The 122,201-nt window shown below is 37.7% G+C and overlaps 5 protein-coding genes and 2 pseudogenes across 7 annotated transcripts; 3 read left to right on the top strand and 4 right to left on the bottom strand.

Annotated features, from left to right (window-relative positions):
* Window positions 1-610: 610 nt before the first annotated feature.
* On the bottom strand, window positions 611-23,485 carry LOC109048940 (nuclear pore complex protein Nup93). Its single transcript, XM_042774705.1, is given in 32 exon segments — window positions 611-618; window positions 759-801; window positions 803-844; window positions 930-1,047; window positions 1,537-1,556; window positions 1,559-1,657; window positions 1,741-1,776; window positions 1,778-1,858; window positions 2,123-2,168; window positions 2,250-2,333; window positions 2,840-2,915; window positions 2,918-2,965; window positions 3,046-3,088; window positions 3,090-3,134; window positions 3,137-3,187; window positions 3,189-3,244; window positions 4,284-4,346; window positions 4,349-4,376; window positions 4,480-4,645; window positions 4,864-4,922; window positions 4,924-4,968; window positions 4,970-5,002; window positions 5,004-5,024; window positions 5,257-5,407; window positions 5,886-6,025; window positions 6,110-6,202; window positions 6,974-7,048; window positions 8,799-8,927; window positions 10,808-10,870; window positions 22,336-22,453; window positions 22,575-22,771; window positions 23,323-23,485. Coding segments are annotated over 31 exon segments (2,259 nt in total). The 5' UTR covers window positions 22,754-22,771; window positions 23,323-23,485.
* Window positions 23,486-26,250: 2,765 nt separating this feature from the next.
* Window positions 26,251-27,075, bottom strand: LOC109048941 (metallothionein-2-like). Its single transcript, XM_019066594.2, has 3 exons — window positions 26,915-27,075; window positions 26,723-26,788; window positions 26,251-26,638 (listed from the first exon to the last, which is right to left on the bottom strand). The coding sequence occupies exons 1-3, from the start codon at window positions 26,937-26,939 to the stop codon at window positions 26,547-26,549; spliced, it is 183 nt and encodes a 60-aa protein (XP_018922139.1). The 5' UTR covers window positions 26,940-27,075; the 3' UTR covers window positions 26,251-26,546.
* Window positions 27,076-28,243: 1,168 nt separating this feature from the next.
* Window positions 28,244-34,766, top strand: LOC109048942 (Bardet-Biedl syndrome 2 protein homolog). 2 transcript variants are annotated; one of them, XM_042774737.1, is made up of 18 exons: window positions 28,244-28,570; window positions 29,809-29,949; window positions 30,510-30,737; window positions 30,917-31,042; window positions 31,128-31,190; window positions 31,273-31,350; window positions 31,501-31,605; window positions 31,727-31,813; window positions 31,896-32,031; window positions 32,109-32,248; window positions 32,338-32,476; window positions 32,846-33,017; window positions 33,199-33,328; window positions 33,425-33,544; window positions 33,632-33,769; window positions 33,845-33,957; window positions 34,039-34,187; window positions 34,332-34,766. In XM_042774737.1, the coding sequence occupies exons 2-18, from the start codon at window positions 29,833-29,835 to the stop codon at window positions 34,436-34,438; spliced, it is 2,148 nt and encodes a 715-aa protein (XP_042630671.1). In that variant the 5' UTR covers window positions 28,244-28,570; window positions 29,809-29,832; the 3' UTR covers window positions 34,439-34,766. The 2 variants fall into 2 exon arrangements, with proteins under 2 accessions (XP_042630671.1, XP_042630673.1); XM_042774739.1 differs by lacking the exon at window positions 28,244-28,570 and adding an exon at window positions 28,653-28,972.
* Window positions 34,767-36,090: 1,324 nt separating this feature from the next.
* LOC122148540 lies at window positions 36,091-38,416 on the top strand (annotated as a pseudogene).
* A 277-nt stretch (window positions 38,417-38,693) lies between these two features.
* LOC109048943 (phagosome assembly factor 1) lies at window positions 38,694-50,391 on the bottom strand. Of its 2 annotated transcripts, none has more exons than XM_019066596.2 (16): window positions 49,345-50,391; window positions 48,452-48,534; window positions 48,245-48,328; window positions 48,110-48,153; window positions 47,880-47,959; window positions 47,695-47,789; window positions 46,684-46,781; window positions 46,264-46,376; window positions 44,654-44,787; window positions 44,432-44,515; window positions 44,261-44,343; window positions 43,979-44,022; window positions 43,829-43,878; window positions 43,017-43,075; window positions 42,714-42,786; window positions 38,694-41,642 (listed from the first exon to the last, which is right to left on the bottom strand). In XM_019066596.2, exons 1-16 carry the CDS (start codon window positions 49,406-49,408, stop codon window positions 41,553-41,555), a joined length of 1,278 nt encoding a protein of 425 aa, XP_018922141.2. In that variant the 5' UTR covers window positions 49,409-50,391; the 3' UTR covers window positions 38,694-41,552. The 2 variants fall into 2 exon arrangements, with proteins under 2 accessions (XP_018922141.2, XP_042630674.1); XM_042774740.1 differs by having other exon boundaries at window positions 46,684-46,748; window positions 49,345-50,390.
* Window positions 50,392-54,345: 3,954 nt separating this feature from the next.
* LOC109048944 (forkhead box protein L1-like) lies at window positions 54,346-56,945 on the top strand. Its single transcript, XM_019066597.2, has one exon. It carries the CDS (start codon window positions 54,565-54,567, stop codon window positions 55,729-55,731), a length of 1,167 nt encoding a protein of 388 aa, XP_018922142.1. The 5' UTR covers window positions 54,346-54,564; the 3' UTR covers window positions 55,732-56,945.
* Window positions 56,946-64,103: 7,158 nt separating this feature from the next.
* On the bottom strand, window positions 64,104-73,748 carry LOC109063685 (annotated as a pseudogene).
* Between the last annotated feature and the right edge of the window lie 48,453 nt (window positions 73,749-122,201).

The following is a 122,201-nucleotide window of genomic DNA, read 5'->3' on the forward strand; positions in this document are numbered from 1 at the left end:
ACACCACAAATTTAAGATGACAAAAGTAATGATGGAATGAGGACAATGAAAGACAGCTGCTGGAGAAGGGTGAAGTGGGGAGTTTCAGTTCATTAGGACCTCCATCTGAAACCAGTCTGGCATTGGTATCTCCAGCCATCCCTCGATACGGACTCATTCCCGCAAATGTGATCAGAAGCCCGGGCTTGACCTGCGCAGCAGCTGCTCAGAGGGAAAGTAAGTACCAAATGCAACCGCAGGTGGTCACAACACACTTGAGAAGAGCTAATCAGCGATTAACATGCATCATCATAGTGTGTGTCCAGTGTCCAGTGAATAATGGACTCAGGATTAGCTTTATAGTTGATTAAAGCAATCATTTTATCTTATTAAAAATGTGTCTTACCATGTCTCTGTCCTCTAGGGTACGCTGAGGTCTTCCTGGCGTACCTGCTCTGCAGCCCCTTTAAGACCGCTTGTACTGTGTGTGAACAGGATATTCATTGTGGCCAGAAGAACCTCTGACAAAATTATGTCTTATCTGTGGAAAGATTAGGACCCAATTGGAGAGACATGTCATGAGAATAAAGGTCTCTATTCTGGTCATTAAAAAAATTATACAGACTAGATTTTAGTCAACTCAACACAAAAAAGCAAAGATTTGAAAAAGACGTAAGAACATCTTGTTAATTTGGGGTCACCTGAAACAACACAACAGCTTAGAATTTGAAAATTACAGCAAGTAGGTAATTTATGATAATACTTTTCAGATCTCTTACCTCGTCGCTGAAGTTTTCTGAAGGCCGCAACCCGTTCCTCAACAACTCTCCTGACTTAAGGGAACCAGCTTTAGCCTCTCAATCACCTGACCACAGGAATGGAACAAAAAATAAAGTTTAGTGCCTGGCAGCATGTGCCCAAGGTCAGCAGGGGTCTTATAGGTGACTTACATCGTAGGCTCGGTCTATGTGGCCGGCGTGGTATTCATCAAAGAACGTCATGAGATCCAGAAGCAGGTAGAAGGTGCTGTCCACAGTCTTCTCCCCAGCTATACCATTAGTACGGTAACTGTGCTCAAGGAATACAAGAAACCATTTTGTGTTCAATGAAACCACAATCTACAAGACCAAAAATACCCATGATGGAGGTTCATAATGGAAGCCTGTTTCTGTCTCAAAATTAAAGTACCTGTCAGATAACATTTAAAAAAAGAAATAAAGTTGCATTTAGATATAATGTCACAATTGCAAGAAACAGTCACTTTGAAAGAATTAAAGTAAATTTGGAAGATATAAATCACTACTACACGAAACAATGTTGCAACTGCAAAAATATAAAGTCACAATTGAGAGATCTACAGTAACAATTTTGAGATACTGTATACAGTTGCAATTAGGAGACAACATAGTATTTGGAGAGGCATAGTAGTAAGATATTGGGATTATGATCAATTATGAGAAGTAAAGTTACAATTGTTAGATACATTTTTTTTTTCATACTTTAGGGCAGAAAAGGGCTTTCATAGTTTTTTAAGAGGTCTTTGTACGAAATGCTCACCGTTCAGCAATAGCCACTGCCCCATGTTTTTGAGTCGCTCTTTGTTGGACTGGGGCTCGATGACTGAGCGATAACTGGACTCAACCAATTTGTTCATCAGCTCCAGAACCTTATCAGCGTTCTGATGCAGAAAAAGAAGAGATGCTTTAGGCACAATCATCACGAGACTAATGGAACCCAACAGCACGTCACAACTTATCTTACCTTGGCTAACTCGTACAATTTGACGGCCTCCTCAAAACAGCCCTTTGTTCTCAGCCTCCGATGCCACCTTGGTAATGATGGCCCGCGTGTCTCCGGCAAACTTGTCAGATACGCCGGGCTGAAGGGATTCAAACAAACACTGCTTAGAGCTGAGGAAGACTCTGAATGCACAATGGTGTTGTCAAATTGCACTGAGCATGAAAGGCCAGATTGTGATTTAAAGGCCTTTGAGACAATAGCACATTCTACACAACCCTGTAAGGCTGAACGAACCAAATAACGAACGAGCGTGTGCACAATGACTTATCGAGAAAGAACTGTGTGGCACGTTTGCTTTCTACAAAATCGTCAAGTGATATTACAACAGAAGCCTCCAACATACCTTTCTGCTTCCATCTTTTTCGAGTCTTCCAAGAAGCATATCGAAACTACAGGAAGAGAGTTAAGTATTTAACAGAAATTATGTAATGATAATAGCAATTAGTCTGTAGAAAACTCCTCCAATGAGCTTGTTTCTTACCTCCCGACTCTCGATGACTAGCTCGCTGACACAGCGCATGAACATGTTTTCTCCTTGACTGTCCTTTTCATTCCTGTGGCCAATCAGGAACAGTGATTGTGAGTTTTAACTCAGTAAAGTACAGTGATTATGCCATTTGTAGCACGAAAAGCACTTGGACCTGCACAAAGGAACGTGTTTGGTTTGTGATACGCATGCAAACCCTGAGATAAAAAACCTTTAGAAGATCAACCGTTTCCTTTTTGTAACGGTGCCTGTGAGGTCTCTTAAAACAATGGGTCGAGTTAGCACCATCGAATTCAGGGGCATGGAACAGGTTTAATTATTCATCATTCGTGGAAGGTTCTGAGTTATTCATGACACTTTAATCTATCCCCACACAGAGATTTATCTCACTAATTATATATAAAAAAAAAAGACATGACTTACAGTACAGCCACTGATCAAACAGGAAACAAGTTGATTTTAGAACAGGTCTGGTGTGTTATATTTGCTCAAGAGCTGTTTAACATGACTGATTTGAGATCAGCTCTTTCAGCATGTTACCCTAAATGACCCAATAACATCAGCTGGGGTTACCGGAGGAAGTAGAAGTACTGCAGGGCCTCTCGTGGGTCTGTGGACTCAAACTTGCGAGTGTAGAGCATAAGCAGCTGATGAAGTTGAGCCTTCGCACCATTGGAGGATCTCCAGCCTCCTGACTCACTGAGAAGAGACCAGAAAACCTCTTTAGAACAGAAACCGGATACAATTTTTTAATTATAACTCATTGATCAGAACTTTACAGAGTTGTGCACTCTGGCCTGATGATTTGAGCAGCAGTTTGAGTTTCATACAGCACAAGAGCTACATGAACGGCATGGCTGCGCAGACGCACAGCTCCACTCGGAAAAGGAATGCTATGGCCGCCTCAAACTGTGCAGTCAGGGAAAAGCACCTGGAAGTACAGGAATGGCTGGTGGCTGGCCGAGAAATGGGACTCACCTGCAGAAAAACACAATTCAAATAATGCCAAACACCTTTAGAGCGTTTGGGATAATCCAAAACCACTTACAGAACAATATAAACGACATTGGGAATGTGCACATGCAAATGCAGCCAGTAAGAATGTGTAAACTTAAGGAATTTGAATGCTTCTTTAAGCGAGTAATAGGTTCCACATAAATCTTCCTCAGCTGTGAAGTGCTTAAATAGGCTGTTTCATTTCCATTTGCAAAAGTTGAAATAATCCCCCTCATTTAAATTGCCTTTAAAAAAACTGACGTCTTAAAACAGCATTGAAAAGGACCTGCTGTGACTTTTGCATGGAGCTTAATGGCAGAGCAGCTGGGAGTGAAGCAGTCTTATCAGCAATAGAGGGAGTCTTAAATGTGGTGTACTGCAGGAGCGGCAGCGAGATAAGACTGACTCATCAGGCCTACAGGTGGAAGAAAAACTAAGCGGATGCCTTTTTTAAACTGGGCGAGGAGAAGTTTAAGCCATGAGGGGAAAGCAGCACAATGACATACACTTTTATCTGGGGCTAGGCACACTGGCAGAGGACTGAATAGGGGGGGTTTTGCATGCTGACTAACTTCCTAGTCTTTCAAATGCCCATTTAAATATCTTCCTTTAGGACTCGAGTGAATCTAAAGATAAGTGGGAGGATTATTGGCTAAGCTGTATGGAATAATTTGACCCGAGTTGCACTCATTGAGAAAGACCACTGTTTTTTATAGAGTTGAGATCTCTCCTAATGCATTAAGATATATTGCCTGGATTTTTGTAACTATAATATTATTTACAAGTATAGTCAACTTAATCCAGTTTAATAGAAGTTGTTAGGATCCCCTTGTGACAACAATTTTCCCCCCCAGTTTTCACAAATGGGTGTGTTTTCTCGGAATCTGTTCAAATCCAGCTGAAACCTGTCCGTCACAGAACAGTGTACAATCTTTTTTTGTTAAAATCAGCTTTGGACTGAATATGTGATCCACTTAAAAATGTTGGAAGTTTGAGTAAACGTGAATACTGTGAGTCTCACCATAGTCCTCCAGCAGCTGTTTCTGAAGTTGGGCTAGAGTCATTCTGTCCTGAGGGGAACTGCTCCGTCCTCATCAAAACACACTTGATTCAGCTGGTAGTGGACACAGAACATGGCTCAAAACATTAGTAAAAAATATTAACTATAACGTGACCTCTTATATACAATAAAGTCTGTATCTATCACTATATCTGACCTTGAGCCACAGGTAGTCTTCTGTCTTATCGGCCACCTCTCCATGATTGTCGCCGATGTCGCATTTTCCAATAAGGCAGTAGACTGCACGCTTGTAGGGGTCGGCACTGTTCCTCAGCACACGTCGGTAATGAAGTCGCAGCTTATTCTCTGTAGCTGGAGACAAACTGAGAAGAACGGTGCAGTTGAATAAATATATATTGAATCCTTAAAGAAATTTACTGGATTGTTCAGTTTTAAGATAAACTTGTGCATGAGAGATGAAAAGGGAGCAAGCTGGGTCAAACGCACAAGAGACAGAAGTAGTTACCAAAAAACAGAAGAGAAATAGTCCTCTTAGGATGTGATCTAGTTTTTGGGAAGGGTGTGGTATGTGCGCTCTCACCGTCGGTCAGGGCTGTTCATGTACTCCTGAAACCAGATCTTAAAGTCACCCAGCTGATGCTTGTGCCCTGTTCACCACCTGCATGGTGGCAGACAGGTCTCCACAAACGCAGGCAGAAATAGATCAGAGCCCACACTGGGATGTCCCTCCACCTCGCCGTCCTGTTACACACATACACAAGCAGCAGGGTTTATCCTTGGGTCACACTGCGTCCATTTACCCCCTTTTTACTTTCAAGTCTAGAATAAGCAGCTTATTGGCCCATGCAGGGAGAATCCACTGCTGTTATCTAAACTATGGCAAGCCACACTCTGCGCAGTTCACTCGAGAGTATCTGCAGTGAAGACATCTAGTCTGTATGATGTAGTGCTGCCTGTGCTGTGTGGTGTGGACACGTTCTGCTGCAGTACCTGCATGCCCTGGCAGCGGGGTCGGCAGCTTGATGTTCAGTAAGCTGCATACGAGCTGATAAGTGCCGGGTACTCCACCCAACTGAGCCTGGTGCAGATTCCCAAAAACAGTGACCATAGTGTAATTTTTATAGCTGCAGAAGGAGACACACATTTTTCTAGTGAATAAAAGTACATCCTGGGTTACTAACTTTCTGGCCAGTGAATTTAAATGTTTTATCCCATAACCCTGTTATAGTTAACTAAATAAGCAAAAAATATATATATATAATAATAGTTTTGATTCAGACTGACTCACTAATAAGACATTCAGACTGATTTGTGAAGCTGTTTAACAGAAGTTACCAAGTTTTAACCAACATAAGAACAAAATCTAACCCTAGATATTTTAGAGCAGTGCACAGAATCAATATGCACAAATGTTCCTGAAATTAATTGTATTAATTCCCAAGATATATTCCTATTAAACAGACAATCATAAAACTGACAGTAGCATAAAAACAATTTTCGTCTATACTGGTATTTTCAACATTGCTACATCACTACTTAAAATTAGTTTGTGCCAATATTATCCCTCTAATCAAAGAGCAAGCTGGATTTTCTTTTTCTCACCTGTTCTCCAGGAATTGCAGGGCTTGTCTGACGAAGGCCATCTGCATGTCTACAGACACTCGACTCTTCAGTGTGTCCTTTGCCGGCACCAACAGAACGTCTGTCATCTGCTTCACCATGAGCCACGTGTCTGACACATTCTGCAAGCACATGCACAAAAATACTTTACAGAATCGCTATTAAAGCAATAACCCCACATTGAAGCCAGGCCGAATGCGACATACCTTATCATCCAGGCTTTCAGCTACTGAGGCACAGAGATTTCCCAGGTTGGGCTGAAGATGCCCATTTACTATCTTCTCATTGAAGATATAGATCTAAACGAAAGAGGAAAAATGCAAATGGAGAATGAAGGTCAAAGACTGATTGCTGTCTAAGGCTGAGCTCTCCATAGGTGTATCCGCTACGATCTGGAAGTGAAGTGTAGGATGACGAAAAACAAAACAAACAGGATGAAAATGTTTAGAAGGTCTTCGAAAAAGAGCACAAAGATCAGGAAGATGACTCCGCAGGCGATGTGGTGACACATGACTAAAAAAAAAAAAAAAGGCAATAAAAGAGAGATCTGACAAAAAAAAAAAAAAAAGAGAACAAAGGAGGAGAGAGTGAGAGACAGTCCTCCCTTTTATGGCCCGATTGGAAGCTTACCCATCATGCTTATTTCCAGCCAATCAATTTTTCCGATCAATCTAGCTAGGCTTGCAAAACACAACACATTTATTCTTGTGTCTAGTTAACTGACTGAAAGAAAAGCTAAGCTTAACTAAATGAAAAGGTATTCTGAGTAACTATGAGCCAGTCTTTTTTTTTTAACATGTCTTATAACTAAGATTGCTGATTTATTAGTGACCATATTGATGTCATCCAATTCCTCCTCTGTGTGATGTTTCAGTACTTTCTACTGATTATTATAGTGTTATGTTGATTAAGTTCATGCAAGTATTGTTATTATACACATACACAAATAAATAAAATATACAAAATGTTTTATAAAGATTTTTTTTATTTATAGATATTTTGAATTAGTTTTTATTTTTATTTTTCATTATATGTGTGCTTATGTTGTATACGCATGGCTTTCTACAAACCTGTCGGCTGTAGGCAGCTTCCATACTGTCCAGTGCACTGCGTCCTGGAACTCCGACCTCGCTCACAAAACTGGGCTGTGGGGCACATAGCAACCGTCGTTAAGGCACAAACAAGGATGTCTACACAACAAGACCGAATTAATATTCTATACGTGTGTAGGTGTGCATATGTGCGCCTGTTAAGGCGTGGGTTTGACAAGTGCACAAGCTGCGTTTATCTCAGAGAGTTGTTTTAATCTAAATGCAGCGACCGATGTAGCGTGAAGCTATTGTGAAGAACATAACTCACGCTTGAGAGCACACAGCTCAGTACTGTGAATACACAGAGAGAGAGAGAGAGAGAGAGAGAGAGAGAGAGAGAGAGAGAGAGAGAGAGAGAAACCTTAAATTGTATATGTGGACATGAATTTATCTCTTCCAAAGAAAAATGTCACATGTAAATAAAAGATTTGACATAGATAAAGCATATGGTGTTTTTAATTGAAATGATTTTCAACACTCTCTCTCTGTCTCTCTCACACACACACACACACACACAATACTCAGTAGCAAATTACATGAACAGCCCGGCAAGAAAGCCACTGAGGCGTTGTAGTTTGTGTGACTATGTAGCGGGGAGGGGGCGACCCAGGCTGGTGGTACAGGAAGTGAACAGCAGGTCACACATGGAAAATTTAACTGCTGTTTAATAATTAAAGCAGCAGGACAGCAGTCAAAAATCTCCTAGAGCACAAACATGTGCGCGTTTGTGTCCAAATTCACACAAAAACAAAACATTTTCCTAAATCTTTTATAGAAAAATAAAAGGAAAGACAAAAGCATATTCTAAGGTTTCGCCATCTCAAAAAGACTGTCTTTGTTTGCCCTAGACAGACTATTGTTCCGCTTAAGGACATGAAAGTGATTTTTTTTTTGTATATATTATTTAGAAGAGGATTGCTTGTCATCTTCAATGTTTGATGTTTTCTACATCCTTCCCTCTTACTCACCTCTCCATTTTGTTACAGCAGAAATGTGAGCAATGCTGCCAAAAGAGCATCTATTTTATGAATAATACCCTCTAAAAGCAGCCATTGTCATCCCATCTTACTGTCATATGACTGATTTTTTTTTTACTTTAGTATGCTGTGAGCATATGAATATAACATACTAGATTAAAAGCTAAAAATATATAATATAAATTTAAAAAAGCTTAATGTCTCTCTCTCTCTCTCTCTCTCTCTCTCTCTCTATATATATATATAATATAATATATATACATAATATATATATACAAAAAACTATAAGAATATAAAATGAAATCTAACATTTTATGCACACACATCTATATATAGCTAAGTCTAAATCTCTATATACACAAACATAAAACTAAAACTAAATATATATGTATGCATTTAATGTAGATTTCGTTTATATCAATATGCTTACATCATACACGAGAGAAAAATATACTTTTAATAATCCATTCGGTGATGCTAGTACTGCATTATTGACTTTAAGGCCAAATGGATGATATCTTTACATAACGATTTGAAATGACAATCAGGTTTAAATGTCATTTTCTGAAAAGTACTACAAGAAAAGCTTTTGCCAGATAAGATTTCACTGACACTCAGATTCAGGCCAAATATACCCACAGGCTGGGTGTATCATGCCAACAGATCTGAACAAGCTCCTTAGATGCTAAATGAGAACATGTGTACTTCACGGATACGCCAATTGTGTGAAGTGAGGTTGAATGTGTGCCATTACATATACAAGGGAGCTCATATCATATCTATCGTGCATGTGTATTGTGTTTCATGTGGCATGTTGTTCCTCAGACCTCCACTTCCTGGCTGAAGTCCAGTGCATCCTCTCCAGCTCCCAGCAGGGTATGCAACACTCTCTGCTTCACCTGCTCCCACTGCACCAACATAGAGTCTCTGTGGTACTCCTCCGCCAGCAGAAATGTCTGCAAGAAAGACAGAATGAGTGAAATAGAGGGGATAAGGAACAACTCTCACATAAAAAAAGCATGTGGTCAATGAGAGTAAAACGAGTTGAAACTACAAAGCCTTCTGCAAATATATAGGTTACGCAACACATGACGCATTAAAAATAGCTAGCGGAGTAGAAAGGAACAGCCTGGATCTGGGAAACATGCTGTGCACAATAAGTGCTAACGGCCACCACTATCTTCACCCCTCCCCCAATCCCACCTCCAAGGGACAAGGAACGAGAGCTGGGCCTGGGGAGACTCAAACTGGGTCTGGCCCGCTAAAGCCTGGATGTGTGGAGGCCTCGCTAATGGAACTGTGCCGCTATCTGGGTCTGTCTTCACGCCTACTACAGATTTAGCCCGTACCCTGATTGAATCCGAAGACCTTTCGTCTATTTTACTCGGTCCCGGCGGATCGACGTGTGATAATTGCGAGCGTTCTAATTAAAAAGGCTTCTGAACTCTGGAGGAAGAGATTTTGGAATCAAGCATAATGATGGATAGAGTGAGATATTATCAGTCTGACGTGCTGAAGTTAATGGGAATCAGGTAAAACTTCAAGAGTAAAAAACACTCAGGGGCTTTTTGTTTTAGGGGGAAAACAATAGTATATGGCTTTATAAGCACTTCAGGAACTAACTGTACTCCAGATGATTTTGCTAGGTCAAAAAAGCTATTAATCATCCAGCAATTTACTACACTCTCACTTGGGGTTGAAAATTAAAAAAACAAAAAAAACAAAAAAAAAAACAAATGCAAGTACAAAAACAAAATTTGACATCAGAGAGCAGAAAGAAAAAACTTCTACAGCAACTTTATTAGGAACTGCAGTTTAAATGGTTTATACCAAATTTTAAGAATGATTGTTTGACACATGCTGATGTAAGTGACATGCAAGATTCAAAACCAAAACCGTATAAATGGTCTGCTACAGAAAAACTTCAGGTTGCTAAGCCTAGTTTTGCCCAGCTCTCTATGCGTGACTGATATATCCTAAAGAATAAAATTTGTTACATATATGGAATATTCCTCATATTAAAATACAAAAACAAGAAATAATCTGTTTTTCTGACAGGTACCATTATAGATGGTGACTGGCTGTATCACAAATATGACATGAAACTAAATAATTTCACTGTCAAATGGAATTTATTAAATTCTAAATATATAAATCATGCAAAAACATAGTTTTAGTGGCCTGTAAGAAAATATTCCCACATATTTTAGATAGATAGATAGATAGATAGATAGATAGATCATTTTAAATACAAAGTGTATGGCAAAAAGTTGTTTTTGATCCTGCTAGTGAGGGATCTAAATTATCCTGTAGTTCTTGAGGACCCAAAACTTTCACCAGAGACATGTTGCCACATAGGCCATCTGTGTCGTGAGTGTAACACCTCTTCTTTGGTGAGCAAACTATCCTCTGTCCATCTCTTTGCTGACATTCCTCCTCCTAAGAGGTTTGATGACTAGACTGAGAGGATAGCTAGATGGGAGATTACCTGGCAGAGAGCAGCTCGCTGCTAAGAAATGGATAATAACAGGTGAAAGAGCCTGTTTTTACCTCACTGACAGAGGCTGAAGAGGCAACAAGGGGAAAAGGGGATTTGACCTAAAACTGAAAGAGCTACAACCTCAGGCAACTCTCAGTAGGAGACTGTTTTAAAGGAGCTTTCAGATGAATTGTGCAAATTTGAAATATTTGGCCAATACGGGATGTAGTTGCACTGAAGTTTATGTTGTTAAAAATCCTGTTCATTTTCTCTACACTGGACAAAAAGACATGGTTTGATCGACTGAGCAAATAAATGGATGCAAAAGGATATAGAAACGTAAAGGAAGATGCTCACCCTGCGGCGTGATTCCTCGATGGCTGACAGCAATGCATTGTCTCTCTCGTTCTTCAGAAAGCCCTGGAACAAGAGACACAGCATGGAGGTTAAACGTACTGCAACCTACTTTCCACTTTTCTGCATGCAGAGCACACGCCCTCTCTCCCATTCTCTCTCCTTGTCTCCATACTTCCTCCAAGATGCAAACGCCACAGGCCAGAGATGGAGAATTGCCATCATTATCGAAATCGCTGCTAAAAATATGCTTAGGATCGACTCTGTGCAAGAAACCACTCGCCCAAAATGGCCGCTCTCGACTGGTCAGAGTAGGATCAGCAAAGCTTTGGTTCACCACGTTCTCGAGTGTACTAAATATACTGCACATTTAAGAAACACCGCATTCATGCAAACACTTTGTGAACCACATTTCTACACATGGACGGGTATGAAAAAATGTGGTTCAGACTGCTTGGTTTCCACCGATCTACCACTCTCGGACTACTGACAGTTAAAACCAGTCTAAACCCTGACTAGAATGTAACCCACTGGAAATCATAAAGCCAACAGCTGGTTATATCTAATTATGGGCCATCATCATCTAAAACGTCATCTTTTTTTCGATCACAGATGGAAAAAGCACACATCAGTAACCTCCACAGATACACAAGCTACATTATCTGACTGGATGCTAAGTGTGCAGCTCGAGCAACCTATACGGATGTACTAGGAGTGATCGTACTTGATGTACAGCTGGGTAACGAACACTCACACACACCTGCATTTGTTTTGATTAAACACAGAACAGAAAGATCCAGAAGCTGATCTTGAGGACAGAGAAGTCACTGGAATGACGTGCAACACACACACATTGAGTGGGGGTTGGGATAGGGAGTGGTACTGATGGAAGGAGGAAGCTGGTTCTGATGGGTTTGGAGGATCATCAGACCGCTGAAAAGCCAATATTCGAAGGATGGAGAGAAACGCGACCTCTGAACTGGAACCTGCAACCACTGGCTTTTATTATTACAACAAGGATGGAGTCAAAAAAGCATCAGGCACATTGTCCAGGTTTGATTTTTACTGAATAAGGTCATGTCGTGAAAAACACACCACGTTATCGTCAAAGAATGAACATAGATTTGAGATGTTTCCTTGAATTCCTCAATAAAAGTTTTCATTTAAAAAATTTAGCCACAGGTCATCATTTACACCCTTTTTTATCCAAGTCTTTAGGATCAAGTTGAAGCCTGCCCTCCCTTCCCCACCAATGACTCCCTGCTCCTTTCCTTCCCCCTCGGAGATTACACGATCCCCATCACCTCATCCAGACTCTGACTGACAGCTGTTAATGAGAATTGATATATTCTGATTTGCGACGTCTAAATGATGCATCTGAATGAAAGAGCCGAGCTGATGGATACGGAGATGTAAAGTGGGTGGGTGTTTCATACTTAGCAGCACTATTTCTTGCTCAGTCACCGTGCCTCCAACCGCTAGCTACAGAACAGTGCCCCCTTCAGGCATCCACGCTCTGCATCAAGTACCCAAGAGCCACTAGCTGACAAAAGGAACACATTTTATATGGATGCATTTGGGTCATGCTTTAACCAAGAACATGCTTACTACATACTGTGAAGCGTGTCATTACATATGGCATTTTTTTTACATTATTAGTCACATCGAATAGAAAAAAAAACTTATCAGAAGAGATCAGATGTGCAATTCATGCCAAACTATGCGTATATCTTTTTTTGATGAATATTTTGAATCATCTGACCACAGCAAAATAAATGTGACTAAAGGCTGCCATTAAAGCAGCTATACAAAGTGCAGATAACATAGGTTGAAATGGGAGGTTACAGCATCCCATACAATTAAGCACCGTGTATTTCTGGAAGATTCAAGGTGCAGCAAATATTGAGCGAGTTTTGGATAAAAACGGATAAAAACGGATAAAAACGGTGCATCACGATGAGCAAAAGACGTCATTACTATAGGATATACACATACATGTTCAGTAAAGACATTGAAATAAATGCAACAATATAGAATTCATACATGTTCATGATGCAAACACCTTGTAGATTTACAAACATTTTGAAATCAGGTATAATGCATTTTTAGCAACATATAGCAGGAAATATGACATTTATTGGCATCGAATCCAAGCTGTACAAAAGACATGCATACATGCGCAAACCGAACCCAAAGCATTTCATTTAAACTCAAACACCCCACTCTAGATCTATACATCCATCTTTTTCCTTTCCTTTACTTTTGAACAATGAGAAGGAGTGAAGGAACCCCACCCTAACCACACCACTTCCTGTGTGACAGACAAGTCTTCATCCTCCTCGCCATCTTCATCATCCCTTTGGAGAAGGTGACAGTCTCATCTTTTGGGCTAAACCAACTGACCTGAGGCAAACATACTATAGCGAACCTGTCCAATGCATGTGCATGTAGGTGATACTCACTTATGCTCTGGTTTAACCTGCAGGGAAAGTGCTGCTGAGAGGAGAAAGTGTCTGGGAGCAGAGTGCCCATCCACTGCCCATGCCATCTCCGTTTTCCTCGTCTTGCAGAAGCGGGCCAGTGCATTTTTAGGGCGTTTCTGACCTCCTTCACCAGAGGCCCACACTGTCTCCGCCACATGCACTCTTCTTTACCTCAAGGCGGCCCAGTGGTCTGAACCTAGATATGAGCCACGAGCAGGGTTACTGTGGGCTGCTTTATTGTCGGAGGCGGAGCATACCAAGTTGGCCCAGAGACACGGGGGGGAATCTGAGGAGAAGTCATTATTCAACCTGATCCATGTGCTTGTTCACCATCAGTCGTCCACCCCTCCTCATCTCTCCTCCAGCATCTCTGCCAGCCTCCTCTTTTACTCTCACTCATTTCTTCCTTTTTTTAAACATCTCTGCATCCTTCCTTTTTCCTCTTGTGCTAGCGCAATGCAATTATGGTAATGGATCCCCCCCACCACACACTCTCCTGATGGCTTTCGACATCCTGTCCAGAAACTGGGCTAATAATCCTCTTAAGAGTCATGTTTAATTAATGAGCAGAGTGCACTGACCAGAGATCAGACTCCACATGTAGAGCTATTTACACTTATCCTGCACCTACTGTAGTGTGCGCTTAGATAATACACTCTGGTGCGAAAGGCATGTTGTGGAGAAGATGGAAGTAAGCGGAAGTGAGAGTTAATGAAAAAGATGAGATGCATCATCCGATTCTGCGTCATTTTGCTCGGGTAGTGCATCTCCTTCCAGTCCATCATTTAATGTGTTCGCTTTTTCATCTACATGATATAAGCACCTAAAGCATTCCTGCCTTTGTTCGCATTACTGTTGTGATGTTAAAATTAAAAATGATTTTACGTAGCCTTTATAAAAGAAACACATGTGTTGTAGAAGACCGCACATTTTCCCACACACGCAAACGCAGGAGACGAGAAAAAGGCAGGAGACTACGCCTCATCAGCAGCGTGCATTTCCTTTGTCTTCAGGCAAGCAGGCAGCTCAGCAGCCTTATGGAGCACACACAATATACAATTTACACACTGCCACTAGCTCGCAGGGTCGATGCACATCTGGATGTCTCGGCACAATTTTAATGGTTCAACTCTGAGCACGGCACCTGCAGCATCTTTGTTTTATTCAGTAGAGGGTTTAATGCGATTCTGAACATCTTTTCAATAGATGATTGCAATGGCGGAGATACATCACGAGAATGAAGATGATAAATGGAAGAGCAGTTACACAAGTTCAACAAAAGGGAGATATTAAATCTCATAGCCCTTAGAGTCAATCAGAGTTGTTCTGAAAATGCTAAAGAGATTTTCAGCCACACACACACATTCAGGCAGGGAGGGAGGGAGGTGAGGAAAGTGCCAGGCAGTAAGTGCACTTCCAGTAAGAGACGAGCCGCACTCTGGCAGGCCCACCACAAAAATATGTCTGACAAAAAAAGACGATGGAGAGGTGGAGGAGGGATAGAGACTGCGAGAAATAAAAGGAGAGAAGAGATAAGCAGAGGAAAAGATGGGTGGGGGTAGAAGACTTCGAACCTTCAAGAAGCGAAAGTGGATCATTACACGACTTGAGTCAACAGCCAATTTTCTATTTTCATTGATAACATTCAAACAAATGAAAATACTTCTATCTTTTATGGTAAAAAGTAATTGAGGACATTGTACGGTTACCAATAAGACACATTCTGTTAAATGTCACCTGTACATTTTGATGGGTGTGGCTGAGTGATTGTCCATAAATCTTTTCTGATCCTGTTCCCCTTTCTCCCACATTGCTTGCTGTCTGTTCTGTACTATATTATTCAAATGAAGCCAAAACAAATCTTTAAAAAAAATTGTGATGTTCTTATTGTTTTTCCCCATACAGGCTGCAGAAATGGCCTTGTCTTTTACAGCATTTGGATAATCACCAGTTTAGATCAATGTTTCCCAATCTTAAGTACCCCACAGCCCTTCAGTAAGACAAGTGGCTCTTCAGTAAGACTTATAGTACCTATTTATCAACATAAAACCACAAAAGTGCTCCTTTTAACTCATATTAAACCAGACATCATTTAGCATCATCATTGATATTGTTAAAGTCTGCGTGAACCAGAAGTTGCTGCCGACTTATATCAGTGTAGTTACGTATTTCCAGCTGAAATGGAATATGGAATAGAGGGCGCTGTTTTATTTTTGCGCCCCTCCTCTCTGTCTCTCTCTCATAGTGGTTAATGATATTCAGCCCAAGCCGTCAAACTGATGTCATCAGAAAAGGAATGCCATTCCAGAGCGGAAATAAATGTTTTGATTTTGATGAAAGATTTCCAAGACAAATTTTTTCAGCGGATTAACTTGCATGGATTAATTGTTCACATCAAGACTAGCTATGTGTGCTAGTAAAGTAAATAGTCAATTTTGATTTCATGCGGACTTTAAAGATTCACTTAAGTTCCTTGAACGGCGCAACATTATTCTATGTGTTGAAGTAATTTCAACTAGGATGGCAGGGAAGGACATATCGAGCAGCCTCGCCCCCTTTTTTAAATAGCCAATAGGATTTCGTTTGTATCACAGCTCGGTAAAGCCACATTTGACATCTTATGACAGCCGCAGTCTAACAGATTACCCCTTTAGATTCAATATGAATTCAATGTTACTAAAGCAAAACAGTTATTATAATGATGCTGAGGATGTGTAGTTTGAAAATTGTGTCATTTATGTTGCTACATGGCACCAGTGTTATCTCTTCTACTCGTCAACTCCCAATCTCAAACAAATCCTCTTCATCTCATCAATATCACTATAAAATATAGCATTCTTTGTAGAATGTATATGGGTCCGATACATTTTGTCGCCCTTTGCCAATCACGCATATGGACCGCTGACTGTGTGCACGCTGCAGCACCTCACATCACACAGAACACAAAACACACTCACTTTACCACAAAGCAGGGCTCCAAACAAAAAAATCGAGTAAGGAGCAATTGGCTCCTATAAGAAAAAAACTTAGGAGCCAAATAATTTTTTTTTAGGTGCCACAGAATAAACGTGTTTTATTTATTTTACGATTATTATTATTTATTTATTTACATTTTAACATTTTAATCATACTGTCATGTGTTTATGTCTGATCTTTTCTTGACTTTATCAGCATTTTAATCCATCTTGTAGATGACCTGGGAACTAAGGTTCACTTAAAGTGGGAACTAAATGTCTTTTCCAGCTTGAAATCTACAGTAAGTTGTTCATTACACAGAATCTGTACCAGTATCATGGAGCATAAGCATCACTTGGCCACTGAGTGTAGCTTGGGCTCCTCCTACATGAGACATTTCAGTAAGATGTACTGTAGGCTCTCTTATAAAATAGCCTATCTTTTGATGTTAATTCATGTTAATTATGTACTATATTAGTAAAGAGAAAGATTAAATGGGTTCACTTGCCCTTGAACTGAGGCACTAAAGCGACCGCGCCTGCCCCATTAAGGAAAGCCAAAACTGTATTGTTTGAATTTCGTTATGAATTCGGAATAATTTTAAAGCTGGTACTTTTTATTAAAAAGTGACAAAGCACACAGCTTTTTGCGATTACTCGACGGCAGTTGCACTTCAAATAATGAAGTTCACACATTAAAAGAACACAGACCAAGATCTTGTTTAGAAGCCATATTAGTAAATTATTATAAACGAGAATTGTTAACTATATTGCCAATATTCACACAGCTGACAGCTTTACCTGTTCTAGTTTGTTCAAGTTGTGCACGAAATAGACGCTGTATTTTCTGCGCTTTCCCTTCTTACGTCTCTCTCGCTGCACAGCGGAGCTGCGTTTATCAGACTGTGTGCGGCAGCTCTGATGTGCGGCAGAGATGAGGACTGTCTGAAACTCTCTTTTTCCACTAAAACTTTAATGCGCATCGTCTCAGTTTAATACGTGAACATAAAAGATTTGATCGCAAAACAATTAGGAAAAAGGCATTACATTCAAATTTTTAAGTTATAACATGTAAATATATACCCAGATAGCAATAACACTTGGGCTGATTCTGGCTGAAATGTGTCTCTGTCGGTTCAGTCTGGCATCGATGAGAAGATAATGGGCCAGAGCCGCGCCGACTCTACAAAACACTTCTGGCTGACAGACGGCTTTTTCTCTACGGGCCGATCTCGGCTGAAAGCTGTTGTACACGCGGCAGGTCAACACTCGGTGTAGTTGTGTGTATTAACCTTTGGCCCGAGTTCGTTTTATCACAGACGGGGTGCTGCTAGAATGAAGCAAATCATCCGCATGAGAAAAGTTTTTTAGCGTTAAATCCTGAGGAGCTTTCGGCGGGTAGTCGCCAGTGGCGACCTCAGCAAAAACGTCACTCGCAAATTAATATTTATGGTCGCAAATGCGACTGTTTTAGTCGCAGTTTGGAGCCCTGCAGAGCAAAACCACACTTCTTTTGCCTCAATGGAAAGCATATTTATACGTTCTGAATCATTTCGCTACTACCACACACAAAAACAGCCAACCTCACAAAAATTCAGCATGATCATCTTAGTGTGTTTGCTGCTACGACCCACGTTTCCAGACCAGCCAATAAAAATGTGACATGAAATCAACGCGACACGGCGTTAAAACATAAAACTGCTTACCTCAAGCTCTTATCTTTTCCTCTTTCACAGCTTCCACTTTTTTTCAGCACACATAAAAACTACAACTGCCAAAGTGTGATTCATCATGCTCTTTTTGTTTACCAGTAGCGCATGCTGATGACGTTTTATTCTTCTATAGTAACATGCATCGTAGCCTACGAATCACCAGGGCTGCACCTGAAAACTTATGGCAGCTGACTTGCTGCCTCGCTGCCGTTTGAGGCAATGACTTTGCAGACAGCGTTTTTACACGAAGGCACCTCATGAAACTGATTTCGGACAGGCTTCTGAAGCAGAGTAACAGTTTAAAGATCTACAACAAAATAGACAGAGTTTTGATGATAACTAAACAAATATTTAATTAATATAATACTGAACTAGAACTAACATCAAAAAGAGCAAAAAGTTAGTCAGAAATATACATTTACACACAAACTGACCACAAAATGCAACTTTCGGACGCCATTTTTATTTTATTTTTTTTAGCTCAACCATCACGGAATGGAACGCACAGGATTGTGGGATAACAAAAAGGCAGCGAAGGATACATCTATGCTGCCTTCAAAATTTGATCAGAAGAAGGTACCTCCGGAGACAGGAAGTAAAGCAGAATTTGGATTTGAACGTGCCTTGATGCCTTCCTGCCTTGGAATGCTGCCTCCGAAGGCAGCATTTTAGAGTTTTCGGATGCAGCCTGTATGTCGTACACAAGTTTGTCAGATCCATGTCGCACAATTTGATTTGCAATGATTTTATAGGATTGCTAAAATTGTTCAGTGTGTAGAAGGCTTAAGAGACGTTTTGAATTATAATATCTAAAAAATAATAATTTCATCATTTTTTAGCACAACACCATATAAAAGAATAACCGAAGGCTAATAAACAATCAAAAAAAAAAAACAAAACAACTTCCATTTTGATTTAATGGGGACTTTAAAATTGCATTTATTACAATCACTCACTTTAAAACTTCAGACAATCGATACTGTGGCTAAAAACACACTCATCAAGTAGCTTCTTTTCAAACTGAAGCACTCTGAGAAATAAGGAATATGATATTTTATAACTAAGACAAGTTTTACAGAGCACAGCTGCAAAAATCTGCCTCTGTCCAGAGTCATTATTTATTTTTTAAGACAATTTAACTGATTAATATTTTGACAGTTGTTTTTTTTTTTTGGCCAAAATTTGTCATTCGTATTTTGTCTATTTAATAAAGCAAAATTGATATCTTCCTCAATACTGATTAAACTTTGTACCAAAACTCTACCGCACATAAATGGCTCAAATGCAAATCTAAAAATTATTTGCAGCACAATAAATGGAGTGAGAAGAGCAGTTAAGCCAGTAGGCTTTCGTTTATGTCAAATCCACTTCAACATTCAAGTAAGTGATATATTAATCTGTGATTCTGTGTAAATACATTTAGGTCACTACTTCACAGCATTAAAATGTATAACGTTACACACAGGAAAAGTAAACACATTTGCCACTTAGACAGTAAAATCTCTCTAGAGCTAATTTAAGCATAGTACAATCATCTCACTATGTCGTGAGGTGTAGACATGGACAAAAAGCCTTAAAACGACTGCAGGTTTAATTTCATGTGGTTTACCAGCTCATTGTTGACTTCACTGCTGATTCCTGGCTCCAGTGAGCTCACTATAATTCACTAAGCCTGTGATATCATAATGCAGTCACCATAAACACCACCCTTCTGTCCCTCTCTGAACCCACATATTTGTCTTTTGGTGGTTTGTGTACCAGAACAGTTGCAATATCTGAATCTACAAATCTTCTGGTATCAACAGCATCCACAGGGGGGCGTAGTAACCACTGTTATGTTTCATGAAGTCAGGAAAATATCACAGTTCAAATGTGATTTTTCATTTTAATATTTAGTTCTTTTAATTTACAATATCAGCTGTCAGTGAAAACACTAAACTCTTAAGATGTAATGCTCTTGGCTGTGTAATGTCAATGTTTGATTGTTGAAACAAGTTTAGAAAATGTAATTGCTTTGTCAAGACTCACATTTTGCCACGTCACATCTCTTGGCCATTAGGCCTGCATTACTCTTACAGATGCATGAATTCAGTAACCCACTGCTACAGCAAAGTCACACCTTATCAAACTGACATATTATAATCCAATTCACAGCATGCACTGTATAACTGAATGCCTTCACAAAGCCCAAATCAAAATAAACAACAGGTACTACGTATGGTACACACAAGTGAAGCTGCACTAAGAAGCAATGATAATATACAAAAACATGAACAGCAGAAAAACTTGTTGCCATAAAGATAAACGCATACAAATGGACTGAGAGCCATTAAACCAACCCTGTCTCTCAAGCTCTGAAGGCAACAGCATAGTGCAAATTATAAATGGGCTGAGTGTGGAGATTGTTTAAATGTTTATTTGGCTTCTACTGAGGCAGTCATGCAGGATGCCTCATCAAACTATTTAGACAACATTGCAGAATACATCACTAACAGGGAAAAGCAATAATAAAAGCTAAATGTTTGGGGTTCAGTATTTATTTACTTATTCTCTTTAAAGGAATTAATGCTTTAATTGTGCAAGGATGCATTAATTAAAATTGACAGTAACACATTTATAATGTTACAAGAAAATTATATTTCAAATAAATGCTGTTCTTTTGAATTTTCTACTAATCAAAGTATACTGAAAAAAGTATCACGGTTTCCACAAAAATGTCAAGGAGCACATCAGTCATATAATAATAATAATAATAATAATAATAATAATAATAATAATAATAATAACACTGTTAATAATAAGAAATGCCCTGAGCACCAAATCAGCATATAAGAATGATTTCTGAAGGATTATGTGATGAATACTATTGAGTAAAAATTCACATCTGCCAACACAGGAATAAATTAAATTTTGAAATATATTAAAAGAGAAAAAAAATATTTTAATTACCACAATATTTCCTTTTATTCTTTTTTTTACTGTATTTTTGATCAAATAAATGCAGCCTTGGTGAACATGATACTTCTTTCAAAAACACAAGTAATATTACTAACCCCAACTTTTGAATAGTATTCTACGTTAAGTCATAAGTTGTTGTAATACAATTCTGCAATAAAATTGCTTTGTAAACAATTAGAATCAAATCTGAACTTGTTTATAAAAATGTTCATAGCAAATGAAAATTGAAATAATTAAGATTGAGTATAAGGATTTAATTATCAAAAATAGTATCGTTTGCATGTACTTAGCAAATGATTTCCAAATGAAGCAACTTAAAATAAAGGAGCCATATTACATTAATTTCAGTAATCACCAAAATCTGATTATGTTTATCTTGCAGACAATACAGTAAAGAAATTAAATAAAACTTATTTAAATATACTTAAAATAAAAAATGTATGTATTAGACCAGCACATTTGTATTAAAATTGTGTAATAAAACTCAATTTTACTGTCAGTGTACATGTATAAATGTAAAAAAGGAGGACAATGAGAGACAGCATCTCTCAAAATAAAAAAGATGTAACTTGCTTTTCTATCTAAAAATCTCCATCACAATGCAATTTTCAAGTAAATGTACTAAATGTCTTTTTCATTTTTTACCAGGAGTATATCAGTTCTGAATTATGCTGAACCATTAAAATTAAACCAGAACAAGTCCAAATATAGTACCATTCAAATTTGGGGTCAGTAAGATTTTTTTTTTTTTTTTTAAAGAAATTAATATCTTTATTCAACAAGGATTACATTTACCAAAAGTGACAGTAAATATTTCACATTGTTACAAAATATTTCAAAAAAATGCTGTGTAAGAAAAGTTCATATTCATCAAAGAATCCTGAAAAAACTGAAAATAATAATAAATGTTACTTGAGCAGCAAATTTCATATTAGAATGAGCTCCGAAGGATCATGTGACACTGTAGACTGAAGTATTGCCTGCTGAAAATTCAGCTTTGCCATCACAGGAATAAATTACATTTTAATTAATAAATATAATGGAAAAGTTATTTTATATTATAATATTTCACAATATTGCTCTATAATGTAATATAGTGCTTAATAACAGTGTTATATAACATTTTCCTGTATTTTTGATCAAACAGTTAAGCCTTGGTGAACATAACATAATTATTTTACAAATACTTAAAAATCCTACCAACCTCAAACATTTGAACATTTGCGTAAGTTATTTTTATTGGTAGTGTATATCCATATTATTAAAGCACTTTGATACCAACAGATGCTACAGTTCAAACAATTACTGCAGTGGCTAAATATGTGACATTAAACAGCTGCATCTCACTAGATGCAGTGGGGAGATATAAAGTATCAAAAGCAACTAGGAATACAAACACCAACCCAAGTAAAACACGCACTAACCTGAATATCAGTGTCCTTGACTGGCTCAAGAGGCTCAAATGTAGTGGCTGCACTGAGACTTTCAAGACGCTGGGAGATATGGAAGATGTCAAGACCCCGAGATCCCAAGAGGATGGAGCTGAAGTTTAAAAAAATATATTAATAACAATACAGATATAAAGAGTATGCTGACTCAGATGACTTCAAGTAAATTTAAGTGTCATGCCAGTTTACATACAGAAACCAATCTGAAAACTCACGCTTTTACGTCAGCTGTGTCTTGAGAGGTTCTGGTGAGAGTGCGGGAACGTAGTCGCTCTCCTGCCTGTTGGATCTCCTGTAGGTTTCGCTCAACATGGGGCAACTCAGACACGGCCTCGGTCTCTGCCGCAAGCTGTTCTGCCTGCTGCAGGAGTTCCCCAAAGCCCTCAGTATCCATGTCCAGTACCCGTACCACCTGACAGCATCACAAAAGAGTATGTCTATATCACATGGTGATATGCACATCATTTGTCTTCAGTATGCAAGTTAACACAGTAACTAACTGTTCACTTACTACAGCTCATGCCATTACAATAACACTGAAAGAAACTCTAAAAGCTTATTATATTGACAAACCTACAATTTGAAGGCCATTCGATGTCAGGTTATTATGACTGTACAGAAGTAACTGTGGGAATTTCATAGAAATTACATACCTTCCTTTATCATGTTAACTTTGGGATGTCAGTGACATGATTAACTAAAATTAATAACGTCAAATAAGCTGTATCATTACGTATTCATTTATTTAGCATACTATCTCTTATGAAATGGGACATATGAAAGCACACAATATTAGAATGAATGAACTGAATGTTAGCTTGTGAAACAACAGTCACTTGCTAGCAAGCTAACTTGACATGAGGTGCTGTTGGCAAACGCGTCCCAAACAGACACCTGTCAAATGAGACTTCAGTTAACTAGCTATTAACTCGTTAATTAGTTAACGAACATGTAACAACCCACCTCACTGAATGTGAATCCTTCTAGCGGCTATAACAGGATGATTTCCACTTTAGCCGCTATGCTAAACACATCCCCCCTCGTGAACTCCCGGGTTCCATTGAGAACGCGCGCTGATTGGTTCAAACTGTTTTTTTCCCAGAAGCACGCGCGACTCGATTGAACTTTATTCAGATGTTTCTGTTGACAATAATTTATATCAGTAACACAATTTCTGTGAGATAAGACTTGGAAAACCATTTGACTGAAGCCTGAAGGTGATGATACAGCGATATGATGGTGCATATGATATATGATTGAGTGATGTATGAAGTATAATATAAGTAAGCCTATTATTATTATTATAATTTATTATAAAATATAACTAATAATACTAAATTATGCTCGAAAATAATTTCATATAATTTAATTAGTATAATTTTGGGGGCCCTATTTTGGAGGCCCCTTTGACTATTAAGTAAGGCCTAAAGAAAAGCAATAACCTTATAACTATACTGTACATATTATATCTACTAATTTTTATTTTTTTTTTACTAAAATTATGCTTTTATATTAAATTATCTTTTTTTTACGCTGCTGGTCCTGAGTAAGTATTTCGTTCTTATAACATGTACAGAATGACAATAAAAGACCTTGAGTTCTTGAGTTGTTTTGATGTCTAACAGGGACAATTATTACCACTGAGCAATGGCAGTGCATAAACTCGCTGAATAAAAAGACTGATAAAGTGATTTTCACCCATGAAACATTTTAATTGACCCCAGAGTTCATGCAACAGCCTATATATAATTTAATGAAATAGAGCAAATAGAATACTTTAAATAAAATTAAATAACATTTAAATGTTTGAATTTTTCAAATAAACAAAATAACAATAACATCTAAAACACAGACAAGATTAATAGTAACAATAATAAGAATTAGTAGTAAACATTTCAATAGAACTATTAAAATCCAACTTGTGTATTTGTGTGCGCGCACACCATACATGGTCTTAATTTGCTAAAAAACAAAAAATTGAATTAAAGGTTGTATCAGCGATTTCAGGCCCAACCATTGATCACATTTCTAATCTTTCCTAAGATCCGCAGCTGCCTGCCCCATAAGCAGACCGTCAAAAAAAACGCATCTCTGTAGGCAGCCTATAGGCTCTGAGATCTGCACACAAAAACAACTGACTCTAAACCAAGCTTAAACCCAAAACTAATAGTGTTCCAATCACCGACAGGGGAGGGTGTTTGAGGTTTTGCGCTCGTGCACGGCTGCACGCGAATTATAAAAAAACAAAAAAAAAACAAGTGAATTGTTTGCATCCCAATATTTTTAGACTGCAGATCTTCTTGCTTCTTCTCTTTTTCCAGCCTCTTCTTTTGTCGTTTTTCATGGTCCGAAAGATATTTTCGTTTCTTGTCAGACATCGTCGACGTCGGAGTAAACTGACAGACACTGACCAGTGACGAGGGACATCATAGGGGTCAGTCAGGGTCAAGATTCGCGGGGAACTCGCCATAATAAAGAACTAAATAATAACAACTGTGCTTATCATGAAGCCTGATAAAGAGCGCTGTAGGCCCATTTCTTTTTATTTATTTAATCCACGATGTATAATTTTTTTCACCCACTAGCCAGCAGTGACTCTAGGGGGCCCTCTGCTGGCCACGGGGCCCTTTGCAATTGCAAAGGTGTCTTAGTTCCTTCTGTTCTAAAGCATGTTGGCATTTACTTTATTTAACTAACAAACAAAATGTACCAAAATACAGACATTTAGACCTCCTTCTGTTCTAAAGTATTTAACTGGCTTCAATTTGTTCTTTTTTTTAATCTCAATAATCCCTTTCATTCATCATGCATTTACCACTTCTATCCCTCTGCCAATCAGCAGAACATCAGTTGAATACATCAATTAATACTCATCACTTTTCATATAAAATCAACACTAAAACAACTCATTAATAAAAAACCCCAAAAAAACATAAAATTCACAAAATGATTCAAACAAAACTTTTATCTTTATATCATTTAATATACTTAATCTATCACACTAAGAGTGACTTTTTCTCCAGATATCAGCATAATAACAAATGTAATATTGATTTTATACAAGTTTAATAACGTTAGTATTAATTTACTTAGCCTACATTTTAGATGCCTGTTTTTGCTGAATTTCGCTAATGAAATTGTTGTTCCAAACAACTCAGTTTTGCGCCGCTGAGTGACACACAGGACGGCGTTTCCTTATTGAATTAATCTTTTTATTTTTTGGAACGAATGATTCAGTGGCTCCCTCATTAAAATGTTTCATTCCTGAATGAATCAAATTAATCAATTAAACCACAAAAACTCAATCACTAACACAAAAACACCAACACACACCCACCTACTTAATTTCACAATATCACATTAAGTATATTTTCATGCTCTTTTCAAATAATATTCAACGTTTTGTTTAACACACACAAAAAAACACTTAGAAATTTGTAACTGCTGTTTAAATGCATCCATGTCCATCCAAAACTATCCCCTTTGGGCTGCATTAAACAGTGTAAATGAATCTAAATGCCACTTCAGCTGCAGATTCTATAGGCTATTTGAGGAAAAAAATAAAAATAAAGTTGAAATGGAAGTCTTCATACCAAAAGACGTGGCTCTTAAGCTGATCCAAAGATACAAAAATGGAAGGAAGGGTTAAAACCAAACACAATCTTGCTTGCCAAACTGTGTATAGAACATTTAATATTTGCCCTTTATCCAATTGGAAAATATTTCAATTTAACACGATAAATCACGTACTTTAGAAACTTTAACCAAAGTCATTTTATGGTAAGATATCTATACTTTTAAATTAAGTGATTTCAAGTAGCCTACTTTATCCACCGTTGCTGTTGCAGTTCACAAATAAAATAAAGTGAAATAAAGCCACACACAAAAACCAATATCTGCAGACATTTAGATATATTTGTAGACAAAGTACATTACAGAAAAATTTACAATTGTCCTTTTATAAAGAACAGACATCTTGTCAGTCTTATTTGTAGCAGTACAAATCCGTGAATCATTTCCCTCTTTAGCCTTTGTTAAATGATTTTGCCATATTAAACAGTCAAAAGACTTTGAGAACAACTGGAGGTCATTTATTATCAAAAGAATATATTATTGCGATGGAAAGACGAAGACGCGCAGCACAGACGAACAAGTTCACATTGCTGTAGCAAAGCATCACGTTGACCTCATTGACAGCAGCTGGAGCCGCAGGAATTGCCCTTACACACGCAGCCAGAGGCGCACTTGCTGCAACCAGACGGGCAACAGGAACAGCAACCTGTGAGAACACAGATTTAGCCACTTGATTTTTAAAGAGATTAAATCAGTTATCATCAATACTGTGCTGTTATAGTTCACGTACTCTTCTTGCAGGTTGTACACTGGCAATTAGTGCACTTGCAGGTGGCACCACAGTTGCAAGTTCCAGCTAATAAATAAAAATAAAAAAATTAGAAGTTGTATGTTGTTGACATACTGGTGAAAGGATATAAAGTAACTGCATTTTTAAGCACTCTTAAAAATGTAAACTCACTGAACAATTTGAAACACTTACTCTTGGCGCAATCGCAAGGATCCATTTTTCCTCAAGAGTATCCTTAAAGAGCCCGAAAGTCCCTCAGAAATCTCACTTCACTCAGTTCGTGAATGACTTGATGTGGAAGGTACCAGGACAGTGATCGCGCGCTGGTTATATACAGCTCAGACTGCACACAGACCGAGTGCAAAAGCCCGCCCGCTCCAGCCTGCACACGGTGACTCGTTAATGAAACTGGGTGCAAACTATCAAACAATCAGGAATCACCATTCCCACCCTGTCACATCAATGGGTTATTTATACGATTATATAACTACCATTTCCTCTCGACTGGCTGAATATTAATTGCGCAGTGTTTATGTGATTATATAATTCGATGCTTTTTTATGTTTTTTTTTTGGGAGGGGGAGGTGAAAGATCTTGTTTTTAATAGCATAAAGTATTTTGTTAGAATCAAGGAGAACTATAAAAGACCATACTTTGTCATACTTGCTCAGTTTCTGAGCTTCTTTAATGGCTTTAGTTTGTAAAAAAGCAAAGTGCTAGGCTACTACCCTTTTAAATATTAAAATAAGCATGTATTTGAGCATCAGCAAGTTATCATTTAAGCAGACACAGGCCTGTCGAGGGCATCTTTAGAAGATGTTCGCGGAGAAACAATTTTTGAAAGCTTTATTTTCTGCCATGTAATTGTTTGTCAACAGTTTGTCCATATTTGCACACGGCACTGAAGTGAAACTAACTGTGACGTGTGTGTTTGAAACTGCACGTGCTCCCCCTGTCTGCACTCGGCGAGGATGCTGGCAAGACTAAACAGAAGAATTGATTTGCACTCGTTTACTCGCTCGCTGTAGACAGGGAGTATTTTTCCATTACCCATCACTTCATTGCGACTGAAATGTAACGAGTGCAGAGTGTCTCTGAGTTTTTGGGGTGAAGATAAATCACTCAAACTTTAAAATACCAAACAAACGCGCATTTATAAGAGTTATGCTCACTCAACAAAGTAGACATGTTATGATTCTATGAAATAACTTAATAATAAATATTCTGTCATTTTAATGGATTGTTATATTCAGTTTAGAGCAAGCTATTCGAAAATGTAGCTAGCCAAACCACTACTGTAAAGAAAACATGCTAATATAAGCTGAAAGTATTAAAGGAATGTATATTTCAATATGATTTGAATAAATTGTTGTTAAACCACCACTTCATTCAGTGCTAGCTTCAAAACATCTTTATCTTTTATGTTTGGATTGACACATGAGGATGAATGATAACAGAATTTTCATATCCTAGTATTAGATTCAGTATTGTTTTACATTCGACGACAGAAACCTTTCCACATTTCCACATACCAGTGAATGTCTATGAATGTCCTAAAAAAATCCATGTCATGTGTTTTCTCATTTGCTGAACAACTTCCTCCACAATACGTATGCTTCAGAAAACGTTATAATTACAGTATGATTCGTGTAAGTTAGTTAATTCTTCATGCCAAGCTGCCAGCTTTTATTATGGCCGCTCTGTTAAGTTCTCCAATCAGGATTCCTGCGCGTGCTCACTGCACATCCTGAAAACAATCCTCTCCAGGTTATGGGCATCGGTCTGTCCTGCTAGGAACAGTTGAGTAGCTACACCACCTGGCAGGGAACAATTAAGCTCGCGGCTGCGGTAAGACAATTTTCCATTTAATACAATTTATAAGGTTATTGCCTTGAATGCAATATCAATACTCACATATCTCCCAGAGCAATATAAAAGTGGCTCTGCACGAATTCTGTGTAGCTACGCAGAGTTAGCACCCCTAGCCAGCGCATAGAAACTACCGGCTAACACATAGATAGCATGTAAATTCTTCGTTTTTAATCCAAATGGCGTGGCATAGTTAATATGTTCAAGTAGAAAAACAAAGTAAAAGTTCATTTAAAAAAATACAGAAATAAAAACGGGTGAGCAGACGTGTAAATTAAAAGGATTAGCAAGAATAGCATGCTAGCAAAAGTGGCTTCATAATGCCGTGACAAGCTGCCCACAGTTGCTAGGCAACGGAAGCGCTATGGGGCGAGAAGCACGGTAAGCTGTTTATTCTATTACCGACAGAAGAGTAGATGGGCTACAGAGAGCACTGCTGAAGCCTGAATACAGTCAGCGGGTTCGATGTCTCATCCTTCTTTACCCAAATAGGCATTTCAGTTAATGTATATGCATTCTATTTATGTAAACGATTATTTCGTGAAACAGGGACGATTCAGAGTAACATTACTGCACAGTGTTGAGCAGCAGATGTTCTGATAAATGCCTTTAGCTAATAATTGATATGCAGCACTGGTCACTGATTAGGCTTTTAGTGTGGACAGAATTTCCCAGAAATCCAGAAATGGATCAGAATTTTAACATAATATATAAAATTAACAAATGACCCTAATAAAATAATTAATGATCAAATTAATAATTCTGTTTAAAGCAGTTTTAATAGCTATATTAAATTGTTTTAATTTTGTTTGTCTTTTGAATTCCATGGGTAAATCATTTCATAACTACTGACAAATAAAAAATGTTTTACTTCTTGGTACCCTAATTATTGCTTTTTGCACCCTTTGTAGTAATTTCCCTTTTTTCCCCATTTCATGATACTGTAAATTGACAAATAACCATTAGAGCAAACTATTTACACATAAAAAAAAATGAATATTAGAATTTAAATTTTAGATTTAATTTTCAAAACTCAGTAAATTCTTATATATATATTAATTTATTTTTTTTTTTTTTTTTTTTTTTATTTGTATTTTACAATAATGCCGCATCATTGATGGTTGATTGTTTTTTTGTTTTTTTTAGTTAATACTGTGAATGTGTGTTGTTATGGTGTTTCCACTTTAATTTATTTATTTATTTATTTTTTGTATCAGATCTGATCTTGCTGTTGTGCCACCATGTTAGTGCCCATTTTTACTCTTAAACTTAATCATAAAATTAACCCTCGAATGGTTGCCATTGGAAAATACGACGGGATACACCCATGCCTCACAGCAGCCACACAAGCAGGGAAGGTAAGTTAAAAGTATTGTATTATATAATGTAACAATATATTATATTATATAGCTCATTGTAATAGTTATTCTCCCTTGGCGTCAATAGCAAATTCAACAGATTTACAAAGCATATGTTTTATTCAAGTCAAGAATATCCATCAGAATTCTTCTATGAGAAGTGCCATTTTTTTCTCTGACAGTATTTGCTCATCTTGGCAGCAAAGCCTGATCTCATTAGTGCCTTGGTTGTTGTATTTTATTACAATGGACTTCATAGTGCTCTTAACTATGCCAGTGTTTCTGTAGTCTTCAGCTTTCCCCACAACAACTTTGTTTTTCATTTTGACAAGCAGCTTCTGTGTTTATATTCATTTTGAAAAAAAGTGAGAATTGTGAGATATAAACTCATAATTGCAAATAAAAAAATCTGAACTGAGATAAAAAAAATGGTAATTACCTTTTTTATTTAATTTTTTTATCCTGTGGCTGAAACAAGCTTCCAAAGTATCTTCTACATAATATACCTATTTGTGTTTTTCCATACATTACCATCAAGTCTAACTTCTAAACCCTTGCAGGTTTTCATCCATAACCCTCACACTCGAGGCCAGAGACCAGCAGCCCACCGGCTGAGTCAGAGTACCCAGGACTCCGATATCTCACTCCTCAACATCAACCAGGCAGTCAGCTGTCTGACGGCTGGTACTCTGGGACCCAACACCACAGGACACACACTGCTTGTAGGCTCTCAGACCAACCTGTTGGCTTATGATGTGCATGACAATACTGACATCTTTTACAAGGAGGTAAGGCAAGGTTTATAGGCACGTCTCATATACAATATACAGCTACATTTTTTAAAATTTCTTTAATTTAGAGTGGATTTCTTAGGTCTCTGATATCAGGAGATTAATAGATAGATTAAAATGAGTGGTTCTTATCCAAGTAAGACAGAAATGTTTGTCATATGTTAATTGTATTACAGGTGACTGATGGGGCCAATGCCATTGTTCTGGGAAAACTAGGAGATATCCAGAACCCCCTCGCCATTATTGGAGGAAATTGTGCTCTGCAAGGCTTTGACTTTGAGGGAAATGACCAGTTCTGGACAGTAAGATTATTTTTCTGTTTTCAAAATATACTTGACAAAAGAAAAGGTTTTATTAGATAAACCTTTTTTTTTCTTTTTTTTAAAGGTTACTGGAGATAATGTACGATCACTTGTGCTTTGTGACTTTACTGCAGATGGCAAGAATGAGGTGAGCCATTATACTTTTCATTTTCACTTCATAATGACAAGTTACTGCTATTATAAATTGACCATACATCCCATCTTTCTAGCTTCTTGTTGGCTCAGAGGACTTTGACATCAGGGTGTTCAGAGAGGATGAACTAGTGACTGAGATGGCAGAAAATGAGGTATGAATTATGAAAATAGTCTGAGACATTGCTGCTTGATAATTGGGAAATATTTGGTGATTTTTTTTTTTTTCTTATTTATACTATTGGTGCTTTCTGTGGGAATTTTTTCTAACTATTTATACAGTTGTTGCTTTCTGTTCCTTTCAGACAGTCACGTCGCTTTGTCACATGCACGGCAGCAGGTTCGGTTATGCTCTGGCCAATGGCACAGTCGGAGTATATGACCGCACTGCCCGCTACTGGAGGATCAAGGTAGTACATCGTGCTCCATTCAAAACTAAACCTGAATCAGCCATTTTTCCTAAACGAGCATGATTATTCATCAACATAAATGAGTTGGAAACAAATTGTATTGATATAGTTTTTCTTACAGTCTAAAAATCACGCTATGAGTATTCATGCCTTTGATCTTAATGCCGATGGTGTTGTTGAGCTCATAACTGGGTGGTCCAATGGAAAGGTCAGTCTTTTAGCAATGACACTCACATTTTCCTTAACAAGGGTTTTGCAGTACTGATCAAATGAGATGATTCCCTGTCTAGATTGATGCTCGCAGTGATCGAACTGGTGAGGTGATCTTCAAGGATAACTTCTCGTCCTCTGTGGCTGGGGTTGTGGAAGGAGACTACCGTATGGATGGACAGATCCAGCTTATATGCAGCTCTGTGGAGGGAGAAGGTGAGTTGACAGAACTTTTTTGTAAATGCATGTTGCCTTTGAGAACTGGCTCATCAAATTTATGTGTCGTCCTACAGTACGTGGCTATCTGCCTGCCAGTAAGGAGATGAAGGGAAACCTAATGGATGCAAGTGTAGAACAAGACCTGATCAGGGAGTTGAGCCAACGTAAACAGAACTTGATATTGGAATTACGAAACTACGAGGAGAATGCCAAGGTTATACATGAAGTTTTATAGTTAAAATGTTATTGATGGACATTGATGTTCTGGAGGCAGATTTGGTCAGTGAGATTTGTTTGATTTAGGCTCTTCCTGGTGTTTCGGAGGGGGAATCTAAGAAGGGTGTAATTCCAGCCAACACGCAGCTCCAGACAGCCTTGTCTGTACGAAGAGCCACAGAGAGCCAGAGAGCACACATAGAGCTCAACATCTCTACTCCGAATGGTACAGTTAATCCACCTTAACTCTGTCATAGCCCTTTTTACCTGCACTACTATTATAATTTTTTGTCTTAAGAGCCACATTAAAATGTCATCCCTGCTTGACATGTACAGAGCCCCACATATAACATGCAGTGGAAAAAAACAAGAAATTGTGTCCATGAATAATGAATTAATTCCCTCAACTTATTAATTGCTTTCCTTCTTTTAGGTAAATTGAGAACGCTGCTACAATTTAACTAAAATAAGAGAATGAATTCTTAACTGTCTGTCACGGGATCAATTTTTTATCCTGCATGTCATGTGCGGTGCTCCGGAGACATGATGTTTTAAATAATAAAATTGTCATATTCTTGGTGCTGCCCTCCTTCAGAAACCATCATCAGAGCCGTGCTGATATTTGCTGAAGGGATTTTTGAAGGCGAGAGTCACGTTGTTCATCCTAGCGTTCAAAATCTCTCCGGCTGTGTCCGTGTCCCAATCATTCCTCCAAAAGACATTCCAGTGGACCTTCACATTAAAGCCTTTGTGGGAGGGAAGACAAGGTACACACATGTAGAATATCATGATGACGATTGACAGACTTCACTTTATGCATTACATTTTGAGGATTCATTGCTTGAAACACATGCTTGAAAATCAGTGGTTATTTTAAGTTTAAGATGAAGGTATCATGTAAAAGTGAATCGTTTCTACTTTTTCTCTCTTCTTCCTCATTTACTCCAGTACACAGTTCCATGTATTTGAGATCACACGTCAGCTGCCTCGCTTCTCCATGTATGACCTTAATGTTGACCCCTCAGCCACACAACCCACAGGAAAAGTCACATTCAGCATCAATGACAGACCACAGAGGGTAAAAGCACACACTCTTAATGGAACTGTGTGCATCACAAAACAAATCTCTATATATTGATGAAATATGAAATATGAGGCATGCATCTGTCTGCAGGTGGTCATGTGGCTAAACCAGAACTTTCTGCTGCCTGAGGGCATTGACAGTCCAGACATCACCTTCACCACACTGCGTGCAGGAGGTCTCCTGAAAATTAACATGCAGCCTAGTGGAGAGGTATTTTTATTGTGTGTGTTTGTCACTATTTCTGAGCTACTTTCTCTTCATTATTCCAAAATCTCCAACTTAATTCTGCCTCGTCAGATCACGCTGAGAACAGATGACATTGATCTGGCAGGAGATCTGATCCAGTCTCTTGCATCTTTTCTGGCCATAGAAGACTTACAAGCTGAAGCTGACTTTCCTGTCTACTTCAAGGAGCTACGAGCCACACTCACTGAGGTTAGGAATAGCAGCATCACCATAAAGATTTCTGAAAATATTATTTAGCTGTAAATAACCTTTTACGTATTTTAGGTGGACGAGTTTCACTCGGTGCATCAAAAGCTCACAGCAGCAATGGCAGATCATTCCAACTACATAAGAAATATGCTGGTGCAGGCAGAAGATGCAAGACTCATGGGTGATTGGTGAGCATCCCTAGTTTGATTAATCAGTCCTCTTACTTTCTCAGACAAATGTAGTCACATAAATGATACTCTGTTTTCTAGGAGAAACACGAAGAAACGCTACATTGAGCTGTATGACCTCAACAGAGATCTGATTAATGAATATAAAATCAGATCTAATAATCACAATGCCCTCCTTGCCCGGCTAAAATCAGTTAACCAGGCCATCCAAAGAGCAGGGAGATTGAGAGGTGGGTGGATTTTTCTAAGAAGACACATGTATGATAGTCAATGAGTATTCATAGTTTCACATCACATCACACCATATAGGAATGTGCATCTGGAGTTCAAAACAATGCTTTCCTCTGCTGTTATTTGTGTCATATATTTTTCAGTGGGAAAACCCAAAACCCAGGTTATCACTGCCTGTCGGGATGCCATCAAGAACAACAACATCAATGCTCTTTTCAAGATCATGAGAGCAGGGACTGCCTCGTCATGAGGAAGATCTAGTCCTAAATGACCTTCAAGCACAAAAGTCTGGAATATCAGACCACAGAGACCCCAAAACTGGCTTGGAAAGTGCCCAGTAACCTGGTGGAAAATAAAAAAAACCTGTATGAGGGGATAGATATGGAATCCAGCCCTCACTGGCAACAGTTTTGTGTTAGAGGAATAACTGGGTTGGGCTGTCAGAACTGTAATGTCTTAGACAAATCGATAGCCGAAAAGACTGTATTTTGTGTACCAAGGCAATGCGTGTGTGTGTGTAAAACCACTATTATATCTGTATAGAAGCAAGATCTTAATTAAATTATTATATAAATGTATCTGTTTTCTTCCTCTGTGCTGTTTAACATTGAAGCTGGAGCTGGTTTGGTTTCCATAATGGAGAAGAGAAAGGTTCCGTTATTGGACACGAGTCTAAAGAGTTCATAATTCTGGCTCTCAGGAGTCTCCAGCTGCTGCGCGAGGCCAGACGCATCCAACAATCTCCGAGCTGTCACGTGATCAACAAAAGCTCTGTTCTTTGAAAATGTGTATTTAGAAAGAAATGCTGCGCTTGTAACTGCTGTGCAGTCCTTTAAACATGGTTGGTATGAAGAGAGTTTATGTATTTAGCATCGTAGCGCCTTTCAGCGAGCTGGAAAAGTTTAATAGTGGAAGCAGATGTTTGGATCTGGTTGCAGTGCTATCTTGTCATTGCTGTCCTGGTACGCCTTCATCTGGGTAAGTCATGTAAATGAAAGTTTGAGACACTGTAAGTAACTTCTAAACAAGACTAAACGCGAAAATGTGGTGCAAAATGAGTGCACTTGAAAAAGAAAAGCATGCGTACTTTAATAAGTTAAGGTTTTAAGGACCTAAAGGTTTTTAAGTTTGCATTTTCAACTCCGAGGCAATGTCCAAAGTGTAATTGTATATGTTTCGACAAAATTTAAAATTATATAATTACACAAAATTTCAAAAAATTTAATTACACAAATCTCTCGTCCTAAAAACAATACAATGTGGAGCCTAGTTTGATTTTGAATGAATCTTTTAAGCGAACGAATCGTTCGTGTTCAAAACCATACACTTATACAGTATTAATAGGAGTCGCTGTTGCTCAGAGTTGCAAATAATGACTAGTGGCATTCGAATTGAACCAGATTTTGTTAATTCGAACCTTGATAAAAGTCAGTTAAATGGTTGCTATGCTGTAATTTGCGTGGAAATAATGCTTTAAACCGTTTAGGGGGTGTTTTAGTAGATTTATAGACACGAAACCTACTTGCTGTTTTAGTAGATTTATAGACACTACACCTACTTGCGTAACTATGTTAATTTACAGAATTGAACGAATCAAAATTTCGAAGAGCAGGCTTTATCATCAGACTGTAGGACAAGTGGCAGACAATCTTTCACAGCATCTCTCTGATTGAGTCCCTATCATTTAAGAGAGGATTTAAGGAATGAAGCATTATTTACATCTCTAAAAATAAAGAGGTATTTTGTTGTGCTGACACATTGGATTTTGTTGTGATAAGCATCTTTTTAAAAACTGAGGAGAACTTGGAAAAGCAGCTGTATTTAGGCATTTCCTGTGGATATTGCAAATATTGCAAATGAAAGAAACACCAGTTTAAGCTCTTTCATTAGTATCAACATTTATTTTACTTTGAAGTGCCAGGAAAGATTTTTAAGTTTGCAAGTTTATCACAGATGTCAGATGTGGATCCTGTTATAAATTGTTTGCGTATCCAGTTTCATAGAAGTATGCGGTCCTGGCTGTTTATGGAGCATAGCTTTGGTCAAGTAAAATCCTGTGTCTCCTGTTGTTTCATGACATCCAGGATGACTGTTGTAAGTCATACTCAGACATATCTTACGTCTTTAATTGATTATTTCCATACATTTCTGCCATATGTACATGAGATATGTATATGAGAGTCACGCTTTTAGTGACATACTCCTGTGGGACTTTGAAGACACCTTCTTCAATTTGACACAGTGGGTCAATGTGAGCTGTCCCAAAGTAAAGTTTATTTTTAAGGGTGACGCAGATGTGTATGAGATGCTTGAGGGTCAATAGATCAGTAAGGATCTTTTTGTTGGTGACATCATTGTCCATGCAAAACCAATTCGCAGACGCAACAGTAAGTACTATGTGCCAGAGTTTATTTATGGCCAAGGCTTGTCATGTCGGGACATACCGCATTGAAGCTCCACTTCGCCTGCCAAGAGGTGGAACTCTTCCCCATTGATGATGTCTTTCTAGGCTTGTGTTTGCTGAGGATCGGCCTTCAGCCGACTCGTCACGAGGGCTTCCGCACCTTTGGAATCGTGCGACCGTCTGCTGCACCCCACCTCCAGGTCTTCAACCCCTGCTTCTACAGAGAGCTGATGGTGGTGCACAGCTTGACAGTCCCACAGATCTGGCTCATGTGGAACCTTCTGCATGACCCTAACCTTCAGTGCAACAGCAGTCAGGATCCCACGGTTTTTCCTTTCAGTGGAGCGACAAGATCGGCAAAACGGCTAAGAACAAGGCAAAGGAGAAGCTTGGGAACAATGACTATGGGATGAAAGTGTTTGTGGAACATTAACTCCTAGAAAATGAATGTACTTTGAAATTACTTTAAAACAGACAGGAAAGGCAAGGAAAAACTAAAGCAATAATTCACCATCATGTCAAAGAAAATTGGATATCATGGCTGAGAAAATTCCTTTCCTCATTTGAATTTAGTTAAATTATGGCTGCGATTTAACTAATACCAGGGAAATAATTAGTTCAACATAGCCATGATTTAACTTAAAGGAGAAAATAAATTACTCACATAATTAGTAAGTTAAACCGATTTTTCAATTGTGGCCATGTTTTATTAACTACTTCTCTCATTTTAGTTAAATCACTAGAGCAATTTTGGGGGAATGAATTAGTACAACATGGCCACAATTTAACTAAATTAAAATGAGGGATCAAAACTTTACAACATGGCTATAATTTACCTTAAATGAGGGAACAAATTAATAAGTTGCGGGAACTATTTCTTAATTTGTGGCCACAATATATGGTTGACTTCCTTCCGTGATTGTTTATTTTTTGGATGTTGAACTGCTCTTTTTCATACAAAGAAAACATGTAATGACCATTAGCTGTCATACTCTATAAAATGAAAAAAAAAAAGTGTTTGTGCAACCCATAAGCTATATTATAAGTGATTTGAAGCCATATAATAGTTTTATGTGAGATATTTAAGTCATTATTCACTGAAAATCTCTTTCAAGCCAGGACTTGGCATCAAACCTGGAGTGATCAGCATTGACAAATGCAATATCTAAATGTATCGTAACATTTCAGGTTTGGAAGAACATGAGGATGAGTGAACGATGACAAAACTCTTATTTTGGGGTGAACTATCCATCTAAAAGTCTGTTTAAAAAATTGCAAAAACTAATATGAAACCTAAGCTTGCAAAAGCTTTTGTAGATGGTTCTTTAAAAATTATCTTTGTAAACAAATAGTTCCATGGTTGTATCACAAACTATTCTAGACTTTAGCAAAATTATACATTTGTTGTATAGGAATCCCAAGAAAATCAGACACATTTTGTGTGCACAAAATGAACACTAATGTTATGTTGACAATTATGTTATCGTGTGTCAAAGTTATGTATAGGACAACCTATTACTGTGTATATACTTTATTACTAAAATGGCACTTTTTATCAAACGGAACACTTTTTTTCTTTGATTAGTGTGCTGTATTGTTTTGGATGATCTGCTGTCTTTTGGATTTAGCTTAAACTAAATTAAATGATTGAATTTGAAAAGTAGCCTGCTGTGAACATGAACATACTACTGCACTGTTTAAAAGTAAATAAAAAAATATGTTTTTAACAAAAGACAAAGGATGCATCCATTCTTTTCCCCCATATTTATTACATCCATTATTTAAATATTTTTTGTTGAACACACTGTAACAGTTTTAATGGAAAAAAAAAATAAATGCAAAATTAGCAGTTTAAAAAAATTGATAAAGATTTCAGTAGATTCAATGAGAAAACTAAAATCCAATGGTCACAGCATTTTTGCACCATTCTGAGCTACTGACAAACATATAACAGACCATTCTGATTTATTATCCATCAATGCAACGATTATTGCTTTAAAAACGAACAAAAATGCCTGATAATGCTGATCATCCTCGTACATGTTCCTTAAATCTACAGAAGTAAAAATATCTGAGATACAAAATACCACATTGCAATCAATTTAGATGCACACTTTTTTTAATCGAGGATAAGACCCATTTCCAGAAATGGGTTAAATGTACTGAATCCACAAAAAATAATCACTTTGGATGATGGGGAAGAACATACGATATAGAGGGATACAATACATAGCATTAATATGCGCATTACACTGTATGGAGTTTGTCCATTTCTAATTACAATCCTCAGGACGATCATTCAATCATTCCGATGCAAAAATAGGATAAAGTCTGAAGAGGAAACAACACAGCCAAAACCAATTTGATGAAAATTAAGCATTCACTTGCTCCTGGCATTAAAAAAAACATCCACCTGAGATTGGGCAGGCAATCAGCCCATCAGACCACACTCCTCCTGAAGTAAAACTCCCTAAAACACACTAAAACAGCAGTTGTGTTATTCCTTATTGACAATTGAGGTTCCAATTGTGCATTTTAAATCTGATCCTCAGCCCTAAAGAGTTTTAAGTTTGAAAAATATTTATTTCATTTTAAACTCATTTAAGTGGAACTTCACACCATTTTCAAAAAGTACAGGTTGTATTTAGACAAAAACACTGCAACTACTTTGTGAACCTCAAACCATGAAGGGCCACCTACATGTTCCCTAATATTTGTAACAAATTTTTTATATGTGCTGCATTAAATCAATGTAATACTTTGAAGATAATTTTTGCTGTGAAAAAAAAAAAAAAAAAAAACATTTAAAAGGTAATCAACTTTCTCTCTGGCCATTCTGACCTTTTTTTTCCTGCCCATCCTTTTTTCCCTCCTCTGAATTCCGAGATTACATCTCACAATTATAACTTTTACAGAATTGTAAGAAAAAAGTCAGAAATGTTAGATAAAGTGGCAATTTTATTATTTATTCCATGCCAGAAATAGGCTTCTTCTATAGTAAACTAGCCCTTCATGACAAGAGTTCATTACCCAACAAGTCAGTTTTTGCTTAGTTCCTCTAATATTCAGGTACGTTTTTTTTAAACAATAGGACTATAACTATCAATTTATCTTTACATGCTCAGACATACACAAAGCAGTTTTTCAAACAATTTCATTTACAGAGAAAAAGTCAAGACAGGCTCGGTGGGAAATGAGGCACTATGTTAATAGCATCTTCCTTGTAAATGACCAAAAACTAAGGGTAAAATATATTAAAAACACCACTGATGGCCTTCCAACACAGTTAATGAGAAGTTACTGTAACAGAAAGCTATAAATACCAGAATTAGCCTGAACCACACACTGCAGAAGCTTGAAGGGAGGTGGGAATGACACCAGAGATAACTGGAGCTTGACAGCCACAGGTGGCTACGCTGTAAGGCAGCACAGCAATGAACCGAGGTTAGAGGTGGACAAACCATCTACTATTGTTGAAATGTTCTAGTAATCTCCCTTAAATTCTCCTGAAAGTGGTCAAATGTAGGCAACTTCCTCCAGGAAAACAGTGGAAGGAAGCTGCTATATTGAACCTCAAGGGCTGTCAAAGAAAACCAGAAACTCTGTCTATCAGCAGTGTAGGAGGAGTTCCAGACGTCAGCTGATCTGATATGGTACTGTTAGACTGATTAAACAATGAAAATTGTGTATGTTAATTAAAGATCTGTACAGGCATGGACATGACAGACATGGCTACAGAAATCATCATGTCTACTTACTACAGAAACAAATCTGTAGAGTAAAAAAGCAAGAAAGAAAGCTTTAAAGCATTAAAAACCAATCAGGGACTGTATGGATCAAATCAAAAGGGAATGCTCTTACAATGTGAATTTAAAATGACAGAAAGCTAACTGTTGTTTCTTCTTTGGCTAGCGTTTTGGCAATCAGGTGACAGAAGACAATTCTGCAGTTAAGACTTTAAGATACTGAATAAGGTAAAAGAACTTCACATCTTTCTACTGTGGACAAAAAAAAAAAGAGATGCAAACAGAATTGAACGCATCCAGCGGGAAGGAGAAACAGTGATGGGTGGATGGCTTTTCTCTCGAGTCAGGGTCGCAACTAGCTTTGAAATCCAGATTGCACGTCGTCGTTCTCTCCCCCGCCGTCCTTTCTCTCCAAGACTTGGCTATTAAAACGTTCCTCAGTGGACAGGAGACAATTATCAAGTAAATTAGGTGCATTTTAGTGCAAATGTTCAAAACTAATGCGCTCACGAACAACAAAACAATAACAGAATCAACCATAAAGTGGCTGTACGGTATTGAAATGGGAGGTAATCGGTGCTGTTGACTTGGTATGAAATGAGTTGATGAATCGTTATGTGTGTATGTGAGCCTGCTTATGTGCCACAAGAATATTTTGACAGCACTGGATCCATACTGTGCTAGCTTGTGCTTGGAACCTTACGTAAATGCATACAAAACACACTGCTGCAAAAGTTTGTCCTCATTTGACTTTGCTTTCATCCTCTGAATGCCGGAAAGCAAATGAAGTTGAATTCATGTGTGTTTTTGGGTGCAGAGGAGAAATCTGTTCAATATTTGCCCTTTGGTGCATCTGGTATGGAAATTTTTAGAAGGTTAGGCAAAAAAAGAATGCACAAATATGCTTGTGTGGAAATGAATCACTGTGCATCCACAAGGACTATAACGATTCTGACTTTGATGCAGATTTGGGCTGAAGCTTTGGGGGCAGAGCCAGGTTTGCATGGTTATCTGGGATAATTAGCAGGCTGAGGGCAGCCTCCATGCTATTATTAGAGGAGGAGACCGAATTGGGGCCTCTATTAGGATGTAAAGAATCTCCCAGCATGTCTTGCTTTAGCTTGTGTGATGGCAGCAGTGAGTGAAGGCACACTCTACTGGTCAGTTCAGAGGCTCTGCAGGGCTGGACGGGTACTGTGGGCACGGCGACTTCCTCAGTGGGCACTAGGCTCGGCACGGGCTAGGCTACTTGGACAAGGTGCTCCGTAGAGAGTCACAGAAGCTATGTGGTTATTCTGCATGACCTGTAACAATAGCAACAATATGGAGATGAGATCCAATAGTTCATGAAGTGCTTAGTTGTGTATGAGGTAGGGGTGCATAATATATCATTACCATATTGGTTATCTGCCAGTATTAGAGCCTTTTTAAATTTAAAATTCAGTATCAGGCAGTTTGTCATAAAGTCGACATAAAATGAAATTTGCGATGGTACCCCCCCATTGTGGCATACATCTGAGTGAAACAGCTTCTTAAACAAGAAAGAACAAAAATATTTTGTTGCACGATGGAGGCAAAGTTATTTTGATTAAAGATTACAAAATATGATGTGCAGGGATAGATCATTTATAATAAATACTGCAATAAAAATGGACATTTTGAGTTCATGGTGACTTTAACAGTGCATGCCTGTTTTTCCCCATTTTTACATTTAACATACCTTTGCAGTTATCTTAAGCTCCCTTATAAATAATGTTATCTTTAATAAATCCCTAAATGAATATCCAATTTTTTATACTGTACATTATAATGTTGTGTGATGCCTAAATTCACTAACAGCATTTAAATCGGCTGATTTTTATTGTTTTCTTATTTTTTTAAATGTATTTAAACAACATATTCCTAATAGTGGCCATTTATTAGTTACTGGCCATAACATGAAAATAATTATCTGCTTAACTGCATCAGCCAGAATTTTGGTTGACTTTATTTAACAGTATATGTACTTATGTGTACTTATAGTGCACTTACCTAAGAAAGTACAGGGTGATTACATGGGTTAAGTGTTTAAGTTCAGGGTAAGTACCTAGTTATTAGCCAGTTATTTAAATTAATTTAATAAGTACAGTACATAGCACTGTATGTACATTCGGAATAGGAATGTAAAATAAAGTGCTACCACAATTTTAATAGTACATCCATAGTAAGTAATAATATTTCCAATCAACTATGAACATAGCACAACTGCAACAGCTGTGTGAATAACAAATCTACCATTTAAAGATATTTATTTATTTTTATTTTAAAAAGCAACTTTTTATACAGACTGACTAAGTAAAACAAACAGTACACACACAGCTAACCCAGTCACATACCTCAAATATCATCCGTTGTAGTCCAAAGCAAAATGTGGAACCGAAAGGGTTGGTGTTGTTTGCAGACGATGACCTGCAGAGCACAATTAATCAATTAATCAGAGCATTATAAACAGGTTTTCATTTGCAGAGGTGTCTGTATGCTGTAGCTTTAATAAAGCCATGTGAAAAACCCCAGACCTATATGAAAAATAAAAATACACAAATAAAAGCTCATTTAAAATATTAATACAATACTACTATATAAATAATATTAAAATAACTGCATTCATGTGGCCAAATTTCTACCTATATGGCTCTCACCTGTGTAGCACAACTGGTTTTTCCATGGGGTGTCCTAGCAGCTCCTGAATCTGATCCCACTGAGTGCAAAAGTTCAAAACATAATTATTACACACTCAAAAAAACGTTTATGAATTATTCATCATATACAGTAGTGCATAACATCCAATACATGTGTATATAACATATTAGGGATATGCCGTGGTCATAATATAGTATAACAGGTTTAATAACTTTTTCTTATAACAAAAGTAACTGAACATTTAAATACAATAAAGCAATACAGAAAAATATATAAATTTAAAAGTTTTACACAGATTAAAGTGCAAAAGAACTATAAAGACCAATAGGTATCATTTTACAATACGACCTCATTAGTTTAATAAATAGCCTGTTAAATCTAAATATTTAAGTATTTGGCGCTGTGATGAACACCATAGCAAATCCAAAAATCTGAATTGCTATTTAAATCTATTTAAATACATTTTAGAAAGTAGTGCAGCTGCTTTATTTATGTGGTTTCCAGGGTAATGGCTGTATTTTCTGCAGTTTAGCGCCATCTTCTGTCAGAGAGCGAACTTGCTTTCATTCAGCCAGTCTCTCATGAGTTCCCCCATGTGCTTCTCATGCTGCTTGTTTACATCAGAGCTCACATGCGTCTTTCAAGCATTCAAAATTCTGAATAATTTGTAATATAGAATTATTCATGGTATTTAGAAGTACACACGATAACAATATCGTGCATATTCAATACCATGATATATTGCATTACCGAATACCGGCACATGTCTATAACATATGTATTGACTATATAATGAAGTCCAAGAACTCACTTTGCTGTAAGTGGTCAGAATGCAGTCCTCTATCTGAGCATCTGCCCTATCTGAAACACAATTTAAAGAATGAGATCCAAACACAAAAGGCCACAGAGACAGAACAGAATAAAGATCTAGTCCAGACAGTGTGATGAAGACAACACTGACCTTTTTTAATGATAAGAGGAATCTTGAAATCACACCGATGATATCTGAGATGGGAATAAAGGGCAGTTATTCTGATGTTCTAGTGCTTAAATAAAGTGGAATATGATACTCAGACCACACACTGCTAAACACTGCAAATAAAAATCAATATTCAATCAATATGCCTAGACTGCAAACCCCCCAGACTGACTTTCCCAACAGCAGTGGCCAACTGAGATATTCAACCAAGTATTTACAATGCTATAATACATAATAAAATAAAAGCAGAGAAATGAGACTCACATGTTGAAGTTGTAATGACCAGGGTAATTGGTGTGAAGGACAAATTTTTTGACCAGGTGGGTTGTAGAGTCAAACAGTATATCCTGGAAAGATATAGAAAGAAACAATGCTCAAAGTTCAACTACACTACACTAACAGCATGTTATGGAGTAATTTAAAAAGGATACTCACCACTCCCAGTATATAATAGTTAAAGAAGTAGTCATTACATTTGGACGGGACTTGCTTGTGAGGGGAGGGTGAATGGATCTTCATCTGAGACATACAAAAAAGGAAAAGCTTTTCAAACAGAATAAATTTGGAGAGGGAATGTGCTAGTTTATTTTTGAGAATGTAGCTTGCTCATCTTGAGAATAATGTGCCGTGTTTTGTTTAAATAGCTTTGGTCATTACCTTATCCTCTGACTTGTAGAAGACCTTATGTGGGGAGCCAAGAGCACTCAAAACATCCTGACAAGAATCTCCAAAGTAGATGTTTCTCTCAACAGCTCGCACTTTAGTATCAGCCAACACTCCAGGGCCACATCCTGAGAAAGTATAACAACACATAGAATGAGAAACAGCAGCATTCCAAACAGCATAAGTGTTTACATATTCCATTTCTATTAATACTGGATCATTGGATATTTTTATTGTGGACATCAAGGCAGCAGCAAAATTGGTTATGCCTGAAAAAACAAAACATGCGTTATGTTAAAAAAAACAGCAACATGTAAGTAAACATACTTTGCTGTTCAACTATTTGGGGTCAGTAAGATTTTTATGTTTTTGAAATAAGTCTCTTATTCTCACCAAGGCTCAAAAATACAGTAATATTTGGAAATATTATTACAATATAAAATTACTATTATCTTTTTTAATATATTTTAAAATTAAATGTATTCCTGAGATATCAAAGTTGAATTTCAGCAGTCATTACTCCAGTCTTCAGTTTTATATGAATTATTTTCTTACTGACCCCAAACTTTTGAACAGCAGTGTAAACAGTAGTACTGTAGTCCTTAAAAAAAAACTGTTTATTTTTTTTAAGACATTTTGGTTCCTTTTATGATAAACGATTTTAATAGTGAGATAATTTTCAAATTAATATTATATATTAACAGTAAAATGTTTGTTAAAACGTTGATAACCCTATGTATTTTGCTATCCTAAAATGCATGATTACACAGTTGCAGTTTATGATTTGTTATTGTTTTTCTCTGCTGTCTGTGAACAGACCTGCAATCCATTTTTGGGTCACAGCCCTCCAATTGAGAACCACTGAACTTTATAGTTCAACTCACACAATACTGATTACCAAGAACATTTCCAAAAAATGGATAACAGAAGCTATATAAACATCTGTGTTAAGATCTATACATCTATGATTATGCCAGCTCTGTGGTTTATGCTATAGTGATAAAATAAACCTATGTTGTTTGTATATGTCGGTGATGACTAACAATCAAACAATAATCAGCACAAATGTTTATTTATCCCAGAAGCACACATTACTTATGCTGGTTTGGTAAGCACTGCGCAACTTTGGGAATAACATGTCATGACATGCCTTTAAACACAGAAGCATGCCAGAAAACAAGAAACTGTTGCTTTCATCAAAACAAGACATATTTATTAATGTCATATTAAAAATACAGAAATTAGAATGGAATTAGGTTTGATCAAAATATGTTATTCTACAAGAAGTATTTGTTTGTATCAGTTTCAAATTACAGGAGGAGAGCGAAGACAAGAGCAGAGATGAAAAAGTTCCTTATAAGCATCTAAAAAAATATTTTAAATCTAATTAATTAAAAATGAATTTATTCTAGGAGTTCACAGGAATATGACACTCTTTGTACTGAGATGTACAGTATGTGAGGTGACCATATTCTTTGCAACATATTAATACTTTTTACAGGTAATTTTATTAAAAAGGTGTGTTTAAAATGAATTTAGTCACATGCATGCATGTTTATTAGAACATAATGATTAGTTTTATGGATTTGGGTTGCTTGTAATACCTGCGGTGAGTAGACGAAGTTTGAGACCCAGCGGTCCCGCCCCATCTCTCAACACCTCCACACTCTCTGCATACACATTACCAAGGTAACAGGCCAGAGGCATCACCGGAGCCCTGTGAAGAAATATATAATTTATAATGATCGCTGCTTGAGTCAATGCAACCCATGGTGTTCTTAACAAGTGCTTAAACTGAACTCAGAATTAGAGGTCCAAGGTCTCAGACTTTATGCAGATTAATGCACCCCTGGGCCACATAAAAATTACAAACAGACATGCAGAGACTGATTTTGAACTTCAGGGTCTTTAAGTAAACACATCCATACTCAATAGTATGCAGCTGTAATTATTCATTAGTGGTGTTATGGCATTTTTACATTCATACACAAATACCAATATCCAAACACACACACAGCTCTTACTTGGTTTCTTGAAGGTTGTTTCCAGAGTAAATGTACATCCGTTTCACAGTGGCCCCATGGGGAATCTGCAGGGAGGCCAAGCCATGGGCAAAGTTAGGCTGTCAAGGCAAAACAACTAGGAGTAGAATTTGGTGTCTCTGCTGGTGTCTCTTCTGGTGAAAAGATGCTCACATCATCACAGTTGCGTATGTTAGATAAATTTATACATGGGTCAGGGTTATTGTCATTATCTAAAACTAAAGCTATTAAAACATTTTTGTTAATTGAAATAAAGCTCAAATAAAACACAAATATTAGATTAAAAACTTAAACTAATGAATATTAGACATGTTGCCTTGGCAACTAACTGAAAGCACTAAAACTGAACTAAAACTAAAATTGGAATAATAAAAATAAATAACATTTAAAAAAATGAAACCTAAATAGTCATATAAAAGATAACTAAAAATGTAATAATTAACACTAGAAAATCACTTTAAAAAATTTAAAACCTAAATTTAAATGAAAACTGAAAATACAAAAAATTCAAGCTTATTCAAAATATTAATTAATTATAAAAATACTAAACTATAAGAGTAGGCCTATAAAAAATACTTGAACAACACAAGTATCATTGGTTTACATACAATCATTTGTATTTAACTTAATTTACTTTTTTTATTTTTGCAATCATTATACATAAGTACTTAGCTTTATATGTCTTTTGTCATAAAGCAATCACAGATAAACCACATTATTAAGGCAGTTGGCAATTTCCTACATGTCTATGGCTCGAACAAAAACTATGTGAAAGGAAGAGCACACACTAACAAAAAACAGTGGAAATACCATGTTTTTACATCATGCCAGATGCAATACGTTGGTTGTGCCTTAGTATTCTTTGAAGTTCCATCTAAATACCTTGATCCATGAATATGGTATCATTCAGAACCATGGGATTAACAATCTATCTAATGGTACACAGTGCTTTTTATAAAGTAGCATGAACACAGAGAGCAAAAATAGTTTCACCTCATATTTAGGAGCTTCACTCCAGGAGTCCAGCTGGAAGGAGAATGAAAGCCCTCGGAAGTTCAGGTGGAAGAGCTGCTCGGCAGCATTGTAGACTGGACGGAGAGAACACGAACCCACAATAAATATACACACACAGCAAATAGGGGTCTGGACAAATAACTGACACACACAATAAATCTCACCTCCTGGATGAGTAGCACCAAAAGACTGATCAATCTGCTCAATAGTAGGTGCTATTGACTGAGAGTTAAAATGTACTCCACTGTAATGAACAGAGGAATGCATCATTTTACATTTCAGTGGCTGACAAAGAAGTTATCAGTAGAAGTTAGTATATCAGCATCTAAAACATGTAGAAAAAGCTTAATTCTGGTTGAAATGCAAACTAGTGTGGCTAAACAATGTGTCTTACCAGTATTTCAGTTTTACTTTGCTCAAATCGTACACTTCGATCACCTGCAAAAACCAAACTGACTCAATTTGCAACGTAATATAAGATATAAACACATTTTAGCCCTAAACCACACACACATATGTCATTTCTCACCTTCAGTCTCTGATTGCAGGCGTCAAACAGCAGTTTAATTCCATCCTGAGTCAAGTTGAGAATGAGGTCGTGGCTGAGTGGCATCTGTTTGAGAGAGAGAAACAGGTCAGATAAGGATACAAATAATCCACATACATAACTGCAGTGCCTTAGATAAAAACAACAACAACACAGACATCATTGACAATAACAATAGCAGATCCTTACTTGTTCGCTGTAGAGCACCTGGACATTTTTGATGATTCGGCAGTGTTTCTGTAATATGGAAATGGCCTGGGCCAATGGCATCCCTGGAAACAAATCCAGACAAACAGTTCAGTTTACATTAACATGATGACGAAAGAAGTGGCGTCAACAACTGTACGGTGTGCTTAGTAAAAGCATGATAATAACAGGGCATAAAACACATTATCATAAGGGTAAGAATATAACTTGGCAATGTTTATAATAATTTATTATTACACCGCATAGCGAAGTCCTTCCAAAAGTAACTTGAATTGAAGCTAAAGGGCCAGTCACACCTAATATATTCTTAGCCTTGTTATGGTTCCTGATATAAACGTGCCTAATAGTAATGTTATCTGCTTTTTAATAGATGATTTGATTTTCTTAAGATAATTTACAAGACAGTTAACTATTGTATATAATATAAAAAAAACAAATAAAAAACCAAAAAAATTCATTTAACATATATCCCAATAACAATTGACAATAAAGTTGAATCTAATCTAATCTACTCTAATAATAAACTCATACTATTTATTTCCCATGTATCCCAAATACATTCAGTGTGATGCAAGATACCTTTGCTTTGCAATAATGCCTGATTGCATTTTAAAACTATCATGAAGAATTAAATAAACGTTTGTTTTCTTTTAACATTCCTGCATCAGCCCTAGTCAAAATAATTCACTGTAACAGAGACCTTTTTCAGGTCAAGTGAACCTGTGAACGTGTCAAAGAGCACGCGATGCAGTTATGAAATCCAGATGGCAACTGAGTATAATACCAAATGAATGCGCTCGTTTTCAAATGGGCACAGCGTTAGCTATTTCAACATGCACTGATTACTAAAGCATTTGAACTGATCTCGCACCCACCTAATGCGAATTCCCATTGTTCATTTCCCAAAGATCGCTCAGGAACGACCTCCAGATCCAGCATTGGCGGGGAGAAATTGGGGATATCAACGAGGACCTCTGACTGAGCCAGATCTGAGTCTTCCCTCTCGAAATATCTTGAATGATCCACCGTTGATTCAGCAGATCAGTCCGAATATAACGAAGTAATATGTTTAAAAAGCTCCCACACTCTTTAAACAGTTTGAGTGACACACGACACCCCTGACGTCAGATATGTCAAAACACAAGTGATGCAACGCAGCTATCAATGCATTCCACTGTCACCATGCTTATAAATAACACTATAAACCGAACAACAGATAGACACTTACAAAGACACGGATAAAAAGGTCAGTATGACAACGTTTAAATAAATTAAACAAATAAACTATTTCAGTCACGGCGAGCTGATGTCAAAAAGGAATAATTGGTTACAGGTTGCTGCTCTTTTATCAACTTCCATAAGCACAAATTTATTCAAGACGTTATTTATCTTATAACCAATATGTAGGCGAATTAAGTATTTTTAAAAGCTGCTGTCTGCTGTAAACAAGAAAAAAAACACTTTGATCTGACCTTTGACTTACTCCTGAATCACATAAAACACTTAAGCTACTATTTATTACACCGGACGAAGAACAATTCGTGTTCAACGAGTTACTTCACGTGCATTTAAGCTATTTGTGGCAAATATCGCAGGTCGAGATTAATCAACATGCACACATCAGACTATCAGTGACTAGCACGAGCCTCGCCTGACGTTGTTTTCTTTCTTTCCGATGATTCAACAGCAAGCAGACAGATCAGCACTTATGACCATCATCTGTTCATAATAACGCGGATTTCTCCGGGTTCCGCCGTTTCGCTTGCTGGATGTGGCGCACTGTTACATGCAGCTTTATTTTCCGGTGTCTCTGACGTTTAAGATTTGCTTAAGATGATAAAGAAAGAACGCCTCCGTGCCAAAAGCAACTTCCATCCAAAACACCAGCTGATAGTTCAACTTCCTATGAGAACGAGATAGCACTTCCTGGCGGCAATTTTCAAAATAAAAGTCCAAGAGCGTGCGCAGTCCGAACAAAACATAAACTGCAGACCACAAAAGCCAAGGGGTAAAATCCAAGGGTTCACGCTTAGGCAAATATAGCTCAATGACAACAATAAATTAATAAATAAATTAATAAAAAATAAAATAAATAAGGATTTAAATCCTTGCAAATTATAAATATGTCAAATAAATAAATAAATAAAAAGTATATTAAATTATATAAAAACTCCAAAATGAGAGCAAATAGTTCCATTTTTATTTTTATTTTTTAAAAAATTTTGTCATTAGACTCAATAGTTCGATCATGTTGATATTTCTATGTTGATGAATCACTGACCATATTTTGTGTAGCATATTATTAGTTTGGTTCTTGAAGGAAAATATTTATGTTGGGTATACTATTTTAAATATTATATTACTTATATTACTATGTATTACTCCAACAGTGTTTCAAGAGTGCAGATATTTAGTAAACTTTACTTCTTAGCTCAACTCACATAGCAGGCTAAGAAATAAACAAAAGACCACCTGTCCATTTGCTTTAAATGAATAAAATAATAAATGCAATAGACCTTAGTCAGAGTAATTATAGTCACAGTGCCATATTTAAATTTTGACAAGCACCAAAACGAGGCTTTTAGGGATAGAAATGTGGTGTGTTTTATCAAACATAGCATTTGTTCAGTTGACAAAACATATTTACTTTCAGTAGACTTTCAGTAGACAAAAACTCCATAAAACAGTGCATGGCTTTGTGTGTCTTGTAAAGTCTATCCCACACAGCCTCATTTTTATCAGCATAAAATTCAGTATGGCATCTACCCTGATTAAGGTCTATTAGGCCTACTGTGTTTGTAACAGAGAAAGATAAGCAGTAACTGTTATGAGCAGGGACAGATCTTTAACTATTTACTTTTTCTTGTTCATTCCAGCCTAAGGCTAGATCTGACAGCTAAATCAATAAATTGAGCTTGTGGGCACGCACAGGAAAAGCCACACCAATGAACACAATAATTTGAAAAGGTTATAGATTTAGAATACTGATAAAAAGCCACCAGATGGCGTCCTTCATTGAAGGCCTCGAGTGACTAGCGAGTACTTTCATTACAGTGCAGGTGATGATTTTATTATTTAATAAAACTGTCTGTTTTATTTAATCTCAAAAACATGCCATAAAATGTTGAAATGACTTGTTCCTCTGGTCTCTGACTATTTTGCTCTCATTTAATTTACATTTGTTTGTGTCTCCTTCTGTGAGTATAGGCCTACAGTTTTCAGTTTTATTCGTCACATGCTCATCTGGTACAAATAAAACGTTTTCGTGTTTGCATGAAACATTGTGTGTATATAATAGTTGCCTAAACAGAAGAATAGAATAGAATAGAATGACTCCAGCGTTCAAAAGCCGAAGAGTCAGTGATTTGAGAACTGCATCATAAAATGTTTGAATGAAAATAAAATATATATGTGTATGCAGTACTATACTTTTAAGATACGTTTATAGCTCCTCTTGAACCTTTTCTTGATCAAATGCCAGTATATGTGCAGTGCATGTTCTCTGAGAGCTTGTATATATAACAAACTATTGTTTGTTTATTATATGAAACATGCTTTTGTGTGTCTGAGCCAACCTCATGTAACCCTGTATTGTCCCATTGGGCCCTTTTTCCGCAATTAAGTAGCTTTGTAAGTAGCTTTGGATAAAAAGGCCTGGTGAACAACAACCGTCCAAATATAATGAAAGATATATATTTTTCAGAAAAAAACTTTTAAAAAGCATGCATTTTATTCACATTTGACACAAATTGATTGAATAAGACACTGCGAATGATTTGCAAAGCTCTGTGAATAATTTGACTTTCTCTGCACCAATAGTTCAGATCAAAACTCCAATTACATTGTTTGTGGAAAAATTGTTGGATCTGATTTTATTTATTGTGTTTGGTAACAAACCTTGCCAGTCTGTTTCACATTTTTTTTGTTTGTTTTTATCCTTCAGATGGGAACATGATGAATAAAACAAAGAGTACGGAATTTGAACACATGTTCCTAACGGTTAGAAATGACAGAAAAATCTGTGTCTGCTTGTACAAACAATCTTAAACCACATTTCTCTCCTCGTTTTGTGTTCTGAAGACAGATTCACTGATGAAAATAAAGACAACTGAAATAAAATGTTAACCGTTTTAAGAGCTATTAATAATCAAGGAACATATAGTATGTGAAAAACAAAGGCAATTCATATACTGTTAATGTACCTTTAGATCAAACACAAAAAGGCAATGGTTTTTCAGTTATAAAGCTGAATAAAACAATATGGGAAGGTTAGGCACACTCAAAGAAAATGGCAACACATCTGCGGGATTAAACAATCTCTGTAGGTTGAAACCTATATTATCATAGTGGCATGTTGCTGGTGCGTCTGGATTTTTAGTCTAAAACTTTATGAATCACCATTATCAGAGGGATAGTACAAACTCAGTTTATCCACAGAAACCTCCAAATGCGTAATGTAATCACAGGACAGCTGTGTGCACTTGTAAAGTTGTTATAATCCCTCTCTGTCATATAAACAGGAAAATACATAATATAAAGCATCATGCGTGCATCCACAAATAATACAGTTTATCCTAACGTCCTGCCAAGTTTTCCTTTTTTGGATATCACTGCTCTTTCATCTATTGTTTGCAAACTGATTAAATTTTTCTGAGATAGAATAAAGAAGCTATACACTGTAAAAATGGTCTTATACTAGCAGGTGCGGATTCCAGAACTTAATCGTAAAAAAATTCAGTCATATTACAAGCATTATGTGATGACATTTTCAAGTCATTAAATTCTATAATATTAATACAACCTAAAATCTTTTCATTTGTTATTGTATAATGCATTGATAACCACACAGGTGGTTGGCAGACCATGTCTTAAAGTTCAAACACTCTCAGAAAAAGTACACCTTATTTATCCCTAAAGGATATATATAAGTTACACATTACTGCGTAAATGGTATATTTTAGCACTTAAAAGGTTCAATTTAATACCATTTGAAAGAGTACCATCTCTATGAGAGCTCTTGTGACTTTTTTATGAGTGAAATAGACACAAAACATGATTGGGGAAGATACACAATGCTAAAATAATAATAAACAAACATAAAACACTCCAGTGCACCGAGTAAAAACTTTTAAAGCAAAATCTAACTAAATTAGATTTGTGCAGGGAATTCTAAGAATACCATTTTTCAAAAAACACCAAATAGGCGTAAGTAAGGCAATTGTTATTTTTACTTACAGAAACATTAACAATTTAACAATATCTTTCTGTAAATGTACATATCGCCCAGTAAATTATAAAATCAAATTATAACACAGTATGTAAATTATAAGATAATTCATATTTTTCACGTTTACGTTATACGATTATGGTAAATCAAGTTTTAACTGCAACATTTTAACATTATTTTTCAATAAGACTTGCAAATAGTGCATATTTTATTGGTAGAATTCAGATCCATTGTGTTACAAACAAAATACCACTGTGTAATCACAGAATCATCTGACACAATAATGTCAAATTAGGCTAAATGGATTTAGTAAATGAATGTCAACTGTGGTGTCCACAATCTGAGTTACAAAGAAACGAAGTTATTTTCCTTTACATAGCCTGCTTTGTTTTCTTTTCTAGCAACCCAAAGCAACTCCCAGAAAGAGCTCTGTCATGTTTGCTTGTTCTCTCTGTGCGAGGAACTTTCAGCGTTAAGGGTGGACGTGATATTTCAAACATCAGATCAGTGCGTTTATGTATTGGGTGCCCGGAAATTTTTCCAAATAAACACAGCTTGATTCGACTTGGGTGGGCAGACTTATCAACAGACTAATTCTATAAACAAATGAAGGAATAACCGAGCACACCATTGGCTGGTAGGCAGGGAACACGCGGGGAGAGAGAGAGACTCGAGGCTTTCTGCAATGAACATTTAATTAATGTGGGTGGGCTGAGGGAACACAACGGGTGTTTATCATAGACAATTTATTTTCCAGCGCTAAGTCAACATAAAACAGCAAAACGGAGAACAATTATTTAACATTTTAGACTCATGAAGCGGACACACCGGTGGCGATCTCTCCAGACTGAAACTGTCCTCCGAAGTCATGAGTTTATACCACAGCCCTGTTCCACAGCCCGGCGTGGCTGCATCGGCTCTCACTTTATCGAATTCCTCCCTAATCTATGTTTACGGCGGCGAAGTTGGCGGCATCATTCCCGCTTTGGGATTCGCGTCAAGCCGGCAGGAGCCCCCGCAGAAACCTCCTTACAGCTACATCGCGCTCATCGCAATGGCAATTAAGAACGCGCCGGACAAGCGCGCGAGTTTGAGCGGGATCTATCAGTTCATCATGGACCGCTTCCCCTATTACCATGACAACAAGCAGGGCTGGCAGAACTCGATCCGCCACAACCTTTCGCTGAACGACTGCTTCATCAAAGTGCCCAGAGAAAAGGGACGACCGGGGAAGGGCAGCTACTGGACGCTGGACACCAAATGCCTGGACATGTTCGAGAACGGAAACTACCGGCGACGGAAGAGAAAGTGCAGGACTCAGGAAACGGGAGAGATTAAAATCGGACATAAGAGAACCCGAGCGACGACCCTGAACTCCAAACTTCTTCAAAGCGCCCATTTGGAGAAAGAGTCATCGCTTAAGGACTCGGAAATAAGCAAGCGGCAACACGAAAAACCTCCCGAAAGAGATCTTAACATCCACGGGAAGTTTAACTGCACCCAACAACAAAACAGCGAGGCTAATGTGGCCACACGCGCCTCCGAATCCACGAAAGACTGGTTTTTAGCACCCTTGACCACAGCGGGCACTAACCCAAAATGCTCGACGCCTGAACAGGCCAGCACAGTGTCTCTAAACAATCTAAATGGCACAAACGCTGCGCCTTTAAACGCGCGAGAGACGCCGGTACCCGTGACGAATCACATTGGAAGCGCGCAAACTGGAGACGCCAAATCCGCAGAAACGAATGCTCAGACGCAGCCTCGAAAAACAACAGACAAATCGAAGGAGTTTAGCATTGACAGTATTCTGTCCAAAAAGGAGAACCAGTTCCAAAGAATGCGCGGCGTTGCTGGAGGAGCGCAGGTCGCGTGTTTGGAGGAGCGCGGTTACGCACTCACGTCGTCGCTGATCGCGCACGCGCACCCACAGCTGTACCCGCGCGGACTCCCGCTCTGCTCCTACCTGTCTCTCACCTGGCCGGACAAAATACTGAACTTCAGAGAGAAAACAGATGAGAAATTATTCTTTTGACGACACTTTTATGGCTTGACGAATCCCAGACCGTAGCAAAGCAGTTCAACCAGCTAATAATTATTAATTGCAAACAAAAACAGATCTATACATAAACATATCTATCAAGCGTTCAGGCTAACTATTATTATTTCTACTGCTATTATTGTTGTCTTTGTGGAATTCAACATGGGTGGCCACTCTAAAGAACAGTATACTGTACAGTATACTAACAATCAATTCTAATTATGTGTATACTATGATCAAGAACGCACTCTTTGTCTTTGATAATGATAAATGATAATGTTTATATGAACAAGGTTCCTCTCAGATTCTTGGCAAATCGCATTGTGCTGTTGTTCTTGTCCTCTTCTCTACAAATACAGATACACAAAAACTCAAACCTGATTTACTGCTTAATGATTCATTTGTGGAAAGAAAAGAAAATGAACAAGTTTGTACCTTGTACTTTCAATTTGTATTGAAATTATTTAAATAAACAATAAGTATGAGTAAAACCTTGTTGAAATAAACATCTTCAATTTCCCACACAAAAGAACCTGATATACTGTATATATATTCTATGAAAATATTGACTCCAACTCAAACTGAAACCCTAAAGAATCCCATTTTTATAGAGGTGAAATTTATATCAGTAAGAGGAATTTACAATTGTGCTTTCTTTAATATGTTTTACTTAATAAAGAGCTTTTTGGGGCAAGTATTTATATATTCATAATAATGAATGACAGCGATGTCATTTTTCTATATAGCCAAATTAGCTACTATTTGTTGCTACTGCTAGGACTATACATAATCCTCATCTGTGAAACTGATCTACCACATGTATTTCTTGCCACCATATATAGCCATAAGTGATTTTTGAACTGAAAGGTCTAAGCCTCACTGAGTGCAAATCAGGAATTCTTGTGGAAATAAATAAGCTTTCCCACATTCAAGCAGAGGAACTCACATCCACAAGCATTTCCTGTGTATAGGATTCTTTTGGTCAGAAGTGTAAATAGAGCATCATCCTTCTGAAGGCTTGTAGAGAGAAAGAGACTACATCTCTCAATCTGCTGCCTCCATCTGTCCTCCTCTTCACAGATGGGCTCCTTAGATGGAGCAGTGTGCAGGACTCTGCTGGACCGCAGCCCTGAATTTGCCATGGCCATTATGAAATACTGCTATCTCTAAAGTGATCTTTAAGATTATAAAAAGAATGTTCTTTCATATTCAGTGGAATTTCTTGATGACATCATAGGATACTGGATGAATTACATGACTTTAAGTATGACCTTCAGTAAGACCTTTACTGATATAGCTTTATTGCATTAAGTATTGCATATTGTTTAATGTTTTCTTTTGCTATTTTATTTTTCTTACAATAAGCACTGTTAATGCATACAAAAATATCTCATTGTCTATATCTATATTGCTAAAGATAATTGTGCCCTCTAGTGTTATAATGTAGTTGCAAAACTTGCCAATCCTCTCCAGTGAATGGGTGCCGTCAGAATGAGAGCTGATAAAAACATCACAAAAATCCACAAGTAATGTAAGTAATCTGCAAGCTGTGTGTTTGTAATAAACAAATCTATCATAAAGGCGTAAAAAAAGTCAGTCAGTAAAAAAAAAAAAAAGTTGTCTTATTTGAATCAGGAGAGAAATATGCACTGATCAAGTACAGTTTACAAGCAAAAACAGACCAAAACAGTTCTAAACAATATGCTAGTGGGTTTTGATGTGAGTGGACATCAAGGGGATGGACTTTTTCCAATGGAGGCAAGCATTGATATGAATTATGGATTATCATAAATAATAGACTGGTGTTGTGTGGATTACTTGTGGATTATTGCTTTTATCAGCTGTTTGGACTCTCACTCTGATGGCACCCATTCACTGCAGAGGATCCATTGGTGAGCAAGCCATTTAAAGTTGAGAACATTTTCAGCAAATTTACATTTTTGGGGAAAGTTTTCCTTTAACATACCAGTCTATGTTTTATCAATAGATTTTCATTTCCATTTCTGCAAAGATCCAGTTATGTAATATAGATGGACTGCTAAATGTCTAACTGCTGGATTTCTGGCTAGACTTTTTTTTAGATTGTTTGGTAACCACAAGAACGATATTGCAGAAGGCAAATGTTGCCTCAGCAGCTTGAAGCTGATGGACCACAGAGCTGGATGTGAATTTCAATGACCTTATTCTCAGTTTGTGTTCTGTCATTCTTAAGTATCATATTAAAATAAACAAGAAAGATTATCTTCCTAAATGTTAAAAGTGTAAAAAATTCACACCCGAGAGCAGATCGCTGCCTCATTTTCATTTATTTTGACTGGAAATAGAGCACACTTTCTGTGGCCATAACCACAAGTGCTCTGCTGTGAGAGGTGCCAAATAAAGCAAACTGACTATAAAGCAGAATTTGATAAACAGTAGTGGCCTAATTAAAAAACAAAACCATATTTCTGTTACACAAACACAAACATATTGTTTGGCTGACTTAAGGTAATTACTGACTTCTTTTTTTGTTTACTGAAAATGACAAAATCCAACATTGATTCAGATCCACAAACAGTTGTTTCAGACCACAAGCCAGTAAAGTAAAATGCTTCTGACAGACTGCCTTGCAATGATTTCAAAATAATTTAAGGGATCATTTGATGAAATCAGTACCTTTCAGTCAGATATATTTCCAGTTTAATATTTTCAAGAATACTAAAAGTAATAAGTATATTTTGTATACATTTTTATGATTTTAAACATTATATCAGCCAATGTTCCTAATTTTTACTTAATATATTTTACACGTTAAGTTATGGTGGTTATCACAACAATTCAATAACCATGAATCCAGTTGTGAAGAGGTCAGTGAGCCATGGTTCAAAGCTTGGATCTCATCTGAGACAGAACTGACAAGTACATAAAAAACAGACAAAATCAAAAAAAAGAAAGAGAGAAAAGAAGCCATATTGCAGAAGCATCATCACCCTTGTTTCATGCACATCACATCTCCAGGCAGCATTAAATCATACCATTTCAAACCACCGACATCAAAAAAGTTTTAATCTGTGTGTTTATTATATATTTTCACTCCTAGCGTAAACCAAACTCAGTTGTCCAAATACCCTCTCAACGCTAAGGGAGCGGTGGGGCGCTGATGAAGATTGATGGTCTCTCTGGGAGGAACATTAGCTGCTAATCAAGTTATGTTTCCTGGCGCTCTATTTGCATGCAAAGAGCACAATATGCATGTTTGCTATCAGGCCTGCTTATGAAACACACTCATACATCCAAGTCAGTGCTGCCCATTTAGATAGCAATGTTAGGAGATACTTTCATGCATTAATTAATCTCCGTTTAATATGAAAAACAGACACTTTCACCAGTAACAACCAAGCTTCACACCACTTCACAGTTTAGTCAAGTCAAACTCTATTTATATAGCAAATTTAAAAGCAATTCAATAATAATAATAATAATAATAATTGAAAATAATAATAAAGATAAATTATTATAAATAAATAATGCAGATAAAAACAGTTAAATGAAAGAAACACCAACAACAACAACAACAACAAAAAACTACTGGCCTAAACCTTATATTGAGTTTAGGGCCTAAACATAATATTTCTCACTCCCATTGCCTGCCAAACAACAAGATCCGCACCACATGCAAGTAATCTTAACTTGAGGTAGACCTAATCCAGGCTACCTATGACTCCATATGTACTGCCTTACAACAAACACTCTTTTTATCATAATGTAAATGTTTGACCCTTATTTTAGGAATCTGAGGTTTATTTGACTTTCATGCCCTCATTTGGCCCTTTAAAGGCTGGGATTCAGTAGAGTAGTTCACTAAATGCAAGGCTGGTGAGACATACTGTAGATGATGCACGAGTGATCCTCATATCAACCAAATGACGCAGTCATAAAAAACACAGATGGACACCCGCTGCTCTTGACTCAAATGTAAAATTTGCTCTTTGATTTGGAATGACGTCATGAAGTATTCGCTGATGATTGTGTGTTTACATATCTTTTCAGATGCCTGACTGAGAAGCTGTAATAGGAGGTTAGCACAATAAATATCACTCTCACCCGCACATATGGCCGCACACAGTAATTGATTACTCATGTGAATCATACCGTGAAAATACAATTTTGGAGGGAATAACAAAGAGCCATTTAGAAATAAACTTTCAACTGTTGTTCTATGTGCCAAACTAAATATTAGACATATAACCATCATCTCAGTGGATTAGCCTATGCACCAGCTGGCTAGGACATGGTCATTTTCCTCCAGTTTAACTCAGTGGACTAACAGCTGCTGAATGAACATTTTTTATCTCGATTTTCGCAATAGCCCACCCTTGTCCTTGCGCATTCCCATCTTTAAATCTAAACTAAATCAGAAACATACTGTAGGCCTACACATTATTGAGGACCAGCAGTTCAACTACAATCTTTCAGGTGTTCCCTTGTTTAAGCACACCTGCATTATTTTTAATTAAATGAGTGGATTTTCTGTTGATTTCAAACAATTATTAATTTATTGCTTTATTATTATTATTATTATTATTTTCCAGGTGCGTCCGCGCCGCTTCTAGATAAAAGCATTTAACATTTCAGATTGCCGCAAGCGCACCGCGGGTCATGTGACAAGAACCAACCAATCAGCTTCATCCTTTCCCGTAACAACATTGAACGCTCAGCCAAGATGAAGGAGCAGCTGATCATAGCAGTACAGGGATAGTCATTTTTAAATAAATTTAGTATAGAGCTACTGCAAGCGATTTTTAGTGCTGCAAATCCATTTATCCTTTGCTGAAACTTCCGCGTCTTCATGGAGAGCGCAGGTGATGTTTGCTTAGCAGTATTCAAATTAATGTGTCACTGTTGCAATGTTTGTTTTGTTGCTAGGCCTATTGTTTTGTATGTTGTAATGGCCTTTTTTTGTTTTACTAAACGTAAAGTTTATTTTTGTAATGTGTTTTTGTAAAGTCATAATTTTGTTTTTATAACATTGTTTTTAACTGCTCGCTATTTGCAATGGTTACTGTTAAATATTTTCTTACTGTGTATTTTGGTAAATTGAATAAAAACCAGAAAACTAAAAACTAACCAAAAATAATAATAATCAAAATAAATAGCATAATAATTATTCATTTTAATACAGAACCCACAACAATTAAAAACAAAAACATTCAATGTATAGTCCATGTTTTAAATACATAGATAATAACAAATGAGATTTCAATGATATACAATTAAACCTACTAAAAGAGATGTGATGCTTCAACTTATTACTTATAAATTATTTATCACGTATAAAACACTATTAAAGAAGGATATTATGTTGTATGTAATCATGTATCACTGACCACTGTGTAACTCTAAGAAAGCAGACCTTGCAGACAAAAGACATGACATCTGCCATACTGTCTGCTAGTGCGATTATCGTGAAGACATGTGTTTCACACGCTTCTTAAAGTGAGGAAACTTTTTGAGCAACATAAGCCATCCTGAAAACAATCGTTTCAAGTTCTAAGAGCCAGATGTGCCGGCCAAATGTCGTCTGAATGAATATGCATGTCTACACATACCTTTACAGTTGTGTGTACGTGTCTATGAAAGCTCTCAAGACCCATTAGTGTGTGCTTGTGGCCCCTGTCACAGACCACCCGGCGGTCTGGTTCACACTTAGCCTACAGGGAGAAACCTGACTCCAGTTTAGCCTCCCATGGAGGGCTTGAAAAGTGCACTGGCCTCAGAGGTCCACTCCAACTGACCGACTACAGCAAACTGTCTGCACCCGGCCAGCCAAACATCACACAGACACACTAACAGTGTGTTCTAGCATTGGGGTTCAAACAGAGACGCTCTTTATGAATGCACAAGAGGATGTATATGTGGTTATGAGATTCTGTGATGTGTAGATGCGCTAGGTGTGTAGACAGAGATATTATGGAAAACACATCAGACTTACTGTCAGGAAACAGAGCCATTTGTGTTCCATTTGTGTCCCCCTTAAATTTCAACCCTTAAAAATGTTCAGTTTGACGTGGTAGACACAAAACCTGAGTTGAAAGATAATGTTGGGGGATTAATATTTTGATATTAATATAATCATATCTATCATTATGTGATTTATTTCACACCAAAAGTAAGAGATTTTCTGCTTAGTTGTCTATTAAAATTATGAATTCGAAACAATAATGTAGCACTTCATGGTTAATAACAATACATAACTTGGGAAGACTAACCACATAGGATAGGAAGTTATAATCAGACATCTGAACCAAACAGTTTCGGCTCCTATTTGACTTTTTTTTTCTTTGGGGGGAACCCAAACTGTTTGCTTGCAACAGGTTTGTGTTCCCCGAGAAACTTCATTTACAAAACTTTTGCTGGTAATAGAATTATGATATTGGAGGAAAAACTATTTCAATAATTTTGCAAGCAAATGCAAAAGATTTTCACAATATTTTGGTAACTGAATGTCCAAGCTTTAAATATAATTTATAAAGTTTCATATTCTCCCATCTTTTTTTTTTTTTTTTTTTACACAACATGTCCCCTTAGGGGCTGTGTATAAATTATAAAAAAAAGAAAGAAATAAAGAAAAAAATAAAATAAAAAATAATTCTCACCATTTCCTGAGAACTACACATAGACAGAATGAAAGAGAGACGATAAAAAAATGAGTCCAAGAAAGACCAAAAAAGAAAGAAAGAAAAGAAAAGTGTAGAAGGATGTGATCAATCACTAACTGTTCAAGATAAGGAGAGTTTTGTCCAATTGTTTGATGGGGTCTGGGATTAATTAGCAGTAGTAGAGCTCTCATTGTGAGACACCAGTGCTTGGCCTTTTCACAGCTCATTACTGTGTGTCCAATCAGTGCAGGCCAGTGTGACTGCTGTTTATTTATCCACACAGCCAGCCTCAGTTTTCTTCACTGGATCGCCTTAAACACTCCCACATTGAGCTGAATCTGCACAGACATATTCAGCAACACGTTATCAGACAGAGAGCACCATCTAATAATCATCTCTTAATGTTTTCTCAATTGTTTTCAATAAGAAATGTTTCTTGAGCACCAAATCACCATATTAGAATGATTTCTAAAGGATCTGACACTAAAGACTGGAGTAATCGCCACTGAAAATTAATCTTTGCCATCACAGGAATCAATGAGCCTACATTTTAAAGTAAATTACAATAGAAATGGTTATTTTAAACTGCAATAATATGTTCACAATATCACTGCTTTTACTGTATTCTTAATCAATAAACACAACCTTGGTGACCATAAGAAACCTTATAGGTTTTGCTTGTTAAGGATGCTTTCATACTCCATAGCTGAATCTACAGTACAATGAGGACTTAAAAGATAAAAATGCATCAGGAAAAGAGAATTATGTTTTATTTTATTATAAACACTTCACACATTAGAGACAGGTCAACACCTCTCTTGTTGGTTTCCAGGTACGTTCCAAAAGGAAATTCAGGGCACTTGGGAAAAATACAATGCAGACCACTGAGCTTACTATGAACATAAATTTACATAGACAGCACAATATTAACATCATCATCTGAAATGCAAAGACCATACTGGATCCAGCACATTCCTGTTACAACCATGCGTTCATGTACAACACATAAATAAATAAAATGCCCAACAATCTGACTAGCCCATATCTAGCATCCAATTCCTCATTATTGTGTGAACAAAACAATCTGTATTTACAATCCAAATATATTAAATTCAGTTTTTCCTCAGATGGAGGACATATGATTCAATACAAGCTCTTGAAGACCCCACTCAGTGGCTGACATTCACTTCCGCAGATCTTCAATCGAAGCGGAGGGTTATGTTTGCCCTCTACTGGCTTGAAATGTAATTGCACAACAGTATAAGTAGATGGTAAACAATAAGTAGATGGTAAACAATAAGTAGATGGTAAACAATGTGTATGCATATCATGCACTAAAGACACAACACTGTATGACATCAAAACAGTACATGATACTTTTCTTTAACTTACTCTAATACGAACCAGGAGCATTATCCATTCAACACTAACACATCTACTGGCAGGGTGCACAAACTTATGAGCGCTACCCCAGAGATCATGGGAGGATAACAGCATGCTGACACAGGTTTGTTCGCACTAAAATGGGAAGATCACCACTTAATATATACGACTAAAGGCACTTTAAACCGGGGAACAGACATAGTTCCAGTCTCCACATATTATGAGGAAGTCACAAACAATATTAATACTCAATTTATCCATACAGGAAGAACACAAAACCAGAAAAGTGCAATAGATGGGAACATAACAGGAACAGACCAGTAGAGACTTCTGGAGAGCCAGATGGACTTATTGGAAATATTGACTAATAATGTTGATACATTGATATTGTTGATATTGATCTAGTGAAATACTGATATTATTAGAATATATTTTTTGTTCATCATTTGTCATTGTATTTGCTCAAATGACACTTTTAGTACTATAGTTCTGTACATAAAAGTAGCAGGAAAGATATGTGGAATATTAAAAATGGTGATTTGCATCGTGTTCTCGTCATAATATATAATACAGAGTATATATTGGATGACAGATATTGTGTCTTATGATGCCTGAAGGCTCTGAACCATATTGCTATTCCAGGGTATATGCATTTTTTTTCTTCTTTTTTTCACATTGTTGCAGTTTGAACCAAATTAAACCATTTTTAAACATTACACTACAGCTGGACACTGAAGGATCATGGGATGTGGCTGATCTATGCCAACTATTTTAGTTGCATTATTTCTGCACTGGTTGGTAAGGATAGTGTTAGGACTTTGGGGTGATACCAGAGACAAAACTGTTGGCATTTGTGGAATACTGATCATTAGAGCTTGAATGGATGTGCTGATGTGGATGGCAGAGTTTAGATGATTTTGGATATTCACTCTGCAGCCATCTGCTCAATGTGGTCACACAGCAGCTTGTATTGTTCTGAAAAAGCATAATAAAATGTGTGAACCATATTTATACATTCATTACTGTTCAAATATTTTTTTGAGAAAAATTAATACTTTTATTTAGCAGTTGTATTAAACTCATCAAAAGTAACAGTAAAGACATTTATAAGTGATTTCTGTATCAAGTAATTCTGTTCATTTGAACTTATTTATTCATCAAAAATCCTGAAAAAAGTATCACATTCCATAAAAATATTAAGTAGCACAACTTTTTTAAAGATTGCTAATAATAAAACATGTTTCTTGAACACCAGATTATCATATTAGAATAATGTAATAATGGCTGCTAAATTATTAAACACAATACTTTTTTTTTTGGAATGGTACTGTAATTAATGACACAAACCTATAAATGTAATTCCTTTTTTTTTTTTTTTTTTTTTTCAAATTTGGAACAGAAAGCTGGAAAGTGACATTACCTTCATCCAGATTTCCAATGACTGCCTGTTTCTTCAGGAAGTCATTGCAGAGTTTCTTGTTCAATCCAAAAGCCACCATGTTATGGGTGAATGTTCTGGATAAACAAAAGCAAATATTATGAGTATATGAGCATATAAAACAATGTCCGAAAACATGCAGTGAATATTGTTTGTTTTTTTTTTCAGTATTTTTTTCATGGCATTCCAGACCAATGCCATGCGACTCACCCCAGCTGACCGAAGGTGATGTTCTCATTGAATCTGGAGCTATCATCTTTCTCTTCCTGGGTCATATGGCACCACTTTTCTCTGAATGTACAAAAACAAGGCGGTCAATGATATTTCTCTCACTGCTACTTCTCTCATCATGCATGAGAGACCATCAACACAGAATCTTTCTAAATGTTAAAAGCTCGCTCAGAAACTTTTAACACATCACGATAAATACTGGGAGGTTAGAGAGTTAAAAGGTGTAAAAAACAATCATACAAAAGAACAAATGTGTATTAGCCATTCATTGGTGCTCATGCAAAATCCAACAAACATTTTAGAATAAGGTTTAGTGAGCAGTCAGCTGTAGCCATGATTCACAATGAGTCGAACAACAAAAACAAGACAAAATTTAAATAACAAAAAGCATACGAGCAACACGGAACCACAGCATAATGCAGCTCTCGAAACAGGAAAAAATTCTCAGGCAACAAATCAATGCATTTTTCCATGTGCAAAATGTTCCTTTCCTAATAATATACTAATTGTTTTTTATTACACTAATATATAACTGTATTCTGTTCCAATGCATTTTTTTATTTTATTTTTTTAGCCCGTTTTATCACCTACTAGATGAAAACTGTCTGAACACTACGTAAAAGTAATAAAAGTGACATCTCTCTTTAACTAGATATATAACAACTAGATGAATCATTTATGTATGTAGCACAAACAGTGTGGGATGAATTACTGGTCAAAGGTTAATACTTACGGCTGGGGATTTGACAGAACCCCTAACGCCAAGTATGTCCACTAGTAATACATATACTTGGCTTTGTAAACACCTCTAATAAAGCTGTTCTTGGTTAGCAGTTGACGTAGCAATGAATAGGCACTTGGATACAATAGACTCTGAGTACATGCCAATGATACAGCAAAATAATGCAAAGGCAAAGAGTGAATACTGTGATCTCACTACTTCTCATTTTTCGTAAAGTAGATCAGTGGTTCCCCAGCTGGTTCCAGAACACAGATTTTTTACAGTAAACTCCAAAACCAGTCCCAAAATTGTTCACGTACAAAAGTAAATCAAAAGTGTCCTTGTTAAACATTGCAATGTATTAATATTATGGTTTTCAATAACGAGGACATGTCCATGCTGGCAACCTGTCCATGCTGGCCCAGATGAATTTGAAAACTACCATGCCAAAATACTGTGTTTGATTGGATGCAAGGCTTTTGAAATCAACAACAAAAGCGTTTTCTCTTTCCATTTAAAACTTAATAAGCCTATTTATTTTACTATACTACCTGCATGAGTGTATGGTTGTTTGTATTGCTGTCAGAATAGATATACAGTACAACTCACTTTTATGGCACAGCTATTAGTATTTAAGTATTAATAAATATTTTATCTGCTTAAATTGTGCAGTGTAGACATCATGATAAAAAAAGACAATGCAATACGCCTTAGGCAAATATGAGTCAGTGCTTTTTTGGAGGACCTGGTTTCCGTTGAGTACTGATGAAAATGTTATCAGAATGTTACACAGCTTCCGGACTTCTTGCACTGAAATATTCAGGACTCCCGAGAATGCACTTCTTCAATATGAGCGAATCTGACTATTTTGACCCGCGAGAATTTAGAAAAAACAAACAACAGCTTATTATATATCATATAAAGATATATATATATAGATATAATATATATATATAGAACTGAATAAGAATTCTTTCAAAATGAAATGGAAAACAGTCCTAGTAAAAAACAAAAAAAAATATATATATTTAATTAAGAATTCAAAAAATAACGCTTAAAATTAACATTTATCGAAAAACAAAAAAATTATGACTGCTGAAAATGAAGGTTTATCGTCACAGGTCTGGAATATCAAAAAAGAGTCCCCCTGATATTTTGTTCGTTCTCTACAACTATGAGAACCCCGTGCAGAGTGGAAATATATTAAATGTTGGCCCAATTCTGTCAGTGTGTCATCCTTTTCCTAAACTCCCTCCACTTTCCCCTCAACTTATCCTCTGCTCATCTTTCACTCGTTACTCTCATTTCATTCTAACTGATCAAAACTGTCTCTCCTCTCCTTTTTTAATCCTCCTCTTTATCTTTGGCTTTCCTGTCTCTATCTTGGCAATGTCCAGAGCAGCAGCAGACGGAATGAAGGACAGACCTTTCATCTTTCTCTTCCTCAGCCGTCCGCCTGCGCCGGAGGCAGCAAGGCACAGGGAGATAAAGGGTTAAAGTCACATGCAGAGAGAGAGAAAGAGCCACAAAGAGAAAGAAAGGCAAGAGAGGATGATGAGCAGATGAGCAGTGTGGAAGAGTAAACCACATGAGCACAGAGAAAGACTTCAGGTATTTCCACTACAAATACAGTGTAAGACTGTCATATGCATCGGGCGCACAGTCACGCACCTCGGTAGTTTATTTCAACATCACTAACAATCTATCAAACACAAAGTAAACTCTCGATCTCTCCCTCTGGCTTTAACAGACACACAAACAAACACGCAGTCTAAACAAACACGCAATCTTACATGTGCATTAGGTGCCGTGCAAAGTCTGTTTTGTTTAATAGCACGATATATCAGGAGAAAGAGAAAAGAAGCACTCTATAAAAAGCAATAAGAATTACAGGGTACACTGTGAAAAACCCTGCACTCTCTCTCACCTCGTGGTGGGGGATCTTTTATTTCTCTCACAGTGAAACACAGCATCGAAAAACGCTGCGTTCCAAACCTCAAAGTGTGCCTGGCCAAAAAGGAAAAAGACAAATGCATCAGTTTTAGTGCGTGAAAAATGAAAACTTTATAAAATTATCAGCATCGAAAAACCAGCTCTTTCTTGCTAGGCTTCAGTTTTCCTTATTGCAAATGCATTTTCTCAAAAGATTACTTTCTGTGCTAATTAAATTCATGTTTCCACAACACTATTAAGCAGCAAAAATCCATTCAACAACAACAATAAAAAGAAACACAACTCAAAAATTCATGTTTCCACAACACTATTAAGCAGCACAACTCTTTTCAACACTGATAATAAAAAGAAAGTTTCTTCAGCAGCAAATCAGTATATTAGAATGATTTCTGAAAGATCATGTGACACTGAAGACTGGAGTAATAGCTTCTGAAAATCCAGCTTTGCCATCACAGGAATCAATTATATTTAAATAAGCTCATATTAATAAAAATAATAATAACAACAACAATACAAAATCCAGTTTCATTTCTTATTCTTGCATGAAATATGATTATAATGTATTCGTTGACTGAATATGTTTAAACCAATGTAACAGCTGTTTTAAACAACTTAAGACACTGACAGGATGCCACAAATGCGGTCCATAAAAAAAAGTAAATAACATGAATATTTAATAAAAATGCTGCTGATTTATGTAAAAAGGATACATTTTCAGAAATACCTTCAGCTGTTTAATTTGACTAATTATAACTGACAACCTACCAAATGGGCTGCTGTTTCAGGTGTGTGTACAGGTAAATTTTTCTCCTCTTCTTTTTCTATTCCGGGGAGAGAGGGGGAGAAACTACAGGGTATGCAGAGATAAGCACAGTTAATAACTCAAACACCTGCAGTACACATGTCTACAGAGACACTCTCTGTGTGTTAAGGGTCTTGCTCAACAGCATAGTGGTGAAAGCTAATGAATGGTTTGGGTAACCCAAACCCAGATTCTTAACCACTAAGTCACATAATCAGTATACATAGAGGAAATCCTAAGTGAGACATCTAAAAACTGGTAAAGACATAACAAAAGATTGTGAGAGGAGAGAACTAGAGATTAAAACACAGTGGTGGTACAATCGTGAACTACCTGGCGTTTTGTGTTTCTGTTCAGCAGGTGTGTCGGTGTCGATGAGGAGGACAGAATGAGAAAAGGATGGGTTTGTGAACAGCAGAAGCATCACTAATTAAAAGAGTGAGTAATAGCTATGACAGAAATCACCACCCACTCATTTCTTTGGCCCCAAAGGCCCTCTCAGTTTACTCTCCAGACACCCAAAGAATCCCTTAACATCAGTCTTAGCGGAGTTGTTCTTTAGCAGTCGCTCTGCGATATCCTTCTTTCCAGAGAGCCACACCTTTCCACTGCGCAGATACGAGTCGATCCCCCCGCTGGGCCTCTCCAGCAGTTCTGCGGGAGACAGCTGGGACTTACCTGTCACAAACACACACACACACACAAACACACACACACAAACACAAACACACACACACACACACACACACACACACACACACACACACACACACACACACACACACACACACACACACACATATTAATTAGAAATCTAAATGAATTTAATCAGAAGGCATACTATGCAGTCACACACTGTGTATATTAGGAATGGGATTCTCTTTAGGCACTTCACAATTTGATTTGATTCCAAAACAATTCTTAAAACATGACAAGGGAACCAAATTAGCAGTTTTGCACCACATGATACATAATAATTAGGAAAAAATAAAATAATTAATTGCATTTTTTTGAAGAAATTTATTTAGTGAATCACACTACTATTCAAAACTTGGAGTCAGTAAGATTTAAAATATATAAAAATATGTAAATATATAAAAAGATATTTAGGCTGCAATTACTTGAACAAAAATAAAGTAAAAACTGAAAAATTGAAAGTATTTTCTATTTTAGTATATTTTTAAAAATTCTATTTAGAACAATCTATTTAAAATGTAAATCTTATGTAATACTGTATCCCTTTACTGTCACTTTTGAACAAATAGCTAAATGCATCCTTGCTGAATAATTATTATTAATTTTTAATAAAATCGTATTTGATTTTGAATGGTATTGTATATGCACCTAGTCCCACATCATTAGTTTTTATACCAGGTCATATAAACCAACCTCCCTTGAAAACACATTAAAATTGGCATTGTAAAATTTTTCCAAAAACAATAAGCGGCAGTGCCAGTAATATCTGAGTCATAGGCTGTAACAGGAAGTGAGAGGAGGTCTGGACATTTCTTTATCAGATTCTTACATGCTTTACAACATCACAGTATGCTTGCTTAATATTAATGGTGAACTCTCTTACCCATGTAGTAATATGTGAAGCACATGGTCATGAGGTGTTTGGCTGGGCCATAATCATCCACCTGGTGACATCTGTCAATCAATCAAATATGGGTCACATGTGAGTCTCACACTGACTTGCCAAGAGTTCTACAGACAATTGGTAAATTTGCTCTTAACAGTTTGGTTTGGCTTCCATGTAATGTCAAACACACATCTGAGATATTATCGCTGATGTACTTACTCAAATAAAACAACAGCGAAGGACTGAACCAGCCTGTAGAACGTTTGTTCACTTACACATTTGGAGTGGCAGCGCTGCAAACACAAAGCATTGTTATCACCACAACTGTGTTTGTTGATGCACATTTTATTGCATGAGTTTTCTTTATCTTTTCGAAAGCGATTGGTACATTGAGTCAAGACTGTGCTTGATGTTTATAGCAAGGTGTATTTTAGGATACATATGGCCGAAATTTATTTTCAAAATGTGGTAGATAACCAATAAATGGAAATTATTAAAATAATAGAACAATCTAGACTAAATAAATTAAAACTAGAACACACAAAAAACAATGATTTTAAAAGCATCTCAACATTATAAGATTACATTTAACAGTGTTATTCAATTATTATTGTTATTAAATTTTTTTTTTAATATTGGCCAACATTTTTAATTTTGTGCTGCTTAATACGTAAAAAATTCAGCTTCAAAATATTTCAAACAATGGGTGTATAGTTCACTTCATTATTTGGTATTGCTTAACAAAATTCTATGTTGCAAAACATTGTGCTGCTTAATACGTTTGCAGGGCAATTTTAACATATTTTGCTATGTTTAGTATGTGACCGAAAAAACAGGCTCTTTACTGCTGCTTTTCACACATACGGTGTGAACTCTCTCCAACTTAAATAGAGGTGAAGAAATGAATTTGCATCGTTTGCACACAGTGGTGTTTTAGTGTTACATGCTATTACATTATTCATTCATATTTTGAATTAGCTTATACAGTGCCCTCCACTAATATTGGCACCCTTGGTAAATATGACCAAAAGCGCCTGTGAAAATAAATCTGCATTGTTTATCTTTTTGATCTTTCATTTAATAAATTGACAAAATTCTAATCTTTCATTTGAAGTAAAACAATTGAAAGTGGGGGGGGGGGGGCTCACATTATGAAATAAATGTTTTTCTCCAATGTATGTTGGCCACAATTATTGGCACCCCTAGAAATTCTTATGAGTAAAATATCTCAGAAATATATTCCCATTCATTTTTTAGCAAACCAGGGTGACTAGGAGCATGAAATTGTCCAGCCATGACTTCCTGTTCCACAGGATTATAAATATGAGGAACACAAAGGCCAAATTCCCTTAATCATCCATCACAAGGAGTAAAACCAAAGAATGTAGTTCTGATGTGCAGAACAACATCGTTGAGTTTCACTAAATAGAACGTGGGTGTAAGAAAAGAGCTAAAGTATTGAAAAGCCCCATTTCCACCATCAAGGCGATAATTAAGAAGCTCCAATCAACTAAAGATGTTACAAATCTGCCTGGAAGAGGATGTATGTCTATATCGTCCTAATGCACGGTGAGGAGGAGAGTTTGAGTGGCCAAAGACTCCAGGGATCAAAGTTGGAGAATCACAGAGATTAATTGAGTCTTGGGGTCAGAAAGACTAAAAAAAACAAACAAACATGTTTTTCAGGAGGGTTTTAAGAAAAATCCTCACAAGAAGCACCAACATGGAGCTGGTAATCTGAAGGATCTGGAGAGATTCTGGATGAAGGAATGGTCTCTGATCTCTTGTCATGTGTTCTTCAAACTCTTCCGGCATTACAGCAGAAAACTCAGAGCTGTTATCTTGGGAAAAGGACGTTGCAATAATTGGGTGCCAAAAGTTGTGGCCAACGTGAGCTAGAGAAAAACATGTATTTCATAATGAGATTTTGATAGGTTAGAATTTTGTGAATTTTTTGAATGAAAGATCAAAAGGATAAACGATGCAGATTTATGACCATCACCATAATAACTAAAAAAAAATAAAATGTTTTGAAATTGGAATAGAAAGATGCAGTGATGGGGTTTTTAAAATTGCTCAGTGTTGCTGCTTTCATACCTGCGCACTGACATATTTGGCAAACCACTCCCTCCCTTTGCCGTTCTCTCCAGTGCACAACTCTCCAAAGTGAGCTTTCTCCTCCTGATCAAAGTCCTCCCTGAGAGAGGAAAAAGAGAATTAAAAGAACCAGGAGTAGCAGCAGGAAGAGAAAAGGGACAGGGAGAGAGTACTTCAAACAACAGGAACAAATGCAAACATACACATAAGTTTGACATCTGACTATAATTCTGTTTTTGAAATTTCTAACTCATTCAAGAGAACAGTTCACCTAAAAAAATGAAGATTCTGTCATTGTTTACTTGTTCTAAACCCGTATGAGTTTTCTTACTGCCATGGAGAACAAAAGTATATTTTCAATACCACAAAAGTACACAGTCACAAAGGGTTGTCAAGCTCCAACAAAGACAAAAAATCCCATTAAAGGCCCATAATGTGACTCATACACTATACTCTAAGCCAGAGATCTCCAACCCTGCTCCTGGACATCTACCATCCCGCAGACTTCAGTTCCAACCCTGCTCCAACACACCTGTCTGTAATTATCAAGTAGCCCTGAACACCTTGAGCTGCTTCAGGTTGTTTTGATTGGGGTTTGGAGCTGAAGCAGGACAGTAGCTCTCCAGGAGCAGGGTTGGAGACCCCTGCTCTAAGCCTTCTGAAGCAATACAATAGCTCTGTCTAAGGAACTGACTGTAACTCTATTTATGAAAAAGAGCAGCATGAACATTCTGCGAAACATCTCCTTTTGTGTTCAAAGCTCTTTAAGCCGTAGTTTGTGGAGCAAATCACCTTCCATGGAAGAGCTTTGCCACGTAGGTTTTCATGAACGCTCTTATCTCCGTCTCTCTTCTGCGTCCTCAGTGCTGTGACTGGAGCAGGATGAGGACCGTCGTGTGCTCGATGGGTGCGATGGGGATCCTGTGTCCTCGTTGTCGCTGTCGGCCGATTCGGTGGCATCACTATCTTCTTCTCTGTGGGAAGTGTGTGTGGGGGCCATTGGTTCTGGTAGAAGAGGCTCTATGGTGGCGTGGCTCGCAGGCTCAGGGAAGAGAGGCTCGGATGAGAAAAAGCCTGTCTGACTGGGAGGTCCAAGAACAGAGGGAGCTGTCCCTTCTGGGGGTGAGTCAAAGTCTATGAGGGTTGTTCACCACGGCCCCCTCCATTCTTTGTTATGGGGGTAATTTCAGTCACTAGGTGAAATTTGATGATGTCAGCTCAAAAAACTCACAGAGGCAACCGCTGTTTGTAGCTCCACAGTTTTGTCACAGCAGCTGGACCCAAGGAAAAAAAAGCAGCTTTAATTTGATAAATGAATATTACATTACTAAATCTATATTTATTATAGTTTGTGGTTAAAGTTCTTACTTTATTAAATCAAAGATACAATAAAACAGTAATACTGTAATATTAAAATTTAAAATGATGAAAATATTTTAATATATTTTTAATTTATATCTGGGATGCAAAGCTGAATATAAGCAGCCATTAATATTCAGAATTCATTCTAATATGCTGATTTGGTTGCTCAAGACACATTTCTTATTGTTATCACGGTTGAAAACAGTTCAAAAAAAAAGTGGAAATTGTGATTCTTTGATGACTAGAAAGTTCAAAAGAACAGTACTCATTTCTATTTCAGCACTGAAATAGAAATCTTTTATAACCTAAATGCATCCTGCAAAAAAAAAAAAAAAAAAAAAAAAAGGAAAATAAAAGTAGGTACTAATCCTTAAAAAAAAAAAAAAAAAAAAAACTTACTGACCCCAAACATTTGAATGGTAGTGTATAATATATTTGTAACATTATTTTGTTTATTATATATAATTATATTATGTCACATACAGATATTTTATTAATTATAATAAATGTTAATAACTGTAATAAATATATAACATCAAGCATTCAAAATATTTTTCATGAAGTGTCACATTATGGGAGAGGACTTTAATGTCCTCTTTTGTGGTAAACTTCCTGCAGCTGTGTTTATACAGACTGACCACAGCATGAAGCAACACAGAGTCCCTCAGAGCCTGTCAATACGATGTTACATTATGAAATCCATTGCACAGTTTATGAACTAGTTGGATCATGAAAAGTTGTTTTTTGGCTATCAGTTAAAATTATCCATAAGTGATAACCAACCTAAAGATGCAGTGGACCTTACAAGGCTACCAGAGCAGCAGCTTCTGTAAGTCAAACCGAATGAAAACAATATATGAATTCTGCATGAAGAAGAACAATCATTCATGCTATACTTGAATAATTTTTACAAGACTCAAAACAACACCAAAACCTACATCCCTTTAGGCTTTTGACAAAATCCTGAGAAATACATTAGGACTGAGAGGACGGTTACATAATGCAGAGCTGGAGGAGCGTGACTTGGCTGGCTAACGCACCCACAAGTGCATACACACACACACACACACACACACACACACAAACACAACACCACACACTGTGACCAGAGTCTGAGAAAGTGTCAATTTGCCACCGCCTATTTTCACACTTATCTTTGAGAAGCACAAGGCAGAAAAAAAACAGCTGCATGTTGGGGTGAGCGTTAACACAAATACCAGACTCCTACACATGGGCTGCTTCTCTGGGAGAGCATGTTCTCTTGCGTTTCATAAATTTTCAGCATTCAAGAGGGTAAATGCACATGCTGCAATATTCCTGCCTCCCTGCACTGGAGCACTGTCCCCTTTTTACTCCATCCATCCTTCAAAATGCCCCTTCATACTGAGCCTCGGGGCCCAGTGTCAGAGTGACGGGACACAGATGAGCTGCTCCACAGATTTGAGGGGCTGAATGGGTTAGGGTCACCAAAGCAGTGCAGTGATATCAGAGTCAGCAGTGCAGAAAGAAAGATAATTACATGTGTGATGAATGTCTCGAGGTTGGAGATATTGGGTTGGCTTGTGTGCAAGGTCAAGTCGGTCAAAAAACTAGAAAACCGGTAAGCTAGAACAGTGGCTTTCAATTAGTTTTGCGTCAAGGCCCAGATGTTACATTGGATGTCAAGTGGCGACCCAACTTTTATCACACAAAACCACACAGAAATGTTCATAAAAGCAAACACTAAAATTAAATTAATATTAATAATCTAAAAAAAACAATCAATTATAATTATATGTATAAAAATATTATTAGATATTAATAATTAAATAATTAAAAAAAAAAAAAATTCAAGTCAGGCAACCCATTTGCCCTGTCATTTGCCTAATTTAGGTAGCAAGCAACAGATGAATTTGTGCCAAAATACAGTCAAGTTTGATTAGGCACACAACCTTCGACAACCAAAGCATTTTCTCCTCCCTTTATTATTTATTTTGCCATCATATCTATGCACAATTAGATAAATAAAATTATTATTATCAGAACTGACCTGTAACCAACCCTTTGAGAACCACTGAACTAGTTCAGTGATCACTAGTTTATGCATTACGAGCAAAATGCAAATATAGACTGATTCAGATTACATGCTGTAGTAAAAGTAAAAATTGAGAATCTGTGGTAGGAAACAAAATAATTACTAAACCCATGCATGATAGTGATACATTACAAACAGATCAGATTTCGTCTGGATTCAACAATCATGCAAAAGCTTGCAGAAAATCTGTAATCGGGAAATCCGAAAGGTTTCTATGTATTAATGGTGTGAGAAAGTGTGTCTCTCTGATGTTAAAAGAAGGCCACAGAGAGGTTAATTTGAGGCTGTTTCATTTATATCACTTATGCAAAAACATTTCCTTCTATTTCCTCAAGGGAAACCTCATGGTATCAGACACTGTGAACTTAAGAATGCCATCCTGTACAGGGCTTGATCAGCTAGCCGCTAGCCGCTGGAGTGATCCCGCACAACCAGACACATAAACAAATCCTAAAAGGATCAATGCTTCTAACCGAGAGCATCAGATTCAATAAAAGTCACATATAATTACTCTTTCCTGAGACACTGCACAGAACACCACAGACTGAGAATTGCTTCTAACACTGTGCTTTTCATCAATGGCCTGCACTTGAATAGGACATGAAAAATTATCCTCGGCTTGGCTGGAAACAAGAGCACTCTTATCTCAGCCCAACTGGAGTTTAAAAATATGTAGCCATGTTCATGAGGCCTGCAGTCAAGCCTGGATGCCAGGTTTATCTGACTAATGCTGTTTAATAATAGGACTCAGTGACCAAAATGCAAAGCACAATGTCCTGTCATAATAAATTTGAGGGTTGTTACTGTAAAAAATAAGGAAACCCCTAAACAAATGCTTGCAACTAATTAACAATAATTATCATAGCATATAATATTTTAAGCATTTCATGATTTAGGCTACAGATGACAGGTTAAATTACAGGGTTATTGTGGTGAACTAAAACTAAAACCACTATTAAAAAAACAGGGAATTAAAATAAAGCGAGATATAAAATAAAATATAAATATTAGATAAAAACTTTAAAGAAAATGATACACCTTTTTGCCTTGGTATAAATTAAATAAACGGTTTAAGTTGAAGAACTAAAATGACTACGTAGTAATAAATAAAAACTAATACCTGATCTTAAAACAAAACAGAAATAAAAATAAATAAACCTAATTAGTAATGTTAAAATGACAACATAGCAACCTAAAGCCAACTAAAAATACTGTTTAAAAATAATAAATAATGGTATGTAAATAATACCAAACACTGTATATTATTTCACAATGGCTTGACCTCTAAATATACAGTAAATCAACCACTGATCCAGCCTGAGTCTTTTTTTTCACAACACACAAAGCAATTTTTCACAAGACATTGAAATACTGTGGGTAAGTCAGAGGGCTAATGCAGTCCCAGACAGTAAGCGGAAATAGAAAGAAACTGAGAAGGAACTAGACTCAATGTAGCTGCAGGTAATGCCATGGATTTCTCTATTGAAAACCATCTCACTTCTGCTCCAGTGCTTTAGACCTTTTATTTTACTTGTCTTGAAACAGGGCCTGTCAAAATACCAGCTTATCAAAAGACGAATCACCTGGGTCCATCAGAAACCTTTCCTACAGTTATACTGGCCCTATTTTTAGGCCACCATTACAAATGCATATTTTCATTAGCACAAATTGCATAACCCAAACTGCATCAGCATCTCTGGCTGCTTTTAACACTGATGAAAGATAAAATAAGCGCAGGTCACACACACACACACATTTTTTTTTTTCATTTTTTGCCAACAGTGGATGTGAGCATTATTTGGAAATTAGGCATTATAGGAACACACTATAGGTTTCGAGACTAGGAGCCATGTTTCTCAAAGCTCTGATCATTCATACTTCTTCACGCCAGCACTCTATGGATCAGTTTACTCTTGCAAAATGAACCTCCCCCTCCCATACCCTTCTTATTGTAAACAACACGGTGCAATCATATGGCACACTTTCATGAGGAAAATGCTGGAAGTACGCGCGTCTCGTTCATTCCGTCGCTAATTGCATTTATATAACAGCTCGCGCATATATTTATACAGGCATCTGCCTGCAGCGTAATGAATATCAATAGTGTATACTTTTTTTATTAGCACGCGCATGTTCATTCGCGCTACGTACATGACAATTTCATGATGGACATAACAACACCGGTGTTCGAACTGTTCAAGTCAAGTCTCCTAATAAAGTCTCGTAAGATGATACTTACCCTGGCTGTTCCAGCGGAGCTCCGTCTTCCCAGCGCGTAAGATGCACAGGCTGCGCTGAACTAGGCTGAGTGTGCGCATGCGCAACATTATCAGAAGCGGACGGGGGAATCCAGTGACGTAGCCTAGATGACACGTGACTGCACACTGCGCGTATCTTTTTACTGTTCACGTTTGATGTTGTCAGTAGTAAACACACCTTCACCGGTTGATTAGTAGTATTATTGCATCAAATTATTAAGTAACACAATGGAAATATGAAAAACATTTTGCGATAAACGGTAACACAATTTCCAGAAATAAATATAGCCATAATGAATAAACAATTTTCACATTGGTTTATATATATAGATCAGATATATAATATATATATATAATATATATATATATTATGATTACTAATGATGGTTTACCAATATTTCATACTATGTTATCCGATCTCAATATATAGTTTGTTTTTCAATATGTGTGTGTGTCTTAATTTTTTCTTTATGTCTTGTTATGTATTGGATATTTTCTAAATATTTTACATTAACACTAAAGAATGAATAAACTTGTAAATACTATAGCCGAGTATAAGTATATTAGAAACTACTGACAAACCCAACACTAATTTGAGTGGCAATATTTATTATTATTACAAAAGACAAAGATGTATTATTTAATTGGCACCTACTTTTTATGTGATTTGTAAAGAAATTGTATACAGTTTATCCCTTTCCTAATCAGAGAAATCGGAATATTCATTCGGACGTTTACTATATTTTGTTATAAAATACAGACAAAAAAGATCAGAATTTGGCTGGATTTGAGAAAAATAGAAAAGTGTGCAGAAATCTTGTTGCAAATCAAGCCGCAAAAGGTTTCTCTGGGAACAGTTTCACTGAGACAAAGAATTATTTACACACAGATGTATAAATATGACTTTTGGTTTATAGTAGAAGGGCATTGTGCTTATTGTTGAAATAACTAATAGGCTTTGCGGATGCTGAAAGCTTTTTTTTCAGGTCATTCTTCATGAAAAAGTGCAGCTTGTCCATCTCAGACCCTGTCCCCTCAGTTTTGCCTGCAAATCCCAGGTTCATGTAGTTATTAGACTTGTCGTACACAGGCCAGTTCACCAGATTGGGACCATTTGGTGAGACTGTAGAATTGGAAATAAGTATTTACGGAATAAAACGATAATCATTAACTAATGCTTTGTCCTGCACTGATGTACCACTTACCCAGTACGAATAAAGGTTAGCCCAGTATCCCATGATAGTTTTCGTGCAATAGCTGGTTGTCCTTCCTTCCTCATTGAACAGGTCCTGGTACGATGATTAAGAGTTGAGATCCATAACCACTTCGGCATTAGCATGTTTCACTTTTGTTTCAAATCATTTGCCGCTTCAAAACCCCTGGCATAGCAAAATTGTCCCAGAGTACAAATGTGCAGGTATATTTATAATGTTGCCTGGATGAATAGCGTTTCTTAGATCTGCAACATAACCCACGTTGGATATGGCCATCCCACAAGCAAGCCCCAAACACAAATACAAAGCGCATCACCATGGTCATGCTTTTTTCAACAAAGGCTGGGGTCTGAGATCTTTATATAGACTTGGGCGGTGCTGCTGAGAACTCATACATATTACACAGGGATCCAGCATCTGGAATTTAGAACGATAGAAGGGATGGGAAAATAAAGCAAACGCACACAGTAAAACATCACTGATTTGTGAAATATAATGACCTGCGTGAAAAGCTAACTCTCTGTAGTGAAGGATGCAGCCCTAATGGAGGGAATCACCATAAAAAATCCCCCACGCATCTCAGCTAAAATGGCGTTGGCGAAACGTCCTCTGGAGTTTTAGCATTTTTAGGGGTCTCGTATTCGTTCTGCTATGATTTCATTGACGTCCTGACTGTCTACGGGAGACAAAGGAAGGATTGATTACACGTATGCCCACCCTAGCTGCCTCCGAATGATAATTTTTGTACTTTGGTTTCACTAAAGGGAGACAAACACTAGACAAAGAATTTAAAACCAAGTGTAAACTCATTTGCATTTTAGTTTCTGGCATTCAATCACATACAAATGGATCTGGAAAGAAAGAAGAAAAGAAGTTGGGTTTTCCGCCATCTTTGGTAAAAAATGTTCAAACATTTTGTTTCACTATACTTTTTTCCTTTTCCTCCGCCATCCCCTTTATACCAGTCTTTTGAAAATAAAGCCTGAAAAAAAAGAGCATGGCATTACTATGTTAAAAATAGTCAGAAAGGCAGAACGTTGTGTTTCATCCGGTTTCCATTCCAATAACAAAAATGTCCGAGTACTTGTGCCTGAGGGAGGAATCCCACCAAATTCATGGGATTCTGGTTGTATCCAACAAGAACTGGAGACGGTCCTCCGAAAAAGCTTTTGCTCTTAGTAAATCTTCTGGCTGACTTTAAATAAAATGTCCCCATCCAGTTTATGCGCTGCCAGGGAGAAAGTGTTGCTAAGAACAAGTAATTTGGTCTAAAAAATATACTTTATTATTTATTCTTATTTCCTTCCCATTTTCAAGCTGAATATTTGCGGAGAATATCACCAGGAAATCTTAGATGTTGCGTTACTTAACTGGGCATGAACGAGGGTAAAGCAGCTACCTTTTCAATTCGCTGGCCTACCGTGGTTAGTTGCAGTGGATTGCGTTGGTGCTCAGGCCGGTTTCCTTTATTCAGTTGGGCAGCACGGCAGGAGAGCGGAAGTCACATTCAGTAACAGGGGGGCGACCAGCTGGTCAAACCCATCAAACATAATCAGCTGGGGTCTAAACCGTGCAAGAATAATCTTTACAGGGGGGAGTTTCAATGGGCCTGGCAATGAGGCTGAGCTGAAGCGTGGGGGGTCTGCATTTTTAACGGGGGTGAAGGTAAAAATGTTGGGGGGGGGACTTTTTTTAATGGATTGGTGTATATGTCGAAATGCAGGAACATAAGGCCTTCGTGAAAAAAAATAAAGACAAAAGGAAGCGAACTGAGCGAAAGGGAACGAGGGGCGCGAACATGCGGTTGAAAAACCCAGCGGACATCAGTCGACAGATTCCTAGGCCCGAGGACCACGGAGACCATACACAGGTGAGTGTTGCAGTGGGACTAGATCGGGGCGAAACCGCAGAGGGGCGGGGAGGGAGTGGCGGGGGGGATGTGGCTATGCTACCCCACCCGGAAAGAGGGGCCCGCTGGAACCTACCCAGGGGGTCCATTGGGGACACGTTCTAGCAGAAACATAAGAATACCGCGCTAGAAGGCACCTGAGCACGTAGCACGGGGAACGGGACAGACAAGAAGCTAGGAATGGATAAATCCTAGGTGGGGGTGAACAACGTGGCGTGCAGACGTATGGCTCGTAGTAGCAGAGTTCCAGGGAAGCCCAGGAAGACCATTAGACCGACTGGGGAACGGAAGCTGGGGGGTGTAAAGACGCGTCCAGAAATCAGAAGAGTAATGTATGAAAGGGGGAGATGAACCAGGCACATTAAATAATTAGAGGCAACTAAGAGAGAAGAGAAGGACGATAGGGGCTTACGTGTAAAAACGTTTTGCTGACCAGAAAAGAGGCAGCACGGAGGTCCGCCTTGTCAAGAATCCCAAGCTAGGGTGAGCACTACAGTGTGTGCCCTCCAAAACGACCTCAGTGTTTTGGCTGCACCCACTGTAAACGCAGCAATCGGGTCGAGGCACCCACCAGTTTCCTGGAGGCATGATCGTCCTATCTCATGCTGAAAACCAGAAGCATGTGTTATGATAACCCACGGCACAAACAGCTTCAGTAGGAAACAAGAAATCTGAGGTCTGGCTTAGGACAGCCTGCAACAAGTACGTCCCCACTTTCTTTTCTCCATCAAAGGAATACCGGACAGTAAGCCGATATTCCAAGTCGTTACTGACTGAACCACCACAACGATGGGTTCGCATAGTCCACGACTGGGGAGCCGTCACAATGCGCAAGGCACCACTCATGAGCCGAACTGCCCGCCATGAAGCCAAACCAGGACTTTTTGCGTTTGCATAAGTTTGGCTTGTTGTTAAAGAGCGGGGGACAGTAGCACTAAAGCCTAATAGAAGATCGTAAGGAAAGCGCTGGCCCTCGAGTTTAGATGCGGAAAGCCATAGTTTTCAGTACTCCATGAAGGTGGAGCTGATGCTGAGCGGTTGAGAAGGAGTGGGTAAACGTTCAGAGTACAAACAGTCCCTTCGTGCGACTTCTGGTGGTGTGAAATCCAACATCATTGATTTTAAACATCATAGAAAGCCAATCTAATTTTTGAACGCATCTAGAATACAGCAAGAGAAGGTACACTGTAGAAATGTTTTGTGGTAAATGGTAAGACTCTTTTAGACTCTGCTACGCTTGGGCAAGTCCCTTGATCATGAACAGTGAAAACTGTAATAGATCTAGCGGACATTACCGTAACATTAAAATGCTGATTAAATGTACAGATTTTGGAAGTAAATATGAAAAGTTAGTGTAATTTACAGTGAAAAAACGTAAACGGTTCCCCACATTTACGTGCATCACACTTGTGACATCACTGGGCTCTTGGGCGTCTCATTTTTGTTATCATTTTATTACATTTGGGCTTCATTTTACAATTTATGTTTTTTCAGTAAAGGTTATTGCATTATTTTATGTCAGTGTGTGTTACCATGTACAGTTAGTTCCATGTTACCCTGTATTTGTGCATGACACTGTGTGCACCTTCTATATTAGTACCTCAGCTAATGGAAAGGCTAATATTGTCTCTTTTACCACCGGTATTGTTATGGGGTGGTTATCAGTACATTATACTGGTACAAAACAGATTTTATTACTTTAGATGAGAAATATTACCATTATAATCGGTATAAGGGGAATAATAGAGCTCAGTTCAGTCTCCTATAACCGCAAATTCGGCTAACCGTATTTAGTTTTGTATAAAATAGTTGGGGACCATAAAGTTTCACAGGTCCTATTTTTTAACGATGTATGTATATGGTATGGTCAAGTAGATATATAGTTATATGAGTAGGAGAAAAGGAATTGAGTACATGTATTACATATGTAACAGGTTAAATTTAATGAATATACCTTGCTCACAGGAATGGGGGCTGGGTGGAGGTTTCTTAGCCGGCCCATCCCTTACAGGACTAGTGCCGACGGCGGAGAGGCCACCAGGCGTCTGGGACAAAAGGGGAGGCCCAAGAGACGGCTCCACCACTGGTTCAGAAGCCTGGAAACTTTTCATATGAGGGGCCACCGGACTGCCAGCTTTCGAACAACCACCAGGCCCAGAGTCTGGACAAAAACAAACAATCTGACATTAACACCCCATTCTTTTATACAAGATGAGGGGATCATATTATAGGATATATTTCCTGGGCCAGTAACAATGACGCCTTCAAATTCCAAAATAGATAATTTAAAGTCAAAGGGAGTTCATGGGATAATAGTTCAATTGCTTTAAAAGGGGCAATAGAATATAATCCCAGGCGGACCTGTCTGTACAGAGCTGGCTGTCCAACAGGTTCCAGGGTCAAGCACAGGCAGAGCAAACTTCTTTGAGCTCATAGCCTGTTCTTAAAGATGGACACAGCCTCTCATGTAATGAAGAGCTTACAAAACCCCCCCTCAATCACTCACACAGGCTCTGTTACAAATACTGGCCTGTAACCTGATCCTATAAAAAAAAAAAAAAAAATCACCTGGAATACAATGGGGTACAGATTCGCTGTATTGAGTAGTTTGTAGAACTCTAATCTAACAAACATGTCTGCAATCTCTTGTGGTTGCGGTACCGACATGTTTTGTGTAGATTAAGAGTTGTTACATTTATTGGTGAAGTGAAACCAAACACAGAAATCAAAATTCGAAAAAAAAGTCAATACATTTTGATATTCTCATAGCCATTCTCATATGAATCTATTTTATTTGCCACCATACACGTAATTCTTCATCAAATGGTTGATGCTGTAACCAGTGATAAGTGAGTGCTAATGCAGATGGTAAAAGAGTGTGTCACAGAGGCTCAGATGCTTCAAAGGTAGATTATAATTCATGTCTTAGGAAGCTAGAGTGAGAAGTTCAAAACGCTGTAGTGCCATTGACCTATCATCTCGATTGGCCTCGTTTTTTATTTTATATTTTTTTAAATAAGCATTGTTGTGGAATAACTGGTGGCATAACACGTCATCAACCACTCACGTCTCGAGAAGCATTGGGTCTAGAAAGAGGGGAGGGTAACTGAAAAGTGATTTCAAAATCACAAAGAGAAAAAAATGTGCGCTGCTGTGTTTGTCCTTGAAATTCCCCTTAAGTTCCATTGAATAGAAATACCTTTCTACTTTAGTTTAGATTAGTAATTGTTGGTCACATGACAACAGTTAAGGAGGCAGTCTCGATATGTCAGTACCTATCATACTGGGACATTAACCCATAAACTTGTAAAATCAGTAATTTATAACTTTGATTATTTTTTATTATTTTATAGGATTTATAATTAAAAGCTTAGACTCAGGTTTCTTCAAATCTATGCACACTGCTCATTTGAGGTCCAGAGTTAGTTTTTTAGTTTTTTTTTATTTTAAATTGCTTTTATTTTTGTTGAGGCTAAAGATCTTTTTACATTCTTTAAATTTGTTTCTAGGTTTTTGCCTATGAGTAGCTTGTGTGTGTGATAAAAGGGGTGTTACACACCTAAAACATCTATTTAGGTAGGGAGTAGATTGGACCGATGACCAGCACCCAAAGACAATTTTTATTAACTAACTTTTTTAAACATTGCTAAACGAGCTAAAAAGGCAGACGTGCTTTCCAACACTGTAAACAAGTTTGGTGAAGAAATGCATTTGAAAGTGGGGTTTCCGCAAATTAGACTTTCGTTTATTTTCTTCCGTGCATCCTACTTTAGTTTTTTGTGTTATTATTCATCATTTATGTCAGTATAAATGCATAATCTTTTTTTAGTGGAAAATGCTGATTTCATCATGGTTTAATGCATGAAAAGACTGGGAGGAACAATGTTCCTCCATCAAGATTAACCATTTAGACATTGATCTTGTAAATAGTATTAAATAGGCTGCCCAAAGAGTTTGCGTCTGAACCTTCCGAAAAAATCATGACCACAAAACGAACTGGAAACAATAGTTGCTATTATTTGTTGTTGCAATCACAAGGCCCGGGTTGTTGAACAGACATGGTTGATGTATTTGACACATAGTTCAAATTTGTGGCCTGAGAGGAATGTATTACTAAGGAAGCTCATTGGCAGACCAACGGGGCCTCGTCTGTGGGGCAATGAGATAAGCTGTTTCGCTGGGCACTAGATGGAACGCCAGTGAGTTTTTGAGGTAAGTCCACAGTGGGCCACAGCAGCTGTAGCTAAGGAAAATGTACCAGCCATTCCTATGCTTTGTTGTAATTTATACCATGGGTTTGACCATCTACAATTATAAAATGTTGTTTATTTTCAGTAATCACCACCCAACATTTCCTTGAGAGATATTGGTCATCATGCACCCCATGTGCAGTAGATAAATAGAATGGAATAAGATTTACTGATTCCTCTCCCTAAGGGAGGTAACCGCATGGATTGCAAGCAGCAAAGACGAAGTAGAACTATAAAATGTCAGATTGAGCATGCAGAATTTAATGAAATAGACAAGGAAATAATAATAACAAACCTAAGGTAAAAACAATATTTTTAACACTAAAATAGTTAGCATATAAATTATTTTTACCATAAAAATACAACGATGACAGATTAATAAGAATATGGATTATCAATAGATCTGTTGATAATATTTATATAGAATTGTGTTGTTTTGTATTATTTAAATATATTTACATATATATTTTTAACTTTTTAAATTAATTTATTTTTATTGATAATTATGTATAATAATAAACAATTATTATTTTATTTAATAATATTGAATTATCCTATCTAGTTTATCTATTTGTGCTGTCTGTCCTGTCTATATTAGTTCAACTAATACTTAAATATTATTTATTGAAGTAGAATTTTAACATTTTTCAATACATAATAATTAGTCCCTACATTATATATATCCTTATAGATAAAGTTATTATTGTTATGTGTATATTAATGTTTAATATATAATTTAATATGCGAGTACCCAATTAGCCATACTTATAATATAATTACTAAAACGAGCAGAGGGTAAATAACTTTAATTATTTTTTATATAGCCCCTTCCAGATTTTCCAGCGTATAACGCTCATCCTTAAGAAAACCTGTTTAGCATGCAAACGCAGCACAAATTGCATGCCATTGCTGAAATGGACATGTGATGTTGTGTGGGAATCGAGAGCTGCTGGGACGCGCGGGGGCGCAGGGAGCGGCTGTGCGGCGTAGCGGCATGGCATCATACGCAAGGGGCGTGGCGGAGGCGTGTCATAACATATCAGCGCTACTGGTTTCATGTGTCGAGCGAGCTCTGTTGATAACTGCGCTCGCTCTGTGCTTCACCGGAGTAGACATAAACAAGTGATTAAAAGCTAAAGGTTTTAGTTTTCCTTCAGTACATACGCGCTGAGCCAGGGCTACATCGGCAGTAGGTTTCTGTGGCTAACAGAGAGGAAAGATCGCTCTTCTGGAAGACGTCGGGAAAGTACTAAGCCTTCACTCACTCGGCCACAGGATGAGTGTTTCGGCTCTGAATATCCCAGTACAGGTCATGCGGTGTCTTCGGACGGACAGAGAGCTGTGATCCAGTGCTGCTGTTCGACTAGGTGACTCCGAGTGGACTGAGACGCTTTTTGCCGCAAGCTGAGGCAGGAACGAAACGGTAATTAAGCATGTCCCCGAGAAAGCAGAGCAAACCCCGGCAATCACACGTAACGTCTAAAGTTTCATCTAGTAACGTTACCGGGTGCGGGTTGTTTTGCAGAGTGGTCTCTCAGTTTATAAAGTGTGACATTATTCATGACCGTAGTCGTTGGTTTTATGAGACGCACCGGTGTCACGCTTTTAAACATTTCGTGAAACTGACAAATCTTTCTATTAACACGAGGCAACGCTCTAACGTTTAGATGTGCGAGCGGTTCTCTTCAAACAGTCCTTAGTGGTGTAAGGTTTTAAGACAGTAGAAAAATTAGAAATGGCATATATTTACTTACAATTGGCCAATAGTAACCCCACATCTTTTAGCACGCGCGGCTTCCGTTTTTTAGGTAGAACCGCGCAGCACATGTCCAACGACTTGCTGAAACTCGCGCTTTATTTTGCAAATCCAGCGGCGATAATTGTGTGAAATAAACCCGTAATAAGTATTTTAGTGTTATTTCATTTCGTAGGAAGTGTTTTCGTGTGCTCCAACCGCAATGGTGTATCCCCTGGCTTCCTGTTTAATACTGTTGTGGAACGTCACTGTTCTCTGAAAAAAGACGATATAAAGCTCAGATAAACAGCGATCCGATCTGCGTCGATATAAGGATTAAAAATTGGAAGCTTTTGATTTGTTTTCTGTCCTGTGGCTGCAGCGAGGGCTGGCTGTTTGCATTTTTCCTTCCCTCCGGCTTTTCAGTTCCTCTTTCCAGAGATCAACGTCAGATAGCACGCCCCAGCTGATTCTCGGCCACATGATAGTGGATTACAATTGGGAGTCTGTTTTTTCCATCCATCCATTTTAACCCTATAATGGATCACGCACCATTAGTTTGGTCTTAAAATGAATCATTTTAATTGCGTGCATCGCAAGAATATGAAGCTCAGTCATTATTTTCACACCATCGTATTGCTGCAATATTCTGTATGACTTCCTACTTCTGTGGGCACGCAAAGGAGAAATTTTGAAGAATATGATGGTTGCTCGTTTCCATTTAATGACAATGAATGGGGACTGAAGATGTAAAGCCCTTAAAACAACACAAAATATAAAAGTGGTCTATGAGACTCGGCACTAGTTTCAAGCAATAAGTGACACTATCCTTATTTGTTTTAAATCTTTTTCAAGGAAATAGTTGACACAATTCAGAAACCAATCAGTTTTTGAATCGGGACTGATTTGGGTTCTTGGTTCAAGGACTCCATGATCTGGTCGCAACCGTTAACAGCTCACTGGAGTGTAAGAGTGTTAGTGACAAAACAACCTCTGTTTCTCTCACAAAGCAATCATAAGGCTATAGTGCGCTAGCCTTAAGGTTATCAATCACTTTTATATACTTTTGAGATGATCATACCATCCTTTTTGAGACTTGACATCTTCTCGTTCATCGTTAATTGTGTTTGGAAAAAAGTAAAGCCGTCTTTTGACTTTCCGCTGATGAAAGAATGTCATACAGGTTTGGAACAACATGAGGGTGACAGAAATTCATTTTTGATTGAAGTAGCCCTTAACATATTGTGGTCGATAAATTCATAAAGTAAAAATCAAATTCATTGACCCTTGCCTGTCCCTCTCTTTCTGTGAAAAGAACCAGCAGTGCTGAAAAGTCGTTTTGCTTCTGGTGCCAGGCGCTGTTTCAGTTCTTCATCCAGAAGAGATTGCTTTCGGGCGATAAGCACGACAGTAAGCAATATCTTGGAGGTTTGAGTTTTTGAAAGGGCTGCTAAAAAAAAATAAAAATATTAATGCAATTCAAAGGCAGAACAGCGACTCTTGAATAGGACAGAAAAATGGTCTGATAAGGCAGCGCGGGACATTAGCATAGCTCTGCCGCTGAGTGTAAGTATGGACGGTATCAAGGTTTATTTAAGTGACTGGGAGAGTTATATGAGCACGTTGGCCAGTAATGCCAATGACCTGCTGACCCATGAAAGCCGTTCTCTTAATTGAGATGTCTTATTTGATATAAAAGCTATCTCTGGTTGGTTTCTGCAGAAGAACTCTTTTCATTACCTAGAGGGCAGCTGCAAACAGTCAGAACCAGCGTTACTACTTTCAGGCCAGTCTAGCTGATGTTTTGAACAATTCCGAATAAACATTCCTTATCTTTCCTGAAAATGTTGAACCCGTGAAGATTTCATATCTGTTGGCTTTTGAAGTACACATCGCAAGCTCCACGAGTCCCCAATGACATCCCCATTAGGAGTAATGGAAAAGAAATAGTATCTGGCCCTATATCACCCAAAGGTGAGTCGCTCCCTTACCAAACATAGGAACTCAATATGGATGTCACACTTGCTCCTCTTATCTTACCTTTTTGCATATGTAAAACGTTAAAGGCGACACTGTATAATAACGTGTGCGATTGCATTTGTTTGGTTACACTCTTGCTGGAAGGATTACAATCCTGGCCCCTCCAAAAGAGGTATCCGGGATCATGGAAGGACTGTGTTGAGAGGGAAATATTTTTGTGGTCTTTGTTGTGCGTCACTCTCCCATTGGTGAAGATTGTGCTGATAGATTATCCATCCCTCCCTGATGGCGAGATTAGCTCACGGCCTTAGTGGGGCCACATCCCAGGGCTTATTATTTTGGCGGTTGAGATGGGAGACAAGATAGAGTTGAGGCGGTGATCTCTCTGATGGAGATAGGGCAACGTTGAGGGGGTGGGGGACATTGGGATTATATTACATTTGGCTGAAGCATTCTCATCTTTGTCATGTTTGTGTTGTTGTTGTTGTGGACTGCGCTGGTGTGATCTCTAGATAAGTTAAAAAAGAGAGAGAGAGAAAAAGCAGATCAGGGTTTAGGTTCGAGTTGGATGGCAGGGGAGTGATAAGGGCTGGGGGGAGAGGCAGGAATACAGAAATGGTAGGATGGATGTATGCTGCGTTTTAAAAGCAGCTGCCTCAGTGAGATCACAGAGGCTGATACAGCGAGCGTTTGAGATGATAGGGAGATAACAGAGAGGAGATTTTCTCACAGATAACAGCCACTAGTGAAATCATTCAACAACGGTTCAGAGGTCAAGCAGAATTATTTCATGAGCTCCCAGAATTTGGCGTCAGCAAAGCATGGAGGATGATTTGAGAAGGCCCGGGCCAAGACAATGCATGCTTGTTTGAGTTACCACCTCCTGTACCTTCGGGCGACTTGCACTTTTGAAAGATTTGTCGGTGCAATGAGTGGGATCCTCTTCCTGTTTTTGTTGAAAGCTATTCTCAGCAGAGGCTTTTCGCTGCTGTCAGGTTCAGCGTCAATTGATATTCCGCCAAAAATACTGAAAAGAACTGAGAGAGATCACAGGCTTTCGCACAACATATTTTCACACATACCCACACAAGCTGTTGCGTCCTGTTGGTTTTGGCTCTGGTGTTTTCCTTCTTTGTTCTGCTTTTAGCTCGATGTGAACTTTTGATAAAGCTTGGGGCCTGATCACCTGTATAGATAAAGATCGCCAAGTGCGATAAGAGTTGTTATCAGCGCAGAGCAGGCAGGGAGCTGAGGCTTTGCTGCAATGAACAAAGCTCCACGTAAGAACAGCAGGGCCCTGGACGCCTGGCAATCAGTTTCCAGCCCTAATGTGATTAATGTTGTTGTATAATGTAGATGATAGGTGTGAATGCATTCCCCCCCCGCCCGTAGTTACTCCCCCACCCTCTCAAGTTCCCACCCTTGTGTTTTTCTCCTAACAAACCGTGTGGTTGATTAATTTAATTAAAAATAATTTCACATATACTCACTGTAGATCTTGTGTTAGATAGCATTGAGATGCATGGTTTTTTTTTTGTTCATCGATGTTAATCTGCAGTGTGCATTTTGGTGAAAAACAGCAAAAAAAAAAGTATTCAGCTGTGCGCCTTGCAAAAGGAAACAAGAATGTGGCGTCAGCAGTATGGCTCTGAAATGTTGATTTGCAGTGAGATATTAGATACTGAGTGATAGTGTGGTCGTGCCATGAACACTGTGAGAAAGTTATAAAGTCTTTATAATGTGTTGCAAAACCAAGGACGGTTTCAATTTTGAATTTGATAATAAGACATGAATCATCAATGATTTGCTGGTATCTGTTAATTTTTAAAGAAGGTTGTCAATGCTCTTAAAAGTCCACTGCTTTTAATGATTATTACTTAATAATGCATCTCGCTTTTGAACTGTGCTTATAGATACTAATATTATGTGGTTAAAAGGAAGACAAAAAACAAATTCTTTATTATTTACACTACCATTCAAAACTTTGGGTTCACTGTAAGATTTTAATGTTTTCGAAAGACGTCTTTTATGCTCACTAAACCCTACGACCGAACCACAACTGAAACCAGTAATTATGTATTCTGTTATAGTTAAAGCTGATTTGTCACCAGTCATTCAGTGTCACTTGATCCCTTAGAAATACATTTTCTAATAAATGCTGATTTGGTGTGCTCATGAAACATTATTATTATTATCATGTATTGAAAACAGTTGTGCTGCTTTTTAATGTTTTTTTTTTTTTAATAATGTATAAAATTACGAGGCCATTTGGAGGAATCCTTTGAATTCAAAATAACAGCATCAATAATGAATATTACTTGTCTATTACAGGTTTAACAAATGTTTCTCACCCCCGTGCAGCCAAAAAACATCTCACTGACTATATTGATGTAAGGATTTTTTATGTATCTCTTTGTGCTTTCTGCTGACAAATCTCTGTCACTTAATCTTCAACTTTTTTTTTTTTATCTAAAACCCAAATCTTTAACTATAACATTTTTTCTAAAATGGTTTATTTGTTCCAAATAAACCTAATATAGTGCTATAATTTGTTACATACTTATTTATTTGAGAATTTGGTTGTAATGTGTGCTTAACCCTGGTCAGGTACAGCTGGTTGATTGTAGTGTATTGGTTTTTTAAACTGTTATGTGGACTCGAAAATAATGTTAAAAAAAGAAGCACGTTAAACTGATGGATTAGAATTTTACGTTTTAAGAGAACAGTGTCTGGTGGTTCTTTACCGTGTTTTTGAAATAGGAATAAGCTTTAGGATGTTTTGATGAATTAGTGCTCTTTCCATAATGTTTGACGCAAGGGGATACGTCGACTGTGAGTTAGTAATAACAGTAACCTCACTGACCTAGAAGCACTCCTTAAAATCTCACCTTCTGCATCTGTTATGTTAGACTCGGTAAAAAGCTGGAGCTTAAACACTCGCTAAACTTTTAAGTTGTATTTGTATACTGGTATAAACAGATTTTATTCTTTTTTTTTTGTCTTTTTTCAGTTCTATATATTTTTTTTTGTTTTGGTTTAGGATCTTTTGTTGTAAATGGTATGTAAAGTACACTAGATGATGTCAGTCTATACAGTGCATGTGGTGAGCTCTTTCTCTTGGCAGCGATACAAGTTAACTCAGACAAGTGCCATATAAAGTTTGAGTGACACTGCCATCCGTGAACATACTTCAAGACAGTAGCATAAAGCTTTATACCATAGCTCTGCAGTTGCATTGTGATTGTGGAGCCGGTGGACATAGAGAATTAAAATATTAGGTGTTATTATAAGGAGGAGGATCCCGTCGTAGCCTTCTAGGCCTCAATGCCATTAAAAACCCACGAGGAGGGAAGAGCAGACAGTAATCTTTTAATGTACTGACTGTTATCACATACGCCCTGTCTATGGAGAGGGCTTATTTTTATGTGAAAGTATGATACGAACGGTGCGAGGTGAGGATGTTGCCTATTTCCATTAGGCGGGAGGATTTTTTTTTCGTTTTTTTCAGAAAGCTGGTTTCATAGGCATTTCTGTGCTTTTTGGTTGGAGTTAATAATAGTTGCGTCTTAAGGAGAATGGAGATATGATAATTTGCCCGATGTGGAGGAGCCATAGTTTGATGTGGATCACGGCTAACAGGGGTGATTAGATTGGCTGATTCCACGCTGAGGTTTTGATGTCATGTTCTTTACATTTGATGTGCTTAAATTGGCCCATAGGTTAGGGGTGTGGGGGCAGTACATTTGATGTAGTACTAAGGATGTAAGTTTCAAGAGTGACACCATATTCTGTTTCCTCATTTAAAAGGAATCAGTACAGATTATCTCAAGGGGGCGACCTTATGCAAAACAGTTCAGCCTGGGTGTATTTTGTCTGAACCATAAGGCCGTAGATTAATCTGTTGGGCCACATCACGTCAGTGGCTCATTTCAGGTGAGTTTCTATGTCCCGGAGTTGTAAAATATAACGCTCTGGGATAGTTTTGATAGAAACTAAGATTTGATATCTTGTGAAAGGAAACGACTTTCTACAGAAAAGTTTTGATGTGATTTTTCATTTCATCCTTCTATAATGCCTGATAAAGTTATGAAACTGCTATTTCTGCACCTCCAATAGCGCCTCCTGCTGGCAGAGAGATGAATTTGCACTTTCAATCAGCCCGTCTGCTGTTTTTCATGCAGACCCAACACGGAAATCGACTAATGTTTTTACGCAGCGAACAAGCAGAGCAGTTTAACAGCAGAGTTGTAAATGTAAGCCGTTATATATATATTAACCCCGAGGGAAAGTGTTGCCACACATAGTGTAATTCTGTGGGAAACTGCTGGTTTTATATTTTCTTCCAGTGTCATTTCTTTTTTTTTTTATATCTAGCTTTTTTGAACACTATAATGCGTTCTGTGGTGAATGCCCCCTCTAAGAAAACTTGTCTGTTGAGATCAAGTGAACCAAAAATCTGTTTTTCCGGCAACATACTGAATAAATAATTAAACACCACAAACCCCAATTTCTTTTTTTTTCCAACAGTCTTTTTGTGAGTTATTCAAATATAAATAAAATGTAAATACAGGCAAAAATTATATTAGAAGATTATTATCTTATGTAAAAATGTTATTGTAATTAAAAATATATAAAAACTGTAGTCTTTATTTATTTGTGTGTGTGTGTGTGTGTCTGTGTGTTTTTGAAAGACATGCTCCATATTGTAAAATATAATTTAAAATAATTGTTTTCCATTTTATTCTGTTTAATATTTAAAAAATATAATTTATTCCTTTGAATAAATGAATTAAATATTAAAATTGCTCCATATTGTAAAATATAAAATACTATAGAATGAAAAAGTGTGTATGTATGTATGTGGGTGTATATAATATATATATAGATATATATATATCGAATATATATATATTATATATAAATATATATATCATAGAATATATATATACTATATATATATAATATATTATATATATAATATGTGTGTGTGTGTGTGTGTGTATTATATATACTATATATATTATATATATATATATATAATATATATAATATATATATATATATATATTCATCCCTGAAAACACATCTAATCCATTTTATTATCTCTTTTTAAGACAGAATGGTCGATTATATGATTATAGTCAACAATTGATTGATTGTGGTCGGGTTTTGAAAAACATGTAGTTTGCCACATCTCTAATATAAACTACTGACTGGCCTGTTGTACAGTGTGAAAGATAATGATTTCTTGAGTATTCCCTATTTCCTCACGGTTTGTGGAGAGCTCAGGCTTGGGTGTTATGTGCCAGGCAGGAGGCTCTTATGGGAAGGGAACACCAGGCATGTTTCATAAGGAGAGGTGGAAAGAGAAGAGATAAGCACAGAAGGGCAGCTGGGACAAAGGCCTTAGAAAGAGGAGAGGTTAGACCGCCTCCAGGGAGCCACCCCTGAACAGAGGTGGTCTAGACCAGAGTGGCTTCCTCTTTCCGCTCTCACACAACTCCAACTGGCCAGCTCTAGAAAGAGAAGGAAGACCACCAGAGATCAGCCTCAAACCTCTTCCAGGTTCTGTTGAGAGAAGGTACATGTTGAATGTGAGGGGGTGAATCTGATCAGTTTGGTGTAAAGACCACAGGAAAATGTTGTAGAGTTTCCAAACATTCATACATTTCAGGCACAACAATTTCATAGCCCAGCCTCCCAACAGTAAACAGGAAATTTTGATAAATTTATACTGTGTGTTTTTGCCTTTTGTGTCATTTTTTTAATTGGCAATCTAGCCTAAAACAGTGTCATGGAAGACAACCCTTGAAAATGCGAGTTAAATCAACTTGCCTATTAAAATAAATCTTCAGCCTGGGGGACTAAATTATGTTTAAGATTAGCCAATTGGCTAAAGAAATTCTTAGATTTTAACAAACTCGCCAGTGTGAGTTGGAGGCAGTCAAGTAGCTAGGGATGACCACCCCCCTGCAATTATATTGTAACGATATTGTCTGGTTATTTATAGATATTAGAGTTTTTTTTATTATTATTATTTATAGTATTCAGTTGATGCTCATTTGATCAGTTTTTAAATTGAGATAATCTTTGCAATTATTGAACATTCAAACAAAAATTAATCTAATCTAAAAATTAAGATTTTTGTACTTTTTATTTTAAATTCATATAGAATTTCAATATTGGCTAATTTACAAATAGCGGAATTGCTTCAACAATACAGTAGGTGAAGCATGGCATAGTCACATGAATGTTCAGGAGGATTGTGTTTTATAAACCTTGCAGGGTCAGTTAATACTCCACCCCCCCCCTGGGCCAGTTTAGGAATGTATTGTTTTATTGTTTAGGTCTGTTGACTTGAAATCCCCTTTATTGTGTATAATCCTGCTCTAATTCCAATGAACAGTACCTTAAAGTTATCTAAAAATGAAATCTTACTTGTCAAAGCGTCATCATCCACAGGGTCTATCTTTTTAGACAATCCACAAAGAAAATATTATCATTATCATGATGATAAATGATAAGACCTTGGTGGTAAATTGCAGGCCAGGGATCATCATGATTTCATGATTTTGGACATCACTTGTTCTGTTAAGTATCCAGAAGAATGTACTCTAAAAAGTTAACTATATGTAGTTCTTTCTGGCCTGTCAATCAAAGTCTATCCAGCATATACGCTCCTCCCCCTCAGCGTGTGTACCACTGTAGACGATCACACAATGATCTGATACAGAGATGATTATGGCCCGAGCACCACCGGGCCTGAGCTGTGCCGGGCGGCCCATATGGCCAACTATAAACACGCCCCGCCTGTGTCGTCTCATTGGTCACCCAAAAATATTCTCACCAATTTTGGTGACCCAACAGTTTTGGCTCCCATTGATTTACATTGATTTTCTTTTTTTTTTGTCCATTTAATGAAGACATTGGGAACCAAAATTGTTTGGTTTCCAGCATATAACAGAATTTTCTTTTTTGGGTGGACTATCCCTTTGAATCATCAATCAGCGTGGACTTTAGTCTAGGCCTTCCTGACCTCACCTTTCTTTTTACCCAGAGTTTCATTCTGTCAGTCAAAGTCCTGACTTCCACAACCCGTTCACGGTAAGCCCCCTCCTCTGTCTTCTTCCTTTCATTTCTGGGCCCCTCTTTCCATTACCCCAGCTCTCTCTCATCCCCAAATATCTACCGCTATATCACTCTTTCTCCCACAGACCCCACCCCCAACTTGTCTCTCTGTAACCCCTCCCCCCTCTCCTCCTCCTGTCTCCAGGCAGCCCCTAGCCTCACGAACCAGGTCTTTAGCGGTATGATAATGTGGAAAAGTTGAACTGGCACCATTACAGCTTGGCTGATGGCAGCGCCGATAAAAGCCCTTGATAATGGGTTTGCAGATAGAGCTGGACACAGCGGTCCAATAGCCAGCCCTCTCTCTCCCATTATCATTCCTGCCCACCGATGGGCTCCCAGCGCACTATCTGCTCTCCATTTCCACTCCTGCAACAGATAAGAATGGAAAATACTGACTTCATAGCTGATGATTTAAAGTGTCTGCCTTTCTTGATAATACACAGATAAATTATGTTTTTTTTTTCTCTCCTCTTTCTCTTTTGCTCCTTTCCCTCTGTCTATCGCTTTTCTCTCTCCCCCTCTCCTTCTGTTTCTCTCACTCCTTCCCACGCTATCTAGAAAGGAGAGGGGGCAGCAGGGAGAAAAACGTCTCCTCTATGTAATTTCTCTTTCTTTGTAGGTTTATTTGAGAAGGAAATGAGGAGGGGAATGGGGGGAATAGGAGGGGTATGTGGGGAGAAGAAATGGCCGTGATGGTGGGGTTAATAAAAAAAGTTTTGGAGGGCGGGGGGGGAGTGTGATGGGGAGAATGACTCCATTCAAGTGCCTCTTGGGGGACTATTACATTTAGAATCTTGTCGACTGACACTCTACGACGCGCAATCACAATCGCCATCTGCATAAACAAGTGCTGCCTAAATGCTCGCGCTCCTCTTCCTCGCTCGGAAAACACTGGGTCAACGGAACCACTTTGAAAGAATAATCACACAGGTTTGGCGATGCTGGAAGAAGCTTGTAGCTGGCTGACCGTTGATTTCCCACAGCGGCCGGAGGAAGTAGCCTGGCAGCAGCGCGTGGGGCAACCCTAAGTCACGCTGATGACCTCCCATCTGCAATAACACGCTCTTCCAGGGTGCTTTTTTTTTCTTTATCACCGATTGCTTCGAGATACCAGTGTTGGCCATGATATAAAAAATCGATTACATCCTTTTGTGTACAGTTAACCATATCCGCACTGTCTCTCCCTTCTTGCCTCTCACCTGTGTTTTTCCACTCATCCCAACTGTGGATTTTCCTCTCACACTTCCTGGATCACATTGCTGATGTCAGAGGGACTCATGTACCCGTTAATGATGCAATCTAAGTAGTGGCATAACTCATATCTAGGGGGGTCCTTCATCTCCTGTCCATAAGTGGTATTGTCATGAATGTGTTCAAATCTGGGTGGAATCAAGGATGTCTAATATAACAGATGTAATATTTTTCTTGATGGAGATGAGTGATGTTGTTTTTGGTGATTTACAGTCGCTTTTCAATCACTTAATACCGGAAATTTGGACCGATTGGCGTTGAAACTCTGTTCTGTTGTACACGTCTAAAACTGACTATCTGTCCTTCTATCTTCCTGTCTTTCTGTCTAAGCGTCCCGTTCTCTACTTACATAGAGAGGCTCTCTTAAACAACGCAGTATTTGTTCAGGGCACTGTAACTGACCTTGATAGAATTAGAAAGGCTTTTTACTTTCTGTGGGAGTATGAGCTTTTGAAATTATTAGTAAACGTCTCTGAATGTGTCTGTTTTTTTTCCCCCAGCATTCGGTCTAGAAATCAGAGTTTTATTTAAACGGGAATTAAAAAGAAATATTTGAGAGTTTGCATTTGCTCCGAAAATCTTGACGCTCGCTCTGATACGGCTGCGCTTGCACAATCTGTGGTGTACCTGTGTGCTGAATTCTTCACATTAGCAAGCCTGTAAAAAAAGCCTGCATAGGGTTAATTTGATACCAAACCTTGCGTACATTGTTAAGGGCAGTAGACCTTTTTTCAGTCTGGCTACAAAGAACAGGGAGTGGAGACGAAGAAGAAAAAAGAATAAGAAAGCATGATAAAAAAGCCCTGATAAGGGAATGAACTGCGTTGTGTAGGAGTTGATATCAATGTTATCTATCTGTCTTTTTCACTCTCTTAGCCCTTCTGTTGTTTTTTATGCCTTATCTCTCTCTACCAAAATGCCAGGAACAAAAAGGGAGAAAGAAAAGAAATTACCGCATGGATTATTCATGGGGCCTGCTGATAAAGCGGCTGATGCAAAAAATTAAGAATATACGGGGTTATTAGGCTTTTTCTGATGGCAGTTGTTTTGCAGGATTATTTTTTTTAAAGAGGGAAGCATAAAAACATCAGTTTGTGTGACTGAGCCACTGTTTCTCTCTATATCTGCTAGGGCTGCACAATTAATCAAATTTCTAATTGCGTTTTACAATTATGGAAGCCACGATTACGTAATCGTTCAAAAGTGGCAATTAATTGTTCAAGGTCTTAAAAACTTATGTTATTCTGTGTGCTTAAGATGCTATTTTTTCTTTCTATATGTTATCTTAAGGGTTTTTCCATTGTTTTAATTTTAGTTTTAGTATAACCACTGTAATACCATTCATATTTTTGATAATTTAAAAAAGAAACCAGTTCCGATGTATATTTGACATTGAGGCTTAGTACTATATAAAAGCACTCAAAGTTTTTCAGTTAGAGTGTTTTCACCACACTTGTTTATTTTCATATAAAAAATACGGCATGCAGTTGCATCAAAACAATGATAAAAAACATTGTTCAGTGTAAAATTGTGATAATCGTAATTAATAATCGCAATTACAATTTCAAGGGGAATAATCAACAATTATGGATTTTTGTCATAATCGTGCAGCCCTAATATCTGCCAAAGAGTGAGTGATTGGGCCTGGTTAACCCTTTCTGGGCGGTTTTCTCAGCAGACATGCATTCCTTCTAACACATACATGTGTGCGCTCACACACACACACACACAAGTGAAAGTCATGGCCTAATGGTGGGAAAGTCGTGGCCTAATGGTTAGAGAGTTTGACTCCTAACCCTAAGGTTGCGAGTTCGAGTCTCGGGCTGGCAATACCATGACTGAGGTGCCCTTGAGCAAGGCACCGACCCCCCCCAACTGCTCCCCGGGCGCCGCAGCATAAATGGCTGCCCACTGCTCCGGGTGTGTGTTCACGGTGTGGGTGTGTTCACTGCTGTGTGTTGTGTGCACTTTGGATGTGTTAAATTCTGAATTCACGAATTCTGAGTATGGGCCACCATACTTGGCTGTATGTCACGTCACTTTCACTTTCATTTAACTTTCACACACCACAACCTCAGCGTTTTTTAGAGCTGCTGGTCTCTGATAAGGCTATCCTCAGTCTGACCCAAATAAAGAGGCCAAACACAGTGCACAGGCATGTAGCAGTGGGCGACAGGCATCTGTTGTTGTTGAGGACAGCTGAGTGGATAATCATTTGGGCGCAGTTCACTTTCAGCAAAAAAGGAGAAGGAAGGGATGTTACATGTAATTGACCTTTATAAAAACTATTTTGGCAGGCTCAGTTCAACGGCTAATTATCATAGTAAAAAAAAAAATCACCTTTGACAGTTGTATTATGACTAAACGTGTGTGTCTTAAAGCGATAGTTAATCCAAAAAATGAAACGGAAAAAAACAAAAGATAGACTAGACTAATTGTTATGCAGCCCCTGCCGTACAGTTAATAGCATCATAAAGAACAGAAGGGTTTTAAAGAAGCTCAAAAAAAAAAAAAAAAAATTGTTGTTGCCTAAAGAAATAGTTCTAGCATTGTGTTCACATAAATAACTGCATGCACTATCATCAAAAAGATTGGGGGGTCTTTTGACAACCATAGTTTTTTTTTTCTCATGTTTGTCTCAAAAGTTTATGGTTGGCAATATTTTCAATTCAAAAATAACTGTTTTCTATTTTAATGTATTTTAAAGATTTATTCCTGTGATGGCAAAGCTGAATTTTTTTGACCCCAAACTTTTGAACGGTGGGTGTGTGTTTGAAATGAAGGGTGGTAAAGGACAGAACTAAACTTTTTGGGTGAACTGTCCCTGTTATGGGTTATTTCTGTTATTCTATTTGCCTGTTTGCTGTCATATTCAATTGATATTCAAAACCTTCAATTTATTTATTTATTAACTTCTACATTTATGCTTTGGGTTCAGTAATGTTCTCTCACATCTGAGTATGGTCCAGTCAGGAGTCTTTCTGTGGAGTCCTTGTGATTTACCCTGTTTTTTTTTAGCTGAAGGTCAGGTGGTACTCCAGTCCTGCGCCCGCCCGGACGCTTCAGATTTCCTCTTGTCTTTGTGCCTCAGGCTGTTGTTTGGGAGGGCTGCATGTGTGTGAGAAGATTCAAGAGTATATAGTCTTTGTGTTTATGCATTACATATATGATAAAATGTGAGGACGTTTGATATGTACTTTTTTCCCGACAAAAGTGCATTTTCGTTGGCTCTTAAACAAGTCTGTTTTTTTTGTTTTTGTTTTTTTTACTTTTTTAGTTGGTTCTGAGAACCGCCCACTTTAAAAGTAAGAGACCTTCTAATGACGTGTTAAGTGACCAATCACAGTTTTGGTTTTACAAATGAGGAAAACAATGTAGGGACAAACACATTCAAATAATGGTGTTTCAGACGATGGTGGAAACATTGGTGAAAAATGTGCCTCTACTTTCAAAAATTTTGTCATCCAAGATTCGATTGTATCTGGCCATTTCAGACATTTCATAAGTGCGATACATGTCAGATGCACTATGGCTGGCCTGTACACAATTAAGACTTGTTCATAGGTTTATTTCTCATATATCATCATGATGCTTAGCTGAAGAACATTAAACTGTGTCCAACTGTATAATTCAGTCAAACGTCTTTGCTTGATGCCTTACTTATTGTATGTACTTTCTATATTACGCTTCTAAGTCTGAAAACATAGTTCAGCACTTTTTAATGTTGAGAAGTCACCACAAAGGTAATATGCTGCATTTGAGTTTCTGTGATACTGAGCATTATTAAATCAGATTGTGGAGTGAAAGGAATGTATAATCTCTACGAAAACTGTCATTTTAAACCTGTGCTACTGTTAGAGCCCATTTTGATCACAATCTCCTCGTGAATATCCCTTACTTGCACGCACACACACACGCACACTTGGCTCCTTTGCCCTCTCCTCTTTGTGATGTCTATCCCTCCCTCTCTCTGTTCTCCCTCCGTAAGCAGTGAGTCTGTCTAAGTATTAGTATTAGAGGCAGCAGTGTCCCCTGAAGTAAAACAAACTCTGCTGTAATCTATCAGGGTGTTATCGGCCCCTATCTGAGAGCTGGAGCGAGCCGGGCCGGGGCCATGGCGCCGTGCTCCGGAGCTGATAAAGTTTCAGAGTTCAGCGATGATGAATGTTAAGAAACTACACCCTCGTTAGAGAGGATGTGGACTTGGCAAGGACCATGAAGGGGGCCGCACATGAAAGGAGGGAGAGAAAGGAAAATGTTGGCACCCTGCACCAGTCGGCAGGTTAGAGGTCAAGACCCTGTTATTGCACAGACATGCTTTTTCTTTATTTCTTCTCCTCCATCTTTTTAGATCCTTTGTTTAAAAAAATCTGGGGTGTAACAATACACTGAAAACTCTCACAATACTTTAAACTAAGCCAAAACAGAGTTAAAATGGACATATGATGAACAGTTAACAAAAATGTGTGTCATTTAAAACCAGAATAGAAAATATTTGTGATTCTGCTTATGTAAAAATACAGAATTATGTTAGACAACACATGCCTGCACTCTGTCCCTGCCTAAAATACATTTAAAAAAGTGTAAATATTGTATGCTGTGTAAAAATGTATTTTATTTTACATCTTTAATAATAATGAATAAACATAGAAGCTCAAAATATGTGATCATACGGTTTTTGCCATATTTAATGCACTTTATTGTATGTGCGATTCCTACCTTCCTTTTACCTTACTTTTGATTGAAGTTTTTTCTTTATTGTTGAAAAAATTAATTAAAATTATGATTTATTTGAAATGATGGTTAATTTGATTTGTGATTTATTTGAAATATGGTTATTGATATTAGTAAAAAGCATTTTTAAAATTATTTTTTTAGAGCATAGATAAAAATATATAGAGAGAATTTTTTTTTCAATGTCAGATGAAGGCTGAAAAAAATATTGAATGAATTGTTTTAGCTATATCATCCAGCCCTAATTTTGATTCCACATATATCACTATATCTTGATGATAAAGTTGCTGTCTTAGCATGTCTGTCTTGCTGGAGATTGAAAGTGCTTATTCTCTGCCTCTGATAAACTAGTACAGTCGCTTCCCTCTGAGAAAGTTTACAGAGGACAGCTGGATGTCATCTGGAGTGACTGCTTTGTTGTCCTCTGTCATTAACTAACTTAATTATTTTGTGGCTTGTGAAGAACCAAGCTTCTCGTATCCAGACCCCAATCCCACGAACAACTGCAAAACTGGACCCAGACCAAGCACACAGTGTGTCCTGCTCCAGCACTGTCTTCTGGCCCATCATTCCAGTGACCTCTCTGCCTAAAGCCAGCACATCAGCTGCTCCCATCTATCAGTCCGTGTCATGCCTCAAAGTCCCCTGATGACGATGCATTTGATAAGCGCGCAGTACTTAGAAGTGCACAGTGCAAATAGCCGATAAAGCATTATTTTCCTGACAGATATTAAGTGCTTAGAGTTTAAAATTTCAGGCTAATAGCTTTTCTGAGTCTTTACTCAAGAGTTGTTGTTGTGGTGTAACAATAATAGCTCAGCTCAGTCTTGGTAGAGATGTGAGATGTTTCGTCAATGCGAAAACCTTCGTGTAATTCACCAATCACCTTCAATCTTCAAGTCTAACTACGTGATAATAGTTGCATAATGGTTTTGTTATTTATTTATCGTTATTGCAAATGTTATGCTAATTTCCACTGTTTTTACATTTTAGTTGATTTTTTTTTTTAGTTAATCTTTAAAAATATATAGGTACAAAATGTATTGATTGTTGGCCTATATTGGATTTTCTTTTCTTTTTTTAAATCGATAACTATTATTTAATTGTCCATATGCATTTCCCCGATTTTCACATTTAGATGACCTTTGCTGTAATCTAATGCTTACTTAAATTTAATCCTTAAAAATGTAAAAACACTTAAATGTAATTGATGTAGGTGATTATCTATTTTCATACTGTACATTATAATGTTGTTATATCTGCCTATATCCACTAAAATGGTTTTAGTTTTTAGTGTTGTATTTTTTCTTTAGATTATTTTGAATTTTAATATTGGACATTTTTGGTTATTATCTGGCCATAACAAAAAATATTTAGTTTGGCCACGTTTTTAGTATTAGTGCATCCCTAGTTACAAAATTGGTATTTAAATGAATTAATCATCATTGTTTTTATTGCAATAGGCCTCATTTTTATAAAAACTAGGGGCCTGGATTGCAGTGGGGATTATTTTATTTATCTTATTTTTTTGGGACTGTGTTTGCATCCTAATCTCTTTAGTGTATCATGCATTAAAAATATCAAAAAGTGGATGCGAATAAACAATGCATCCACTAAAGTGGATACAATTAATTCTTGGTCAATTCTCTCACTCTCGTCTGAATTGGACCATAACGGACCTTCTTAAGAGCACGCCTCTCATTCCCTCCTCGTGAGAAGTCATCTTTGAGTCTCCCGATAAATAGAACGTAGTTCTTAGTCTTAAAAGACGGGGTATACCATTGTGATCATGACTAAGTTCCATGAGCGTATAATGGAAGCTAAATGTGACGCAGGGCACTGGAAGCTTTGTTCGCAGAAGTGCAGAGGCGTTTTAATAGAATCTGATATAGGCGTCAGTCCCAGGGCCCAGAGGACAGAGGGGGGACTACGCGCTCATCAAGGAAGTCTGTGCGCTCATCAAGGGAGTCAGGCGCTCTCTGAAGGAATAATTTGTCAATAATTGGCCGTGTCAGTCTTGTTAGACATTTGATAATGTCCCGTTTCTTTAGGGTCGGCCGGCAAATATCTCCAATGAAACGCAGCGCATGGCAGCAGATCCCGGCTCCCGATAGCACCATTAAGGGCTTTAGAAGTATTTTTAGCTGAAGTTCACACAAAGCAAAAATTAGATAAATAATGAAAAAGGAAAAGTGGAACATCAACTGTCAGGGAAGCGATATGGAATATAAAAATCAGTGGGGAGGGATGTGAGATAAAAGATTCTCCCTTTTTTTCTGTCGCTGAGGCTAATTCGCTTACGCAAGCAATAGAGCCAGACGAATTAGAGTGCCGATGTGTGTGTGTGTGTGTGGTCTGGGGCCATGTTTTTAAGAACGCTGACTCTAGCACTGCAGTACGGAAATCCAGGAATTTAAAAAGTGTTCAGTACAGGTTGTATGTTACTGCATTTATGTAAATTCGTTGGTTGGATGGGGGGATAGTTCAATTTGGAACATGGATGTTCTTAAGTTCTTCTGTCAGACCTCAAATCTCTTGAAAAAAGTAGGGGATCCATTATCCGTTCGGAGAGGCGCAGGGCATTCCTTTATCTGCAGATGGATGGCGGGAAAGTCTATACTCTGAAATATTCAAGGGCGGAAGGAAAGGGTAACCTTAAGTCAGATTGACCTTGAATCCTTGATGTGCAGCCACATTCCAGAGAGCTGCTCTAGGTCAGTGGTTGAAGGCATGTCAGGTTAGTCTCACAGGCTTGTGTCCGACAGAATGTATGTTATTGTTAGGAAATCTACGGCAGTGTCGTCCGAGCAGAGGTTAGTGTGAGGTCCTATGAGCTCTACCATGGCTGGTAGGTTGGGAAGGTGTTGTCCCTTAGTTGCCTATCAGGAAAACAGAGATCATGCATGATACAGAAGCTGTCAAGCCCTGCTCGTGGCACCCGGATGAACCGTTCAGTCAAATGGCCCCGGTTTGCATGCACGGTTGCTCTTTCCTGTTTTATGCAAATACCACTGTCAGAGGTTGCTGAGGAGAAGCTCGGCCCGGCATGGAAACTTTGAAGTGGTATATAATGGTTTCAGTGTGGACAAAAATGAACAGTTTAGTAATAAGTTTGTGACTATTAGAAAACAACAAAATATAACTTAAGGCCGATAGTATATTGGAGATTATTGTGATCTTTTGATGATATTAAGCAAATCTTTTTTTTTTTTCCTTTTCATAAAAGGTCATTGTTTGCTCCACAAGATATGTCTTTTTGAATCGACACAGAAAATAAAATGACCATTCAATCTGATATTTGTCTTTTATTATTGGCATAGATCTTATACCACAAAACAAACTAAAGTTATTTTTTTTTATATCTATTTTTATAAATGCTTAAGGAGACCTTCTGTTAAAGTCTAAAAAATAATATTATATATATATATATATATATATGATATATATATATATATTAATAGTTGATTTAACAAAAAAATGATATACATTTATTCTAATTGCATTTAATAAGCGATTTAATTTTCGGTTTATAGGTCATAAAAAACAAGAATAATTAATAGGCTTAGCAGTATCGGACAAGAATGTTTATCTCCGTGCATCCTTCGCATTTATAGTTAATGTTGTTGAAGTCTCTTTGGAAACGGCATTCACTGCCCTCATCCTACTGTCGTCAGGCAAATGTTTCCAACACCTGAGTTGTCATGTTGAACGAATTTATACATGTACTGACACACTGTTGTGGATTGTTGCATGTTCTCACACTACTAGTTACCAGTCAGTTTGGTAATGAAGTGCAGGCGTTCTTATTAATCAGACGAGCGATATAAGTATTAAGAATTTGAATGAGGGGTTGTGGGTGGAAATAGGGCTTGGCTGGGGTAGGGATGGGAAGAGACAGATGCATTAATATTCTGTCCCTTGTGAAAGTGTTGCATCGCGGAACTAAAAAAGGGGGGCGGAGGAAAGAAAAGACAATGAGACATTCTATCGCTCTCAAACCATGCTTTTATTTCCTATGGCCTCATCTTAAATTTCCATTATTCACCACACAAAAAAATAAAAAAGGCCAAGCCAAGTCTATTCACACTCCTCCTCTGACACCGGACCCCCGGTCCCCCTCACGCACACGCTGCGCATACGTGCACTTTCAACCAAAAACCAGTATGTAATCATCGCATCACGGTTCATTCCATCTCTCTGATATTTGCTGGTTAATCACTAAAATAATATCAAGATGGGTGATATAGGGCATGTTACCATGGCGGACCAACTGAAAAACGGTCAGGGTTGAGGTTATTTATATCAGCGACTAAGCGAATGGTTACTAATAATTACAAGATAGGTACCTACCAGTGCTCAAGTCCACAGGGGCCCCTGCCTGAAAACACTATCAGCAGGTCCACACCCAGTCTATGATTTTAAAATTATCTTAACAGTCAGTCCACATACACATGCCAGACACACCACATCCTGGAACAATCGGATGAGGACGGCCCCTCGGCTTTCTGTGAAAGTCCGTTTTAACCAAACTACATTCACAAATGGCATTAAATACTAATAATAAAGAGTGGCTGTGATAGCTAGACAGTTGCTGATTGAAGCACTGTAAACAGCTAGACTTGTGATTTATGGACAAGACCTTAGTTGTAGATCCCATTAATGTTTCACACTAATGATGCAAACATATATCCGTTTTGAGTAAGTCATCATCAAATATTTGCTGGGTATTAGTAAGTTTATAAGCTGTCATGAAAAAACCAATACCTAACATTTCCTGACAACAGAATCCTGTTTGCTGGGGTGGACAAGAAGTTTCTGTTCCCCTGTGAGGATGACACCTGAACGGGTTTTGTAACCATTGAACTACTGACCCCAGCTCTAAAGTTGGCGTGTGTCATTAGTTGGTTTACCAGTGTTCTTCTGAAGCGAGGTCACGTCTCATTAAATGTTTCCTTCCCATCATTTGCGGTTAATGACAAACCAGTTATAATTAGATTAGTGAGGCTGTGGAGGTGATAACGACGCTAATTTAATGGTTAGGTGTTTGTTGTACGTGCATCCGCAAACATAATGTTTTAGCAGTGAGTTCACCCAAAGAAATGAGGATTCTGTCATTATTACTCTTGCTTGTGTCTTTTTTTTCCAATGAGTTACTAAAGTGAACACTGTGGACGTTCATTTTAATATAATGAAAAGTACATTAGGGCGGATTGGGTAATAAGTTGGGTGGTTTTTGTCAGATCTTTTTGATGAATCTATTGATCCAGATCCACAAAACTATTCTGAATGATTTGTCATGAATCTTTGATTAAGTCCAGTTGTACACTGGTTAACAGCTCACTAGAGGAGAAGGTTCTCTTTTACGTACTCAACGTGTCAAAACTGTATCACCACATCCTAAGAAGACGCAATGCGATTAGGTTACAGCGACAAGCAATTTGGCTGTCCACACTAGACACGAAACGACAGAATCACTCAAATATCACAGTGCATTCAGAAAACGTAGGCAAGCGCACTGCACGCCCAATGAAATATGAAACAAGTTTATCATCTAATCATCTAATATTGAACCTTTTTAACATTATTAAAAGTAAAATATGAGGTGACCTGATATCCTCTTTGTTAATGGAATACCTCTGTGTTGGTTCGCATGAGTTACACAGTCTTAACATACTTGTTTGCTTTAATTTATTTTCAAGATCTCAGGTAAAACTATCTATTCGTTGCTTTCAGTATGGCTAAAAAATGTCACAAAAATTACATTTTTAAGCTTACATTAGACACTTTTAACATTTGAATAAAACACATAATCAGTGCCTGAGATTGTTATTGTGATTGTCATGATTTGTATGTTGTTGTTCTGGTTGGCTGGTTAGTTTAGTTAGGACACAGTGTCAGATTTTTCTTTCATTTAGTACAAAAAGTGAATTCTGAAACATTGTGAGCACTCTTTTTACTAAACAGGAAGTAAATTAGTTATTTTTAGTTAAAAAATTAAATCTCATTAGTTAATTACAATGATTGGTGAATTAAATGTTTGTTTGAGTCCACAAGACATTAAGTCCATTTGTCCAACAAAATCACTGCCTCAGTGAAACAGTTGTCATTGATTGAGTGTGAATATAGACTTGACAGACTTTAGAATTGTCTGTTTGTCATGCAAAGCTGTCATGCAGCTTTCAATAGACGTCAGGAGCTTTTCACAGACTTTTTATAGACTTCAAAACTACTTGGATATTAAGAGTACAGGTATGAACTACTTTTATTTCATATTTAAATGATTTTGTGTCTCTCTTGGAATCTTGAAAGCTCTAGTTACCCATATATATATTTCTTTGAGATTAAAAAAAAGCACAGAAACTTTCAGGCCATTTTATCTACTATATAATTATAATTGCTGGAAAGTTTCTGTGCGTTTTTTAATCCAGAGGAAATTCATTTAGATCTCCTTAACAACTTATTTACTGTGTTAGAAATCGATGACCACACCTACCGTTCATTCTTTGGGCAGACTTTGCCTTTAAATCTGTTGAATCTCTTTGCTGTCTTTTTGTATAACTTCTATCGTGAATGGTTTTGTTGGAAGAGAGCAAACAGACATGTTCTTTTGTTCGCGACTTAGACATCAGAGTATGCTGGTGTTTCCGTGCACTCCTTCACTTATCATCCTTTGACATGTTGGCTGGCTGCCTCTCACTATTTCCTATCATCTGAAAAGAACAACATTTTCCATCAGCAAAATCCCATTGTGACTTTTGCGTTCGAGGGGTGGTGGTGATACTTCCTTTCGCAAACGGGCATCTCTGTAAAGTATCTTTCCCGGCTGCGTTTCCCTCGTCTCCCCCCATCTCTTCTTCCCTCTTCTGTAACTGCTCTCTCTCTATCAACATGGATGTTATCAGAGGCACTGAGGGGCTGTGTAGTGATGTCCTTTCTCTTGAAAATACCCCCTTTCAATCCTGCTGCCAGCTGTGAGCTGGTTTATATTTAACATACCTACTTCATCTACCCCCACCTACGTTCTCCATACTTTATCTCTGGCACCCTCACACATCGTTGTATTTTTATTTATTCTTTTTTAAGTTTTGTGCCTGTGCGACAATGGTGAAAGATAACATTTCAACAGCAAAAAACTCCTGCCTCTTTCCCTCTCCACTATCCTGCAGATACGTTTTGGTAAGCTGTACCTCAGATGTGGCAACATAGGTACATGTACATCTGTGACCACAGCTGAATAATGCGAAATGCATGTGAACTGACGTCTTTTTGTCTGGCTTGTGAATACCTTCAGATGAGGTTCCTTTGCAATGGGTTTGGTGGGTTTGAATGGACGTAGGTGGTGCTTTATTTTAAAAGGATCATTCACCCAAAAATGAAAATTCTGTCATAATTTACTCACCCTCATGTCATTCCAAACCTGTGTTGGCTGTTGGTAACCAAACACCAAAAAAAAAAAAAAAAACTTTTCTCAGAATGTATATAGTTTTTTGCGGCGAGCTTGCAATGGTGGTACCATTTCATTTGATGTCCCTCATGTACATCTCATATTAAAAAAATGTTTTTTAAACCAGCAAATAATTATTAATGGATTTTATGACGCAAGTGAGAGGACCGAATGGTTTAGAAGCAGTTCTGGCCCGTGAAGTGTTTTAGTATGTGTGTGTATAACCTCTGTCCGTCTGCATCAGCTCACTCAGTAGCTCACGGTGTTGTCTGTTTTTATGCCTGCTTTTATGGTGATTAAGTCGTAACAATCATATAAGAGCCATAAAGGGCTTTTTCTCTGCCTCCTAACCAGGAGTACAAAAAGAAATGTACACACACCCACTCACACTACCAAAACTATTCCTATAGAGAACACATAACATAAGTTTAAAATGTGCACTTCCATTCAAAAGTTGGATGTAAGATTAAAAAAAAAGTTTTTGAAAGACATCTCTCATGCTCCCAACTATAATAAAAAAGTAAATATTATTACAATTTAAAATAACTGTTTTACATATATTTTAAAATGTGATTATGTGAATAGCTAATGTTCAGCCGGGGGGGGGGGGGGGGCATTTACGAACTCAGCTTTTCAGTGTCACATGATCCTTCAGAAATCATTCTAATATGCTGATTTGCTCTTTCAAAGAAACATTCTTATTATTATCAGTGTTGAAAACAGTTGTGCTGCATAATATCCAGGTTCTTTGATGATATTTTTTTGATGAACAGCATACTTTTGTGGCATTATACATTATTAAAGGTTTTTACGTCACCTTTGATCACGGGGCGTTAATCATGGGGGTTAGTCAGTCCCTTGCCAAATAAAAGTATTAAACTTATTATAAAAATAATTTTACTGACAACAAACTTTGAATGGTAGTGTATTTTTTTTAATGGTGAATATTTTCGCAATGCATTTTTCTGTTCCCTCTTTTCCAATAATAGCCCCTAACTGCTGTGCCCACCAAAAATGGCTGTGTATTATATATATTATAACAGAAAATTCTGTTGACTTGTCTGAATGAGTATTTCTTATTCATATTCTTCACATTCCATTCTTATTCTGTGCACACTGTCCCAAATCTTCAATATTTGATCAAAATTGAGTAAAGTGAAACACCTTTCCTTTTGTATTGACAACACTTAAACTCTGTAGCATACTTTCTTTCTTGCTGCCTTAGTCACCACCACCTCTGCTGCTCTCCTTGGGTGCATCTTGTTGTCTTGTGCCTCAGCGGTCGGCACATCCACAGAGTGTTTTTGTGATCTACCATGTTTAGTCTTTAATCTGGACTGGAACAGCTTGGGATGTGTCTGTACGGGGGAGCTGGAAGATCTGCACAACCCTTTGTCTTCTTGAAGCCTCAGATCTCAGGGTCAGAGTCTGGATAAACGGTGGAAGGCCGTGTGCATGTCTGAGTGTGTGAATCTGTGTGGAGAGTGAGAATCATCTCTAGTAGGGGGATGGCGATGGATCTGCTGTGTTCTGTCAGAGCAGAAAGTGAAAGGCATGATGGAATGGTGAAAAGAGGGAGGGAGAGGAGGATGAGTGGTGTCTCCCACACATACCGTCGCGATGGCTGCCTCTCCCTTTTCCTCTGAAGAGTCTCAGAAGCGTTCTGGGTGAAGATGAGACGTAAGAGGGATCGCTTTCATCCTCTCTCTACTCTTTCAGCATTCACACTTAGTATAAAACACACACACACAACACACACAAGAGTGAGTATGTGCAAAACATGCAAAGTGTCTTGGAGTATAGCGCCTGATATTAATGTATACTTTTGATACGATTTTAATCTGAGCTTGTTTCTTTTGTTGGCAATGCTGCTTGAATTAAAGAAGTTTTCCATGGGAAAAGAATGTGGTCTGAATATTGCCTCAGGGCTTATCCAAGGACAGCTCATATCAAATCAAGTTAGGGTTTGATAAAACATATGCAACAATGTCTTTGAGAGGCTGTACGCCAGTACTACGAGAATCTTTTTTACCTTGTTCTGTATTTGATGATGTCAATGTCATTAACATCAGTAATCTTTTGTCGTTAGACCTCCTTAAAAAGGATAGTTCACCCAAAATTAAAATGGTCACGGTGTGTGAACATCCCACCACCCTTAAATTGTGTATGTATGTATGATGTGTGTAGGCTTAGCAAATAATATATAATCAGAACATTCCACCAATCCAACCCCAATTAATCTAAAATAATATAATTATAATACTATTAATAATATAACATACTGAAAAATACACTGTAAATTGCACATCTGGATTAGTATACCGATGCTAAAACTTTTTTTTTTTCAAGGTGAATTTAATTTTCTATGTGTTGGAAGAAGTGCACTTAAGAATAAAGGTCTATAGGACGTTTAATTTAATTTATTTTTATTTAAATGTTTATATGACTTGTAGACTTCTATTGTAAGTGCATAAGTGCACCTTTTTTTTTTTTTGCTGACGGACAAGTCAAGATAAAGATTGTGTTTATTGCAGAATTTGGAAACAGTCTTCAACTAAAACATGAACCATAAGCAAACATACACAGGCAGTATGTGTGCCTGCCTGTATTACGCTTGTATGTGGTGTTAACAGGTTGTGACCCCTGAGTAACCCACACCACTCTGTTTGCACTGATGCTCATTATTCCATTAAAACGCGTCCTGGCAGCTGTTGCCCTGACCTCTTGAATAGACAGAGCGCTTGATTGCAGCTTAGGGACTCTTTAGCTAAACATACAGACGTACGTTTTTGTATTGATTGAACATCCATTTGGGTGGTGGGGAGGCAGAGAAGAGGGGGTACTTCATACAAAAGAAACTGTTAAAATGTATGTCAGATAAATAAAGCATGATAATGTGGGGTCCCTATTCTTGTCAGATTCCTTTATGCTGATATCACCGTTTCACACTCTTCATCTCTCTAGCTCTGTTCTAAACCTAGTGAGCTGCCTACTGTTAACTGTTGTTAGCATGTTATTGAGCGAATAAGTGATAACACTTTATTTATTTAATTAATAAGTGATAAACAACTTTATTTATTAATTTCTGGGTTAAAAAACAAAAAAATGAATGGACGCAAAAGTACAAACAAACCTCCCAGTTTTGGCAGTCCAGGGCTATCTAGCCTTTGTAAAATCTTTGTCTGTTCTTATCAATTTTTAAGAACATTTCCGCTTTTAAATCATAAACAGAAATTTTTCTGTTCGCGCCCTCCTGCACTTGAGTAAGGTGGGGGTGAGCGTGGTGCAAGGAGAGAGGAGGAGAGATTGAACTGGGGGGAGTGAAGTTGCCAGGCAGCCAGAAAGTGGAGACCCTGGACTATCGAAGCCAGGCACGCAGACAAGAGCCAGGAGATAAGCTGCCTGATAAAAGATAGAAAAATAGCAGCAGATTTCAACTTTCCCACCATCCAAGATTCACAGGGAGGAGGGGGGCGGCTGATTCAACTACTTATTTCACCATCCGTATCTGTCTTTCCCCATGAACAACTTGCAAGGCTATTGAGAAGGCACACACACATCAATCTTAGCAATGGGATTTCACTAATGCACACAAATTCTTTTCCAGCCTTCCAACAATCTATTCTGACCTTCAGAAAGAAAAGAGTTTCCTCTGCAGCAGAAAAGGTTCTTCTCCATCACAGCTTTTCCTTCACTCGTCGTCGTTTTTCTCTCACTCACTTCTAGCTATTCTTTTCAGTCATTCTCTCAACATAAGCACTCTTTTTCCTATCTTTCTCAGTCGGCAAACAACACAGGCACACATGCTCAGATATATGAGTTTGTTTACTTGCACGTATGATTCTGTTTAGTCTATTTCTGCTGTTGGAGGAGTAAAGTATAGATGTGGCTGTGTGCAAGACGTGTGTGTGTGTGTGTGTGTGTGTGTGTGTGTGTGTGGTGTGTGTGTGTGTGGTGTGTGTGGTGAAGTGCCCATCATTGAGTGTTTAGCGCGTCATCTCTAAAGAGGGAACATGTGCCTTCTCACCTCTTACAGGAAATGGGCCAATAAGCAAAACTTTACTGTATGTATATTCCTCAGGGAGTGTTGTGGTTGTTTCTTGTCAATTTTTTCTAGATTATCGGCAATTATATAGTAAGCATCATTTCTGTTCAAAGGTTTGGGGGTTGGTAAGATATCTCTTTTAACCAATTTACTGCATTCTACTGAAAAAAAAAAAACCAATTTATTCCAAAAATTCCTGATTCCGAATTCCAAATTTCTGCATATGAATGAAAGTGTTAAAAAAAAAAACTTTTTTTGTCATACCAGGTTCACATAGTTAAGAAACCCAACAGGCCATATAAATTTAATACAATCATATAAAGTCATGTTAATTTCTATAGTGAATATATTCATACTCCGCTCTAAAAATTGGGTGAAAATTCTCTCTTTGTGAAGCAACAATCTCTATTAAAGGATTTAAATCGTTCATTAATGGAAAAGTCATGCAAATTGACTTTTAACTCCTTTCATCTATGTAATTTTGAAATTTTGAATGTGAGAACCACAATCTTATGTACAATAACTTGACATGTTCTTTTTCCCCCGAGAAAAAAAAGTTTAAAATGTGTTATGATAGAAATAGTAAGACTGTATCAGCGCAAATGAAAATAGATGTCAGTAGTATTTTGCCTGGCTTTTTTCCTCTACAGGAAGGCTCTGAAAAATTTGTGAGAGCAGGTTTGTTGATCTGTACTTGCAGGGGTAGTTTTTCTCTCAAAGAGGCATGAGAAATACCCTCAGATGCACCATTCATCTCTAATGGCGACCCCGACTGGCTTGTAACCTTAGAGATATCGTTTGCCGACAATCGCACCTGCCCTCTGTGGACACACCTAAAGAACAATTTCCAGAGGAGGGGGTAAAATCTGATTTCTCCCTTGTTCGGTGAATCCATCTCTCTCTGTTTTATTCCTCCATTCTTTCTCTCCTCTCTCTTTCAGTCTCCAGCCCTATCACCTCTCATTGACCATTATCTAGCAGGCACAGCTCCTGCCTCATAAGGAGTTAATTTTCTTCCCGTCTATCTCTGATTAGTATAGTTAGAACCTAAAAGCACTGCGAATTTCTTTACATTGTCCTCCCTCACTGTGTTATCAAAAGAGAGAAAAGGGGAAATGGGGGGGGATATTTAAGCGTTTAAGTAGTCTTCCGTAGGGAGCTGCTGCTGCCGTTTCAGTTTTTTTTTTTTTCTCTTCCCTCTTCCCCAGCAATGTGAAAGAAATCCTGATCCGAAGCCGCCCAGCTCAGTAATTCAGTTTTTAAAGGCATGGAGATGAAAAAAAAAAACGACTTGATGAAATTCCACTATCAGCTCCGAACCAATATGCAAAATATCTCGCTGGAAATCAAATAGCTATTATGTTTTCATTTCCAGTCGGCATATTTGCTTAATGATAGAGGAGACAGATCAGACCGGTAGAGTCTGCAGAGGCGATAACCGTGAACGGCTCGCAGCTATCCACACAGAGTGACGCTCCCAGTCAGAGAGAGAGAGAGAGAGAGATGAAGAGTGAAAGAGAGAATGAGAGCAATGGGGAAAGGAACAGAGCTTGCACAGGCGAGAGAGAGGCAGAGAAAAGGTAGAGACAGTAACATGATGGGGGATGTAAAAAGCAGAGAAGGAAGTGTCGAGTGAGAGAAGATGATAAGGAAATCGAGGGATTGTCTTTAAACACCGCCTCTTTGCAGTGTCCTGGGCCCACGGCTGTTTGATGTTTGACAACCTGCTGACAAATCCACGGCGAGGATCAGTCAGGCCTGTTTGAAGTGCTCTGGTGGCCCAGCGCACATGAATATCATCCCCACACATTATCACTCTTACAATAATCAGTCAGTATCATAAGTATTATAATCACTCATTCGTGTGATTTGACTGATGGAAATGAGAACAGTATCTTCCTGCGGCTGTTTACCCTCTTTTTTATTTCGTTATTAACGGGGCCTCATCAAGTATAACTAATTATTTGTTCTGCGTTCGTGCTTCTTTCTGTAAGAGTTTTTTTGATTATTTTTCTTTGTTCTTACTCTTTATGTTCATGCTTTGGCAAATACAAAAGATATTGTGTAAATATACTGTGGTTCTGGCAGTGTTTTATTTTTAAGTCTCTCTCTCTCTCTTTTAAAATTTTAGTTCAGTTTTTAAAAAAAAATGTTACAGATATTGTTTACTTACCTTCATGTCTTTCATGACTTTCATCCGTTTATTGTTAAGGGAGTTATTTACAGAAGAATATCCAAGCCTCACAAAAGTGAAATAGTGTACAGTACTGTTAGACAATTTTTTTTGGGTATGACTTAAATCTCAAAAAAACGTAGAATATAGCAGATAGGGGCGTTTAAAAACTTCTTTTATGCTGCTTTTATATCCACTTTCATTATATGGATAAGAGCAGCCATGAACGTTCATCCAAATGTCTCCTTTTTGGATTGCACAGAATAAGAACTGTGACTCTTTAATTGTCCTGCATTGTGACAACAAATATTCCATGTATGATTATTAAAGAGAAAAAACTTGCATGTATAACAAATCAACAAAATGTATTTTAAATGGAACCCTAGCATGTCACACTACTGGGACATTTTTTAATATTTAATCGATACCAACCCATGTACAAAAAAGCTTGCCTCTGTAGCCTTCAACTGTAAATGTATGAATGTGTAAATAACAACACATGACATGTATAAAAGCACAAATATTCCTTTAAAATTAGTTCATCTAACAGCTGATACTGTGGGTCCTAGAGACGTCCGCAGTGGAAGCTGTTAATTTAGTACAATGATTAATAATATTGCATTGCTGCCTCCTTTGAATCTGTTGTCTAAGTGCCTGCTTCTAATTGTAAATGGTGTCTTGTCAGTGATGACGAGACACCTTATGCCCTGTGTCTGAAGTTTTACTGAAAGAACCACAAGAGTGCTATTCATTACATTTTCACACCCGCATGCTGTGTTGGCAGAAAACAGATGGCGGGAATCTTGGCAAAGCAAGTGAAAGTCCACTCCTGTACGTCAGCGTGTCCGCAGAGGTCCCGCCCAGTGCTGCGCAAGCCCTGAGGCTCCCAGCTTATCTACGGCTCCAGTGATGCTGGGGACACGAGTCCCCATCCAGCCAGGTCTCTGTCTCAGCACTCGACTGGCTCATCAGTCATTTCAGCACATTTTCCAGCTGGCAGATCAATAGCTCCTTTTCCCCTGTCTGTATATAAACTGATCGGTTTCTTCTCATCAGCTGTTTCACTTCTGAGATCAGTTTTTGAAATGATGCAATTTGTGAAGCCTCCTTTTGAATTATCCAATTTATCTGGTCTAAACCCTGGATCCAATTAATATTACTAAGAGTGTTTTAATGCCCTTGGCTCTGATCAATGTGTGTAGCCACTTGTGCTTGAAATTCTAAGTCAGGTACCGCAATACTGTCCTGAAAACACACACACACACAGACTCTCACCAAAGGCTCCCAGTTCTCCTAGAAGTATCTTTCTACACAAGTCCCTGATTCCCGATACAAGTGGTGTTCTTTTTTTCCACTGTGTTTGGGCTGTTTGGTAATGTGGTGATTAACGTGAGGGTGAGGAAGTTTGTTCGTTTAATCAGGGCTCAGGTTTGATGTGTTGTCTCCTAGTTTAATCACTTCCGCTAAGCACACTGGTTTGATGTGGACGGGGCCGCTTAATAAAGCCCTATCTCCTCCGCCTTCATCAGCTTTCTCACTTTGTTCTGTCTGTTCGAGTGCCAGTTAGTACTCAAAAGTGTATTTCTTTCAGTTCATCATAATAGACAAAATAGGGGCTTTTACAATTTAAGGTTTAGTCCTTAAAAATGGACAAAAGTTAGCATTTTTTTAATTAAACAGTTTTATAATTTGTGTTTACATCATTACATTTAATTATCATTTTTACAGGTTTAAATTATATTTCAGTGCGATCTCAGATATTTAACCTTGCTGTATATATCAAAAAGCACTCCCAGTTCTAAATGTTCTTGAGTGCCAGATTTTTTTTTTCGCTCTTTTTTTTTTTTTTTCATTAAATTTATGGCAAATAAAAACTGTCTGCTGACGTTTTGTCATGTAGACGATTCTTTTTTCTGAAAAAATGTGTTCAGTTTGTGTGAAAGATACATATTATTCGTCGTGTAAGATGAAGAGGGTGAGCAGAAACTTTTTCCCTTCCGCGCCATTTGATGTCAGAAAGCAGTGATGCGGCGATTTATATTCTTCATTAAACCAGAGCAGAAATAGGAAAGAAAATCATAATTCAGACTTAGATTTAAACATGAAATGTAATTGGAATTTTAAACAGAGGAGCCCCTTTGTACAATTATGATTAAAGGAAAATTAATTGTATGAAAATGTCGCCATAGATATAGAAAATTACATCTAGCAAGGCCTGCACTACATTCTAAAAATATTGCGTATGGGATCGATCTTTTTTATTTTTCTCTCTCACGTCTTTTATTATTGAGGTCCAAATCTAAGTGTGTTAATTTTATCTGAAATTACAGTGAACCATGCAGGCGTGGAAGTCGAAATTAGCCTAAAGATGTTTCATTTACAAAGACAGAAACACTTTGTCAGGGAGCGATTGTTTCTAAGCATTATCTCCGCCTCGTTTTAATTGCTTTGGAAGTGAAATTAACAGAATTAGAAAAATTGCCTTTGCCTTTTTCTACAAGGCTCTTTATTCACGGGTATTGTTGTGTGCTTTGTATAGATTATAGGCCTCTTTGTTCTAGGAAGTGTAAATATATACGCCTCCAGTCACAGCTTTAGCTCTGAACAATCCCCTCTCTGTTCATCACAACTTAATGAAAATTAATTTACCCAAAACTGTGGTAAAATCAGATTTTCCAACCCCTGGTAATTTTGCTTTAGATGCAGATGTGTAAAATAGTGGGTGTCCTGGTTGAATTAAGCGCACTGAGAATGCGCTTTTTGTTGAATTTATGTGCGTCTTCTCAACACGGTAATTTTGCTCATCTTAAACCTTATTAGAATAACAATATGGCCGGCGACGGTAGAATTAGCATGGAAAGCACTGTGGTGCCCACCCTTGTCTACATATTGCATTATAATATTCTTAGAGTGCTCTTTCATTGTATAGCTTATTCTCTCTAAACTAAATTAATTTAAAACAGATTTTATGTTAAAAAAAATGTTTTACACAAGTCGTTTTATCACCAAACTTAACCTCCTGGAGAGGTTTATTTTTTTTTTTAAGATCAGCTAATTAAATAGGTGTTTTTAAACACAGGCGGTTGGTTATCTCATCATGGTTGGAAAATGTAATGTTTTGTTCAACTGCTGCCTACTGGGAATGTATTGAGTTCTACAAATGAGTTAATCATCCTGTCCAGTGATACAACACACACACACACACACACACACACACACACACACACACACACACACACACACACACACACACACACACACACACACAGTGTTCATTTACTTCCTTGTGATCTGAAGCTCTGGGATTTCCAACCAATTAAAGCTGTAAAAGGGTTGTAGCAAAAAGGTTTGAAATGAATCTGAATTTTCTATCTTAATCATGTACTTTATTACTTTTTATTTACAGAACACCCTACTTCCTGTAAGACATTAACAGGATATATTCGTATTATCTGAAGCCTCTCATTTGAGGCTTTGGCATGATATGGGATCTTTTAAAAATGGCTTTTAATGTCGGACGATTTTTATTTAAATCGCTCTTCTCTTTATGACCTCTCGCTCTCTCTCACTGTTTTTCTCTGCAGGCTCTATTGGGGATCTTAATGGAGGTGAGGATCCATCTGATGATGTAAGCATGTCAGGAGAGGAAGGCGGAGCTTCAGACCAAGAGGACTCTGCAGAGTGTGACGGTTCAAGTCCACCTTCATTTACACCACTTTATAACGAAGGTAAAATGGCGCATGCTAAACCGACTGTTTGTATGAAAAGCATCAGAAGCCCAAATGTTCCCAACAGTGTGTTTATGGTCTGACATAACCTGTACTGTTTTGTGAAGAAACAGTTTTATCACTGATGTCTATTGATAACAGTATCATACATCTCGCTCATGTCTGATGTTCTGTAAAAAGTTTTGTCAAGTGACTTAAAGGGATGTTTAAAGGATACAGTTAAAAATGTACTCACTCTCATATTGTTCTAAACTTATTTTGCCTTGTGTTTTTATTTTTTATTTTTGGGTGGAACACAAAAGGAATTTTTTTCAGCATCTCCATGCTCCTTTTTTCTATACATCAAGCTCCAAAAAGTGCAAAAAAAAAAAGTTTTTTTTAAGTCCTTTTTGGAGCTTGATGTGGTCACTATGAATTGTCATTGTTTGAAAAAGCAGCCTGAAGATTCTTCTAAAATATATATATTTTTTATGTTTTATGGAAATGTTTTGGACTGAGAGAAGAGTGTAAATAATGACAGAACTAATCCTTTATGCTGTTGATGAAAAGGAAACACTCACTGGATGAGGCAGAAAACTCTCCTCTGAAGAGAGTCCATCATAACTTAGAATTAGATTGCTTTAATACCTGGTTTAGGAAGTCATAAAAAAATTAGGTAATGAAGTAAAATTAAGTTTTTCAGACATTAATGTATATGGTTGCTTTGTTGCATTTTCTGTCTGTTTTTCCAGTTGTAAGATATTTAAGTCACATTTTTAGTTAAGATTTCTGTTTTTTCCTCTTTTTTTTTTTTTTTTTTTAAATCTAGAAAATTTTTGTTCTTGTGAAACTGGGGACTGAGGAGATAAGTTCGTTGGCTGCTTTTGATAAATGCATGGGAATTCTGTCAGGTGCTAATCGTGACTAGTTTCGAGATTGCTCTGTTTTGTTTGTGCGCATGTGTGTGTGCATTTAGACATCCAAGTATGTGGTATTTGCAAGTTCGCATTCGAGTTGCTGTTTGTCATCCTCCTATTTTCCGGTGTGAAAAGAGGGTCTATGTTAACGTGTTTCTTTAGCTCTTTTTTTTTTTCCTCTATCAATCTCTCGCCCCCACCCCTCGGGGCTCCACTGTTGCCCGGTGCTGCTATTATCAGCCTCTGTAAATCAGCCGTGTTTGACGAACCTGCTCTTTATCAACCTGCGATCAATACCAGGTCTTTATCAGGCCAGCAGTGGCTAATAAAGGCAAGCTCCCTTATCCACCATCTGGGAGAGAAAGAGACAGGCGATAACCAACTGATAACTGCTTCAGAAAAACACTCAACCAGTCACAGGACACACAGTGCTGATAACCACCTGTAAAACATAAATATAAACGAAAATACCACCTTTTAATAATCATTAATGGCAGAGCGGCTGCTGGTTTCCATGTGAAAGGGTCAGTCTGAAGCGATCCGAATAAAGATCTGATGAACTCCTTCTCGTCCAAATCAGCAGAGAAGCTGATAAACCTTAAGTAAAGATGGCTCTGTGTTCCAGAACACCTTTTGTTATCTCAAACCATAAAGTGAGGAGGTTTGATCGCTGGCCTGATCCGGCTTTGCAGAGGCTGAAATAGTTAACTGGATGGAAACATCTTAGCTAGCCCCACTTTGGACGCCATGTTGGACTCAGAGATGATACAGTTGAGCCCTTCGTAACGTACAAGAAAAGGACTTGACCCTGCCACGATGATCTGTTTGGGAGAAAGAACTTACAGAAAATTGACTCTAAAAAATGAGGCCAGCTAGAAGAGATGGAGCAAGTTGTGTGACTTTGCCCTCCAGGTTGTGACAAGAGAAGTCGCTGTTATCAGATGAACGGAGGTTTGTGTGTGTGAGATGTGGGTGTGTGTGTGTGTGTGTGTGTGTGTGTGTGTGTGTGTGTGTGTGTGTGTGTGTGTGTGTGTGTGTGTGCTGGTAGACTAAAGAGACTGTCGAGGAGCCAGGATGGTGGCAGCACCCATCCACCCCACCCTCTTTTCCTGATACCTGCCGTCTCTGCTCAGATGATATGGGAGATTATATTGATAATATTAAATGCAATAACTGTGGCTCCATCTCCTCTCCCCACGCTGAGCGCTGCAGGATAAAATCAATGTGCCATTCAATGTGATTTATAGCTGAAAATAATAGGGCTTCTTAGGCAGGGAGGGAGGCGCGTCACGGGCCGGCATGAACTGGGACGGGCTGAGAATGGCGGTCGGGCCTGGGTGGAATTGTCGGGGTTGACGAGAAGGGCGTGCACATGTGAGATGTATTTGATGATGAAGATCTAATCTTCAACCTGTTGCATTAATAACAGCAGCTC

The sequence above is a fragment of the Cyprinus carpio genome, chromosome A18, assembly GCF_018340385.1.
Source record: "Cyprinus carpio isolate SPL01 chromosome A18, ASM1834038v1, whole genome shotgun sequence".
Taxonomy (NCBI): domain Eukaryota; kingdom Metazoa; phylum Chordata; class Actinopteri; order Cypriniformes; family Cyprinidae; genus Cyprinus; species Cyprinus carpio.

Bases quoted from the DNA above. Each gene is read 5' to 3' on its own strand.
- LOC109048941 (XM_019066594.2), bottom strand. From the start codon at position 26,939: ATGGATCCTTGCGATTGCGCCAAGA. The intron at 26,789-26,914 runs GTAAGTGTTTCA...TTTATTTATTAG, and splicing joins TCCTTGCGATTGCGCCAAGA to CTGGAACTTGCAACTGTGGT. The intron at 26,639-26,722 runs GTACGTGAACTA...GTGTTCTCACAG, and splicing joins GTGTACAACCTGCAAGAAGA to GTTGCTGTTCCTGTTGCCCG.
- LOC109048942 (XM_042774737.1), top strand. From the start codon at position 29,833: ATGTTAGTGCCCATTTTTACTCTTAAACTTAATCATAAAATTAACCCT. The intron at 32,477-32,845 runs GTACAGTTAATC...GCCCTCCTTCAG, and splicing joins CAACATCTCTACTCCGAATG to AAACCATCATCAGAGCCGTG. The intron at 34,188-34,331 runs GTGGGTGGATTT...TATATTTTTCAG, and splicing joins AAGAGCAGGGAGATTGAGAG to TGGGAAAACCCAAAACCCAG.
- LOC109048943 (XM_019066596.2), bottom strand. From the start codon at position 49,408: ATGCTGGATCTGGAGGTCGTTCCTGAGCGATCTTTGGGAAATGAACAA. The intron at 44,788-46,263 runs GTATTACAAGCA...ATACTTTCTCAG, and splicing joins ACTTCGTCTACTCACCGCAG to GATGTGGCCCTGGAGTGTTG. The intron at 43,879-43,978 runs GTCAGTGTTGTC...ATTGTGTTTCAG, and splicing joins TCCTCTTATCATTAAAAAAG to ATAGGGCAGATGCTCAGATA.
- LOC109048944 (XM_019066597.2), top strand. From the start codon at position 54,565: ATGAGTTTATACCACAGCCCTGTTCCACAGCCCGGCGTGGCTGCATCG.